General features: G+C 44.5%; 5 protein-coding genes and 3 pseudogenes across 5 annotated transcripts; 4 read left to right on the forward strand and 4 right to left on the reverse strand.

Annotated features, from left to right (window-relative positions):
• Positions 1-4,401: 4,401 nt before the first annotated feature.
• Positions 4,402-5,400, forward strand: LOC101944808 (olfactory receptor 52K2-like; annotated as a pseudogene).
• Positions 5,401-29,673: 24,273 nt separating this feature from the next.
• On the forward strand, positions 29,674-30,621 carry LOC101945090 (olfactory receptor 52K2-like). The gene has a single exon (XM_005314223.4). The coding sequence runs from the start codon at positions 29,674-29,676 to the stop codon at positions 30,619-30,621; it is 948 nt and encodes a 315-aa protein (XP_005314280.4).
• A 9,823-nt stretch (positions 30,622-40,444) lies between these two features.
• On the reverse strand, positions 40,445-41,469 carry LOC122172895 (olfactory receptor 52E4-like; annotated as a pseudogene).
• Positions 41,470-55,600: 14,131 nt separating this feature from the next.
• On the forward strand, positions 55,601-56,545 carry LOC135972516 (olfactory receptor 52E4-like). Its single transcript, XM_065550625.1, has one exon. It carries the CDS (start codon positions 55,601-55,603, stop codon positions 56,543-56,545), a length of 945 nt encoding a protein of 314 aa, XP_065406697.1.
• Positions 56,546-65,801: 9,256 nt separating this feature from the next.
• Positions 65,802-66,749, reverse strand: LOC135972519 (olfactory receptor 52R1-like). The gene has a single exon (XM_065550629.1). It carries the CDS (start codon positions 66,747-66,749, stop codon positions 65,802-65,804), a length of 948 nt encoding a protein of 315 aa, XP_065406701.1.
• Positions 66,750-94,670: 27,921 nt separating this feature from the next.
• On the reverse strand, positions 94,671-95,657 carry LOC103306969 (olfactory receptor 52J3-like). The gene has a single exon (XM_008176691.2). The coding sequence runs from the start codon at positions 95,655-95,657 to the stop codon at positions 94,671-94,673; it is 987 nt and encodes a 328-aa protein (XP_008174913.2).
• Positions 95,658-120,890: 25,233 nt separating this feature from the next.
• On the forward strand, positions 120,891-121,865 carry LOC103306968 (olfactory receptor 52R1-like). The gene has a single exon (XM_008176690.3). The coding sequence runs from the start codon at positions 120,891-120,893 to the stop codon at positions 121,863-121,865; it is 975 nt and encodes a 324-aa protein (XP_008174912.3).
• A 10,846-nt stretch (positions 121,866-132,711) lies between these two features.
• LOC135982243 (olfactory receptor 52R1-like) lies at positions 132,712-133,609 on the reverse strand (annotated as a pseudogene).
• Between the last annotated feature and the right edge of the window lie 10,570 nt (positions 133,610-144,179).

Below are 144,179 nucleotides of genomic sequence, written 5' to 3' on the forward strand. Positions count from 1 at the left end.
GTCTGTGGATGAGGGGAAAGCAATGGATGTGTTATCCTTGACTTGTATTCTTGCCAGCAAGTTAAAGAAGTATGGGCTGGATGAATGGACTATAAGGTGGATAGAAAGCTGGCTAGATCGTCGGGCTCAATGGGTAGTGATCAACGGATCCATGTCTAGTTTCCAATAATTTCCATCCCACCATCAACCTCAGCCTAGATCAATCCACACAAGCGGTCCATTTCCTGGACACTACTGTGCTAATAAGTGATGGTCACATAAATACCACCCTATACCGGAAACCTACTGACCACTACACTTACCTACATGCCTCCAGCTTCCATCCAGGACACACCACATGATCCATTGTCTACAGCCAAGCTCTAAGATATAACCGCATTTGCTCCAATCCCTCAGATAGAGACAAGCACCTACAAGATCTCTATCAAGCATTCTTAAAACTACAATACCCAACTGCTGAAGTGAAAAAACAGATTGACAGAGCCAGACGAGTACCCAGAAGTCACCTCCTACAAGACAGGCCCAACAAAGAAAATAACAGAACACCACTAGCTGTCACCTTCAGCCCCCAACTAAAACCTCTCCAGCGCATCATCAGAGATCTATAACCTATCCTGAAAGATGATCCTTTACTCTCACAGATCATGGGAGACAGACCTGTCCTCACTTACAGACAACCCCCCAACCTAAAGCAAATACTCACCAGCAACCACACATCACTGAACAAAATCACTGACCTAGGAATCTATCCTTGTAACAAAGCCCGATGCCAACTCTGTCCACATATCTATTCAAGTGACATCATCATAGGACCTAATCACATCAGCCATACCATCAGGGGCTCGTTCACCTGCACATCTACCAATGTGATATATGCCATCATGTGCCAGCAATGCCCCTCTGCCATGTACATTGGCCAAACCGGACAGTCTCTCCGCAAAAGAATTAATGGACACAAATCTGACATCAGGAATCATAATACTCAAAAACCAGTGGGAGAACACTTTAACCTGTCTGGCCATTCAATGTCAGACCTGTGGTTGGCTATCTTACAACAGAAAAAACTTCAAAAACAGACTCCAAGGAGAGACTGTTGAGCTGGAATTGATATGCAAACTAGACACAATCAAATCAGGATTGAATAAGGCCTGGTAATGGCTGAGCCATTACAAACATTGAATCTATCTCCCCTTGTAAGTATTCTCACACTTCTTATCAAACTGTCTGTACTGGGCTATCTCGATTATCACTTCAAAAGTTTTTTTTCTCTTACTTAATTGGTCTCTCAGAGTTGGTAAGACAACTCCCACCTGTTCATGCTCTCTGTATGTGTGTATATATATCTCCTCAATTTTTACTGCACTCTATATGCATCCGAAGAAGTGGGCTGTAGTCCACGAAAGCTTATGCTCTAATAAATTTGTTAGTCTCTAAGGTGCCACAAGTACTCCTGTTCTTTTTCCATGTCTAGTTGGCAGCCGGTTTCAAGTGGAGTGCCCCAGGGGTCGGTCCTGGGGCCGGTTTTGTTCAATATCTTCATTAATGATCTGGAGGATGGAGTGGACTGCACTCTCAGCAAGTTTGCAGATGACACTAATATGGGAGGCGTGGTAGATACACTGGAGGGTAGGGACAGGATACAAAGGGACCTAGACAAATTAGAGGATTGGGCCAAAAGAAACCTGATGAAGTTCAACAAGGACAAGTGCAGAGTCCTGCACTTAGGATGGAAGAATCCCATGCACTGTTACAGACTAGGGACCGAATGACTAGGCAGCAGTTCTGCAGAAAAGGACCTAGGGGTTACAGAGGATGAGAAGCTGGATACGAGTCAACAGTGTGCCCTTGTTGCCAAGAAGGCTAACGGTATTCTGAACTGTATAAGTAGGGGCATTGCCAGCAGATCGAAGGACGTGATCATTCGCCTCTATTCGACATTGGTGAGGCCTCATCTGGAGTACTGTTGTCCAGTTTTGGGCCCCACACTACAAGAAGGATGTGGAAAAATTGGAAAGAGTCCAGCAGAGGGCAACAAAAATGATTATGGGGCTGGAGCATGACTTATGAGGAGAGGCTGAGGGAACTGGGATTATTTAGTCTGCAGAAGGGAAGAATGAGGGGGGATTTGATAGCTGCTTTCAACTACCTGAAAGGGGGTTCCAAAGAGGATTGATCTAGACTGTTCTCAGAGGTACAGAGGTACTCCTGATGACAGAACAAGGAGTAATGGTCTCAAGTTGCAGTGGGGGAGGTTTAGGTTGGATATTAGGGAAAACTTTTTCACTAGGAGGGTGGTGAAGCACTGGAATAGGTTACCTAGGGAGGTGGTGGAATCTCCTTCCTTAGAGGTTTTTAAAGTCAGGCTTGACAAAGCCCTGGCTGGCATGACTTAGTTGGGAATTGGTCCCGCTTTGAGCAAGGGATTGGACTAGATGACTTCCTGAGGGCCCTTCCAACCCTGATATTCTATGATTCTATGATTCACTACATTCTGGAGCACTTCCTTAATAGTGCAATTCATGTGCTCTACTTGGCCTGAGGTTTGAGGCCAGTATGGTATATGGAGCTTTTGTTTAATTCCCAAGGCTTGTATTATTGTTGTAAAGATTTTTCCTACAAAGGCTCCCCCATTGTCAGAATTTATTATTTCAGGGGTGCCATATTTACCTACTACCTTATTTAAAAACTTTTTGGCCATTACCCTGATGCTATTAGCTTTAGTAGGAAATTACTCCACCAACCCTGAAAAGGAATTAATTATTACCAATAAATATGGGAATCCTTCCTTATTTCTTGGCAATTTATCAATAAAATTAATGTGAACCCTGTGCAACGGCCCAAGCCTTCCTTGGTGCATCCTGGGTTGCCAGTGTGGAGGACGAGCCTTGTCCTGAGCGCACCGTACACAATTTCGCACCCATGGTTTAACATCATTTTTCATACATTCCCATTCTGCTACTTGCGTTAGCCTTCTTAAAGTCCTTTTATTTTTTTATGCATAAACTGATGGGCTACATTAAGTAACTTCTGGTTTTTTTATTTTTTTGGAACCTCCTGGCTTCCCTGACTAGTTCTAGTATAGGGACCCCGTTTCACTGTTCTCCATGTTAGCAGCCCCTAGTGTATCCCCCCCAGGGTCCTGTGATTCCCTTTGTGCCACTCTCATTGGTGTATGTAACTGCTGGTTCTAATGCAACTACATAGGCCGCTTTTTTTTTTGTATAGTGGTCTGTGGTCCAGAATGGGTAGTTATTTGTTGGACCAAACCTCTTAGTTCCCTAGGGTAGCTGGGCAACCCTTTTGCCAAATTTTAAGACTCCTGGAGTAGTAGGGGGTTAGGGAAGAAGCACAGTCTTTTACGGGTTTTACGCTGAATGCCCCCTGTATCCATTGCTGTGGCGTTGCCCAACAGTGTTAAGCTGGCCAATATCTGCATCAGACCCAATTGGTTTCAATAATTCTCGGTGGCTACGACTTTTTCTGACTAAATTTTTCCTCCCAATCAATTTTGGTGATACTTATCCTAGTTTTGGAGAATTCGATGTTTTGAAACACTAAGTGTTTTTACATATTACTGGTTGAAAACTGTTCTTGGTTTATCCATTTGAAAGTAGTCAGTTGCATTCTTTATTTTGTTCTTCTTTATTATATGACCTTTGTTTGTCTCTTCTATAAAATGAACAGTCCCATACTTTTCAGGCTGTCTGCATAATGCAGCCTCCCCCCCACCCCCACCAATTCTCATAACCTCAGAATTCCCCTTTATGTCTGCTATATCCTTTATAGACACCGGGTGACCAAACCTGAGTGCATATCCTGAGCAGGTTATGCTCCATCCCATTTCTGAGGCATATGAATACTGTCTTTGTTCTGGCCACTGCTGACAACCATGGAGCTTCTATCAATGACACCCAGGTCTTATCCCTCAGGTATATCCTAGTTGGGATATTTCCCCGGCACATGTCTTGGCAAAGACTTTTGTCCACTGTCAGATTTTGAGCAACTAGGTGAATGGGAAGCTCCCTACAGCATGGACACTCTAGCTGGACGTTCATTGCATTAAGAAACAGTTCTGGATAACCAGTATCCACACTGGTGTTTCCTGCTGATGCCTATGAAGGTTTCCCACATGACAATGGGTAGGAATAATTGAAGCACAGAGCACCTTCAAATATGTAATTGGTATTAGTAGGGTCAGTTGTTCATTATTAATTTCTCTGAATAATGAAAATGTCATTTTTGAGCGTGTGAAGACCAACCAGTCTGCTTCACCCAAGATAACATCTTCCAGTAGTGCATGTAGTGTCTCACATTAACATTGTCTCTCCATCCAGGCATTTGAACTGTGGCCATCACCCTAGACACTGGGCATGTACAGGAAGTCAGGGGAACATACGGTATATGCAGGAGATACTGTTCAGCCTTTAAGTTGGATTCCTTCTCCTGTACTCCATGTCAGATTCCAACACAACTGATTTCACCAACCCCTCCACCTTCATCCTGCTGGGCACTCCTGGCCTGGAGGCAGCTCACGTCTGGATCTCCATCCCCTTCTGCACAATGTACACCATAGCCATCTTGGGGAACTTCACCATCCTGATAATCGTGAAGAGGGAGCTGAGCCTCCATGGGCCCATGTACTATTTCCTCTGCATGCTGGCTGTCACTGATCTGGTCCTGCCTACATCCATCCTGCCCAAAACACTGAGCATTTTCTGGTTCAATTCCCGGGAGATCAATTTCAGTTCCTGTCTCACCCAGATGTACTTCATTCACTGCTTCTTCATGATGGAGTCTGGGATCTTCGTGGCTATGGCTTTTGATCGCTACGTGGCCATCTGCAACCCCCTGAGACATTCCAGCATCCTGACAAACCCTGTAGTTGCCATGATTGGCCTGACCGTGGTACTGCGTGGTGGGATGCTCATACTGCCCTACATTCTCCTGGCAAGGCGTTGGCCTTATTGCAGGACCAACATCATCTCCCACACGCACTGTGAGCACATGGCTGTGGTGAAGCTGGCCTGCGCCGACACCCGCATCAGTAATTACTATGGCCTCTTTGTGGTATTCTGTGTGCTTGGTCTTGATGTCTTTTTTATCACAGTGTCATATACACAGATCCTCAGGGCCATCTTCAGGCTCCCCACAAAGGATGCCAGGCTTAAGACTTTTGGGACTTGCATCTCCCACCTATGTGCCATCTCAGCCTTTTACATCCCAGGTCTTTTCTCCTCCCTCATGTACCGGTTTGTCCAGAATGTAGCCCTGCATTTCCATGTTCTCACAGCCAACGTGTACCTCCTGGTGCCCCCCATGCTAAACCCCATCATCTATGGGGTGAGGACCAAACAGATACGGAACAGGCTGCTTGGGCTCTTTTCTCATAAAGGGACATAAATTTTCTCCTTATGCTCTGGCTCTCACACCAAGCTCTGTGCAAAGTTGGCTGGTGAAATTGTGCTGGGCCCTCTTCCCTGAATCACTTGCTGCTGGACAATCAAAAAGAGATTAAATCCTTTCCTACTCTATTCTGTCAGCGTGACAAACTGGGGACTCCATCTGTGTACAACTGATAGGTTTGCCACTTTTCTAATTGCTGGTAACTGGATGCCTGAAGCCCCACCACCCTTCCCCACCTCTTCCTCCAAGGCCCCTCCCCAGCTTTGCCTCTTCCCCTCCAGTCCCCATCCCTGTCACTTGCTCCTCTCCTCCCCTCCCCTTGTTACTCATCAGATCATCTCTGCACCTCAAAGCATCTGTCATTTACCATGGTGATGTAATAATTGTATGTTTTGTGAAGTATCATGCTCAAAGTCTTGATCTCCTAAATATGAATAACTCATTGGATTATATGTGTTTTCATTGTATGTGAAGTTATGGAATCTTGCTATATGTAAGTTACTAAAATATGGTGTGAGGCTGGAAACACCCACAACCAGCCTTTCAGGTACAAGAGTAGAGTAGCCAGATAGTGTTAACTGCTGTTGTCAAAACCATCCAGGGACGAATCCACTAACTCTGTATAAGGGACTCTGTATAAAGGAGCATGGAGACAATGGACAGTGTTTAGCCAGCGAGGGTTGGACCCCTCACATCACATGCATAAACTTTCCAGCAAGCAGGGAAAAGACTATAAAAGGTGCAGAGTGAAACCATCTCTTGTCTTCTCTCCCACACAACTCAACACCCGTAAGAACCTCTGGAAGACAAAGGACTTGGAAGGGGAGAGGGAAATCCAAGCTGCAAAGCAGATGCAGCATGTGCCTCAAGAATCTGTAAGCCTGCTTGTATCATCAGTCAGGGTGTGATATGTTACTGATTCAAATTCTATTTAGGTTATATAAGTCTTTGTAGCGGGGTGGTCACCCGCTCCTGCCCAGAGGGGTTTAAAGACAGACCTGGGAGAGGGCTGGAGCAGGGGAAAAGTTACGAGGCTGATTGGGGAAGCAGCTGCAGCTGGGTCACACCCTAATCAGGCCTCAGATGGCCCTGTGAAGGCAGGGAAGCCAGGAGCAGACAATCTCTCGCTCTGCATTCAGAGAGTGAAGGGCCTGGCTGCAGGGAGGTAAAGACAGGGTACCTGAGTGGAGCAGGGCTGGGGAAAGGCAGAGGAGCCAGGGAGCTCCAGCCTGGAAAGCCCCAGGCTGCGGCCTAGTATAAGACCAACAGTACTGGGACTTGCAGAGGGCAGCCCAGGGGTAGGCTAAGGCAGCAGGTCCAAACCCAACCTTGCCAGTGATGAGTAGGCTGATACTGCAGTCTGCCCCAGGGCATGGGGCTAGACGATGACTGGCACTAGCCTTATACTCAGGCAAGGTGGGGATAGTGGGTGGGGGTTCCCCGGGGAGGGGAGACCCTAAGACTGAGGGGTTATTGCCAGGGGGCAGCGCCCCAGGTAACAGGTCACCAAGTCCGGGAGGGACATGGGGGCCAAGTGGCAGTGGGACACTGGCCTGCAGTGGGCGTGCCGATGGCTGGCGAGCTAATTCCTGTGGATGATCATCAGGAGGCACCGCAGGGGTGAGTCCACACCCTTACATATGGTGGAGAATGTGGGCACAAGCGGTCCGCCCCTGACACAAGGGGCCAGGGCAAGGACTGTTGGACTATTGCCCAGAGATGGTGGAGAGACACAGGGGATGATGGATCCCGGGTACACTGGGGTATACTATGGGGAGACCCCAGGTGTTGTCCCTGGGTGGGCCCCAGTGTCAGCATCCCCGAGGAAGGGAGCTGACATCCTACAGGGAATCCAGGAAACCCAGGAGGGATTACGGGAGGCACAGGAGGCCCTCCATGGACAAATGGCCCAGCTGGTAAGGGAGCAGCGGTAAGGCACAACTCCTTCACCAGGAGTTCCAAAGAAGATGTGGAGGGCATAGGCAGTGGAGCGCCAAGGCCAGGAGGCCGGAGACAGGGTGCAGGGCTTGCTACGCCTGCGGAGTAACCGAACATGTGAGGGTGACTTGTCCCTACTGGGATGGGGGCAGGCAGCCTCACCCAGGACGGGGGAAGGGGCAAGCCCCAATGAGAGGCCACCTGGCGAGGGAAGGCAGGAGGCAAAGGAGGTGTTGGGCCTGTCGATGGTGGGGGCACCTATGGAGGGAGTGCCCTGCCCAGAGGAGCCCGGCCCAGGGCAGCCCAAAGGGGGCAGGCCCTGAGAAGGATCAACCAGAGAAGTCCCAAGGCAGGAAACCTGCTGGGGCTGCCGGGGACTGGGCCATATAAAGAGGCACTGCCCCCTCAGAGGGACTGAGGGCCAACTGGCAGAGGTGCCTGTAGGCCTGGTGAGACCAAACGTGGCAGAGGTGGTGCTTAGGTTGGAGGGGACCCCGAAAGAGGCTGGGATCCAGACCGTCGCCATGCCCATTATGGAGAGAGAGACTACGAAGGAGTGGTCCCAGCAAGTGGTTGGGACCCGGTCTGTAGTGGCGCAGGTCGCTGTAGGCACCCAGACCCTCAGGGAAGAGGGCCTGGGGGAGTCTGGCCTGCATGCACGGCTGGAGGCTGCGGAGTGGGCCCTCCGCAAGCGCTGTGGACTTCGCTAAGGCATATGTGTCCATCGTGGAAGAGGAGACACATCTGCGTCAGCAGTTGGAGGAATCTGAAAAGAAGCGAGTGGCGCTGGAGGCACATGGGCAACTGGTCCAGGCCAAGAAGCCCCTCTATCCCCTGGGGGGATGGGGGGTGTAGCGGGGTGGTCACTCACTCCTCCCCAGAGGGGTTTAAAGACAGACCTGGGAGAGGGCTGGAGCAGGGAAAAAGTTACGAAGCTGATTGGGGAAACAGCCGCAGCTGGGCCACGCCCTACTCAGGCCTCAGCTGGCCCTATAAAGGAGCAGGAAGCCAGGCGCAGACAGTCTCTCTCTCTGCATTCAGAGAGAGAAGGGCCTGGCTGCAGGAGAGCTAGACAGGGTACCTGTAGTGGAGCAGGGCTGGGGAAAGGCAGAGGAGCTGGGGAGCTCCACCCTGGAAAGCCCCAGGCTGCAGCCTAGCATAAGGCCAACAGGTACTGGGGGTTGCAGAGGGCAGCTCAGGAGTAGGCCAAGGCAGCAGGTCCAAACCCAACCTTGGCTGTGATGAGTGGCTGATACTGCAGTCTGCCCCTTGGTGTGGGGCTAGACGATGACTGGCAGTAGCCTTATATCGAGGCAAGGTGGGGACAGAGGGTTGGGGGTTCCCCAGGGAGGGGAGACCCTAAGACTGAGGGGTTACTGTCAAGGGGCAGCGCCCCAGATAACTGGGCACCGGGTCTGGGAGGCAAGTGGCAGTGGGACACTGGCCTGCAGAGGGCGCTCCAATGGCTGGCGAGCTAATTCCCATGGACGACCAGCAGGAGGTGCCGCAGGGGTGAGTCCACACCCTTACAGTCTTAGATTGTGACTTTGTGTGATTTCCTAGGTAACCTGATTTGATCTGTTTCTTATCACTTATAACCTCTTAAAATCCATCCTACCGTAGTTAATAACCCTGTTTTATGTGTTATCTTAACCAGTGTGCTTTTCAGTGAAGCGTTTGGAATCCTAGCTCTGTTAGCAAATGCTGGTTCACATCTTCCCCACATAGAGGGTGGAGCAGATTGTTTAATGAGTTTGCATCTTTCCATATCCCTGTGCAGGGCAAGACGGTATAATTCTGGGTTTATACTCCTGTAGGGTTGAAAGGCTGTGGAGCTGGGAAATTGGCTGGGGCCTCCACTGTTGGTTCATGAGTGGCTTAGGAAAGCACTCAGGTAACCCAGTTGGGTGGTGGCACCTCCTGCTGCCATGCTGGGTGATAACAGGGTCTAGAGGGTCTGGCTGTGTGTCACCAGCAGAGCAGGGGAGAGGCCAATCCAGTTGAATAGTTACGGGGTACAGCATTTTCAACAGCTTCCAGGCTTCACCCCTGGGCACATCACAACACAATCTCCACCTCCCACCCTACACCATCTGGGCTCCCTCTGCTCCAGGGCTTGGAAAGGAGCTGCTGCAGCACGACAAAGAGCCTGCCTGTGGGTAGGAGGCAGCCCTGGTTAATGAGGTAACAACTTCCTAAGACCTGCAGTAACCAGATACTGCCAGATCCCTTAAAGTAACCTAGTCTTGGGCTTCCTCTCAGACAGCCAAGTAAAATATGATGAGGATTACTGACAACCTTGTTCACCATATAACAAGTTCTACCAATTGCAAAGTATCACATACTTTGCCTCCCAGGTGAATAAATATTTCAGATCTTACCAAATACTCACTGTAAGGGTGTGGACTCACCCCTGTGGTGCCTCCTGCTGGTCATACATGGGAATTAGCTCACCAGCCGTTGGAGCGCCCTCTGCAGGCCAGTGTCCCACTGCCACTTGCCATCTCAAATGTACTTAAGATTCATCAGCAGAAACTCGAACCCCTAAGACTGAGGTCTCCAGTTCCATTCTGGATGACCCTGATCAGTCCCTAATGAGATCTCACCCACACAGAAGAAGGGAGTAACTGCATTCTAGATAAAACCAGGTTTATCCAACTTCTCTGCAGAGGGGTTGGCGTGGAAGAAGTGGAACTTCCCCAATAGAGGGAACAGAGCAAAGAGGTGTTGGTCCAGCCCTTTAAACACAGAGTGGACAAGTCAGAAGAAGCTAGGGCAGGACAAAGGAACAAGGGTGGCAGAGGAGACTCTTTGGTTGCAGGGCTCTGGCTGTAGCAGAGAGACAAACTCCTGCAGGAGGAGAATCCATGAGCTGGAGATGTGGATCCTGGACACCCTAGAGTGTTCTGACCTAATCCCAAAGAATGCTCCAGGGTGGTGAGGTCACTGTGGCAGGGAATGGCATGCAAGTCTTGTATTGTGTTTACCGGGATCTCGGCATCTTTTGTACTGTCTAAAGTGGAGGAATTATTTTAGCCACCGCTTTTGCAAGGCCTGGGTCTTGTGGAGGAAAATGGCCTAAGGCCTAAACTTTGGCTAAACTTTGGTCAAGTGAACTGTATGTATGGTCAGGTGAACTGTACGTGTGGCCTGGAGGAAGGAGGGAAGGGGGGAGGTAAAAGACTAAGAAAAATAGGAAAAAGCTTGCTTTGCTTCATCCCTTATATGGATTTAAAATTTTAAGGAAGTATATGTAATTTTCGGCTGCCTTGGCTGACTCCCCCATGCATGCATGTTTGATTAATCAATAAAGGAGCCTCAGGCTGTCTGATCAAAATCAATCGTGTGGTCGGTTTTCTACAACAATTTGGGGGCTCGTCTGGGATCCACAGAAGACTTTCCCAGACTGGAGGACCATGAGCAGTCTTGCACCAGACCCAGGGCCCATCTGAAAGGTAAGAGACCTTTTGAATTCTCTATCGTGGTTTTCTGGTGGAGGCCCAGGGTTGGGTGAGTTGCATACTGGATCTGAACCTTTTACTGCCAGACACACCTGACGCCCTTCTGTCTCTGGTTCTGGTTCCCCGTGAAGAGCCACTGGGTGTGGCTAGGTAGGTCGTGGATAGACCTCTGTTTCTGTGGGCCAGTGTGAAAGTTAAGGTTGGTAGACCGGCGTGAGTGAGGGTCGCAAGAAGACGCCCCGAGTCCTCTGCAAAGTCCTGGGGGCTCATGACCAGAGGTGCCTTGAATGCAAGCCCTGCGACCCCGCCTTAGTGGGTCGGTAAAAGACCCTGACCAGGATAAGGCTTCCTCAGCATGGCATGACTGGCAAGGTGCCTGTCTTGGTCTAGGATTGTGTGACCCTGTCCTTTATTGTCTGTGAACGGTCTGATTTCCTCACCCTCTTTCCCTCAGGTTCCCCGCCTTTGCCAGTAAAAGGCGGTCTGAAGACCCACTGACGAGTCCAAATGCCTCACCGAAAGCTATAGAGTAAGCGGCGCTGCTCTCTCTGAGACTAGCTGACGCTCTTTGCTGGACGGGGGTGTAGGCAGTCATGGATGCACCTAAACAAGTCTTTCTTGTGTGAAAGACCTGTGTGAAAGTGTCGGGTCCTGGGGCGGTGGGCTCAACGGGAGTGCCACTCCATCAGGAAAGTCAGGATACTGGGGGCTGGAGGATCTAAGATAATCCTCGACTCGCCGGGAAAGCTGTAGAAAAGGGGGTCGGTGTGGGATCACCGTCTCGCCAAAAGGGCACACCTGGTTCTGGTCTGTTTTGTGTTTGTCTGTCTGTGTCTGTTTGTGTATAAACTGTCTATATAATATGGGTGCTAGTGAGTCAAAAGGAGTCACCATCCCACCAAAAGGTACACCCACGTTTTATATGGATACCAATTACAGCCCTTCTATTTGTATGTTTCTAAACAAATGAAATTGGTATACCAGGGATGATCCAAAATTGCAGTTTCCCTTGGAGGGAAGCTTTGACCTTGATAGGATTGTGCACCTCAGAGGCGCGCGTCTTGCCAACTAAGTCGGACAAGGTCAGTTTGATGTATATTTTAATTGGTATGAAAAAAACAGAAAATTGGCGCAGTGAATCTCAAATGAGGAGTCTCAAGGACTCCCAGGAGAAACTTACCACACAATTGAAAAAGATAAAAAGGGAATTGGCAAAAGATTTAAATTCAACTAAGCCGGCAAGAAATATTAGGCAACAAAAGACCCTTACGTTCACCCCTCAGACAGTGTCTCCCCGTACTGAGGAAACAATCCCCTTATGCCAATTCCCGGGCATTGGCACTTCGGGTCAGCAGACCTTGGTGTCTGTGCATGCACCTTGGTCTCCCACGGAATTGTATAATTTAATTAATTTTTTTCCAAAAATAAAAGAAGACCCTGTTAAATTCCAAGGAGAATTAAAACCTGTCATGCACTGATACAACCCTACCTGGGCAGACTTAAACCAACTCCTGGAGGGAGTCGTGCCCAGGAAAACATTAAATTGCCTTTATCAGGCAGCCCGGTGGCCCATGGAGGACCCAGGCCATGACCAGGACACAATAAATAGGATTAGAAACAGGCAGTGGAAAGCAGTTCTCACAGTCTGCCCAAAGAAAGCAATTTGGGCCAAAATTAGCACCTATAAACAAATTAAAAATAAGAATTTAAATAAAACCCAACACTATCACCACCACATTGAAACCCTCTAGCTCCAGGACATGCAGGGACCCCACAGTAGCCACCCGTTGTGGGGGAGAGGGGAAAGGCCAAACCAAGGTCCCCAACATTCACCTCCCCAGGGACCCAGTGATGGCGCGTGTCACCATTGTAAAAAGATGGGCCATTGGAAAAGGGAATGTCCCTATCACCCTGGCCATTCCACAAGGGGTAGGAGTGGGCAACGTTCTTGTGCCCCATCCTGTCTCTTCACCTCTGACCTTTTCTGTCGGTCCTCTATCTATCACGTTTTCCTCCTCAGTCCTTGTTCACCAGTTAACCTTTTGGGAAAAGACTTGCTGTGTAAATTAAATTGTATAATTATAATAATATATGGAGATATACCTTTCTCCTAGAACTGGAAGGAACCCTGAAAGGTCATTGAGTCCAGCCCCCTGCCTTCACTAGCAGGACCAAGTACTGATTTTTGCCCCAGATCCCTAAGTGGCCCCCTCAAGGATTGAACTCACAACCGTGGGTTTAGCAGGCCAATGCTTGCTGTAAACCAGATGGTGTGTATCTGGATGTGCCTGGTCCCACTCACAATGAGGTCCTGGCAGTTTATAGGAGAAGACCGACCCCATCCTTCCTCATTGCAACAGGAACTGCTCGTTAAGGTCTCTCCTTCCCTGTGGGCCTTGTGAACCGATCATGCCAACCAGGTTGGGTGCATTGGGTCTGCCCAAGCCATTAAGATTTGCCTAAACCCAGCAAGACCCCTTCCCACACTGTAGCAGTACCCTCTATCAAAACAGGCCAAGGAAAAATCCAACCTGTTATCTCCTGCATTCAGCAAGGAGTCATTATTGCTATGGTCAGTGAGTGTAAGTACTCCATTTTACTGTGCTGTTAATGTGGCTGTTTTTACTATCTTTCCCATTGTAAGTATTCTCACACTTCTTATCACACTGTCTGTACTGGGCTAGCTTGATTATCACTTCAAAAGTTTTTTTTCTCTTAATTAATTGGCCTCTCAGAGTTGGTAAGACAACTCCCACCTGTTTATGCTCTCTGTATGTGTGTATATATATCTCCTCAATATATGTTCCATTCTATATGCATCCGAAGAAGTGGGCTGTAGTCCACGAAAGCTTATGCTCTAATAAATTTGTTAGTCTCTAAGGTGCCACAAGTACTCCTGTTCTTTTTGTTAAAAGAAAGTGTTTATAAAAGAAAAATTCTTGGTTTCCTTGCAGCCATTCATTTCGGAATGTCTGTAAATAATCCAGGCAAGAGGTTATTTAAGTCAAATCATTTGACTATGAAAAAAATTAGTTAAATTTGTTAAAGAACAATCCTGGTGTGTATGATCTTTGTTTTATAAGTTAAAATAAATTGATGTTGTTTTGGGGTTATAAAACCAAGAAATTTGTTTACCAATCAAACAAAACTAGTATTATTTAATTTTGATATTTAGCATTTAATCCTTTAAGTGACTTAATGCTTTATAAGATTTAAATTGATTTTTTTAATAAAAAAACCAAAGTTGTGGCTGCAGCAAGGCAGTCAAAGCCAGGAGAATGGAAAAAGATTTTAAATCTGTTTTGGTAACAAATAGCAAATAAAACCTGTAATCAGCGCCCCGCACTAAGCCTTAAGGTGGCTCTGTGTAATCAACGGTCACTTTGCCAAAGGGGAGCCAAAGTGGATTGTAAAAAAGCAACAGAGGGTCCTGTGGCACCTTTAAGACTAACCTTTAAGTTAGTCTTAAAGGTGCCACAGGACCCTCTGTTGCTTTTTACAGATTCAGACTAACACGGCTACCCCTCTGATACTTGAAAGTGGATTGTGTTTTCCTTTTCGCAAATTGTTCTTGAAGTGTTGCTGGGTACACCTTACACCCTGATCACCTTTGGCGCTCCCCGGACGGCCGCCTGATTGCACCTCAGGTGCTCTGGCCCTATTTGCTCGCGTGCATCACCGGACGGCACGCATGAGCAAAGGCAGGATTGATTGTTACAGTTAAATTAGACTTTTCCTCTGTGGCCCAGCACTACTGCCAGCAACATAATGTTGGTAAAGCTGTCAAAGTTAGGCAGGCAGCACATTCCCCACTCTGGAGACCTTTTGTAAATATTCAGATTGATTTTATTCAAATGTTTAAATGTTGTAATTGTAAGTATGTGTTAGTTTCAATAATGTATTTCCTTGTAAAAAGGCAGATGCCAAAACTGTTACAAAATCCTTAAGCAAAAGTTTTACATCACCATCTGGCATATCTGGACTGATTATAAAAGAGTTATGTGCAGTTTCACAGATCCAGGATGGCCAAATGCCCTTTGAAGGCCACTCCCAATCGAAAACCTGACTCAGCCCTCATAAAATTTCTACGAGGGCGCCCGATGCAACTATGAACAGTGCCCTGCTGGCCCTGGCTCCGATGAACATTTATTTAATAAATAACACACTGCTTAATTATTGCCAGGCACTAATGAAATGTGTTGGTTTTTTTTTATATACGGCAGCCCTGCCATTCGCTGAAACCAGGAGACTGGATCTACATAGAGGTCCATCAGCGAGGAACCACCCTGGCCCCATGCTGAAAGACCCTTTTCAAGTCCTGTTAATTATCAACACTGCTGTGAAATGCTGAGAATCGACTCCCTGCCCATGTTTCTCACTGTAATGGCTCTCTGATTGATGATCGGTCTATCTGTCCTTCTGGCGTTGTTGTTCCTTCTGGACAGCAGGAGTGAAGGACAAGGTGAAAAGCCGGTAACCTCTCCTTTGTCCGCTGACAGACCCACTGTGCCTTTGGATCTTGCTAAGAAAACAACCTCTCCACCTAAGGACATAATAAAGCGTCTAACCAAGTAAGGTGATTGTGCTAGTAACCTCTCCCCTGCTGTCTCACTGCCAGACGGCTAAGTGAACTAAGACTACGAAATCTCAAAGAATAGCTTGTGGAAGCTAGGCAAAACTACTTGAAGATAAAACTTTTAATATTCCTTAGCCTCTCCTTCTTAACGAACTTAGGGTGGGGATGGGAAAGTAATATTTTTCTAAATCTTAGCCATCAGTAGCCTCTGATTTAGCCTGTACCATATTGCAATATACCCCTATTTATATCATTGATATTAATGCCTCTTTGCCCTTTGTAAAGGTGTTTAACCAACGGATGTGGTATAATACTTCACAAAGAAGAGATGTGTTTGGACACCGATGGACCGTAATCAATGCTACACTAGGAACCATAAAGTTCATGCTGTCCTTATCCAGTTTTCAAATTACCTTTACATATCCAAATTGCTCTAAAGGACCTGCCATTCGGCTAGCACAACAAAAGGCTTGGGCTTCTCCCAAAAAGAAAAGAGATTTGACTAGACACCTGTGGGATAGGGCTAATAGCACAGCTGCAATTTGGAATATTCACAAAAGCCAACAGCATGAGGAAAAATTAGGCCAATTGGAAAAAGCCACTGGTCTTATTTCTGGAGCACAGCTAATGCAGGTTCAGGCTGGAGTGGGTGAATTGCATGTTATTTCTGCCCTTAGTTCTATAACCCAGAAGTTGCTGACAGAGATGGTATTAAATATCACAGGTGCTGGGAAGACATTGCAGTGGGACTTGGCATGTTCAGAAATTCAAGATTTCCTGAATGACCAGCTAATGGCCATTACAGCTGTGTATTTGTTAAGGCCCATATCATACTTGATGCCCATTTTAACCTCACTACAACTGCAGGCAGCCATATTATTTATTAGCCTGCGGATAAAAAATTGCAATCCACTGTCATGTATAAAATGCCCTTTAACTGAACAACCCTGGTACCTGACCATTTCCAAAATCTGCTTTAATTGTTACCAGAGGTCCAAAAAAATTCAAAAACCAGTAGGAGAACACTTCAATCTACCTGGTCACTCAGTAACAGACTTAAAAGTGGCAATTCTTCAACAAAAAATCTTCAAAAACAGACTCCAACGAGAAACTGCAGAACTGGAATTAATTTGAAAACTGGTCACTGTCAAATTAGGCCTGAATAAAGACTGGGAGTGGATGGGTCATTACAAAAATGAATTTCCCATACTAATTTCCCCCTACTATTACTCGTAGCTTCTTGTAAACTATTTGCCCACTTTAATTGAATTGTCTCGTTAGCACTGACCCCCCACTTGGTAAGGCAACTCCCATCTTTTCATGTACTGTGTATATATACCTGCTCCTGTATTTTCCACTCCATGCATTTGATGAAGTGGGTTTTAGCCCACGAAAGCTTATGCTCAAATAAATGCGTTAGTCTCTAAGGTGCCACAAGGACTCCTCGTTGTTTTTGCTGCTACAGACTAACACGGCTACGACTCTGAAAAGAGGTCTAAAAAATACCTATAGCTTTTAAATGTTTGATTGTCTTTACAGCCTAAAGTATGGTGGAGATTTCTGAACCCTTCCCATAGCATGGATTGCAAGAAATGACCCATAGAATTTCACCAACTCCTGTGATTATATTTAAACTTCCCAATAGCATCTGCACACTCCTGAGGTTTTATTTCATTTCATATCAGAGCTCACCATCCTCACCCACCTACACTACTGTGGGTGTACAACCATCAAATTTAATTACTGGTCACTAATATGATTACCCCTGATGGCAACAAGAGTGGGTAATCACAGTCACCCTTGCTATTCGGTGGGGAGTGGTTAAAATCATTCAGTTCAACAGGGTGAGTCAGCTCTATTGTTCTCAAACACGTCTGAAACATCCCTGTTTTTTTTTCTTTTAATTGTAAACACATTTTTAGGGTCCCCCCCCAACATTCCACAACACACATTTCAGCTTTTTGCTGTAAATGGGTCTCTTTTACACTGAAAGAGCACTACATGGAATGCCACTCCATTGACAGTTATCACTGCACGAATATATAACCAGACCTCCTTCAGCACCTTCCCAGAGATAGATCCAGATAGTGCTTGGTTTGAAAGGAGGTTACCTTCTTTTGGGATTTGCCATGAAGATGAAGATGGTGACTGATGGGAAGAATGGCTCCCAAGATTCGGTTTCAAAAGGTCCGTTGATCCAGTAATGTGTGTGAAGCTAAGGTCTGACAAGAAGAAAGCTCAGGTGACACTTGCTGAAGAAGGAATATGAGGGACATTTTAAAAAAGTCACTCATTGCACCTGTGAAGGATAGTATTTAAATCATACTTAAATTTTCTATTTGTCTATATTTTGGCTTGCTCTGTGTGGTGTGTGTGTGGTATAGACAGGAATGTAGTCTTTTTCAGGACATGGATTTATGTTTTATGTAAAAATACAAAAATTAGATCTCACAGAGCTTTCGTTTTATAGATATATTGCTGTTATATGCTGTATTTTATTGCGGTTGCAGGAACAAATCATCCCGATGTGTAGAAAGAATAGTAAATATGGCAGGTGACCAGCTTGGCTAAACAGTGAAATCCTTGCTGATCTTAAACGCAAAAAAGAAGCTTACAAGAAGTGGAAGACTGGACAAATGACCAGGGAGGAGTATAAAACTATTGCTCAGGCATTCAGGAGTGAAATCAGGAAGGCCAAATCACACTTGGAGTTGCAGCTAGCAAGAGATGTTAAGAGTAACAAGAAGGGTTTCTTCAGGTATGTTAGCAAGAAGAAGAAAGTCAAGGAAAGTGTGGGCCCCTTACTGAATGAGGGAGGCAACCTAGTGACCGAGGATTGGAAAAAGCTAATGTACTCAATGCTTTTTTTGCCTCTGTCTTCACGCACAAGGTCAGCTCCCAGACTGCTGCACTGGGCAGCACAATATGGGGAGAAGGTGACCAACCCTCTGTGGAGAAAGAAGTGGTTCGGGACTATTTAGAAAAACTGGACGTGCACAGGTCCAGGTTGGATATTAGGAAACATTATTTCACTAGGAGGTGGTGAAGCACTGGAATGCGTTACCTAGGGAGGTGGTGGAGTCTCCTTCCTTGGAGGTTTTTAAGGCCCGGCTTGACAAAGCCCTGGCTGGGATGATTTAGCTGGGAATTGGTCCTGCTTTGAGCAGGGGGTTGGACTAGATGACCTCTTGAGGTCTCTTCCAACCCTGATATTCTATGATTCTATGTACCACAAAGCAACACCCTGGCACCCCCATGTTCACCTGTGTTATACACCGCAACAAATCTTGTCCAAAATATGTCATGTGAAGTGTCAGTGGAAAAGTTATGGTTTGCTGAATAGGATAATCCCATCAGTATGCTTGTACCATTTGTGTATCTGAAGTTATATATATTGACTTTGGATCTGTATTTCAAATGTTTTGCTCCTTTGGTAATTCCCACAAGGTACTTTACATCCAATATAGGCAGCACATTGTGGATGAAACATTCAAAGTATTGTCCCAGAAAGAAACACAATAAGCATTTGAAGAAGCTTGTGCCCACCTGATGGACTTTCCTGTGAATGTTCTAGTCAGGATCTGGGTAATGGCCCCTGCTATGACTCATTGAAGCATGCAAGGGCATGTGACCAGCTCATGGGACTCTGGACTCCCTCTTGTGCCTGACCTTATCCACTAACTGTGCTGGGGGCTTTGTTTTGGCCAATGAAATTCCCTCCACATGACAGAAATTATAACAGGGAAAATGGACATCATCACTTGGCCTCACTCCCCCACAACTCAACACCTGGAAAGACCGTTGGAACAAAGGACTGAACTGGGGCTTTGGTCCCAGGCTGAAGGGGTTTCTAGCCTGTGTATGGAAGATTTTGTGACTGTTTGTACCATCAGGCTGAGACAATCCTTGATTCAAATCCTGTCTAGTGTATTAAATTTAGATTGCAATTTTGTTTATTTCTTAGGAAGCCAACTTTGATGTGTCCTCTATTATTTATAATCACTTAATCCATCTTTCCATAGTTAATTATTTATTATTATTATTATTATTATTTTACCTATAACAGTGTGTTGTTTGAAATGCACAAGGGAAATCTGCTCAGGAACAGCGGCTGGTGCATTGTCATCTCCACATTGCAGAAGACGGAGACTGGGCAATAAACTTACACCGGTCAGGCTTCTGACCAGGGCAAGACTATACAGCTCTGGGGTCCTCAGCTGGGAGCTTGGGGGAACTGGCTTCAGACTCTCTATTGTTGTTGCATGAGAGCCTAGCGAAAGCATTCATGTAACTGCAGCTGGGTGTGTCCCTGTCTTTGTATGGCTGTGTAAGTGCAAGACCTGCAGATGTTTACAGCTTGTCACAGCCTCATGTGTGATAGGGGGCCCAGATTTGTATGCCACAGGGCTTAGTGGTACCCCAGTTCCAGGTTCCACCCCAGGGAAGTCCATCACACACACCCAATGAACAGGCCCTGCTAGATCATGAGTGCATTTCTTTGTTGTCATGCACTCAGTTACTGATCAAAAGTCAGTGGTTATGGCAGGGATGGCAGGATTCTGTGACCGGCCACGTCATGTATCCATTTGCTTCAGTTTACCTATCTGTATAATAGGGATGTGTTCATAATGACTTTTCTTTGCTAGGTGTTTTAAAGATCTTTCACTGAAAGGTGCTGCAAAGTATAATGATAATTACTGTGACAAAGTGGGAACGTTCTTAATCTTTTCTCTGAATACTGTGGGGTGCCTCAGTTTCCCCTATGCATTTCTTAAGTATCTAAGTGGTGGGATAAGGGGGTGTGATTGTTGCAGAGCCCTAGAGGGCCTGTGTGATGTTGTCTGCACAGAGAATGGCCGACACCCTGTCTCCTGGCAATTGGTGGCCTGGGCCCCTCCCCTGCAAGGTGCCAACTGAACGTGTTGGAGAACAAAGAGATCAGGTGCCCTCCTGGCCTGGGAAAGAGATAAAGGCCAGAGGAGGGGCTGGAGGGAGTTTCAAGGTTGGAGCTGGCTGGGGAGATGAGGGAAGGCCTAGAACCTGGGTCTGGGCTCCCCACCCCCCAAGATGGACCTGACTGAGGGGTCCTGTTTTATGTACCTACAAGCTCTGTTTTATACTGTGTTCCTGTTGTCTAATAAACCTTCTGTTTTACTGGCTGGCTGAGTGATATGGTGAATTGCAGGAAGTGGGGGGTGCAGGGCCCTGACTCCCCCATACTCTGTGACAGTTACTGATGAGAATTACTCATCTCTGATATCATAATGATTGCCCCATGTGTCTGCAGAAAGTGTTCATGTCTCCCCTCATCTTTCTCCAGATATCTCTGTCTACTATCTACAAATCCATGCTGGGCATTTACAGGGTGTCAGACCCTATAAAGAGCTAGACATTATGCCTAGTTTTCTTAATAATCAACTATAAATTTTAAATACACACAAATGCGCAGAGCAGCCAATTCCTCTCTGACTCAGCACAGAGCCCAAGAGTTCTCATCTCCCTTTGGGAAAGTCCCTCAATTACTGTTTACTCCTAAAGCAGGATAAATAGCACAGAAATGCAGTCAGGTCTGTCTCCAGCTTATCTCAGATGCTTGCTTATCCACTAGAGGCTGAGTGAATCCCACTGGGATTACACAGAGCTATATTATGAACGGTGCACACACCTGTGTTGACTCACGGCTTGGGATACTGCTGCAGATGCTGTGGTGAGAGAGGTGCGGGACACGGCTACCTGAGGGGGATTCCCAGGGAACACGCTTCCATCTCAGAATTTGTAGGTACACATCTCTTGATGGGGAGCTCACCTGCTCAACAAACACCATGCAACACGGGCATCATCGGATAGAGTGTAAGTCTGTGGTCCTTTCTGCTCTGCACAGCCATTAAACATCCCAGGGATCTTGTCAGAAGGTTTGAGTTTCCTCCAAAATGTCATTCCTTTCCATACAGCATGACCCAGCTGATGGCCTCCAGCCCCGAGGTGGCTGCATTTCAGTAGCACAGGGGATCATAGATTCATAGATTCTAGGACTGGAAGGGAACTCGAGAGGTCATCGAGTCCAGTCCCCTGCCTGCATGGCAGGACCAAATACTGTCTAGACCATCCCTGATAGACATTTATCTAACCTACTCTTAAATATCTCCAGAGATGGAGATTCCACAACCTCCCTAGGCAATTTGTTCCAGTGTTTAACCACCCTGACAGTTAGGAACTTTTTCCTAATGTCCAACCTAGACCTCCCTTGCTGCAGTTTAAACCCATTGCTTCTGGTTCTATCCTTAGAGGCTAAGGTGAACAAGTTTTCTCCCTCCTCCTTATGACACCCTTTTAAATACCTGAAAACTGCTATCATGTCCCCTCTCAGTCTTCTCTTTTCCAAACTAAACAAACCCAATTCTTTCAGCCTTCCTTCATAGGTCATGTTCTCAAGACCTTTAATCATTCTTGTTGCTCTTCTCTGGTCCCTTTCCAATTTCTCCACATCTTTTTTAAAATGTGGTGCCCAGAACTGGACACAATACTCCAGCTGAGGCCTAACCAGAGCAGAGTAGAGCGGAAGAATCACTTCTCGTGTCTTGCTCACAACACACCTGTTAATACATCCCAGAATCATGTTTGCTTTTTTTGCAACAGCATCACACTGTTGACTCATATTTAGCTTGTGGTCCACTATAACCCCTAGATCCCTTTCTGCCATACTCCTTCCTAGACAGTCTTTTCCCATTCTGTATGTGTGAAACTGATTTTTCCTTCCTAGGTGGAGCACTTTGCATTTGTCTTTGTTAAACTTCATCCTGTTTAACTCAGACCATTTCTCCAATTTGTCCAGATCATTTTGAATTATGACCCTGTCCTCCAAAGCAGTTGCAATCCCTTCCAGTTTGGTATCATCTGCAAACTTAATAAGTGTACTTTCTATGCCAATATCTAAGTCGTTGATGAAGATATTGAACAGCGCTGGTCCCAAAACAGACCCCTGCGGTACCCCACTCTTTATGCCTTTCCAGCAGGATTGGGAATCATTAATAACAACTATCTGAGTACGGTTATCCAGCCAGTTATGCACCCACCTTATAGTAGCCCCATCTAAATTGTATTTGCCTAGTTTATCAATAAGAATATCATGCGAGACCGTATCAAATGCCTTACTAAAGCCTAGGTATACCACATCCACAGCTTCTCACTTGTCCACCAGACTCGTTATCCTATCAAAGAAAGCTATCAGATTGGTTTGACATGATTTGTTCTTCACAAATCCATGCTGGCTGTTCCCTATCACCTTACCACCTTCCAAGTGTTTGCAGATGATTTCCTTAATTACTTGCTCCATTATCTTCCCTGGCACAGAAGTTAAACTAACTGGTCTGTAGTTTCCTGGGTTGTTTTTATTTCCTTTTTATAGATGGGCACTATATTTGCCTTTTTCCAGTCTTCTGGAATCTCTCCAGTCTCCCATGACTTTCCAAAGATAATAGCTAGAGGTTCAGATACCTCCTCTATTAGCTCCTTAGATCGTTTGTACATCTACTAACACCTTTAAACCTGAACGATCTATTAGATCGTTCAGGTTTAAAGGTGTTAGTAGATGTACAAAGACTGTCACCTCTCTTCTTGCATCTAAGGGGTCTGGCTGTTAATGGAGGTGGAGAGGCAGTAGAAGAGGGGGGCGTTACCTGAGTTTTACCTGCTGGAAAGCATGGAGGTACTAGGAATCCTAACTGAACCAATTATAAGAACTATTCAACGTGAGTAAGACATTTTCTCTCCTAGGTTTATTCGAGAAGTCGGCTGAACTGTTATGCCTGAAACTTAAAAATTATTCATCTGGAATATGTGTGGCAAATTTTAGACCAAACCATTAAAGTCTCAGGAGGTCATCTAGTCCAAACCCTGCTCAAATCAGGACCAACGCCAACTAAATCAGCCCAGACAGGGCTTTGTCAAGGTGGGCCTTAAAAACATATACGGATGGAGATTCCACCACCTCCCTAGGTAACCCATTCCAGTGCTTCACCACCCTCCTAGTGAAATAGTGTTTCCTAATATCCAATTTAGACCTCCCACACTGTAACTTGAGACCATTGTTTCTTGTTCTGCCACCACTGAGAATAGCCGAGCTCCATCCTCTTTAGAACCTCCCTTCAGGTAGTTGGAGGCTACTATCAAATCCCCCCTCACTCTTCTCTTCTGAAGACTAAGTAAGCCCAGTTCCCTCTGTGTCTCCTCATGAGTCATTATTTCACTAGGAGGGTGGTAAAGCACTGGAATGGGTTACCTAGGGACATGGTGGAATCTCCATCCTTAGAGTTTGTAAGGCCCTGCTTGACAAAACTCTGGCTGGATGATTTAGTTGGTGTTGGTCCTGCCTGGAGCAGCGGGTTGGACTAGATGACCTCCTGAGGTCTCTTCCAACCCTAATCTCCTATGATTCTATGTACCCCAGCCACCAGTCATTTTTGTTGCCCTCTGTTTGGCTCTCTCCAGTTTGTCCACATACTTCCTATAGTGCGGGGCTCAAAAATGGATGCAATACTCCAGATGTGGCCTCACCAGGACCAGTTAGAGGGGAATGATAACTTCCCTCGATCTGCTTGCAATGCTCCTACTAATGCAGCCCAATATGCCGTTAGCCTTCTTGGCAACAAGAGCACACTGCTGACTCATATCCATCTTCTCTTCCACTGTAATCCCCAGATCCTCTTCTACAGAGCTGCCGCTTATCCAGTCGGTCCCCAGCCTGTAGCAGTGCATGGGATTCTTTCATCCTAAGTGCATGCCTCTGCACTTGTCCTTGTTATATCTCATCAGATTTCTTTTTGCCCCAATCCTCCAGTTTGCATAGGTCACTCTTGACCCTATCCCAATCGTCCAGTGCATCTACCTCTCCTCCCAGCTTAGTGTCATACGTGAACTTGCTGAGGGTGCAATTCATCCCATCATCAAGATCATTAATGAAGATGTTGAACAATACCAGCCATAGGAACAACTATTCGGGCACTCTGCTTGATACTGGCTGTCAATTAGACATCAAACCGTTGATGGCTACCCGTTGAGAATGATGATAAAGCCAGCTTTCTACCCACCTTATTATTAGGGTGACCAGACGTCCCGATAAAATTGGGACCATCCCGATATTTAGGTGTTTGTCCCGCGTCCCGATTGATCTTCGGTCGGGTTTTTTTCCCCCCTCTCCTGAAAACCAGAGGCTGAAAGTATGCATAGCTAAGGGAGGGTGCATAATCTCCTCCGACTGCCCACAGCACTCGGCTATTCTCGGCTTCCCCCCCTCCCCCCGCCCGCAGCAGCACTGAGACACAATAGGGAATTGGGAGAGGGAGCTGTTTGTGTCGTTACACCAGCAGCACTCGGGTTTTGGTTATTTTTGCTCCGCCGGTGACCCCCCCGATATTTTCTTCCTGTCAGCTGGTCACCCTACTTATTATCCATTCATCCAGTGCATACTTTTTTAACTTGTTGGCAAGAATACTGTGGGAGAATGTATGAAAACCTTTGCTAAAGTCAATATATAGCACATCCATCGCTTTCCCCATATCCACGGGGCCAGTTAGCTCATCATAGAAGGCAATTAGGTTAGTCAGGCATGATTTGCCCTTGGTGAATCCAAGTTGACTGTTCCTGATCACCTTCCTCTCCTCCAGGTGCTTCAAAAGCAACCAGTTTTGTCAGGCATTCAAATATCTCATCAGCCCTTTTCGCCACAGCATCGCACTGGGATCTCATGATGTCAACAGTGACCCCAAAATCCTTCTAAGGGGCCCTGTGTTCCATAATGCAGTGCCCTTGTCTTTGGGTTGGACCTGCATTCCCTTTTTCTAGAGGATAACTTTTCATTTGACTGTATTAAAACATATTGTATGTATGGGCCCAGCTCACCAAACACTCCAGATCAATCGTTACACCTATAGTGGTGTCCTCATTGTAACCACTCTGCCGATCTTTGGATAATCGCAAATTTTAGCTGCAGTGATTTTCTTTTTGCTCCCAGGTCATTGATTAAAATATTGAATAGCATCTGGCCTAAAATTGATCCACGTAGAACCCCAGTGGATACATCTCCTTTCGCTGACAATGCCCCATTGACAACTGCTTTCTGAGATGTATCAGTTAACCAGTTTTTAGTCCATTTTATGTGTGCTCTATTGATATTGTATAGTGTTTATTTTTTATCAGAATGTTTTCCCCTACTAAACAAATATCATCAAGAAATTAAAGTCTATTGCATCTCCTTGGCTCCCTTGATCAACCATATATGTACTCACAGTAAAGGATGAAATGGGCTTCATTTGACAAGACCGGTTTTCCATTAACCCCTTTTTTGGTTAGTATTAATTATATTACTAGGCTTTTTTTTAAAATAATCCAACTTTTCCATTATTCCCTAACCTTATCAATTTTTTTAACTTTCCCTTTATTATTTTCATTCTTTACATTTAACTCCGTACTCTCCTATATTTTTTTAGTCACTCTGCTGCAGCCTGATTGTGAACTTCTGATTCGAAATGAGATGTGTGTGTTGTCAGACGCTACCAGTGTGGTGCTCTGCTCTGTTCTATGTTGATATCAATCGGCTGCATGTGTGTTCCCTCTGTGTGCTGCCCCAGCTCTGCGCAGATAGCTGACACAGCAGACTCCGAAAGAATCCCCAATGACCACAGACTCTAGTAAGGTACGAAGGCACCTCGGCCAGGTTTATTGTTGAAGAGAAACACAGTCTCCAGCTCCCCGGCATAGAAGTCCAAGGTGCTGATGAGGTGCGGCTAGCTAGTACTTATGTACTCCCTGACAATGGACTGGCTCAGCCAGTGGCAGGACTTTCCACTGCCCCGTAGGCCGGACCAAGACACCACCCCAGGGATGCATTCTTATACACAGGTACAAACAAGTTGCACATCACTCCTGACGTATTGAGGTGCAACCCCTCTACGTAGCAAGGTACAACCCCTCTACGCAGTAAGGTGCCGCCTCTCACCTTGTACATGTTGGTTCGATCAAAACAACTCTATCCATCATTTTACCCTTTTGCCCCTGTCATTGGGATGGGTCGGCCTGTTCCATGTTATCTGTGGAATGTTCCGGTATAGTGTATGTTCTGATATCTGGTGTCCAGTACCTTTTAGGTATGTCTCTTTTTGCAGCATCAGCCCTTTCCTTGCCAGCTTCTGTGACCAGGGCCTGCCTCTGGCTCACAGCTTCACTTTGCTTTATGTTTGCGAAGTCTTGACCATTACTTTAATTCAGGCCTCAGGCCTCATACTGGGCCTCTGATAAGGGTTTATGTTTCAGGGCCTCATCTTACTACAGTGTGGTTGATCAGTCAGTATGTATCTCTGATGTTCTTAACTATAAGGTTCTACTATAGATAATGTTTAACACCCTCTGTCAAGGCTGTATCCCCACTTTGAACTTTAGGGTTCAAATGTAGGGGCCTGCATGAAAACTTCTAAGCTTAACTACCAGCTTAGCCCTGATCCGCTGCCACCATTTCCAATGGATTCCCCCCCCCCGGGAAGCCTTGAAAAACGTTCACCAATTCCCTGGTGAATCAAGATCCAAACCCCTTGGATCTTAAAACAAGGAAAAATCAATCAGGTTCTTAAAAAGAAGGCTTTTAATTAAAGAAAAAGGTAAAAATCATCTCTGTAAAATCAGTATGGAAATTAACCTTACAGGGTAATCAAACTTAAAGAGCTCAGAGGACTCCCCTCTAGTCTCAGGTTCAAAGTACAGCAAACAAAGATAAACACTCTAGTAAAAGGTACATTTACAAGTTGAGAAAACAAAGGAAAACTAACACGCCTTGCCTGGCTATTTACTTACAAGTTTGAAATAGGAGAGACTTGTTTAGAAAGATGTGGAGAACCTGGATTGATGTCTGGTCCCTCTCAGTCCGGAGAGTGAACACACAACAAACAAAGAACACAAACAAAAACCTTCCCCCCCCCCCCCAAGATTTGAAAGTATCTTGTCCCCTTATTGGTCCTTTGGGTCAGATGCCAGCCGGGTTACCTGAGCTTCTTAACCCTTTACAGGGAAAAAGATTTTGGAGTCTCTGGCCAGGAGGGATTTTATAGTACTGTACACAGGACAGCTGTTACCCTTCCCTTTATAGTTATGACACCCTCCTTGACTGCTAATGGACTGGAACATATTTCATCACTTTAGGTGAAGTGAATACCTCATACAACTTCTTTCCAAAAGAGAACAAAACTGTTGGGGGTCGAATTGAGAAAAAGGGAAGGATCCTGTCAGAGGCTGGACTTTTCAGTCTAAGTACCACCTTTTATTGAATCAGAGTTGCTACAAGCTTGCAAGCTGTACTGCCCGTTCCCCTCCTCCCTAACCCTGATGAGTCAGCCCAGATGTTTACTCATGTTACCCTTTTATTGCTCTCCCCTTACCCAGGTGGGCAGAACCGATCTCGGTCTTGCCCCAATAAATATTCTTTAATTACCCTGCCAATTCTCCGCACCTGTTTATTGTTTATTCCTGTCCTGACCTGTTTGCCTTATGGGGATAGTTTTTGAGCACTTGGATTTGATCTTTTGCAGGTGTGCGTACATCACAGGACTTTCCCTGCCTGTGTCTGCCGGCTCTTACCAGGCAGACTTGAGCATTTAGCCTTTTATCAAGTTGTGATTACAGGGCTTCCTGTTATGTGCCTTCTGCTAGCAGCCTGCCAGCCAGCATTTAATCTTTGCACTTTATCAGATAGGGCTCGTGTCTAACCAAAGCAGCCCCCCGCAAAACATTTCTTGAATTTTTTCCCCTTTTCTGCAATGTTAGTAAGTTGACTTTTCCCTTTAGAAATTGGTCTGAACATTTTCTAGAATTTCTTTAGTTCTTTATCTTCTTAATAACCTCATTTTTGTGACCCTTAGCCCTAACAAGCATGGATTTTTCCCTGATGTGTTTAATGTCCCTGATCAATTTTCATAACTTCCAATTTGGATTGCTGGCTATTTACCGTTTCCCTAGTGTATTATATATTGCTTTTCTCTCCACCATGAATTGCAGCCATCCCTTTGCCACTGAACCTGGTTTTTAGCCAAAGCTGTCCACTTTCTTGACTGTGGAATCACGGCCATTTGGATGTATATTAAACTCTTCTTAAGGAACTCCCAAGTTTCACTCCCTTTTTTCTTTCTAAATTTTTTCTCCCAGTTTTCCTCACAATTTGCTTCAGCTTTCAGGAATTTGCACTTTTGCAGCATTCAGTCTCTATAGATTTTACTGGCGGGAACTGTTTTCTGTTTGTCCATTTCAACGTTATCTGTTCCATTCTTTTATTTTGTTCTCCTTTATCATATGCCTCCTTCTTTGTCTCTTCTCTAAACTAAGTAGTCCCAGACTTTTCGGTCTATCCGTTTATGGCGACCTCTCCCATTCTCACAGCCTGTCTCAGAAATCCCCTTTCTATGTGCTACATCGGGGGGAGGGATAGCTCAGTGGTTTGAGCATTGGCCTGCTAAACCCAGGGTTGTGAGTTCAATCCTTGAGGGGGCTACTTAGGGATCTGGGGCAAAATCAGTACTTGGTCCTGCTAGTGAAGGCAGGGGGCTGGACTTGATGACCTTTCAAGGTCCCTTCCAGTTCTAGGAGATGGGATATCTCCATTATAAAAAATCATTTATAGAGATTGGGTGTCTAAAACTGAGCACATGTCCAGAGCAGGTTATTCTCCATCACATTCCTTAGGCATCTGAGCATTGTCTTTGTTTTGGGCACTGCTGCGAATGAACAGGTGTTTCTGTAGAGCTGCTATCAATGACACCCAGCTTTTTTCCCTGATGAGTGTTCTAGTTGGGATGTTTCCCCTGGCATATGTCTTGGCAAAAGTTTTTTCCCCCCCCACTCTCAGATTTTGAGCAACCGAGTAAATGGAGAACTCCCTACAGCACGGACTCTTTAGCCTGGCTTTCATTGCATTAAGGAACAATAATGAATAAACAGTATCTACACTTGTGTTTTCTGCTCGTGCCTATTAAGGTTTCCCAGACCATGATATGTAGGAATTATTGATGCAGGGAGCAGCATCAGATATGGAATTGGCATTAGTAGGTTCAGTTGTTCATAATTCATTTTTTGAATAATGAATGTTATGTTTCAGTGCATAAAAAGTGACTAATCTGCTTCACCCATCCAGGCATTTGTACTCTGACTATCACCCTAGATCCTGGGCACATAGAAGAAGTCAGAGGAGGAGATACCATTCTACTGCTAATGTAGGAGACATCATTCTCCCTCAGAGTTGAACACCTTCTCATCTCCTCCATGTCAGATTCCAACACAACCGACTTCACCAATCCCTCCACCTTCATCCTGCAGGGTATTCCTGGCATGGAAAAGGTCCATGTCTGGATCTCCATCCCCTTCTGCACTATGTATGCCATAGCCGTTTTGGGGAACTTCACCATCCTGCTCATTGTGAAGAGGGAGCCGAACCTCCATGAGCCCATGTACCAGTTCCTCTGCATGCTGGCCGTCACTGACTTGGTCCTGTCCACATCCACCCTACCCAAAACGCTGAGCATCTACTGGTTCAATTCTAGGGAAATTGATTTCAGCGCCTGCCTCACCCAGATGTACTTCATTCATTGTTTCTCAGTGATGGAGTCTGGGATCCTCTTGGCCATGGCTCTGGATCGTTATGTGGCCATCTGTGATCCTCTGAGACATTCCAGCATCCTGACAAACCCAGTGGTAACCAAGATTGGCCTGGCCGTGGTGTTGCGTGGTGGCTTGCTCATACTGCCCTATCCCTTCCTGGCGAGGAGGTGGCCATATTGCAGAACCAACATCATTCTCCATACACACTGTGAGCACATGGCTGTGGTGAAGCTGGCCTGCACTGACATCCGCATCAGTAGTTACTACAGCCTCTCTGTGGCATTGTCTGTGACCTTTTTGGATATATTTTTTATTGTTGTGTCATATACTCAAATCCTAAGGGTCATATTCAGTCTCCCCACAAAGGATGCCCGGCTCAAAGCTTTTGGGACATGCAGCTCACACCTCTGTGTCATCTTAGCCTTTCACATCCCACGTCTCTTCTCCTTTCTCACACACCGATTTGGTCAGGATGTGCCCCTGCATTTCCAAATTCTCACTGCCAACGTGTACCTCCTGGTTCCCCCCATGCTAAACCCCATCATCTATGGGGTGAGGACCAAACAGATCCGGGAGAGGCTGCTTTGGCTTTTTACTCATAAAAGGATTTAAATATTTTATCATTGTGCTCTGGCTTTCAGACCGAGCTCCCCGCAGAGCTGGCTGGTAACATGGTGCTGGGCTCTCTTTCCTGAGTCACCTTCTAGACAGTTTTACTGTGCTGTGTCAGCGTGACAAACCAGGGAATCAGTCTGTGTACAACTCCTTAACTCAGAGGGGTACTACCTTTCTAATTCATAGAATCTCAGGGTTGGAAGGGACCTCAGGAGGTCATCTCGTCCAACCCCCTGCTCAAAGCAGGACCAGTCACCAACTAAATCATCCCAGCCAGGGCTTTGTCAAGCCTGATCTTAAAAACATCTGGTAACGCCTGGTAACTGGACCGCTGAGGCCCTGCCTTCTCCCCTAAATCTTCCCCAAGGCCCCATCCCCGTTGCTCCCTGCTCTCACCACCCTGTCACTCTCTGGATCATCTCCACCTCTCTCCCCCACCACCCCAGTGGAGCTCCCTCCCTCTGCTCCAGGTTTGGACAGGAGCTGCTGTAGCCTGAGAAGGAGTCTGCAGTGAGTGCAGCAAGGACATGGTGACTGGGCAATCAGGAGCAGAGAGGAAAGCCAGGAAGCCATTCAAAAGCAGATGATGTTTGGGAATAGAGTTATGAATCAGGTGGGTGAGGCTCTGCATCATACAGTTTGTGGGCCCTAAAGCTCAGCTACAAAGTCCTGAGGGAAGGTGGAAGCCTGTTTGACTTATTTCTTTAGCTTTCAGTTCACTATAGTTCCTCCCAGCTGGGGGCCTGTAGCTGGCAGTTTCCCTACAATGGGGATGGACTGGGAGCCTTTTGCAATGAGCCAGGCCTCAAGGGCAAGGCAAGGGATCAACTTTGAAGGGAGCAGGACAACAACTGAGAAATGCAGAAAGATAAGCCCCTGCATTAGCTGGGAAGGAGGGATGCTGTGGAGAGGCCAGGGTGGTTTCGGTAGCTCACAGGGAGGGAGATAAACAGCACACCTGCCATTAGCCGGCTATTTACACACCTACTCGGAACCTTATCTAGAACTATAGGGCACCCATTGCCCTGGGGCTGAAGCTGAACAGTGAACCTGAGTCAAACATATGCTCCTCATGTTGAATAAGATTAGACTTTTCAGCTTGGAAAAGAGGTGACTAAGGAGAGATATGTTTGCAGTCTATAAAATTGTGACTGGTGTAGAGAAAGTAGATAAGGAAGTGTTGTTTACTACTTCTCATAACACAAGAACTAGGGGTCACCAAATGAAATTAATTGGCAGCAGGTTTAAAACCAATAAAAGGAAGTATTTCTTCACACAACACACAGTCAACCTGTGGAACTCCTTGCCAGAGGATGTTGTGAAGGCCAAGACTATAACAGGGTTAAAAAAGGAACTAGATACATTCATGGAGGATAGATCCATCAATGGCTATTATCCAGGATGGGCAGGGATGGTGACCCTAGCCTGTGTTTGCCCGAAGCTTGGAATGGGTGACAGGGAATGGATCACTTGATGATTACCCTGGGTGTGTTTATGTAAATACAGTTTGCTCCTGCTTTGCTTAGATTTGCTAGATATTCAGTAGATGGAGCTCATGTTTTGCTCATTGTAATCAACTTAGCTGATGTTGGGTCACACATTATGTTAGTACTGAATGCAAGGATAGTGAAATATGGTTACCAATGGGTAATTATTGTGGGAATAGAGAAAAGCAGGTCTGTGCTTAATGCGTTCCAAAGGAAGGAGGGGTCATGGTTATCAGAAAATACCTTTTTAAGCAGGGGCTTGACTGTTAGAGCTCTGTGAGATTAAGAAGGGTGGGGGCAGGAGTTCTGGTCAGAAGACTGCCGGGTCTCCCCAAGGGCATTCCCTAGGCTGGTTTGACCCGTGCTCCCCACTTTTCAAAGAACAGAGCTAAATAGGCTTCATTAGGAGCCTCTTTGTTATTTTCATTGTGGCAGAACTGTGTTTCTGCCCTGCCTGCTAAGAGCTAAAATCACTGGGAGCTGAAATCACTTGAGTTGGGACAGTCTTTCTGTCCAGCCCGCAAAAGAGCTAAACATTACTAAGAGACTTATGTGCAGAAGTCACAGCTGAGAGATGGATGGCAGTGGATGGTGACTGAGAGCCAGCAGGGCGGTGGCAGAAAGGTGCGATCAGCGACCAGCAGGGCAGCAACAGTGAAGTATGGCCAGCAGGATGACGATGGGGGGGGGGGGGGGCACAGCCACCAGGGTCACAGTGGAGTGGGTAAGATGCCTCTGGGAGATGAACTCAGCAGATGCACCTCTGATCTCCAGGTCTGCCCTGACCAAGGGAAGCAACTGTGAGAAGGGTGCAGAGAAGGGTTGGGCATGTGAAGGGGACTCTTGGGTTGCTGGACTTAAGAAACAGAGGGGATAAGGACACTGCCCAACCTACTGGGGGGGTCTTTTACTCATGGTTTATGTTTATGAAGCTCATTTGTGTTTTCCCAAATTAATGCCAAGTTACTTCCCTCCTTTTATTAAAGGTTTCTGTTCTACACTCAGAATCTCTGCTTGCGAGTAGGAAAGTATTGCCTCTCAGAGGCACCCAGGGGTGGTGTGTAAATTTCCCAGGTTACTGGGTTGGGATTCGAGTCGGTTCTGTGCTGGTTTGAGGGAACCCCTAGATATTGAACCTGGCCCTGGCTGATGCTGGCTCCACCTGGCAGAATGGTTATATATACAGGTGGTAGAAGTCTAAATAATAAGATGGGTGAACTAGAGTGCCTTACATTAAATGAGGATATTAATATAATAGGCATCATGGAAACTTGGTGGAATGAGCATAATCAATGGGACATGGTAATACAAGGGTACAAAATATATTGTAAGGACAGAACAGGTCATGCTAGTGGAGATGTGGCACTATATGTGAAAGAAAGCATAGAATCAATTGAAGTAAAAATCTGAACTGAACAATACTATACCACAGAATCTCTATGGATAGTAATTCTATGCTCGAATAATAAGAACATGGCGGTAGGGATATATCACTGACCACTTGACCAGGATGGTGATTGTGACTGTGAAATGCTCAGGGAGATTAGAGAGGCTATTAAAATAAAATAAAAAACCCTTAATAATAATGTGGGATTTCAACTATCCCCATATTGACTGGGTACATGTCACCTCAGGATGGGATGCAGAGATAAAGTTTCTTGACACCTCAAATGACTGCTTCTTAGAGCAGCTAATCTGGGAACCCACAATGGGAGAGGCAATTCTTGAATTAGTCCTAAGTGGAGCACAGGAGCTGGTCCAAGAGATGAATATAGCTGAAGCACTTGGTAAAAGGGACCATAATCTAATTCACTTTGACATCCCTGTGGTGAGGAAAACACCACAGCACCCAAACACTGTAACATTTAATTTCACCAAGGGGAATTACACTAAAATGAGGAAGTTAGATAAAGTAGAAATTAAAAGGTAAAGCACCAAAAGTGAAATCCTGCAAGCTGCATGGAAACTATTTGAAGACACCATAATAGAGTGTAGGCTCCTTTTAATAGACTCGCGTCTGAACTTTATTGGGAGTGTACCAGTTGGGAAGATCCTGTCTGATGTCTCAGGAAAACTAATATTCTATGATTCTATGATTGAGGAGGGAGCCTCAGAGGCTGTTGGTGGCTTCACTGGAACCGGGGCAGAGACTGTTGCTGTGCCAAGAGCTTTGTGAGGTGGGCCAGTGGTGAAGTAACTGTGAGTAACCCCACTCTTGTTGGGAAAGTGCAGGCAAGGAAGGGGCACAGCAGAGAGACTGAGTCTGAAGAGAGGCAGAGTGATCAGTTACACATCACTCCTGACATATCAGGGTGCCACTCTTTGACGTATCCAGGGGCCTCCCGTTACCTTGTATATGTTGGTTCGATCAAAACAGTCCTATCCATCATATTATCATTTTGACCCTGTCTGTAAGTTGGGTCAGCATGTTTCTGTTATCTGTGGGGAATGTGCGCAAATTGGGGTGTTCTGGTACCACCCTGGGGAATGTGTTTACATAACATATGCCTAGTACATCTTAGGTATGTGTATTTCTGTGGCATTAGCCCTGTTCTTACTTGATTCTGTGTGCAGGGCCTGCCTCTTGCTCACAGCTTAACTTTGCTTTATATTAGCAAAGCCCTGGCTACTTTGGTTCAGGCTTCATACCAGGCCTGTGATACAAGGGTTTATGTGTCAGGCCTTCTTCTTACTACAGACCCATGCCACAAAATACTATTAATATTATTAGAATAGATTTATTCCTGGAGGTTCCCAAGGCATGCCATTGAGTGTGTACAGGACCAGCTGGGTGGAGGCACTGCCAAATTCAAGTACCTTAAGAGTAAAGGGACTTCAGCACTTGGATGCTTAGGATCTCCTTTAATGTCAACAACATCAGGCACCCAGGGACACAGGTGAGTGTTGCCCACTCCCGAGTGACCGAGAGAGGAAGGGGGGAATTACAAGAGGCTCATCTTAAATGTATACCCCAACCTAAAAAAAACATTGTAAGAGAACCAAAAAGTGCCACCATAGCTGAACAGCAAAGCAAAAGAAGCAATGAGAGGCAAAAAGGATTAATTTAAACAGTGGAAGTTAAATCCTATCAAGGAAAATAGAAAGGAGCGTAAACTCTGGCAAATGAAGTTTAAAAATATAATTAGGAAAGCTAAAAAAGAATTTGAAGAACAACTAGCCAAAGAATCAGAAAGTAATAGCAAAAAAAAAAATGCCAGGAGAAGGAACTACGAGGATGAACCATCATGGGACTCTAAGAAGAATTCTGTGCTGAGTAAAGTACTTGCTCAAAAGGAGAAACAGAGTCGTTCTCTGGGCCAGGCAGGACAGATTGGAAATGATTACATAGGCTGAAGACAGAAGACAGTTATTCCTCCTTGGAGAGGGAAGATCCTTGATGAACGCTGCTGGGTACCAGGGAACATCAATGGATCTCAAGCCCTTATAGACCATACACCTGGAGCAAGCCAAACTAATAGGCTCTAGCCAGCCAACTTACTGACTAATGCCATCAAAGGAAGAGTACCGGTGAGTCTTCTAACCTCAAGTGTGAAGTCTGTGGGGTTGCATTCTCAGAACAGAACGGCAGAGGTACACTGGGATGAGGAAGTGGTTTCTCGGGTGAGGGTAACATTTGAAGAGAATGGATATGAGGTGCGGGTGACAAGGATGGAGCAGGGAGCACAAGTTACCTTTCCTCGAAAGATGTGGTGGGAGACTGCCATTCCAGTTCAAGCGCCACTCCAAGGGCTGGTTCCTGCACAGGTGGCTAACTTAGGGGGCTGCCTGAAAAGCATCAAGAAGTCTTTTCTAAGGATGAGGTGATCAGTTTCAATGACCTTGTCACAGGTGTCCATGACAGGCAAAAGAGAGCCCGTTAAATTGCTCTCAGTAAAACTAAAGATGCAGCCCAAAGTAGGAAAAGGACTTATGATTGCAAGTCCAGTGGGGCTCTCATAAGATGTGGTAACCATGTACGAGTTTGTAACCATAAATGCCGGGTCATAATAAAATACAGGGGAAGTGGGAGTCAAATCCCCACATTGTAGTTACTCACAATAATCCTGAACTGCCAATTTACACTATCCAGCCTGATCCTGAGAGAGTGGTACATGGGGACCAGCTAAAACATTGACCTTTTAGTCCAAACAGGGCTCATAGGGTCATAGAGCATCATATCTGGAGGAGACTGAAACCAATGGGGCAAACGCAAACCCTGATGAAAATAGACAGATCCCTCAAATTGATCTGGTGTTACCTGGGGACAAGAGAATAGAAAATATGGGTAATGAGCCACAAGTCTTAAGAAAGTCCCAGAGATCTACTAAGGGCGTACTGACTATTAATCTTAGAGATGATTATGTTATTGGTTCTATGTAGTCTTTAATGAATATTATCATGTATAGTATAAAGAATTGGACATGGCATGTTAAATATGTTAAATGTTCTTTTATTAATTGTAAATGGTTTTTTTATATAATATAATGCTGGTAAATGTTGATCATATGGGGCCCGGAGATGCTGGTATGAACATTTTGGCTAAGGCAGACTTATAGTAAGGAGGAATGTTAGGAGTTGGCCCCTCACTAAACTTCAGTGAGGATTTTTGATTGGCCCTTTCCTAGTACCAAAAGGAAGGGGAAGGATCGAAACCAGGCCCCAGAGTCAATGAGGAGAGGCCAACATTCCCGGTCAGCCTGATTGACAGGGTGGGCAGGCCAATGAGGAAATCTGGAGGTCAGGAGATTCCCATCCTCTGTGTGAGCTGGGACTGCCTGGGCCAGAGCGGGATTGAGCTAAGGAGACAGCAGGGGCCTGGGCAGAGCTGAGAGCAGAGCCACGCCGGCCAGAACCAGAGAAGTAGCCCAGAGAGTTCAGATGGGAGCAGAGCTGCAGCAACCCTAACCAGAGAGGCCAGAGAAGTAGTCCAGGGAGCTGGAGGCCGAGCAGCAGCACCATTGGGGTCGGGGCTGGGGCTGGAGAAGTTTGGAGCTGGGTTCAGTGTACAGTTGGGGAGAGCAAGGGAGACCCTGGGCAGAGGGACCAACGCAGGGAAATAACCCCCCAGTCAAGAGGCCTTGCAGGCCAGAATTGGAGAGGAATCATAATTCTGTTGGGTGAGGTCGACACTGTAGAGAAGGGCCCTAACACCTAAAGCCTGAGACATATGCCCACTGCCAGAGCAAGTGTCCAACCCGCGTTATCCCTGCAGCACAGCCACGGCCTGGGCAAGAGGCCTGGGGCATGTGAGGGACAGACTGTGAACTTCCCTTACACTCCAGAGAAGGCTGGTTTTGGAGTCTCTGTAGAAGAAGATGGGGTTACGTGTTTTTCTTTATCCTTTCCATAGTTCCTTTTTTTTTTTTTGGTTGGTGTTCAATGTTGAAAAGGTATGATAAGGTGGATAAGGAAAAGTTATTTACTTATTCCCATAATACAAGAACTAGGGGTCACCAAATGAAATTAATGGGCAGCAGGTTTAAAACAAATAAAAGGAAGTTCTTCTTCACGCAGCGCACAGTCAACTTGTGGAACTCCTTACCTGGGGAGGTTGTGAAGGCTAGCACTCTAACAGCGTTTAAAAGAGAACTGGATAAATTCATGGTGGTTAAGTCCATTAATGGCTATTAGCCAGGATGGGTAAGGAATGGTGTCCCTAGCCTCTGTTTGTCAGAGGATGGAGATGGATGGCAGGAGAGAGATCACTTGATCATTGCCTGTTAGGTCCACTACCTCTGGGGCATCTGGCATTGGCCACTGTCGGTAGACAGGATACTGGGCTAGATGGACCTTTGGTCTGACCCGGTACGGCCGTTCTTATGTACAGAGTACCCTAGATCACAAAGGAAGGAGAGCACCTGGCATCTGTGGAGACCATCCCTAGAGCCTCTGGTGTTCAATGTTCAAAAGATGGTTGGCTTCATTGTGAGGGCTGAGAATGATCCTCACGGGCAGGAGGATCCCCAGCCGGCCTTGCAACAATCCCTGAAAGGCAGGAGGGAGTCACAGAAGTTGCAGGCCCACCAGTAGACCAGGATGTCCTGCCTTCCGGTTACCCTCCACTCCTCCAAAACAGCCCTCATGGCCCAGACGACGAGATGGAAGTCTCCCCAATGCTGGAGAGAGAGCTTCACCTTATGCTTGAAACCACAGGTGTCCACCAGAAAATGGTGAAGCTCATCCTGCAGCGCAGTGTGGGACAGGATTGCGGACCCATGATCATCATCTGGCTGGGCCCCCATTACGACCCCATGGCCCACGGAGATAGGCAAAGCGGGGGCAGACCACTAGCATGGCTACTGTACCTGTGGCTCTATGCAACTCTTCTTTGTCTCCAGAAAGGGATAGGGAGGTGGAGGGAAGAGAGTAGCCCCTAAAGGGTCAGGGAGGGGAGACCAAAAAAATGCCCTCTGAGGTTTGTTCAAGGACAGGGGAAATGACACGACCCCTAAGTGTCAGCAATACAGAAGATGGAGGGGAAAGAAATGAGCAACGTGGCAGGGGTAGGAGTGGGGCTGGGGCCAGGAACGGGATTAGGAGCAGGGGCAGAAGTCTGATCGGGAACCCCAGGAGTGAAACTGCTGAAGGAATGAGAGAGAGTCTCCTTGTTTCCTCTGCACCAAAAGTACAGGCACAACAACGGAGACCAGTGTTACATGAGCTGATCACATGCCTTTGCATGTTTCAGTGAGTCATAGCAGAGGCCATAAACTGTATTCTAGCCAGAATGTCCCCATGTAAGTCCATCAGGTGGGGATAAGTTTCTTCCATGGCACATGGTATTCATTGTTGGGCCATCCACTTGACTATTTCATTCAAATTGTGCTGGATACACTGAATGTAAACTACCTTGTGGGAGTTACCACAGGAGCAAACACATAGTCAATATTCACAACTGCAAAATCATATTCAGCAAACCATAACTTTTACATTGGCACCTCACATGACATATTTTTTACTACATTTGTTACAAATATATAACAGTGGTGAATATGGGGGTGCCAATGTGTTGCATTGGGGTACAGCTGGGAAAAAAGATGACTAAGGGGGGATGTGAGAGAGGTCTATAGAATCATGACTGCTGTTGAAAAATTTAATCAGGAAATGTTATTTACTCCCTGACATAACACAAGAACTAGGGGTCACCCAATCAAAGTATCAGAGGGGTAGCCGTGTTAGTCTGAATCTGTAAAAAGCAACAGAGGGTCTTGTAGCACCTTTAAGACTAACAGAAGTATTGGAGTATAAGCTTTCATGGGTGAATGCCCACTTCATCAGACGCAAGACTGATGAAGTGGGCATTCACCCATGAAAGCTTATGCTCCAATACTTCTGTTAGTCTTAAAGGTGCTACAGGACCCTCTGTTCCAATCAAAGTAATAGGCAGCAGGTTTAAAAAGAAACAAAAGGAAGTATTTCTTCACAGTCAAACTGTGGAACTCTCTGCCAGAGGACGTTGTGAAGAACAAAACTATGACCTGGTTCCAGTGAGAACTAGATAAGTTCATGTAGGATAGATCCATCAAGGGCTATTGGCTAGGATGGACAGGGATGTTGTCTCTAGCCTCTGTTTGCCAGAAGCTGGGAGTGAGCAACAGAGCATGAATTACATGATGATTGCCATGTTCTGTTCATTCCCTCTGAAGCACCTGGCACTGGGCACTGTCAGAAGACAGGATACTGGGATACATGGACAATTGGTTTTACCCAGTATGGCCTTCTGATCTTCTCATTTAGACCCCAGATGTATAGGACCCCTACTGTAACCCACTATACCCCACTCCCCTCCCAGAGCTGAGATAGATCCCAGGAGTCCTGATGGGGTCTCTCTCTCCAAAGAGTTAGTAACAAAGTAAGAATAAACATTAAAATATTGAAACTAACCAGTATCCCTTAAGAGACTTGCCACAAGATGTGGGAACATATTAGTATTAGTGATGATTGGGTCCAATATTTATTTAATATTCTTTCATATATATATGGGAAGTGGAAATGATCCAGCAACTGACAAGAGGAGGGGAAGAGAGGATCAAGTGACAGGGCAGGGCCTTGGGGAGAAGACACACAGCAGAGGCAGAGCCCTGACAGAACAGGTGGGGCAAGATCGCAGTTTCAGGAGTCCAGAGACCAGCAATTAGAAAAGTTTCAACCCAGTGTAGTGTACATAGACTGATTCCCCTATTTATCATGCTGACACAACACAGTAAGGACAGGGAAGGGTTTAATGTCCCTCTGACTGTCCTGTAAGTGACTAAGGAAGAGGGCCCATCACCTTGCACCAGCCATCTCTGCATGGACCTCGGTCTGAGAGCCAGAGCACAAGAAGAAAATATTTAGGTGTCTTTATGAGTAAAGAGCCGTAGCAGCCTTCCCCGGATTTGTTTGGTCCTCACCCCTTAGATGATGGGGTGTAGCAAGGGTGGCACCAGAAGGTACACATTGGCAATGAGAACGAGGAAATGGAGTGGCACATTATGGCCAAACCAGTGTGTGAGAGAGGAGAAGAAATCTGGGATGTACAAAGCTAAGATGGCACAAACATGAGAGATGCAGGTCCCAAAAGTTTTGAGCCGGGCATCCTTCATGGGGAGGCGGAAGATGGCCCTGAGGATCTGAGTATAGGACACAGCGATGAAAAGCACATCCATTCCGATCACAGAGAAAAGATCAAACAGGCCGTAGTAACTACTGATATGGATATCAGCACAGGCCAGGTTCACCACAGCTATGTGCTCACAGTAGGAGTGGGGGATGATGTTGGTTCTGCAATATGGCCAGCGCCTCGCCAGGAAGGGATAGGGTAATCTGAGTATGCCACTTTGCAGCACCACGGCCAGGTCTATCTTGGCCACAACAGAGTTTCTCAGGATGGTGGAATGTCTCAGAGGATCGCAGATGGCCATGTAGGAATCAAAAGCAATGGCAACGAGGATTCCAGACTCCATCGCTGAGAAGCAGTGAATGAAGTACATCTGGGTGAGGCAGGCACTGAAACTGATCTCCCTGGAATTGAACCAGAAGATGTTCAGCATTTTGGGTAGGGTGGATGTGGACATGACCAGGTCGGTGACGGCCAGCATGCAGACGAAATAGTACATGGGCCCAAGGAGGTTTGTTCCATCTTTACAATGAACAGGATGGTGAAGTTTCCCAAGACAGCTATGGTGTACACGGTGCAGAAGGGGATGGAGATCCAGACATGGGCTGCCTCCAAGCCAGGAATTCCAAGTAGGATGAAGGTGGAGGGGTTGGTGAAGTTGGTTGTGTTGGAATCTGACATAGAGTAGGGGAGAAGGTGTCCAACTCTGAAGCAGAATGGTGTCTCCTGCATGTACTGTATGTTCTCCTGACTTTCTGTGTGTGCCTAGGATGCATGAAAGGAGAGACAATATTAATATGAGACACTACATGCACTACTGGAGGCTGTTCTCATGAGTGAACCAGATTGATCGCTCTTCACACACTGAAAAATTACATTTTAATTATTCAGTGAAAACAACTATGAACAATTACCCTACTAAATCGAATTCCATATTTTCTGGGGCTCCCTGCGTTAATAATTCCTACAATTTGTGATGGGGAAACCTTAATAGGCACAGCTGAAAACACAAGTGTGGATACTGGTTATCCATCATTGTTCCTTAATGCAATGAGAGCCAGGCTAGTGAGTCCATACAGTAAGGTGTTCCCCATTCATCAAGTTGCTCGATACCTGACAGTGGAAATGGCCAAACTTTGGAAGACATGTGCCAGGAGAAACATCCCTACTAGAACATAGTTTAGAGAAAAGACCTGGGTGCTATTGATAAATAGCTCAAGAGAAATAGTTTCAGAGTAGCAGCCGTGTTAGTCTGTATCCGCAAAAAGAAGAACAGGAGGACTTGTGGCACCTTAGAGACTAACAAATTTATTAGAGCATAAGCTTTCGTGGACTACAGCCCACTTCTTCGGATGCATATAGAATGGAACATATATTGAGGAGATATATATACACACATACAGAGAGCATAAACAGGTGGGAGTTGTCTTACCACCTCTGAGAGGCCAATTAATTAAGAGAAAAAAAACTTTTGAAGTGATAATCAAGCTAGCCTAGTACAGACAGACAGTTAGATAACAAGTGTGAGAATACTAACAAGGGGAGACAGATTCAATGTCTGTAATGGCTCAGCCATTCCCAGTCCTTATTCAAACCGGAGTTGATTGTGTCTAGTTTGCATATCAATTCTAGCTCAGCAGTTTCTCGTTGGAGTCTGTTTTTGAAGTTTTTCTGTTGTAATATAGCCACCCGCAGGCCTGAGGAGAGGCCTAAAGCCAATAGATTGGAGGAGGGTCTGGTTCCCCCCTCGATCGCCTTAGCATGCTAATGACATGAAATTAGCGGATACCACCATGGATTTGGATAGTCTTGAAATGGCTCCTAGAAAGCCAGTAGCAACAAGCTGCACAGCAACAACAGCAATACACACAGCTGTTGCAACAGGTGACTAGCCATCAACAGGAGATGATGTGGGAGTTGGCTATTCAGCAACCAGTGCTCATCTAATAAATGGCAGCATTCCTCCAGCTAGGAGGGCCTTTGGTTATTTCTCTACTGGACCTCAACCCAGGATCTTTACCGCTTGTCCTCCCACAAAGACTCATGAAGATGGGGCCTGGAGATGTTCCCAATGCTTTTCTTCTGACATTTGAATGGGTGGCCACTGCTTCACAGTCTCCAGCAGGATACTGCGCCACCCTTTTAGCCCCCTACTTAATGGGGCCAGCCCAGGTAGCCTATCACCACCCTGATCAGCAGGATGCCCTGGACTATGAAAAGGTGAAGGTGGCCATATTAGACCAGACCTGTATGAGCCATGAGATGTACCACCAGAGATTTCATCAGGAATGTACCCTGCAGGGGTTAGTCAGTGAGCGGTGGCTCAATGTCTCCGGGACTACGCTTGGCAATAACTAGAGCCCAACAAGTGGTCTAATGCTTAGGTGGCAAAAATGGTAATTCTGGAACAGTTCACATGAATCCTCCCAACCAGGGGGACGGAGTGGTTGCGTAGACACCGCCTCACAACACTTACAGAAGCAGTAGGACTGACGAAAGATTACTTGGCAGCTGAGACTAAGGAACCCTGACTCCAAAAGATGGAGGAATTCCACTGGGAGGATTACAATGCCTGTTGGGAGTCCTGACTAAGCACTGACCCAAATCAGAAGCCAACTGCTGCCCGAGGTCTTACATGGTGGGACAAGACCCCTGTGACATTATCTAATTGATTTATGACCATATAGATCATTATTGCAACCACTGTCATATAGTTGCAACAAATCTTGTACAAGGGGGTCAAGTGAGATGTCTATGAAAAGTTTGTAAGTTGCTGGTTATGATTACGCTGGTTATGTTTGTATTCATGTACTATTTTGGTATTTGAAGTTATGATTATTGTCTGTGTACTTGTATTTCAATATGCTCGATTCCGAGTAGCACCAGTAAAGCATTTGCCTACCTTATTGAGAACTTAAGTGGCTCATCAAGAGACACTTTACCGACAGCGGACCTTGGGAGATGCCAATCCACATCTAATGAGCCTTCCTGGAAACGTTCAAAATGGAACCAGCTGGGAAGATCACCTTCAACAACTCTCTAAGGTCCTCCACACATTTCGGGAGGCAGGACTCACAGCAAATCCAACTAGACTATAGAGAAAGAGGCTTTAGTCCATTGAATGGGCCATAGACTCTCTACAATACTTCCTTTTAGGGAATACCTTTTGGCTGGTTACTGACCATGCACCATGGTATAGTGGCACACACACCTGCCACTACCAGGACCCTTGTGGCAGGGAAAACTCCACAGCAGCCCAACACTGTAGCATTTAATTTCAGAAAGGGGAACTTTCACACAAAAATGAGGAGGTTCGTGAAACAGAAATTAAAAGGTACAGTACCAGAAGTAAAACCCCTGCAAGCTGCGTGGAATCTTTTTAAAGACACCATAATAGAAGCTCAACTTAAATGTATACCCCAATTTAAAAAAAACATAATAAAATAACCAAAAAAGAGCCACACTGGTTAAACAACAAAGTTAAAGAAGCAGTGAGAGGCAAAAAGGCATCCTTTAAAAGTGGAAGATAAATCCTAATGAGGAAACTAGAAAAGAGCATAAACTCCAGCAAATGAAGTGTATAAATATAATTAGAAAGACCAAAAAAGAATTTGAAGAACAACTAGCCAAAGACTCCAAAAGTAATAGCAATTCTTTTAAAAATACATCAGAAGCAGAAAGCCTGCTAAACAACCAGTGGGGCCACTGGACAATCGAGATATTAAAGGAGTACTCAAAGACAATAAGGCCATTGCGGAGAAACTAAATGAATTCTTTGCATCGGTCTTTACAATTGAGGATGTGAGATTCCCAAACCTGAGTCATTCTTTTTGGGTGACAGATCTGAGGAACTGTCCCAAATTGAGGTGTCATTAGAGAAGGTTTTGGAACAAATTGATAAACTAAACAGTAATAAGTCTGCAGGACCTGATGGTATTCACCCAAGAGTTCGGAAGGAACTCAAATGTGAAATTGCAGGACTACTAACTGTCATCTGTAAATTATCATTTAAATCAGCTTCTGTACCAGATGACTGGAGGATAGCTAATGTGATGCCAATGTTTTAAAAGGGTTCCAGAGGTGACCCTGGAAATTACAGGCCCGTAAGCCTCACTTCAGTACCGGACAAATTGTTTGAAACTATCATAAAGAACAAAATTGTCAGACACATAGATGAATGTGCAGCGGCAGCCAAAAAGGTGAACAGAATGTTGGGACTCATCAAGAAAGAGATAGATAGTAAGATATATTGGAATTGGATAAGGTTCATAAAAGGGCAACAAAAATGATCAGGGGTATACAATGGCTTCCAAATTGGGAGAGATTAATAAGACTGGGACTTTTCAGCTTGGAAAAAAGGTGTTTGGGGGGAAGTATGATAGAGGTCTATAAAATCATGAGTGGTATAGAGAAAGTAAATAAGGAAGTGTTATTTACTCCTTCTCATAATACAAAAACAAGGGGCCACCAAAGAAAATTAATAGGTAGCAGGTTTAAAACAAACACAAGAAAGTATTTTTTCATGCAATGCACTGTCAACCTCTGGAACTCCTTGACAGAGGGTGTTGTGAACGCCAATACTATAATGGGGTTCAAAAGGGAGCTAGTTAGATTCATGGAGGATAGGTCCATCAATCGCTATTAGCCAGGATGGGCAGGAATGGTATCCCTAGCCTCTGTTTGCCAGAAGCTGGGACTGGGTGACAGGGCACGGATCACTTGATGATAACCTGTCTGCTCATTCCCTTTGGGGCACCTGCCATTGGCCACTGTCATAGAACAGGATACTGGGCTTGATGGACCTTCAGTCTGACTCAGTATGGCCATTCTTATGTTCTTATTTTCATAGAGAGCACATTCAAAAAGTTTGAGGAGGATACCAAGCTGGGAGGGGTTGCAAGTGCTTTGGATGACAGGAGTAAAATTGAAAATGATCAGAACAAAGTGGAGAAATGGTTTGAAGTAAATAGGATGAAGTTTAATAAAGACAAATACAAAGTGCTCCACATAGGAAGGAACAATCAGCTTCACACACACAAAATGGGAAATGACTGCCTAGGAAGGAGTACCGCAGAAAGGGATCTGGGGGGTCATAGTGAACCATAAGCTAAATATGAGTCAACAGTGTAACGCTGTTACAAAAAAAGTGAACATCATTCTGGGATGTGTTAGCATGAGTGTTGTAAGCAAGACATGAGATGTAATTCTTCTGCTCTGCTTTGGGCTGATTAGGCCTCAACTGGAGTATCATGTCCAGTTCTGGGTGCTACAATTCAAGAAAGATGTGGACAAACTGGAGAAAGTCTAGAGAAGAGTAATAAAAATGATTAAAGGTCTAGAAAATATAACCTATGAGGGAAGATTGAAAAAAATGGGTTTGTTTAGTTTGGAAAAAGAAGACTGAGAGGGGACATGATAACAGTTTTCAATACATAAGAGGCTGTCACAAGGAGAAGGGAGAAGAATTGTTCTTCTTAACCTCTGAGGATAGTACAAGAAGCAATGGGCTTAAATTGCAGCAAGGGCGGTTTAGGTTGGACCTTAGGAAAAACTTCTTAACTGTCAGGGTGGTTAAGCCCCGGAATAAATTGCCTAGAGGGTTGTGGAACTCCATAATTGGAGATTTTTAAGAGCAGGTTAGACAAACATCTGTCAGGGATGGTCTAGATAATCCTTATTCCTGCCATGAGTGCAGGGGACTGGACTAGATGACCTCTCGAGGTCCCTTCCAGTCCTATAATTCTGACTCTACGATTTTTGTGAAAAGCTTTTAGACATGTTAGGAGTAGTAAACCAGAAGCCCTTTCGGGATACTGCTTCTCTGCTCACAGCTGTAAAAAGCTCAAAGCTTGTCACAGCAGGGAAATGATAATTAACCTGGTCTGCTCTGTGGAAGGGGAAACTGAGGCACATCAGCTCATGGCATTGATAAATATCTGTATTGAGTTATCACCAGTTGGAAAAGCACAATGGTTACTAATGTGGCACAGACACAATGAGAGATTTCCTAGCAACCCAGAGAAATGACACTCATGGACTTCTGAGATCACTAGGCTGATCTACAAAGCGTTACAATGTACACAGAACTTGTGGGGTATTACAAAGCAATACCATGGCACTGCCATATTTAACATGGTGATATGATTATGATGTGTTTTATACAAAGTATATCATGTAAGGTATCAATGGAAATGTTATGATTTGCTGAATATGGTTACCCTGTTTGCATACATGTATCATTTTTGTACCTAAAGTTATGAACATTGACTCTGTCCCAGTATTTCAAATGTGTTTGCTCCCAAGTAACACTCAGACCGTAGTTTACATCCAGTCTAGCCAGCACATAGTGGATGAACCATTCAAGGTAATGGCCCATTAAGAAACATGATTGGCCTTAGAAGAAGCTAATCGACATCTGATGAACTTTCCTTGGAACATCCTAGCCAGGATATGAGTAATGTGCCTTGATATGAATTATCAAAGAATGCAAGGCCATGTGACCAGTTCAACTTGTGTTTGTACTTTTCTGCTAACTCTGCTGAAGGCTTTTGCTTGGAAAAATGAAGTTCCCTCCACATGGCAAAAGCTATGACAGGAGGAAGGGACATCATCACTTGGTCTCACTCCCTCCACAAGTCAACACCTTTAAACACCTTAGGAACAAGAACTGAACTGGGGATGTGGCCCGAGCCAGAAGGGATTTCAAGCCTGTGTATGGAAGATTGGTGAACTGTTTGTACCATGAGGGTGAGACACGGCTTGATGCAAACCCTGTCTAGTGTATAGAACTTAAAATGCAGTTTCATTTATTTATTAGGTAACCAACTTTGATCTTTCATCACTACGCTATTACTTATAATCACTTAAAAGCTATCATTCTGTATAATAAATCTGTTTTATATCTTTTCACCTAAAACAGTATGTTGTTAGCAATGTTTGTTCAAAATCTGTAAGGGAAGTCTGCTCAGGAACAGGGGCTGGTGCATTGTCCTCTTCACATTGAGGGAGAGGTGGACTAATTAACAAAGTCACATAGGTCAGGCTTTGACCAGGGCAAGATGGTACAGCTCTGGGGAACTATCCTGGGAAACTGGGAGGAACTGGCTGGAATCTCTCTATTATTGGTTAACGAGTGGCTAGTGAAAGTTTTCATGTAACTGTAGCTGGGTGTGTCTCTGTCTGGATTTTTGCAAGACCTGGGGAGGATTGTGGCTTCCCACAGCCTCACAATGTGAAGGGGTCACAGATTGGCATGCAAGAGGGCTCAGTGGTTGCACCCCGGGGAAGTCTGTCACACCCACCAATGAATAAGTCCTTCTAGACCATTTCCCACTTGTCATGCGATCAGTTACTGACAGAGAGACTGTGGTTATGGCAGGGAAGCCAGAACTCTTCAGTTCTGTTTGTCATCCTCTCTGTGACCTTGGCAAGTCACATGTCCCCTTGCCTCTATTTACCTATCTGTATATTGAGGAACTGTTCATGGTGACTTTCGTTTGCTAAGAGTTTAGAAGATCCTTAAATGAAAGTATAATGACAGTTACTAATGAAAATTACTGATCTCTGATCCCTTAGCCGGCAGAAAGTGTTAATGTCTCCCCTCAGTCATCTTTTCCATAACTGTCTATCTACTATATTCCCATCCAACCTGGAAATTTACAGGATATCAGACCATATGGAGACATAGACATTATCCCTGGTTTTCTTACTAATCAACTATAATTGTAAAATGTACAGAAATAAACAGAACAGCCAATAACTATAATTTTTTAAATATACACAAATACACAGAACAGCCAATTTCTCTCTAACTCAGCACAGAGCCCAAGAGTTCTCATCTCCCTTTGGGAAGGTCCCTTATTTACTGTTTACACAGAAGTGCAGACATGGAAAGAGAGAGATTCGCTAGAGTATCTCCAGTCTCTGGCCTGTTTACATTCAGATGCCGCTTCTCCCCTAGAGGCTGAGCGAATCCCCCCTGGGATTGCACAGAGACATATTATAAACAGTGCAGGTGCCTGTGACTTCTCTTCTTGTCTGATGCTGCTGCAGATGCTGGGTTGACAGAGGTGTGGGACACGGCTACCTGAGAGGGATTCCCAGGGAAGACACTTCCATCTCAGGATTCAAAGGTACCCATCTCTTTCTGAGGAGATCTCCAGCTCCACAAACCTAATGTAATGTGTGTATGGTGGGATAGAGTGTAAGTCTGTGGTCCTTTCTGCTCTGCACACCCATTAAACATCTCAAAGACCTTGGTATGTGTGATGAATTTTCTCCAGTATCACAGGCCAAAATATCACCTTTTGCTGCGGCTCCCCATCTGGTTGAAAGCCTCTGGTCCAACATGGCTGCATTTCAGTGGCAGAGGGGATCCTTCAGGATGACAGGTGTTAGTGGATGTATAACATAAGGTCAAATTCTGAGGCCGTGACCCGTAGTTTACTGAGGCAAAACTGCCCTTGGAGTAAGAACTGAGTAAACACCTCAGGATCCAGCTGTGTGTTAATATACAGACACTGTCACCACCTCCCCTTGCATCTCAGGGCTCTGGCTGTTAATGGGGGAGGGGAGCTGTTAGCTCACTTTTATCTGCTGGAAAGGACGGAGTTGCCAGGGCTCCTCACTGGAACAATGATAAGAATTTTTCAACATGGGCAAGACATCTTCTCTGCTAGCTTCATTCGAGAAGTCAGCTGAAATGTTATCTTTGAAACTTAAAAAAAATAATTCAGCCTGAAGCAGACACCCAGCTTGGGAAATTTCAGTCCAAATGCTTAATGTTTGGCAAACTTATGAGCAACTGAAAATGAGGTCTCCTAATTGAAGGTGTCAGAGAACCTTAAGTAAAGTTGGTTCCACCAGCACCACCTACAATGGCAATCCATTTGTGAGTCCTATTCGCCTAAGTTCTTTGTTCCAATAATGTCTGTGGCAAGGAGTTGCACAGGCCAAATATATATTATGTAAACAGTTTTCTTTGAACAATGTTATATGTTCAGACTGTCAATGTAATTGAAAGTTCCCTTATACTCCAATGCTAGAAGTCTAAATAATAAAATGGGTGAACCAGAGTGCTTCATATTAAATGAGGATATTGATATAATTGGCAATCAATGGGATACAGTAATACCAGGGAACAAAATATATTGGAAGGATAGAACAGGGCGTGCTGGTGGGGAAGTGACATTATATGTGAAAGAAATCCTAGAATCAAATGAAGTAAAAATCATAAATGTATCAAACAGTACCATAGAATCTCTATGGATGGAAATTCCATGCTCTAATAATAACAATATAGCGGTAGGGATATATTACCGACCACATGACCTGGATGGTGATAGTGAATGTGAAATGCTCAGGGATATTAGAGGTTATTGAAATAAAAATCTTAATTATAATAGGGGATTTCATTTATCCCCATATTGACTGGGTACATGTCACCTCAGAATGGGATGCAGTTGACACCTTAAATGAATGATTCTTGGAGAAGCTGGTCCTGGAACCCAACAGAGGAGAGGCAATTCCTGATTTAATACTAAATGGAGCACAAGATCTGGTCCAAGAGGTGAATATAGCTAGACCTCTTGGTGATAGTGGCAGGAAAAACACCACAGCAGCCCAACACTGTAGCATTTAATTTCAGAAAGGGGAACTACACAAAAATGAGGAGGTTAGTTAAACAGAAATTAAAGGATACAATGCCAAAAGAGAAAACTCTGCAAGTGTCATGGAAACTTTTTAAAGACACAATAATAGAGAATCTACATGAATGTATACCCCAAATTAAAAAGCATTGTAAGAGAACAAAAAAAAAAAGAACCACCGTGGCTAAACAACAAAGTAAAAGAAGAAGTGAAAGTTAAATCCTATTTAGGAAAATAGAAAGGAGCATAAACACTGGCAGATGAAGTGTAAAAATACAATTAGGAAGGCCAAAAAAGAATTTGAGGATCAGTTAGCCAAAGACTCAAAAAGTATTAGCAAATTTTTTTTTTAAGTACATTGGAAGCAGAAAGCCTGCTAAACAACCAGTGGGGCCACTGGACAATTGCGGTGCTAAAGGAGCACTCAGGGATGAAAAGGCCATTGCAGAGAAACTAAATGAATTCTTTGCATCAGTCTTCACAGCTGAGGATGTGAGGGAGATTCCCAAACCTAAGATATTCCTTTTTGGGTGACAGATCTGAGGAACTGTCCCAGATTGAGATATCATTAGAGGAGGTTTTAGAAGAAATTGATAAATTAAACAGCAATAAGTCACTAGGACCAGATGTTCTGTAAGAACTAAAATGTGAACTTGCAGAAGTATTAACTGTAGTCTGTAACCCATCATTTAAATCAGCTTCTGTACCAGATGACTGTAGGATAGGTAATTTGATGCCAATTTTTGAAAAGGGCTCCAGAGGTGATCCTGGCAATTACAGGCCTGTAAGCCTGATGTCAGTGGTGGGCAAACTGGTTGAAACTATAATAAAGAACAATATTATCAGACACATAGATGAACATAATTTGTTGAGGAAGAATCGACGTGGTTTTAGTAAAGGGAAATCATGCCTCACCAATCTGGTAGAATTCTTTGAGGAATGGAAAAAGGCAAATGGTGGTGTCCCCGAGGGATCTCTTCTGGGACCAGTCCTATTCAACATATTTATAAATTTTCTGGAAAAAGGGGTAAACAGTGAGGTGGCAAATTTTCAGATGATACAAAATTACTAAAGATAGTTAAGACCGAGGCAGACTGCAAAGAGCTACTAAACAATCTCTCAAAATTGGGTGACTGGGAATAAAATGGCAGATTAAATTTAATGTTGATAAATGCTTATAATACACAGTGGAAAGCATAATCCCAACTCTACATATAAAATGATAGGGTCTAAATTAGCTGTTACCACTCAAGGAAGAGAGCTTGGAGTCATTGTGGATAGTTCTCTGAAAACATCCACTCAATGTGCAGCAGCAGTCAAAAAAGCAAACAGAGTGCTGGGAATAAATTAAGAAAGGGGTAGATAATAGGACTGAAAATATCATCTTGCTCTATATAAATCCATGGTACGCCCACATCTTGAATACTGTTTGCAGATGTGTTCGCCCCATCTCAAAAAATATATATTGGAATTTGAAAAAGACAACAAAAATGATGAGGGATATGGAATGGCTTCTGTATGAGGAGAGATTAGTAAAACTGGGACCTTTCAGCTTAGAAAATAGACGGCTAAGGGGGGATATGATTGAGGTCCATAAAATAATGACTGGTGTAGAGAAAGTAGATAAGGAAGTGGTGTTTACTCCTTCTCATAACACAAGAACTAGGGGTCACCAAATGAAATTAATAAGCAGCAGGTTTAAAACAAATAAAATAAATTATTTCTTCACACAACACACAGTCAACCTGTGAAACTCCTTGCCAGAGGATGTTTTGAAGGCCAAGACCATAACAGGGTTGAAAAAAAAACTAGATAAATTCATGGAGGATAGATTCATCAACGGCTATTAGCCTTGATGGGCAAGGATGGTGTCCCTCGTCTCTGTTTGACAGAGGCTGGGAATGGGCGACAGGGGATGGATCACTTGATGATTACTTGTTCTGTTCATTCCTTCTGGGGCACCTGGCACTGGCCACTGTCAGAAGGCAGGATACAGGGCTAGATGGACCTTTGGTCTGACCCAGTGTGGCCATTTTTATGTTCTTATGTTCCCTTATTCATGTGTTGTGAGAAAGAGTAAATATAAATGCCTGATCTACATTCTTTATTAATAGATTCATAGGGTTTAAAGTCAAAAGGGACAATTAGATCATCCAGTCTGACCTTCTTTATAACACAGGCCTTTTAATTTCACCATCTTACCCTTGTATTAAACCCCTTGACTTGTGTTTGACTAAGGCCTGGTCTAAACTAGGATTTTACATCACAGAATCATAGCACCACAGGATGAGAACGGATCTCAAGGGTCAGCTAGTCTAATTCCCTGCCAAGATGCAGGATTTTTGTGTCTAGAGCATCCTAAAGAGATGAAAGAGCTTTCATTATTTTCCAAGGCACCTCTTCCATTGACCTGCTGTGCTTAAAGTTAGGAATTTTGACCTGAGAGTTAATCTAAATTTGCTCTGCTGTAGTTTGAACCCATTGCCACTTGTCATGTCCTCTCTTAATCTCCTTTTTTCCAAACTAAACATGACCAGTTCCTTTGGCCTTTGCTGGTATGACTTGCATTCCATCCTTTTGGTCATCTTTGTCACTCTCCTCTTGATCCTCTCCAGTTTCTCTACACCTTTCTATATAGCAGTGAACAAAATTGGACACAGTATTCCTTCTGAGGCCTAACCAGCACTATCACACTCCCATGACTTGCTCTCTCTGCCTCTGCTAATACAACAAACATTGCATTTGCCTTTTTTTGCAACAGCAGATACATCCACACCCCTGAGAAATGTAGCTATGTCCTCCTAACCCTGGAGTAGACAGCATCAATCTCGCTACCACCTCTAGGGGAGGTAGATTACCTACACTGATGGGAGAACCCCTGTCATCGGTGTAAGTGCTGTCTACACTGAAGTGTTATGGCAAGGCTGCTGTAGCTGTTTAAGTGGTTCTGGAGACATGGGTAGTTGGAGAATTTACCACTTCCCTTTGCAGTTTGTTCCAATTGTTAATCATTCTTAGTGCTAAACATTTGGCCCTCACTTCCAACTGGAATTTCTCTGCATTCAGATTCCAGCCATTAGACCTTGCTCTGCCTTTCTCTGCTAGATTACACAGACCATTTTGCACAATGTTTTTTCACCAATGCCTTGTAGTAATTTTCTATTTGCTTTCATCGTTGATGAAAATATTGATTAGCTTCAGCCCTAGAACTAATCCCTGCAGACCACCAATTGGAACACCTCTATTCGCTGGCAATAGCCTGTTGACACCTTCTTTCTGAGATCAGCCAGTTAGTTAGTTTTTAGTCCATTTAAAGTATGCTTTACTGATATTGTAGAGTGTTCATTTTTATCTGAATATTTTCCCCATGAAATGAAATGCCTCAGATAGCCTTGATCAACTAAACAAATATTCCCATTAAAGAATGAAATCGGGTTTGTTTGACAAGACCTGTTTACCATAACCCATGTTGTTGATTGACATTAATTATATTCCTAGACTTTTTTGTAATGAATCACATACCGGCTTCTCCACTGTTTCCTAACCATGTGAATTTAACTTTTCCTTTTTTAAAATAGTTTATTTTAACACAGAACTGTTAGGAATTTGCTTTGTTGTTTTATTCTGCTGCTGCCTGACTGTGTACCTCTGTGTCCAGATGAGATGTGTGACTGCTCTGTCACTTAGTAACTGCCTGATTGCGTACATCCGATTCTGAATCAGATGTATGGTTGATCAATCAGTTTCTAACTCTTGTGTTTGTAACTCTAAGGTTCTACTGCAAATATTGTTTAACCCCCTGCTTGACAGCTAATGGACTGGAAAGGTTTTCATCAGCTCATATGATATACTGCTTCTTTCCAAATGCAGAACAAAAGTATTTCTTGAAGGCATCCACTTTTTCTGTAATATTAACAAGATTCTTTTCTCAATCCAGGAATGGGCACAAACCTTTTCTAGGAATTCTTTTGGTCTTAATATTCTTAATAACCACCTTTCTGTTATCCTTATCCCTGCCAAGCATGGATTTTTCCCTGATGTCTTTAATGTCCTTTTTCAATTTTCATAACTTCTAAATTGTATTGCTGATTTTATATTTTTCCGTGTTCCCATTTGTTGTACATTTCTGTTTTCCCGCTAATGGCTGCCTTCACTTTTCACTGAACTGGGTTTTTCTCCTACGTTCTCTGCTTTCTTGATGGCGGAATTGTGATTTTTTCTGTATCTAATAATCTTTTCTTAAAGAACCTTTAATATTCATCCCCATTTTACTGTCTAAATATTTCCTTCCAATCAGTTTTGCTGTTACTTTGCCTCAGCTTTGAGAATTAGCCTTTTTGAAGCACTAAATACTTATAGTTATTACTGGTTGGGAACTGTTCTTCGTTTGTCAATTTGAATGTCATCAGTTCATTCTTCATTTTGCTCTCCTCTATCATATGCCCCATTCTTTGTCTTTTATCTAAACTCAACAGTCCCACTCTTTTCATTCTGTCCACATCTGGCAGCCTCCCCCATTCTCATAGCCTGTCTTTGAAACCCCCTTTCTATCTCTTATATCTTTTATAGGGACCGGGTGACCAAAACTGAGCACATGTCCACAGCATGTTATTCTGTATCCCATTCCTTAGGCATCCAATCTTTGTCTTTGTTTGGCCACTATTGAGACTGAGGAGGTGTTTCCATTGAGCTGCTATCAATATTTTCCCTGAGATGTGTTCTAGTTGGGATGTTTCTACCTGGCACATGTCTAAGCAAAAGGTCAGATTTTTTTCCACTTTGAGATTTTGAGCAAGCAGGTGAATGGGGAACTCCCTACAGCATGGATTCACTAGCTTGGCTTTCATTGAATTAAGGAACTATGACGGAAAACCAGTATCCACACACACATTTCCTCCTGGTGCCTATTAAGGTTTCCCACACCATGGGATGTAAGAATTATTTACCCATGGAGCACAATCAAGTATGGAATGGCATTATTAGAGTCAATTATTCAGAATTCATATATCCAAATAAAGAAAATGTCATTTTAGAGTGTGGGAAGAGTGACCAATTTGATTCACCTATGAGAACAGCTTCCAGTTGTGCATGTAGTGTCTCATAATGGCATTGTCTCTCCATCCAGGCATTTGTACTGTGACCATCACTCTAGACTCTTTGCACATACAGGAAGTCAAGGCAATTTACAGTACATGCAGGCGACACCGTTCTACCTCAAAGTTAGACACCATCTTTCCTACTCCATGTCAGATTCCAACACAACTGACTTCACCAACCCCTCCACCTTCATCCTGCTGGGCATCCCAGGCCTGGAGGCAGCCCATGTCTGGATCTCCATCCCCTTTTGTGTCATGTACACCATAGCCGTCTTGGGGAACTTCACCATCCTGTTCATCGTCAAGACAGAGCCGAGGCTGCATGAGCCCATGTACTACTTCCTCTGCATGCTGGCCGTCACTGACCTGGTTCTTTCTACAACCACCATGCCTAAAATGCTGAGCATCTTCTGGTTCAAATCCAGGGAGATAGATTTTAGTTTGTGCCTCACCCAGCTCTACGTCGTTCACTGCTTCATAGCGATGGAGTCTGGAATTGTCGTGGCCATGGCTTTGGATCGCTATGTGGCCATCTGTGATCCCCTGAAATATTCTACTATCCTGACAAACCACATGGTGGCCAAGATTGGTCTGGCTGTGGTGCTGCGTGGCAGCATTCTTGCACTCCCCTATCCCTTTCTGGCGAGGCGGTGGCCATACTGCAGAACCAACATCATCTCCCACACGTACTGCGAGCACATAGCCGTGGTGAAGCTGGCCTGCACAGACATACGCATCAGTAGTTACTACGGCCTGATTGTGGCATTCTTGGGGATTGGTCTGGATGTGTTTTTTATCGCTGTGTCCTATACACTGATTCTAAGGGCCATCTTCAGCCTCCCCACAAAGGACGCCCGGCTCAAGACTTTTGGGACCTGCAGCTCCCACTTCTGTGTCATTTTAGCGTTTTATATCCCAGCTCTCTTCTCCTTCCTCACACACCGGTTTGGCCACAATGTGCCCCCGCATTTTCACATTCTCATTGCCAACATGTACATTCTACTGCCCTCCATGCTAAACCCCATCATCTATGGGGTGAGGACCAAACAGATCCGAGAAAAGCTGCTCTGGCATATTACTCATATTGAATAAAGTTTTCTTCTGGTGGTCTGGCTCTCAGACCAAGCTCCGTGGAGATCTGGCTGGTGACATAGTGCTGTGCTCTCTTCCCTGAATCACTGACCGGAGACATTAAATTCTTTCTTTACCTCATAGTGCTGTATCAACCTGACAATCTGGGGAATCTATCTATGTACAACTCACAGGGTTGCCACATTTCTTATTGCTGGTAACTGGACACCTGAGGCTCCGCACTTTTCCCCACCTGTTCCCCCATGGCCCTGTCCCTGTCACTCAATCCTCTCCTCACTATCCCTATTACTTGCTGGATCATCTCCACACCCCTCCTTACCCCAGCTGCATCCTACATGTTCCGGGGCTGGAACGGGAGTTTCTGAAGCCTGAGGAGGAACCTTCCTGCTGGTAGAAGGCAGGCCCAGTTGAGCAGGGGCTGATGTGGGTTAATGACACAGTGTCTCCCCCCACTTTGCTGTAACTGGACACTGACAGATCCCCTTTTCGACTGGACATTCCAGCTAAAAAATCGGGGGGAGGGGTGGTTAGTGGTGTGGGACCCTAGCATCCTGGGGTGGAAGTGATGGGCTGGAGGGTTTAGAATTGATATTAGTGTAAGCAGAGTCGGGATGAGCTCTACCCTGACATCTGGTGGTGAATTATGGTGAGTGTGGAAAAGAACTCCAGGGGCTGAGCTTGTTTGCATAAAAAGAACAGGAGTACTTGTGGCACCTCAGAGACTAACAAATTTATTAGAGCATAAGCTTTCGTGGACTACAGCCCACTTCTTCAGATGCATATAGAGTGGAATAAATATTGAGGAGATATATATACACACATACAGAGAGCATAAACAGGTGGGAGTTGTCTTACCAACTCTGAGAGGCCAATTAAGTAAGAGAAAAAAACTTTTGAAGTGATAATCAAGTTAGCCCAGTACAGACAGTTCGATAAGAATTGTGAGAATACTTACAAGGGGAGATAGATTCAATGTTTGTAATGGCTCAGCCACTCCCAGTCCTTATTCAATCCGGAGTTGATTGTGTCTAGTTTGCATATCAATTGCAGCTCAGCAGTCTCTCGTTGGAGTCTGTTTTTGAAGTTTTTCTGTTGTAATATAGCCACCCGCAGGTCTGTCATTGAATGACCAGACAGGTTAAAGTGTCTCGCACTGGTTTTTGAGTATTATGATTCCTGATGTCAGATTTGTGTCCATTAATTCTTTTGCGGAGAAACTGTCCGGTTTGGCCAATGTACATGGCAGAGGGGCATTGCTGGCACATGATGGCATATATCACATTGGTAGATGTGCAGGTGAACGAGCCCCTGATGGTATGGCTCATGTGATTAGGTCCTATGATGATGTCACTTGAATAGATATGTGGACAGAGTTGGCATCGGGGTTTGTTACAAGGATAGGTTTCTGGGTCAGTGGTTTTGTTCAGTGATGTGTGGTTGCTGGTGAGTATTTGCTTTAGGTTGGGGGTTTGTCTGTAAGCGAGGACAGGTCTGTCTCCTAAGATCTGTGAGAGTAAAGGATCATCTTTCAGGATAGGTTGTAGATCTCTGATGATGCGCTGGAGAGGTTTTAGTTGGGGGCTGAAGGTGACAGCTAGTGGTGTTCTGTTATTTTCTTTGTTGGGCCTGTCTAGTAGGAGGTGACTTCTGGGTACTCGTCTGGCTCTGTCAATCTGTTTTTTTCACTTCAGCAGGTGGGTATTGTAGTTTTAAGAATGGTTGATAGAGATCTTGTAGGTGCTTGTCTCTATCTGAGGGACTGGAGCAAATGCGGTTATATCTTAGAGCTTGGCTGTAGACAATGGATCGTGTGGTGTGTCCTGGATGGAAGCTGGAGGCATGTAGGTAAGTGTAGCGGTCAGTAGGTTTCCGGTATAGGGTGGTATTGATGTGACCATCGCTTATTAGCACAGTAGTGTCCAGGAAATGGACCGCTTGTATGGATTGATCTAGGCTGAGGTTGATGGTGGGATGGAAATTATTGAAATCATGGTGAAATTCCTCAAGGGCTTCTTTTCCATGGGTCCAGATGATGAAGATGTCATCAATGTAGTGTAAGTAGAGTAAGGGCGTTAGGGGACGAGAGCTAAGGAAGCGTTGTTCTAAGTCAGCCATAAAAATGTTGGCATATTGTGGGGCCATGCGGGTACCCATAGCAGTGCCGCTGACTTGAAGGTATATATTGTTCCCAAATATGAAATAGTTGTGGGTGAATTTGCATAGGCACACCCACTCACCTGGCATGAAACAACAGCAACTGAAAGTGGTTACTTTGGCTGGTGTGGGATCCCCAGTTTTCTCTGTTATTGGGGCAGGAAGAATAAAGTTTTGTCACCCTGATTCTGTGAATCAAGGCCAGTGGAACTGTTGTATGACAGAAGGACTGAGTGAGTCCTTTACCATTACCTAAGTAGCACTTGCTTGACAAGGGGCATGGGTTACAACTCCCAGTGAATTGAGAGAGGATGGGGATAGGTATTTGTACCTGATGGGATGGGATGGGCCCCCTCTGAGGGTTTGAAGCACCAATTGCATGACCTTCTCTCTCCATGGTTGAATGTCAGAGCTAACTTTGATTCCATTAGGAGTCTAGTTACAGGCTGCTGAGCTGAATTCACTTTGGGCCAATGGTGCACTAGCACTGTTTGCGGGGATGGCTGGAGTGACTCACAGGTCAGGGAGTGGAGCAAGCAGTTTGTGGGATGGCAGGAAGTGGACTGGCTCGTGGTGAAGGCTGTGGCAGAACCCCATGGAGAGATAGCCAGCTGGCCTGGGATCATGTAAGGTGCCCCTTAACACCCTGTGTGTGCCCCTCCTTTTACTCTGAGGCTGCACTGACCAGGGACAGAGACTTTGGGTGGTTGCTGGACCCAATAGACTTTGGGGGTGTTGGACTTTGGGGACTCTGGGTGATTTTTGGGTTGCTGGATTCAAGAACCAAAGGGAAAGGACACAGCCCAATTTGCTGGGGTGGGGTTTTTGCTCATGGTTTGTGTTATGAATCCTGTTTGTGGTGTTTTTACAATTTAATACTGATGTCGTTTACCTCATGTTATTAAACATTTTCTGCTACACTCAGACTCCGTGCTTGCGAGAGGGGAAGTATTGCCTCTTAGAGGAACCCAGGGGGGTGGTATGTAATTGTCCCAGGTCACTGGGTGGGGGCTCGAGCCGGTTTTGCATTGCGTTATTGAAACGGAACCCCTAGATACAGAACCCGGCCCTTGTTGCTGCCTACTTAGATGGGCAGAAGGGTTACATTAGCGTGGGGCTGATAGGGGCGGGGGATCGGGGAATAGATCTTAGCATGTATGTGATGGGGGGTGGGACCTGTCTGGGAATGGATATTAGTGTGGGACTGATGGGGGAGGATCCGAGACTGTCTAGTGACATGGAGGACAAACCTCTCTCTCCCCTAGCTCCTGGGGAGTTGGGTGGGGGAAGTCCTTTTATCCCAACTTGAGAACAGTTTATTAATCATTTCACAGCATTTCTTATGATTTTCTATTACCGGTGTCTGTAGTCTGTTCAGTTAAAACTGAAACAGCCCCTTTATGTTGTTTTGCCTTCAATTTATCCTTTTGATTTTTTCCTACATTTGTGCATTCATATCACGTTCCAATTCCTGACAACTTTGAGTTAAAGCAACCATATGCTTGGCATCGGTTATATTCTGCATCAGAGCAGTTTGCAATTTTTTTTTTATTAATGGGGATATCCTATTTCCTAGAACTGGAAGGGACCTTGAAAGGTCATCAAGTCCAGCCCCCTGCCTTCACTAGCAGGACCAAGTACCTATTTTGCCCTAGATCCCTAAGTGGGCCCCTCAAGGATTGAACTCACAAGCCTGGGTTTAGCAAGCCAATGCTCAAACCACTGAGCTATCCCACCCTCCTTAATGTCGTCTCTTCTCTTCCCCTCCCCTCATTTTTCAATCTCATTTTCTCCAGCTCCTGTTGCAAAATTTCCTTCTCATGTTTCCAGATCTCATACTCCTCTGCAAACGTATTCACAGCCTGATACATAATCCAAACAGCAGCATTTGTCATTTATTCCTTTTTAGGAGTGGGAGTGTGTAACAGGGTGGTTACCCCGCTCCTGCAGAGGGGTTTAAAACAGCTCTGGCAGGGGGCTGGGGCAAAGGGAAAAGCTACTGGGCTGATTGGGGAAGTAGCCACAGCTGGGCCATGCCCTAATCAGGCCCCAGCTGCCCTGTATAAGAAGGCTGGGAGCCAGGAGCTCAGCAGTTTCTCTCTGCCTTCAGAGAGAGAAGGGCCTGGTTGCCGGAAGCTAGACACAGAGTACCTGGGTGGAGCAGGGCTGGGGAGCTCTAGCCTGGAAAGCCCCAGGCTGTGAGCTAGGAGAAGGCTAAGGGGTACTGGGGGTTGCAGAGGGCAGCCCAGGGCTAGGCCAAGGCAGCAAGTCCAAACCCCCCTTGCCAGTGATGAGTGGCCGATACTGCAATCTGCCCCAGGGAGCGGGGGCTACTTGGTGACTGGCAGTGGCCTAGTGCTGAGGCAAGGTGGGGATAGTGGGTGGGGTCCCCAGGGAGGGAGACCCAGATCTGTAGGGTATTGCCAGGGGGCAGCACCCAGAGCAAGGGGAGGGACACGGGGGCCAGTGCAGAGGGAAAGGCAGATCACTGGCCTGCAGAGGGTGATCCAGAGGCTGGTAAGCTAATTCCCTAGATGACCAGCAGGAAGTGCTGTAGGGGTGAGTCCAGACCTCTACAGAGTGTCACACGTCTATTATTTTAATAACATTGCATTCAACACCCTTCCCTGAAGAGGACAGGTACAGTGTTTGGCAGGCAGGGATCAGAGCCAAGATCTTCACATGACTGTCTAAGGAAACACCCCTCAACCTTTAGCAGGGGTTTGGGGCATCCCCTTCAGCCCTGGTATGGTGACCCCTCACTGTCTGCATTTGCAAACCCCAAGCTATAAATAATATAAGTCAGAACTGATTCAGAACAATATTTAAATTAGTTGGTCAGCACCAGTGATCCAGGATACCAAGCTCTTACGGGGCAACCAGTCCAGAAACAGTATCAGAGGGGTAGCTGTGTTAGTCTGCTGCATCTGACAAAGTGAGTATTCACCCATGAAAGCTTATGCTCCAATACGTCTGTTAGTCTATAAGGTGCCACAAGACTCTTTGTCGCTTTTTCCAGAAACAGTACGGATTCAGTTTAAAGACCTATTCACGTAGACATGTCAGTAAACCATCCTCTGCTGTGAAATATTAACTCTAGGGGGTGCTACTGCCCCTGAAATGGATCTTTAATGGCTCCCAGTGGAGAAGATTACTGTCCTACCAGTCAAAAAGTCCCCAAGAATTATCTGCAATACACAGCATTTTACTGAGAAGGAATTACGCAACTGGTAATGGGTTATATCAAGCACATAACTCCTAAGTTAGACAAAGCTATGCATTAAGAGCTATACATTTCTCTAAATGAGCCTCCTTTTCACAGAGATTCACAAGTACTTCCTGTGCTGGCCCCACGCAGTGCTGCTTGGCAAACAGAGAAGGTGGTTACCAATTTTATATGCGGCTTATTTTCTCTTCATCTGTTCTTCTCAGCCCTCTGGTCTCTCTTGGATTCCCTTGTGGCAAGACTTTGGCTGTGCTGAGACTCCTTTGGTTCACAGTCCTACTCAAGCCCATGGAGTCATGTTTAGCAGCATTGCAAACTTCTTCAAATGTCAAAATTAAGGAATCCCAACCAACCAGTAATGTAATTTGCTTAATTCTTATATTCTTTTCCCTCAAATGAGTCACATGTCTTAAAAGCATGCCCAGTGGCCATGTGGTTACAAATTTTTTCCTAATGAGTATTTTAGAAGTGGCAAGATGGTGTGGCACCATGTCAAGATCACACCACGTTTACTCACTCATCAATTATTCACTCTGGCTCTCCACATGACATTCTGCTGCAAGGTCATTATAACTAGTTAGTCTGTGCTCCATGCCGGAACTTTATACATGTGATATTTACTTTTGCATGCACCCATATTTACCGACAGTAGATTCAATATTGATCGGACATGCAGGTTTTGCTAGTTCTTCATCAGATTCACTTCTGCTTAAAGGGGACCTGCTCCCAGGATAGTCTGCAGCCATCCAGCCATGTTTAAGTCATGGCAGGTTATACTCACATCATGCATCCAGTATAGCCACACCAAATTGGCACCATTCCAACAGTAGCAAAGATGAACTTGCCAACCTTGTGAAATGATTGGGTGAAACCTCTGCAAAATATGGCACGGAATCAGTGCAGAGAAAACCAAGCTGATGACAAACAAATGTGACAGGATCAGCTCATATATCACTATCAGTGGACAAGAGCAAGAGACAGTGAAACAGTTCAAGTGTTTGGGAGCAATCATCACTGATGAATGATTAAAGGCAGAAATTCTGGCAAGAACTGCACAAACAAAAGCAGCAGTGGCAAAGCTAAAGCCAATTTGGAGGAACAAGAACATCTCCCTGGAGTCCAAATTGAAACAGCTGCATGCACTGGTCATCTCCATTTTTCTGTTCCTGTGCAAGACATGGACCCTTCCGACAGAACTTGAACGAAAAACAGCCCTCGTGGCCCACAGACCGATATGGAAGTCTCCCCAACGCGGGAGAGGGAACTTCACCTTGCACTTGAAAACACAGGTGTCCATCAAAAAATGGTGATGCTCATCCTGCAGCACAGTGGGGGACGGGGTCGTGGACCTATAACGATCCTCTGGCTGGGTCCCTGTTATGACCTCTGTGACCCACGGAGATGGGCAAACAAGGAGAAGACCACCGGTGCAGCGACTCTCCCGGTCACACCACGCAACCTGTCTCTATCTCTAGAAAGGGAAAAGAAGGTGGAGAGACGAGAGCAGCCCCTAAAGGGTCAGTGAAGGTAGACAAAAAAACACACCCTGAGGTTTGTCCAAGCACAGGGAAAATGAGACAACCCCAAGGGTGGCAGTAGTATGGAAGATGGAGGGAACAGAAATGCGTAGGGCCCTACCAATCTCATGGCCAAGAAAAAAGTGTCATGGACTGTCAAGGCTGCTTCCCCACTCTGAACTTTAGGGTACAAATGTGGGGGCCTGCATGAAAACTTCTAAGCTTAAGTACCAGCTTAAATCTGGTCCGCTGCCACCATCCCAAAGCTAATTCCCTTCCCTGGGTAGCCTTGAGAGACTCTTCACCAATGCCCTGGTGAATACAGATCCAACCCCCTTGGATCTAAAAACAAGGAAAAATCAATCAGATTCTTAAAAAGAAGGCTTTTAATTAAAGAAAAAGGTAAAAATCCTCTCTGTAAAATCAGGATGGAAAATAACTTTACAGGATAATCAAACTTAAAGAGCTCAGAGGACCCCCCTCTAGCCTTAGGTTCAAAGTACAGCAAACAGAGATAAACACTCTAGTAAAAGGTACATTTACAAGTTGAGAAAACAAAGATAAACTAAAACGCCTTCCCTGGCTGTTTACTTACAAGTTTGAAATATGAGAGACTTGTTCAGAAAGATTTCGAGAACGTGGATTGATGTCTGGTCCCTCTCAGTCCCCAGAGCGAACAACTTCCCAAACAAAGAGCACAAACAAAAACCTTCCCCACCCCAAGATTTGAAAGTATCTTGTCCCCTTATTGGTCCTTTGGGTCAGGTATCAGCCAGGTTACCTGAGCTTCTTAACCCTTTACAGGGAAAAGGATTTTGGAGTCTCTGGCCAGGAGGGATTTTATAATACTGTACACAGGACAGCTGTTACCCTTCCCTTTATAGTTATGACATGAAATCAGCTGTCCCCCAGGAAATCTGATCTCCTGTGCTGCTGGGAGCCTTAGGTGCCTAGCTGCTATTCTGTTGGTTGTGGGGAGCGACAGGAGTTGTCCTTCCCCTGCATGGCCGCTCTTGGTGGGGAGATCAGACCCACCTTTAGCAGCAGCACAGAAATGAGGATCGTACATGCTCAATTGTCCGGGGCGGCTCTATGTTTTTTGCTGCCCCAAGCACGGCAGTCAGGAGGTTACGCGGATTCGGCGGCGTTTCTGCAGATCATCTGTCGGACCCGCCGCCGAATTCCCGCCAAAGCCGCAGGACTGTCAGACCCCTCCTGCAGACATGCCCTCTCAGCGCCCGACAAGCCGCGCCCCACGGCTTGCCGCCCCAGGCACATGCTTGCTGCACTGGTGCCTGGAGCCGCCCCTGCCCAGGAGCTGAGCTCAAAGTTTCTGTTCCTTCCCCTCGCCACCCCCTGCAACTCCTGCCACAGAACCAGGCACTGAGCTCTGGGCTTCCTCCTTCAGTGGCTCCGTCCAGGTTGGGGGTTTTCATTCCTCTGGGCTTCTCTGCCCATCTCCTTTGCTCCCACCGCAGCTCCTGCCTCTGCTCTGTGGCTGTGGTTATGGCCCAGGCAGCCTGAGCTGACGGCTTCTTCTGCAGGTCCAGCCGGGGCAGCCTGGGCTCTTCCCCTCCCCCGGCCGCTCATACTGGGGCTGGAGGCTTGAACTCCTGCCAGCTGAAGCTGAGGCAGCCTAGGCTCGGGCCTTCTGTCCCCTTCTGCTGAGCTGATCCACATGAATCAGATGAGGACTGCCATGTTCTGTTCATTCCCTCTGAAGCCCCTGGCACTGGGCACTGTCAGAAGACAGGCTACTGGGCTACATGGACCATTGGTTTTACCCAGTATGGTCATTCTGATCTGCTTATTTAGACCCCAGATGTATCTGCCTTTGCTGTAATACACTATACCCCATTCCTCTCCGAGAGCTGAGATAGATCCCAGGAGTCCTGATGTGGTCTCTCTCTCCACAGCGTTCATAATGAAGTAAGAATAAACATTAAAATTTTAACACTAACCAATGCCCCTTAAGTGAATTGTCACAAGATGTGAGCATATATTGGTTTTAGAGATGACTGGGTTGCAGCTGACAAGGGGAGGGGACTACAGGAGCAAGTGACAGGGGCATGGCCTTGGGGAGAAAACACACAGCAGGGTTGAGGCTTGACAGAAGAGGTGAGGCAAGATTGCAATTTCAGGGATCCAGCTACCAGCAATTAGAAAGGTGGCAACCCAGTACAGTGTACACAGACTGACTCCCCAGTTCATCACATTGACACAGCACAGTAAGGACAGGAAAGGGTTTAATGTCTCTCTGTCTGTCCAGTAAGTGATTCAGGGAAGAGGCCTGAGCACCATGGACCAGCCAGCTCTGCACAGAGCTCAATCTGAGAGCCAGAGCACAAGGAGAAAACATTTATGTCTTTTTATGAGTAAAGAGCTGCAGCAGCCTATCCCGGATCTGTTTGGTCCTCAACCCATAAATGATGGGGTGTAGCATGGGGGGCACCACCAGGTACAAACTGTCAAAGAGAACGAGGAAGTGCAGTGGCACATTGTGGCCAAACCGGTATGTGAGAGAGGTGCTGAAATCTGGGACGTACAAAGCTGAGATGGCACAAAGATGAGAGATGCAGGTCCCAAAAGTTTTGAGCCGGGCATCCTTTGTGGGGAGGCGGAAGATGGCCCGGAGGATCAGAGTATAGGACACGGCGATAAAAAACACATCCATTCCAGTCACAGAGAAAAGATCAAACAGGCCATAGTAACTACTGATGCTGATGTCAGCACAGGCCAGGTTCACCACAGCTATATGCCCACAATAGGAGTGGGGGATGATGTTGGTTCTGCAATATGGCCACCGCCTCGCCAGGAAGGGATAGGGTAATGTGAATATGCAATTTCGCAGCATCACGGCCAGGCCTATCTTGGCCACAACAGAGTTTTTCAAGGTCGTGGAATATCTCAGAGGATTGCAGATGGCCATGTAACGATCAAAAGCCATGGCCACGAGGATTCCAGACTCCATCGCTATGAAGGAGTGAAAAAAATACATCTGGGTGAGACAGGCACTGAAACTGATCTCTCTGGAATTGAACCAGAAGATGCTCAGCATTTTGGGTACAGTGGATGTGGACATAACCAGGTCAGTGACGGCCAGCATGCAGAGGAAATAGAACATGGGCTCATGGAGGCTCGGCTCCCTCTTCACGATGAACAGGATAGTGAAGTTCCCCAACAAAGCTATGGCGTACATAGCACAGAAGGGAATGGAGATCCAGATGTGGGCTGCCTCCAGGCCAGGAATGCCAAGTAGGATGAAGGTGGAGGGATTGGTGAAGTCAGTTGTGTTGTAATCTGACATGGTGTAGTGGAGAAGGTGTCCTACATTGAGGCATAAGGGTGTCTCCTGCGTGTACCGTATGTTCCCCTGATTTTCTGTGTGTTTCCAGGGTCTCGGGTGATGGTCGCAGTTGAAATGCCTGAATGGAGAGAGAACGTTAATATGAGACAGTACATTCACTAATGGAGGCTGTTCTCATGGTAGAAGCAGATCGATCACTCTTCGCACACTGAAAAATGACATTTTCATTATTCAGAGACAATAACTATGAACAACGACCCTACTAAATCCAATTCCTTATTTTGTGTTTCTCCCTGCACCAATAAATCCTACACTTTGTGGTGGAGGAACCTTAAGAGGCAACGGCAGGAAACAGCAGGGTGGATACTGGTTATCCATCATTGTTCCTTAATACAATGTGAGCCAGGATAGGGAATCCATATTGTAGGGTGTTCTTGATTCATCCAGTTGCTCGAAATCTGAGAATGGAAAAAAACAGACTTTTGACAAGACATATGCTGGGAGAAAACTCCCAACTAGAACATACCTCAGGGAAAAGACCTGGGAGCCATTGATAGCAGATCAAGAGAAACACCTGCTCATTTGCAGTAATGGACAAAACAAAAGCAATGTTCAGATCCCTAAGATAGGGGATGGAGAATAACATGTTCGTGATATGTGTTCACTTTTGGTCAACCAGTCTCCATTAAGGATATAACATATATAAACGGAGTTTTCAAGATAGGCTTTGAGAATGCGGCAGGCTGCCATATGCAGACAGATAGAAAAGTCTGGGACTCTTTAATTAGTTTGCACAAGAGACAAAGAAGGGAGCAGATGATATAGGAGAGGAAAATAAAAGTGAAACTGATTTACATGCAAATGGACAGTTCCCAACCAATACTATCTATAGATACTTAGTGCTCCAAGAGGACTCATTCCCCAAAGCTGAGGAAAATTCTCAGCAAAACTGATTGGGAGGAAAAAGTTAGACAGAAAAATATGAATGAAAATTGGTAATTTTTTTATAACAGTTTATTAGCAGAAAAATCATGATTCCACCGTCAACAAAGTGAACAACTCGGGTAAAAACCCAGTTCAGTGGCAAAGTGAAGGCAGCAGTTGAAGGGAGGGGGAAGCAATATGTAACAAAGAGGAAAAAGGGAAAATAGATAGCCAAGAATAGAAATCGGAAGTTATGAAAATTGATAAGGGATGTTAAGACGCCAGGGAAAACTCCATGTTTGGCAGGGCTATGGATCACAAAAAGGAGGTTATTAAGTATATTAACAACCAGAGAAATCCTAGAAAAGTTTTATGTCAATTCCTGTGTTAAATGTAGAGTATTAAAAAATAAAAGGAACTTTTTTTTTTATAAAAGAATTGACAAAGTTAAGAAATAATGGAAAAGCTGGTATGGGATTAGTTAAAAAAAAACAGTCTAGAAATGTAATTAATGCCAGTCACCAACAAGGTTTAAGCAAAACAGATCTTGTGAAATAAACCTCATTTCATCCTAATATGAGAGTGCACATTGGTTGATCGAGGGTACACATTTGGTGATCTAGGGAACCACGCAGATATAACAAACCTTGATTTCTCAGAGGCATTTGATTTAATAAGGGAAATATTGAGTTAAAAAAATTAACATCCTACAATATCAGTAGAGAACAATTAAAATAGACTGAAAACTGGCTAACTGATGGATCTCAGAAAGCTTTAGTCAATAGGCCTTCGTGAGTAAATGGGGCTGTTTGTAGTGGAGTTCTGCACAGATCAGATCTAGGCCCGATGCTATTCAGTATTTTCATTAATTATATGGAAGGACATAGAAAATCACTGCAGATAAAATTTGTGGATGACCCAAAGATGGGCAGATTGTTTGCAATGATGAGACCACAGCAGGCATACTGATTGATATGGAACATTTGGAAAGTGGGGCCATGCAAATAATATGTTTTAAAACAGTCAAATGCAAAATAATCCTCTCAGAACAGGGAATGCAGTCCCAAACCAGAGACTACAGCACTGTATTATGGAATGCAAGGACCCTGAAAAGGATTTCATCCAGTTCTGGGGTCCACATTTGATAATAATGGGCTCTGTAATCAACCAGAGAAAGGCTAAGAGAGACCGAAGGGCTGGAAGCTGAAGCCAGGCAAATTCCATCTAGAAATAAGGGCTAAATATTTAGCATGTAGGGTGATTAACCATTGGGACACAATGAGTAGGGAAGTGTTTGATTCTCCAATTCCCTGTTAGGAGATCCAGACTGGATGTTTTTTCTTGAAAATCTGCTTGAAGGGTTGTTTACACTTAAAAAGCTACTAGAAGAGAGGCTGTTCTAGACTTGATTTTGACACATAAGGAGGAATTGGTTGAGAATTTGAAAGTAGAAGGCAACTTGAGGGAAAGTAATCATGAAATGATAGAGTTCATGATTCTAAGGAATGGTTGGAGGGAAAACAGCAAAATAAAGACTATTGATTTCAAGAAGGCAGATTTTATCAAACTCAGAGAGTTGGTAGGTAAGATCTCATGGGAAGCAAGTCTAAGGTGAAAAACAATAGAAGACTGCTGCCTGTTTTTCAAAGAGACATTATTAAGGGGAGAAGAGCAAGCTATCCCACTGCATAGGAAAGATGGTATGTATGGCAAGAGACCACACTGGCTTAACCAGGAGATCTTCAATGATCTAAACAAACAAACAAACAAAAAATAAAGGATCCTACAAGAAGTGGAAAAATGGTCAAATTACAACGGAGGAATATAAACAAATATATTGGGCACAAAATGAGATTAAACTAGCTAGAGATATAAAGGGTAAGAAGAAAACATTCTACAAATACATTAGAAGAAAGGAGAAGACCAGGGACAGGGTACATCCATTACTAAATGAAGGGGGAAAAACAATAAAAAAAAATGTGGAAATGGCAGAGGTGTTTCATGACTTCTTTCTTTTGGTTTTCACCAAGAAGGTTGGTGGTGTTTGAACACCTAACATAGAGAATACCAGAGAAAATGGGGTAGGTTCAGATGCTAAAATGGGGAAAGAACAAGTTAAAAGTTCCTCGGACAAGTTAGATGTCTTCAAGTCCCAAGGGCCTGACAAAATGCATCCTAGAATACTCTGAAGGAACTGATTGAGGACCTATATGAGCCATTAGCTATTTTGAAAAGTCATGGAAGTCAGGGGAGCTTCTGGAAGACTGGAAAAGAGCACATATCGTGCCTATCTATAAAAAGGGAAATAAGGGCAACCCGAGCAATTATAGACAAGTCAGCTTAACTTCTGTACCAGGTAAGATAATGGAGCAAATACCTAAGGAATTAATTTGCAAACATCTAGAAGATAATAAATTGATAAGTGATAGTCAGCATGGATTTGTCAAGAACAAATCCTGTCAAAACAACCTGATAGCTTTCTTTGACAGGGTAACAAGCCTTGTGGATAGGAGGGAAGCATTAGAGGTAGTATATGTAGACTTTAGTGAGGCTTTTGATACAGTCTCGCATGACTTTCTCATTAAGAAACTAGGTAAATATAATCAAGATGGAGCTACTATAAGGTGGGTGCAAAACTGGTTCAAAAACTGATCCCAGAGTGTAGTTATCAATGGTTCACAGTGAAGCTGGAAGAGCTTAACCTGTGGGGTTCCTCAGGGATTTGTTCTGGGTCTGACATTCTTTTCAATGTCTTCATGAATGATTTAGATGATGGCATAGAGAGTACACTTATTAAGTTTGCAGATGATACCAGATTGGGAGGGGTTGCAAGTCCTTTGGAGAATAGGATAAACATTCAAAATGATCTGGAAAAACTGGAGAAAAGGATGACTAGGTGTCTTGAAAATATGACCTATGAGGGAAGCCTGAAAGAACTAGGTTTGTTTAGTCTGAAAAAGAGAAGACTGTGAGGGGACATGATAACAATTTTCAAATAGCTAAAAGGTTGTTACAAGGAGGGAGAAAAATTATTCTCCTTAACCTCTGATGATAGGTCAAGAAGCAATGGACTTAAATTACAGCAAGGGTGGTTTATTTTGGACATTAGGAAAAACTTCCTAACTTTTTCCGTGGTTATGCAATGGAATAAATTGCCTAGGGAGGTTGTGGAATCTCCATCATTGGAGATTTTTAAGAGCAGGTTAGACAAACACCTGTCAGAGATGGTCTAGATAATACTTAGCCCTGCCATGAGTTCAGGGGACTAGACTTGCTGACCATTTGAGGTCCCTTCCAGTTCTGTGATTCTATGATATAGCTACATCTGTATGGGGTGTGGATTTTTTTGCTTTTTCAAAACAGGGAAATGCAATGTTAGGTTATATTAGCAGAAGTATAACATGCAAGTCATGGTACGTGTGAATAGGCATCAATCTTAGAGGATTAAGACAAAACAAATCCTGCATCTTGTCAGGGGGATAGACTAGCTGACCTTTGCGTTCCCTTATAACTCTATGGCTCTACCATTCTATGATTGTAAATTCCTAGTGTAGACAATGCCTTAGTCACACACAAGTCTTTCAGCTCAATACAGATGTAACTGAGTGAAATTTAATGGGCCTGTGTTTTACAGGAGGACAGACTGGATGTTCAAATGGTCCCTTCTGACCTTAAACCCTATGGATCTATTGATAAAGAAAGTAAATCAGGCATTTATATTTCATGTGTCTCATAACATGAACAAGGGAACATTTAGTTAAACTGAAAGTCTGAACATATAGCATTGAGAAAAGAAAATTGCAAACATAATCCCTATTTGGCCTGTAGAACTCCTTACTACTGATATTATTAGAGCGAAAAGTTTAGCTGAATGGGCTTCACAAATAGATTGGCCATTGTAGGTGGTGCTGGTGGCAGCCCCTGTAGTTAAGGCTGTCTGACACCTTCCATTAGAAAACCTCATTTTCAGTTGCTTATGAATTTGACAGATTTCAGGCGTTTGGATTGAAATTTCCCATGCTGGGTGTCTGCTTCAAGCAGAATTGGTTTTTTTTGTTTGTTTGTTTGTTTTTTTTGAAAGTTTCAGGCATAAAAGTTCAGCTGACTTCTCGAATGAAGCTAGGAGAAAGTATGTGTTACCCACGTTGAAAAATTCTTATTATTGTTCTAGTGAGGAGCCCTAACACCTCCAAGCTTCAGCCCCTGTCCTCCTGCCCCATTAACAGACGGAGTCCTGAAACGCAAGAGGAGGGGGTGAAAGTATCTGTCCATTAACACGCAGCTGACTCCTAACCTCTGTAGTCAGTCCTTGCTCTAAGGGGAGTTTTGCCTCACTGGGACCTGAGCAAATTACGGGCCACTGATTCAGAATGTAGCCTTCTATTGTACTTCATCCTGAAGGATCCCCTCTGCCACTGAAATGCAGCCACCTCAGGGTGGTAGTCCATCAGGCAGGAAGAGCAGGGCTGCACAAAAAAAGAGTGACATTCTTTAGCAAACTCATCACCTATGGCAAGGGCCCTGGGATGTGTCATGGTTGTGCAGAGCGGAAAGGACCACAGACTTACTCTATCCCATCACACCCACGTTGCACAGGGTTTGTTGATCAGGGTTTGTAGAGCAGGTGAGCTCCTCAGCAAGAGATGGGTACCTGTGAATTCTGAGATGGAAGTGTCTTCCCTGGGAATCCCCCTCAGGTAGCCGTGTCCCACTCCTCTCTCACCCCAGCATCTTCAGCAACATCCCATGCCGAGAGCCGACCCAGGGGTGTGCACCATTTATAATATAGCTCTGTGTAAACCCAGTGGGGTTCGCTCAACCTCTAGAGGAGAGGAGAGCATCTGAATGTAAACAGGCTACAGAGAAGCATGTCTCTGCTTCTGTGCTAATTATCCAGCTTTAGGAATAAACAGTAATTAAGGAACCTTCCCAAAGGGAGAAGAGAACTCCTGGGCTCTGTGCTGAGTCAGAGGAGAATTGGCTGTTTTGTGTATTTGTGTATATTTATAAATTATAATTGATTAGAAAGAAAATAAAGGATAGTTGCCCAGATGGATAGATAGATAGGAGACAGACAGAGCTGGAAAAAGATGACTGAGGGGAGACATGAGAACTTTCTGCAGTTGTTATGGGATGAGAGATCAGTAAATCTCATGTGCACAGGTAAACTCCTTCCCCTGATCCAACTCACCACTAACCTGTCTATGCATCCAAGGATCACAGCAGCCCTTTTGGCTACAGCATCACACTGGGAGCACACAATGACTTTCTTGTGCACAGTGATCACTTAATCCATTTCAGTGTCCCTGCGTTCCATATTACAGTGCCCTGGTCTGTGAGTAGGGCCTGCATTCCCTGTTCCAAAAGGATAATTTTGCATTTGACTTTCTTAAAACATTTTGTTTGCATGGGCCCTGCTCACCAAATGTTCCAGATCAAACGTTACACCTGCCCTGAATATTGTAGAGTGTTCATTTTATTATCCAAATGTTTTCCCCTACTAAATCAAATGCCTCAGAGAAATCAGTTTTACTGCATTTGTGCAGTTCCCTTGATGAACTGAACGTGTACTCTCATTAAAGGATTAAAGGTTTTTTTGACAAAACCTGTTTTCCATAATCCAAGTTGTTGACTGGCATTAATTATATTCCTAGACTTTTTAAAAACTAATCCCATACCAGCTTTTCCATTGTTTCCTAACCTTGTCAGATCTTTATTTTTAAACTTTCCCTTAAAAAAAAAAACTTTACATTTAACACAGAACTGTCCTGTATCTGCCTTTTCTTTTTGGTTTGCTCTGCTGCTGCCTCATTGCGCACTTCTGGTTCCGAATGAGATGTGTGGTCATTGGTTAGTTCATACCTCTGGTATTCATAACTCTAATCTTCTATAAGAGATGCTCTTTAACACCCTCCTAGATAGCTAATGGCCTGGAAAGTATTTCATTATCTCATGTGATATGAGTATCTCCTACGGCTTCTTTCCAAATGCAGAAAAAAATTTCTTGAACATATTTACCTTTTCTGCAACATTAACAATTTTCCTTTCTCTGTCTAGTAACTGGCCTAAAGCTTTTCAATGATTTATTTTTATCTTAGTATACTTAATAACCTCTTTTTTCTTAAACTTAGTCATGCTAAACATGGATTTTTCCCTGATGTCTTTACAGACGCTTATCAGTTTTAATAAATTCCAATTTGTATTACTTACTGTCTATTTTCCCTCCCCCCCCATGTGTAATATATCCCTTTCCCCCCCACCAATTGCTACCTTCCCATCACCACCTCCTTGACTGTGGAATCGTGGCTTTTTAGCTATCTAATAAACTCCTCTTAAATAACTCCCAGTTTTCATTCACACTTTTCTTTCTGAATTTCTTCCCATCAGTTTTGCTGAGAATTTTCCTCAGCTTCGGGGAATTACCCCTTTTGAAGAACTAAATATCTACAGATATTACTGCTTGGGAACTGTTCTTTGATTGTCCATTTGAATGTAATCAGTTCAATTCTTTATTTTTCTCTCCTCTATCATATGCCCCCTTCTTTGTCTTTTCTCTAAACTAAACACTTTTCAGTCTGTCCGCATGTGGCAGCCTCCCCCATTCCCATAGCTTGTTTCAGAAATCCCCTTTCTATCTGCTATATCCTTCATAGAGACTGAGAGACCAAAACTGAGCACATATCCAGAGCAGGTTATTCTCCAGCCTATTCCTTGGGCATCCAAACATTGTCCCTGTTTGGCTAGTGCTGAACAGCAGGTGTTTCTGTGGAGCTGCTATCAACAATGTTTTTTCCCTAACATGTGTCCTCGTTGGGATATTTCCCCCTGGCACATGACTTGGCAAAGGTTTCATTTTTACCACTCTCATATTTTGAGCAACCAGGTAAACGTGGAACTCCATACAGCATGGACACTCTTGCCTGGGTTTCATTGGGTTAAGGAATAATGATTGATAAACTGTACCAATACATATATTTCCCGTTGGTACCCATGAAGGTTTCCCACACCATGACATGTAGGAATTATTAACCAATGGAGCACCATTAAATATGGAATTGGCATTAGTAGGTTCAGTTGTTCATAATTTACTTCTCTGAATGATGTAAATCTCATTTTTCAGTGTGTGAAGAACGACCAATCTGCTTCACCCCTGAGAATAGCCTCCAGTAGTGCATGTAGTGTGTCATATTAACATTGTCTCTCCATCCAGGCATTTGTACTGTGACCATCACCCTAGACTCTGGGTACATACAGGAAATCAGGGGAATGTACAGTACATGTAAAACACACCATTCTATTCAGAGTTGGACACCTTCTCCCCTACTCCATGTCAGATTCCAACACATCCGACTTCACCAACCCCTCCCCCTTCATTCTGCTAGGCATTCCTGGACTGGAGGTGGCCTGTGTCTGGATCTCCGTCTCCTTCTGCACCTTGTACACCATAGACATCTTGGGGAACTTCACCATCCTGTTCATTATGAAGAGGGAACAAAGCCTCCATGGGCCCATATACTATTTTCTCTGCATGCTGGTCCTATGAGGTTAATGATATTAATTTGGATAGTATGGGTTATAGGCTCACCAATTAATCTGAGCAGAATATAATAAGGTTCTTGCCCGAATCAGGCTACACATAATTTACAATGGACCCTTGGGGTATGACAGGAAGCTCACGCTGAGGCAAATATAACCTTCAAGACTTTTATGTAGATACATGAAGTAATAATTAAATGGTGAGATAATTAGAGTTACAAAGTTACAATTTTATTGCTGCTATTTAAAAGATACATATGGTGTTATATACTACAAATCCTAGGTTAATATACTCACTCCCTTCCTTGATAACCTGGAGGTAAGAGACACAGGACCAGCCTCGCCTCTGATATTCCAAGAGAGTTCTGGTTCCTCAATTCTTGAGTGAGAGGTGCAGAGCTTAGAAGAAGCTAGGGCTAAGAGCTATCTAAGCTAACTTAGAGTTTTACTTAACAAACTGAGGGAAACCAAGCTTAGCCTACTCTCCTTGGAACTTAGAAAGTTTTAAGAAGAACAAGTACAGGCTTTCCCTTTAACAAGGTGAGTTGCCTCTCTTATAGGGCACGGGTGCCTGAGCCCTCCTTCTATGCCCAAACTTCATTTCCTCACCCACAAAATTCCAGGGTCCATAGGCCGGTATGTTTGTACATATTGATGACATATACGTACATATTAATGACACCCTGCTTCAAGCATCCTTTATCTATCTATGTTTAAGGTCACAGACATATATAGACCTTAGGCTTTAGCTCATCACCACCTATTTAGATGAAAGGTCCTGAACATGTGTATGTTGACTTTATTATCTGAGTTAAAGGTCCCAGACATATGTAAGCCAACTTTTCTATCTGGGTGAAAGGTCCCAGACATAGATATGCTAACTTTGCCTTAGCTCAACATACAGGATATGGCCTGTAGGTGCCTTGCGTTACAACCAAACTATTTTAATATAAACCTATAAACCTATTACAATAAAACAAACACTTAAACTATAAGAAAACATATGTAGGCAAGCAAGTAGGCTAGTCCTATAGGCTACACTGTACATATCTACCCTGCCCAAAATTCTGCGCATCTTCTGGTTCAATTCCAGAGAAATAGATTTCAGTGCCTGCCTCACCCACCTGTACTTCATTCACTGCTTCTCAGGGATGGAGTCTGGGATCTGCATGGCCATGGCTTTGATTTGCTGTATGGCCATCTGTGATCCCTTTAGACATTGCACCACCCTGACAAAGCCTGTGGTGGCTAAGATCAGCCTGGCCATGGTGCTGCACGGTGGCATGCTCATGCTGCCCTATTCCTTCCTGGCAAGGCAGTGGCCATATTGCAGAACCAACATCATCCCCCACTCACACTGCAAGCACATAGCACTGAGATCCACATCAGTAGTTACTATGGCCTCTTTGTGGCATTTTTTTCACAAGTCTGGCAATGTGTCCTATACCCAGAACCTCAAGACCATCTTCAGCCTCCCCACAAAAGACTTTTGGTACCTGAGGCTCCCAGCTCTTTGTCATTTTAGCCTCTTACATCTCAGCTCTCTTCTCCTTCCTCATGCACTGTTTTTGCCATAATGTGCCCCCCCATGTCCACATTCTCATTGCCAGCGTATACCTCCTGGTGCCCCCCCCCCCCATGCAAAATACCATCATCTATGGAGTCAAGTATCAGAGGGGTAGCCGTGTTAGTCTGAATCTGTAAAAAGCAACAGAGGGTCCTGTGGCACCTTTAAGACTAACAGAAGTATTGGGAGCATAAGCTTTCGTGGGTAAGAACCTCACTTCTTCAGAGGCAAGTCTCACCCATGAAAGCTTATGCTCCCAATACTTCTGTTAGTCTTAAAGGTGCTACAGGACCCTCTGTTGTTTTTTACATCTATGGAGTGAGGACCAAATAGATCTGGTTCAGGCTGCTCGGGCTCTTTACTCATAAAGGGACCTAAAGTTTTCTCCTGGTGCTCTGGCTGCCAGACTGAGCTCCATGCAGCGTTGGCTAGTGACATGGTGCTGGGCCCTCTTCCCTGAATCACTTGCTGGACAGTCAAGAAGAGATCAAATCATTCCTGACCCTATTGTGCTGGGTCAGCATTTCAGACTGGGGAATTCATCTCTGTGCAACACATAGTTTTGCCACTTTTCTGATAGCTGGTAACTGGACCCTTCATGCCCCACCCCCTTCTCCACCTCTTCCCCCTAGCCCTCACTCCTGCTCTGCCTCTTCCTGTCACAGCCCTGTCCCTTTTGCTCACTCCTCCCCTCCCCTTCCCTGTCACTCTCTGGACCATCTCTGTGACACTCTGCACCAAAGCACCCCACATTTACCATGTTGACATAATTATGGTATGTTTGCTACAAATTATTCCTTGTGAGGTATCATTCGCAAAGACTTGATCTGCTGAACATTAATGCCTCATTGGGATGTCTGTGCTTCATTGTATGAGAAATTATGTACTCTTGCTATGTGAACGTTACTCAAATCTGTTGTGAGGCTGGAAACACCCACAACCAGTCTTTCAGGTACAACAATGAACAGTGTTAATTGCTGACATCAACACCCATCCAGGGAAGAATACACTAACAGAAGAAATCTGTATAAGCAAGCCACCTCAGAGGGAGCACAGAGACAATGGAGAATGTTTGGCCACTGGAGGTGGACCCCCCACATCACATACATACATAGACTTTTCAGCAAGCTGGAAGAAACTATATCATCACTCGTCTTCACTCCCCCACATCTCAACTCCTGAAAGAAACTCTGGAAGACAAAGGACTTTGAATGTGGGAGGGGCATCTATTCTGTAAAGCAGATGCAGCTTGTGTCTCAAGAATCTGTAAACCTACTTGTATCATCAGGATGAGATATTGCTGATTCAAATCCAATCTAGTTTGTGTAAGACTTAGATTCTGAATTTGTTTCATTTCCTAGGTAACCTGCTTTAATCTGTTTGCTATCACTTAACATCTATCCTTCTGTAGTTAATAAACATGTTTTATGTTTTATCTTAACCAGTGGGTTTTTGAGTGAAGTGTTAGGAAATCGTTAACAAAGGCTGGTACATATCTTCCCTACATCGAGGGGGGAACAGATTGTTTAATGAGTGTTCACCGTACAGATCCCTGTGCAAGGCAAGACAGTATAATTCTGGGTTTATACTTCAGTAGGGGTGCAAGCCTGGGGAGCTGAGAAATAGGCTAGGGCCTCCATCGTTGGGCCATAAATGCCGTAGGTAAAGCCCTCAGATAAGTTAGTTGGGTGTGTAGCATCTCCTGCTGTCACATTAGGTAATAACAGGATGTGGAGGGGCTGGCTGTGTGTCACCAGCAGAGCAAGGGGAAAGGCCAGCCCATCTGAATAGTTAGGCAGCACAGTGGTTCCAACAGCTTCCAGGCTTCACACTGGGGGTACATCCCATCACATTATCCACCCCCCTACCAGCTGGGCTACCTCTGCTCCAGGGCTGGGATGGGAGCTGCTGAAGCCTGACAAGGAGCCTCTCTGTGGGTAGAACACTCTTCCGTTTAATGACCCGATGCCTCCCTCTGCCCTGCAGTAACGAGACACAGCCATATCCCATAAAGCAACTGAACTTTGGGCTTCTTTCCAGACAGCCAAATCAAATATGATGAGGATTACGGAAAATCTTGTTCAGCATAAAAAAAGTTCTACCAATCACAAAGGATCAGACACATTACCTCCCTCCCAGGTCAATGAATATTTAAGATCTTACCCAAATACACACTTACAGACAATTCTTATTAAGTAAACTAAGATTTATTTAAAAAGAAAGAGTATTGGTTAAAAGATCATTATACATACAGACATGAATGGAGTTCTTATGTCAGTTTCATGGTAGAGATGGTGAGCTTTAGAGTTGCAAATAGTCCTTTCAAAATTAATTCATGGGTTGAAGTCCAATGTCCAGTATCAGGGTGATCCAGAATGGAACTGGAGACCTCAAACTTGTGGCTTGAGCTTCCTCTGGTGAAGCTTAAGCAGATTTGAGAGAACAGGATCAGGGACCAAGCACTGGTAGGCTAGGAATCTGAAGAATAGTTGCTTTGAAGTAGAATTACCTGTTTCCTATGTATACACAGGAAACTAGTTCCATTCATCAGCATAAGGTAATTATCCATTAAGTGGTTTATAGGCAGTTTACTAGAAACTTGAAAGAGAAGTATAGACAATGAAATTATTACACCCAAGTTTCATTTAAATGTTAATATTTCATTTTGATCTTTGAATCAACCAATATAGCAACAGACATGGTTAACATCTAACAAGATATAAGTAAACATAATTAGTATTACCTCTAATTCTCTAACAATACAGGTTTGCGTTTCAAAGCTCTAGTCCTTTTACCATGGCTATATTAGCTACTTATAAGGAATAGCCCTAATTACCATTTATATACGTTTCTAATATATCTTTTAAGGTTGAATTTGGATCAGTTAGCCTGCTAGTTGCATAACCCATTCTGAACCTGTGTCACATCTATCAACTCACCTTTGATAGTATGAACTATCAATTGCTTTTTGTCTTTAGACTTTTCCTGTACTCTTCGCTCATACAGCTTGTGCTAAGAGACCAGAGGCCAAGGTGTAGGCATCTGTCTATAAATAGGCTGGTCATTAATGACTCTAAGCACATAATGAGATCTTACTCAAACAGAAGAAAGGAGTAATTACATTCAAGATAAAATCAGTTTTCTGCAGCACCTGCAGAGAGGTGGGTGTGGAAGGAATGGCTCCTCTTCAGAAAGGGGTACCAAGAGAGGGGGTGTTGGTCCAGATCTTTAAAAACACAGACTGGACAAGTCAGAAGAAGCTGGGGCACCAGCGTCTCAGAGGAGACTCTTTGGTTTCAGGGCTATGGCTGCAGCACAGAGACAGACTCCAACTGGGGAGAAGCCAGGAGCTGCACGAGGTGGCCCCTGAAAATCCTATGGGGTTGTTACCAAAGAATGCTCCAAATAGGTCAATACACTAAGGCAGGGAATGTTGTGCAGGTATAATACTGTATTCCCTAGATCTGGGTATCTTTTGCATTGTCTAGTGTAGAGGAATTGTTTTAGCAACCACTTTCAAGGCCTCAGCCTGACTGCTTTAATGGTCCCGTGCCCTGAAAGAGAGAAACTGGGAGAAGGGACACCCAAGGGGCAGTTCTGGGAAGGGTGTGCTAAAGCAATTGGAGAGTCTGGAGGGCTGGGTTAGAAACTTGTCTCAGGGGCTTGGCATGCAGGTCTCTGAACCCAGATGGAGACTCTTGAATGCAATCTGCATCCTGAGAGTGGGCCTAGAAACCTAGAGCCAGAAGCAAGGCCTGAACTTGGCTCTGACTCAGGAAAGCTTAAAAGCACACATGGGTCCACCAAGCACAGCTGCCTGGCAGGTATCAATCCTTGGGAGTTTGCGTGGTGCTGTGAGAGCAAACCTGGATCTGGTACACAGATTACGGGGACTGCGAATGGAAGGGGAGTGGGGCTGGTTGATCCCAAGCCTTTGGGGAGGTATCCACTAAATGTTCTCTTCATGCGAATGTGGCCCACTGTCCTCTGCCCTTAGTGTTTACCTGAGTGCTCCAGTTCCTGAATTGATCCAGCCGGGTTCCCTGAAAGAAATGTTTCCTGAATCAGACAGTGCCGGCTTGGGGTCAGGGAGGGATTTTTTCTCTCCATTGGAAAATGCTCCCCAGAATGCAAAAGGCAGGAAATCCCTGTTCTAGAGGATTTCATCTCATTGCTCTCTCCCTCTCTGCATTTTTGTCCATCTCTCCCTTTCCTTTGTAATTCTTCCCACACACACACCTCCCTCTCTCTCTGCCACTTCTAATGTGCATCCCACTTTAGGTGCTGGTTACAAACGCTGAAGGCGCTGTTATTCCATAGAATCATAGAATATCTGGGTTGGAAGGGACCTCAGGAGGTCATCTAGTCCAACCCCCTGCTCAAAGCAGAACCAATTTCTAACTAAATCATCCCAGCCAGGGCTTTGTCAAGCCAGGCCTTAAAAACCTCCAAGGAAGGAGATTCCACCACCTCCCTAGGTAATGCATTCCAGTGCTTCACCACCCTCCTAGTGAAATAGTGTTTCCTCATATCCAATCTAGGACCCTCCCACTGCAACTTGAGACCATTGCTCCTTGTTCTGTCATCTGCCACCACTGAGAACAGCCGAGCTCCATCCTCTTTGGAACCCCCCTTCAGGTAGTTGAAAGCAGCTATCAAATCCCCCCTCATTCTTCTCTTCTGGAGACTAAACAATCCCAGTTCCCTCAGCCTCTCCTCATAAGTCATGTGCTCCAGACTCCTAATCATTTTTGTTGCCCTCTGCTGGACTCTTTCCAATTTTTCCACATCCTTCTTGTAGTGTGGGGCCCAAAACTGGACACAGTACTCCAGATGAGGCCTCACCAATGTCGAATAAAGGGGAACGATCACGTTCCTCGATCTGCTGGCAATGCCCCTACTTATACAGCCCAAAATGCCGTTAGCCTTCTTGGCAACAAGAGCACACTGTTGACTCATATCCAGCTTCTCGTCCACTGTGACCCCTAGGTCCTTTTCTGCAGAACTGCTACCTAGCCATTCGGTCCCTAGTCTGTAGCAGTGAATGGGATTCTTCCGTCCTAAGTGCAGGTCTCTGCACTTGTCCTTGTTGAACCTCATCAGGTTTTTTTTGGCCCAATCCTCTAATTTCTCTACGTCCCACTGTATCCGATCCCTACCCTCTAGTGTATCTACTACGCCTCCCAGTTTAGTGTCATCTGCAAACTTGCTGAGAGTGCAGTCCACACCATCCTCCAGATCATTAATAAAGATATTAAACAAAACCGGCCCCAGGACCGACCCTTGCGGCGCTCCACTTGAAAGCGGCTGCCAACTAGACATGGAGCGATTGATCACTACCCGTTGAGCCCGACGATCTAGCCAGCTTTCTATCCACCTTACAGTCCATTCATCCAGCCCATACTTCTTTAACTTGGCGGCAAGAATACTATGTGAGACTGTATCAAATGCTCCCTAACCTTCAGTGGTAATTGCAGGTGTAGCACTGTGAATTGCTGCATCTGAGAGCTGATTTGGCTGAGCATGAAGCAGTGCACATTAGTCTTTGTATTATTCTAGATAAAACGAATTCCCTGCCTATTACCATCAAGCAACCTGCTGAGTGTAAACTGCCACCAGCTCTGTATTAACCTGTCTGGAGGGGTTGCTGGGCAGGGGCAGCTTCATAGACTGGGCTGGAGGCTGCTCAAAAGATGTGGTCACTCGTAGAGCAGAAGCTGTTGCCCTGTTCCCTTCCGCAGCCTGTGTGGGGATGTCATGGCAGCAGGCTTGCTAAAAAGCAATAAATCTATAGAACAATAGGTACCCCACTCAAGTTTATGGGAGCAAATGGGGTTGGGATGAGGAAGGCTGAGGAACTCCAGGCTGTTATTTTCAATACTCATGGTCTCTAGTAGCTGCTCCATATGACGGGGCAGCACAAGATCAGGATGGAGGATATTTGAAGCTGAAGCCAGCAACTGTCCCCATGAGCAGTGTGTAGGTTTTGTCAGCTTTCTTACTGGGGACACATTATTAGAGTGAAAGACCAGCAAATTCTGAATTGGGCACACCAAGGAAGTCTACTCCATTGCCAGTGATCACATGGGCAACAAAAGTTTTAATAGCATGAGAAGGCTGCCACTGTGCAAATATACAGTGCTCGGTTTGCCAGGAGGCTACATTCCTTTGGGATTTGCCATGAAGACGATGATGATGACTCATAGGATAAATGGCCCCCCAGATACTGTGGCAAAAAGTCCGTTGATCCAGTAATGTGTGTGAGGCTGATGTCTAACAAACAGAAAGCACAGTTGATACTTGATGAAGAAGGAAAGCAAGAGGGACATTTTCAGTGGGTCACATATTTTGTGTGTGATGGTGTGACAGGGCACACTCGCCCCGCACTGGATGGGGAAGGGTTAACCCTACATTGTGGGCTGAGGAAGTTATTGATATGGGCAGAATATTTCTCAGTACAAGTGAGAATTCGGATTCAATTTGTCTGATACTCAGCAGCTTATTTGAGAAAGAATTACACAAGCAGTATAAGGTTATAAAACGTATGGCTTCATAGTGAGCCTCAATTCCCCAAGCATAAACCCTCAGTAGCTATGTTGGCCTTAAACAGTATCCCGATTGGCAGGGCCGGCTCTAGGATTTTTGCCGCCCAAAGCAAAAACAATTTTGGCTGCCCCCCCCCGGTTCTTTAATTACCCCCCCGGCCCCGCCTCAACTCCGCCCCTTCCCCAAATCCCCAGCCCTGCCTCCTCCCCCCAGGCTCTCAAGCCTAGGAGGGAGGGAGGGAGGGAGGGGGAGAAGCGGTGCCTGCTCCGCGGCCACTCGGAGTCTCCCCCCCCCCAGGTTTGAGAGCCTGGGAGGGAGGGGAAGACTCTGAGTGGCCGCGGCGCGGGTGCCGCTTCTCCCCCTCCCTCCCAGGCTCTCAAGCTTGGGACAGAGGGGGAGCAGCGGCACGCGAAACAGCCGCTCGGGATCTCCCCCTCCCTCCCAGGTTTGAGAGCCTGGGAGGGAGGGGGAGACCCTGAGCCGCCGCGGTGCACAAAACAGCTGATTCGCGCGCCGTGGCAACAGCAGTGGAGGTGAGCTAGGGCGGCCGGGGCACATTTTTAGGGGCGGCATTCTGGCGCCGGCCATGCCGCCCCTAAAAATGTGCCGCCCCAAGCACCAGCTTATTTTGCTGCTGCCTAGAGCCGGCCCTGCTGATTGGCAAAGAAAATGGTTATAACTACCAATTATAAATGAAGACTTTCTCTTCTCTTCTCTTCTCTTCTCTTCTCTTCTCTTCTCTTCTCGTCTCAGTCACCAGGTCTATCAAAGATCCCCCAAGGCAAGGCCTTAACTGCATAGAGACCCTCTGGTTTAAAGTCCTACAAAGATCCCATGGAGCAGAATCTTGCCTACTCTGTCTTACAGGACTGCAGGCCTCTTCAGATGTTAATTAAGGAATCCTTCACAACATTAACATATTTTGCTTAACATTTGGAACTTTTTTCTTTCAAAGGAGTCACATATCCCATAAACATGCCCTATGGGTTTTTCATTACTAATTTTCTCCTAATTAATATTTTGGAAGGGGGTTGGAGAGGAGGTATTTGTTACAGGACATTCCATATGCTTTATGAAAATATATTTATGAATATGAACATGAAAAAACTGGAATATGCTTCATGTTAATTGTCCCTTGTATGGTATCATTATAAAGCTTATAATCTGCTGAATGTGTTCATCCTATTTGTATATATGTATTATTTCCTATGTCTGAAGTTAGAAACATAAGGTATAAACTTGTATAACTTATGTAATTATGAAAAGCTAAGAAACTTGATGACTTTTAAGCAAGAAACCAGAAGCTGTAAATGGCTTTGCTTTCATGTAACCTTCCTGTGGATGTGTGGGCCAGCCCATGCAGTATGGAGATGGGGATCTTGCAGAGATATGTGACAAGGTCACCTGGTACTGGAGCAGGGTGGCGTATGGGCGTTCATCAGTGGGATCTTTAATTTGGGCCGGGCAGCATCCGGCCCCTATTCGTTTTTTGACCTAACATAGTCATCCCAATTTTTCCAGCCTAGCTGTTCGGCTATATTTTGCTGCTCTTGGTCTGACATTTTACGCAGGGCTTTTTTGGGGATTCCTTTGTTAAGAAGGAAGCCAAATCGTGCCCATTCAGCTTTAGTTTGCTCAGGATATTTTGGGGGATTAAACTGACTCTTTGGAGGCTCTTTTGGTGGCGAATCAACTGGGAGGACAACAGGCGGGGGGGCAGTGACAACTTAATTTTACTACTTCAAATAACGTTAAGATGGATCTGCGAACAGCCGCATGCAAGTGCAGCATGGCACCGGTGTCAGCTCCAGGGGCAGCTTCTAATGCTAAATCAACTGCCTCTGCTGAGACAGGAATTTGGGTGGGATCAGTAACATGTATAAAGGGTGTGGCCACCAATTGCTGTTGAACAGTTAAATTAAGTGGGTTTTGTAGTGGATCCCACAGGGCTATGGAAGCTCCTGCGATTGCCCATTTAAATCGTGTGGAGTAACTAAGGTTCCCGGGGGGATATACAATCCTTTAAAACTGCCTTGCATTGCTAAAACGGCAGCTGCCGGGGTGGTAAGTGGCCAAATGCGATTATTTAATAAAGCATGACCCGGGAAGCCTCGTGCCCAATTGGCCGTTTTGGCTAAGATGCCAGCCTCCTCACGGTCCACCAATTCTGCTCCGTGTTCTAAGGCTAGCCGCCCGACCCAAACTATTGGTGCCTCATTGGCTTTTCGTTGTGTTTCCTTTAAAAACTCTTCAAGTTCGGCCTTAGTACATGTTCGCAGTTCAGTAATCTGCATGGTGTTGCCTGTTTGTAGCAGAAGCTTTGCCTATTGCGATAACTAAAACTAAAATAGATGCACAGTTTCAGATTCAGTAAATTCTGGGGCTGTTGGCAGAGCTGGATACACAGGAGTTTTAGGAGCTTCATATGGGGGTGGCAAAATTTTCTGAGAGGGACTTGGGGAGGGGGAGGTAGTGATGGGCTCTACCTTTTCTGTCTTCTCCTCATTATCATCTTTAGGAGAGCCTGGGGCTGCCTGTTTAGCTGCAAACATTGTGCCCCCGTGGAGGACAGAGCACAGATCAAGGGCCTTACATATCATGCTAAACAGGACGGTGGAAACATCCTCAGATTTATATTCATCGGGTCGCAATTTTTTGGTTTTCTTAATTAAATCTAATTCTTTTATCATCTGGCATAATAATTTGTGTGCCGGATCAGCAGGTATTACCCGAGGTGGGGGAATCAATTTGGAAACGGTACCTCCGGATTTTCTAACAATGTGGCTACACTCTCTCCAAAGCTGAGAGGGATCTGCAGCACCGAGGTTCTCCACAGTCTCCATGCACTGAGGCTGTAGGGAACAATCGGCTGGCTGACACCTAAAGCTCGGGTGGCACCGAAGGAGGCATCCCGTATCTGCCAGGGTTAATGGTACAGTATGGCCTTTTAGAGTTTTACCCGAGCCAAGGGAACAGATCCATTTTATTTTTGGATCAGTCGAATTTTGGCTAGTAAAAAGGTGAAACTGCAAATGTTGGAACTGTTCAGTTTCATCATCTGCGCGGTCTGCAGCGTGCCACGGGCATGGCCCAACTCCCTTGCATCCTGTTCGTGACGCCATGTGGATTGCCACGGGCACGCAGGGGTGAAAGAAAATGCAGGCCTGTTATTTACCAGGCTGCACATGGCAATAGACTATATTGGTAAGGGATGCAAGGAGAGTATGGGTCACGATGCAAACTGCAGACACACACACAAATTAATCAATTTAAAGTTTTATTGGGGATAATTACAAGGGGTAAGGGAGCAGCGTTTTATTAGCTAATATAGTTAATGAAACTTAAAACACACAATGACTAAAATATCTACTAACAATATTTATAAACAAAGATGCAGCATTTAGTAATAACTGATACTTACAAATACAAACCAACGCATAACGACCGGCAAACGTAGACACTCTGTTTGAAACACGTGAGCTGAGAGAGAGGCTTCGAGGTGATCAGGCTCGGTTACGGGTGTACACAGGATACACAGGATTCGTTTTTCTTTCTCCTCTCTCTGCCTGCACATGGCAGGCAGGCCCATAAAGTACCAACTATGACATCATAGAAGTATCATAGGGGACGGGGCCCAAAACCTGTTTGTGTTCGTTTCTGATTGGCACAAGCAAAGTTTACACCAAGTAGGGGAGCAGGTGCCTCAAAGTCTGGCTTCGCCCCCAAAAGGTGAGGAAATGCACATTGCTTTAGAATGCGTGCAACACTGAATGACAAAAGAAGAGGCCAGGACAATACCAGTATGGGCAAGTTTTACAGGATGCAGACAGAAACTCATCTCAACAACAGCCAGCCAGTGAATTTTCACATCAATTTCCTGATGCTAAGATAACCTGCTCCCAGAATCCTCTAGCAAATTCAGACATGTCAAGCTATACCAATATCTGTCTAACCACATTCATTTGTAACAACTCTGGTAATTCATAATAATTCAGCATCATCCCAACAGAAGCCATGCCCCCTATTCTCTACTTGGCATGCTCCAAATGCACTAGGATAAAAGGGAGCAGCTCAGCTCATTTTGGGGCTGACCACCAGGGTGGAAGGACATATGCCACTGGCTCCTGCCAAGGCTCAACCGAAGCCTGAGACCCAGGGAACCAGAGACACATTAACCAACCAGATGCCAAGGCACCCATAGAGGTCTCACAGAGTCCGGACTTGCCAGGAACAGTGCAAACTGGAGAGCATGGAGACAACCAAGATGCCCAGACCACAGCAGCAGGAACTACAGTAGGAACTAAAGCAGGAAGCAGCCCAGGGGAATTAGATAGTGGCCTCATAAGAGAACCGGACTTTTGAGTCAGTGATTAAGTCAGAACTCCCCCACTGACTTACCGGCATACACTCCAGTCACTACCTGGGCCCTGGGCTGGGGTCCAAAGCAGAAGGAGGGCTGAGACCCCTCTACCGGGGCTGCCAACCCTGTTTTTTCACATGGTGGCCCCCTTCCTGACCTCAGCCGCTGTGCCACAAAGCCTTACCGCCCTGCTAAAGGGGGCAAATTTACTGACTTTGGCCACTAAGCCATACTGCCCCGCTAATAGGGGAAACCTATGGACTTTGGTCGCTAGGCCTTATAGCTGTGCTGACAGGGGAGAATTTACTGACTGTGGCCACTAGGCCTTATTCCCCTGCTGACTGGGTCCAAATTACCGATGGTAGCCACTGGGCCCTACAGCTCTGCTTACAGGGGTGAATTTACAGACTGTAGCCATGGGGCCTTAGTGCCTGTTCACTGTTGCAAATCTATTGCCTGTGGCCATTGGGCCACACTACCCAGGCATTAAGGGCAAGTACAATGACTTTGGCCATTAGGCCTTATTACCCTGCTAATAAGGGTGAGGATATTGACTTGGGCTTGGGAGAAGACTCAGACATGGGTTACGTATGCCCCAACCCCTATATCCTAAGAGAGATGGAAAACTCTTACCCTGCACTGGACGGGGTTTTCCCCAACCGTGTCACACGTGATGGAGAATGTGGGCAGTGGCCCAGGCCTGAGGAGAAGCCTAAAGCCAATAGATTGGAGGAGGGTCTGGTTCCCCCCTCGATCACATTAGCATGCTAATGACATGAAATTAGCGGATACCACCAAGGATTTGGATAGTCTTGAAATGGCTCCTAGAAAGCCAGTAGCAACAAGCTGCACAGCAACAACAGCAATACACACAGCTGTTGCAACAGGTGACTAGCCATCAACAGGAGATGATGCGGGAGTTGGCTACTCAGCAGCCAGTGCTCGTCTAATAAATGGCAGAATTCCTCCAGCTAGGAGGGCCTTTGGTTATTTCTCTACTGGACCTCAACCCGGGATCTTTACCGCTTGTCCTCCCACAAAGATTCGTGAATATGGGGCCTGGAGATGTTCCCGATGCCTTTCTTCTGACATTTGAATGGGTGGCCACTGCTTCACAGTCTCCAGCAGGATACTGTGCCACCCTTTTAGCCCCCTACTTAATGGGGCCAGCCCAGGTAGCCTGTCACCACCCTGATCAGCAGGATGCCCTGGACTATGAAAAGGTGAAGGTGGCCATATTAGACCAGACCTGTATGAGCCATGAGATGTACCACCAGAGATTTCATCAGGAATGTACCCTGCAGGGGTTAGTCAGTGAGCGGTGGCTCAATGTCTCCGGGACTACGCTTGGCAATAACTAGAGCCCAACAAGTGGTCTAATGCTTAGGTGGCAGAAATGGTAATTCTGGAACAGTTCACGTGAATCCTCCCAGCGAGGAGGAAGGAGTGGTTGCGTAGACACCGCCCCACAATGCTCACAGAAGCAGTAGGACTGAGGAAAGATTACTTGGCAGCTGAGACTATGGAACCCTGACTCCAGAAGAAGGAGGAACTCCACTGGGAGGATTATAAGAAGCTTATGCTCTAATAAATTTGTTAGTCTCTAAGGTGCCACAAGTACTCCTGTTCTTAATGCCTGTTGGGAGTCCCGACTAAGAGCACTGACCCAAATCAGTTGCATGTGTCTGATGAAGTGGGTATTCACCCATGAAAGCTTATGCTCCAATATATCTGTTAGTCTTTAAGGTGCCACAGGACTCTTTGTTGCTTTCTAAGGATGAGGTGATCAATTTCAGTGACTGTGTCAAAGGTGTCCATGACAGGCCAAAGAGAGCTGGTGTAGTTGCTCTCAGTAAAATTAAAGATGCAGCCCAAAGTAGGAAAAGGTCTTATGATCACAAGTCCAGTGGGGCTCTCATAAGATGTGGTAACCATGTACCAGTTCGTAACCATACATGTCGGGTCATAATAAAATACAGGAGAAGTGGGAGTCAAATCCCCACATTATAGTCACTCACAATAATCCCGAACTGTCAATTTATACTATCCAGCCTGAATGGGGAGGACCTAAGAGAGTAGTACATGGGGACCAGCTAGTCCAACCAGGTCTTGTAGGAGTCATAGAACAGCATGTCCGGAGGAGACTGAAACCAATGGGGAAAATGCTAACCCGGTGAAAATAGACAGATCCCTCAAATTGTTCTGGTGTTACCTGGGGACAAGGAAGTTTGGAACAAGGACTAATAACCCCCAAACTGTTTGGGTGATTCCAGGGAGACTTTTGCAAGCCAGCAGTTTATTCCATCACTGCTATGATCGTGATCTACAAACACTGAAAAATCAGGTAGATGTATCTGATCTATTAACCATTTATATCTCTTCTTCTTTTCTTTTATTACTACACCTTTAGTTTTTAGTTACTAACAGGTTGGCAGCAGCGTGATCCTTGGGTAAGATCTGAATTGTATATTAACCTGCCTATGTGGCTGAGCTCTTGAGATCAGAAGGAATGAAACTGGTTTTCCCTGACCCTCATCAAGGAGTCCAGTGTCCGGGTGGTGATCCACAGGCAGTAATGCCTCAGGAGACTGCAATCTTTGCTTCCAGTTAACCAGTGTGGTGAGCAGAAGTTCTTCAACAAAAAACTTCAAAACCAGACTCCAACGTGAAGCTGCAGAACTGGAATTAATTTGCAAACTGGACACCATCAAATTAGGCTTGAATAAAGACTGGGAGTGGTTGGATCATTACAAAACTTAAACTTAATTTCCCCAATACTAATTTCCCCCTACTGTTACTCACACCTTCTTGTCAACTGTCGGAAATGGGCCACTCTCATTACCACTTCAAAAGTTATTTCTCCTCCCTTGGTATCCTGCTGTTAATTGAATTGTCTTGTTAGACTGACCTCGCACTTTGTAAGACAACCCCCATCCTTTCATGTATTTATACCTGCTCCTGTATTTTCCACTCCATGCATCTGATGAAGTGGGTTCTAGCCCACAAAAGTTTATGCCCAAATAAATGGGTTAGTCTCTAATGTGCCATGAGGACTCCTCGTTGTTTTTGCTGATAAAGACTAACACGGCAACCACTCTGAAAGTTTACGTTTGCTGAGAAATAGGGCAGAATCATCCCAGGCTGGTGGTTATTCTATCATTAGACTATACCAAGCCAGTAACAGTTTGTCCAGTATTTGGCAATCACAGTGGTGTCCCACTAAAGCACATTGATACATGGATACTACTGACAAGTTCTTCACAAACGATTGTTCACTACTCCCAGGAGGTATAGGAAAACTAATGCAGCTGGAAGGGCTTAGTCACTCTCAGACCTGGCTCGTGTGATCCGTTCAGAAGCACAGAGGCCTTGTGATCTCTCTCCATTGGTTTCGCTGGTGAGAGGATCTCCCCTGACTTCAGTAGGGCTGCAGCCACTTACACCAGCTGAGGATTTGGCCCAAGCCATTTAACTAGCATCAGCAGAGACCAGTGAGCTGTGTGACAAAGTTCCTCCTCTATCTTGGTGGGTCCTGCACTTATTAGCAGATTTTCTTGCCTCAGAGATTCACCATGGGATTGGGGAACAGCCCAGAGATCTTTCCCTCCGGAAGAACCCACAGTCCAGGTCAATTGGGAGGTTTGGGGGGAACCCGGGCCCGTCCTCTACTCTGGGTTCCAGCCCAGGGCCCTGTGGACTGCAGCTCTCTATAGTGCCTCCTATAACAGCTGCATGACAGCTACAACTCCCTGGGCTACTTCCCCATGGCCTCCTCCAAACACCTTCCTTATTCTCACCACAGGACCTTCCTCCTGGTGTCTGATAATGCTTGTGCTCCTCAGTCCTCCAGCAGCACACCCTGTCACTCTCAGCTCCTTGCACCTCTTGCTCCCAGCTCCTCACACTTGCACCACAAACTAAAGTGAGCTCCTTTTAAAACCCAGGTGCCCTGATTAGCCTGCCTTAATTGATTCTAGCAGCTTCTTCTTAATTGGCTCCAGGTGTCCTAATTAGCCTGCCTGCCTTAACTGGTTCTAGCAGGTTCCTGATTACTCTAGTGCAGCCCCTTCCCTGGTCACTCAGGGAACAGAAAACTACTCATCCAGTGACCTGTATATTTGCCCTCTACCAGACTCCTGTACCACACTGGTCTGGGTCTGTCACAGCTGGGAGCAAAGAGTCCCAGCTCTGCCACAGATTTGAAGCAAAAACAATGAGGAGTCCTTGTGGCACCTTAGAAACTAACAAATTTATTTGGGCATAAGCTTTTGTGGGCTAGAACCCACTTCATCAGATGCATGGCATGGAAAATACAGTAGCAGGTATATATACATAGTACATGAAAAGATGGGAGTTGCCTTACCAAGTGGGGGGTCAGTCTGAAAAGACAATTCAATTAACAATAGAATACCAAAGGAGATAAAATCACTTTTGTAGTGGTAATCACGGTGGCCTATTTCAAACAGTTGACAAGAAGGTGTGAGTAACAGTAGAGGGAAATTAGTATGGGGAAATTATTTTTTGTAAAGACCCATCCACTCCCAGTCTTTATTCAGGCCTAATTTGATGGTGTCCAGTTTGCAAATTAATTCCAGTTCTGCAGTTTCACGTTGGGATCTGTTTTTGAAGTTTTGTTGTTGTTGAAGAATTGCCACTTTTAAGTCTGTTATTGAATGACCAGGGAGATTGAAGTGTTCTCCTACTGGTTTCTGAACGTTATAATTCCTGATGTCAGATATGTGTCCATTTATTCTTTTGCATAGAGACTGTCCGGTTTGGCTAATGTACATGGCAAAGGGGCATTGCTGGCACACAATGGCATATATCACATTGGTAGGTGAACGAGCCCCTGATGGTGCGGCTGATGTGGTTAGGTTCTATGATGGTGGCCCTTGAATAGATATGCGGACAGAGTTGGCACAGGGGGTTTGTTGCAAGGTTTGGTTCATGGGTTAGTGTTTTTGTTGTGTGGTGTGTAGTTGCTGGTGAGTATTTGCTTCAGGTTGGGTGGATTTCTGTAAGTGAGGACTGTCCTGTCTCCCAGTGTCTGCAAGAGTGAGGGATCATCCTTCAGGATAGATTGTAGATCCTTGATGATGCACTGGAGAGGTTTTAGTTGGGAGCTGTAGGTCACAGATTTGAAGGGTGATATGGGGCACAGCCTCTCCAGGTATTAAATGGAGATGTTTATTTAATATTTCTAGTGTGCTGCTACAGAAAGCGTAATGCAGAGCTCAAGTTAGACTCAGCTCCACTGTTCAGCTTCAGCCCCTGGGCAATGGGTGCCCTGTAGTTCCAGATAAGGTGCTGTGCACATGTGTAAAAACCCGGCTAATGGCAGATGTGCTGTTTATCTTCCTCCCTGTGAGCTACCGAAGCCACTCCAGCCTCTGCCCGGCATCTCGCCTTACCAGCTAATGCAGAGACTTATCCTTCTGCCTTGGTGGAAGAGGAGGAGCAGGGAGCGGGGCCTCAGGAGTTATTGTGAATAGTCCTTGAAAACATCCATTCAATGTGCAGTGCCAGTCAAAAAAGTGAACAGACTGTTGGGAATCATTAGGAATGGAATAGATAATAAGACAGAAAATCTCATATTGGCACTATATAAATCATGCCCACATATTGAATACTGCATGCAGATGTTGTTACACGATCACAAAAAATATACTTTGGATTTGGAAATGGTATAGTGGAAGGAAACAGAAATGATTATGAGCATGGAATACCATCCATATGAGGAAAGATTTAAAAGACTGGGAGTTTTCAGCTTGGAAAAGAGAAGTCTAATGGGGGATGTGTGAGGTGTCTATAGAATCATGAATGGTGTGGAAAAATTGAATATAGAAGTGTTATTTACTCCTTCACATAACACAAGAACTAGGGGGTCACTCAATTAATCTAATAGGCAGCAGATTTAAAAGGAAGTATTTCTTCACAGTCAACCTGCGGAACTATTTGCCAGGAGATTTTGTGAAGGCCAAAATAACAACAGGGTTCCAATAGGAACTAGGTAAATTCATGATGGATAGGTGCATCAATGGCTATTAGCCAGGATGGGCAGGAATGGTGTCCCTAGCCTCTGTTTGCCAGAAGCTGGGAATGGGTGACAGGGGATGGATCACTTGATGATGACCTGTTCTGTTCATTCCCTCTGGGGCACCTGGCTTTGTCCATGGTCAGAAGATAGGATACTGGGCTAGATGGACCATTGGTCTAACCCAGTATGGTCATTCTGAGGTTCTTATATAGACTCCAGATGTATCTGCTCCCTACTGTAACCTAGTAGACCCCACTTGCCTGCCAGAACTGAGAAAAAAACCCATGAGACCTGATACCATCTCTCTCTCTCCACAGACTTAGTAACAAAGTTTGAATATACATTTACATTTTAACCTAACCAGGATCCCTTAAGTGACTTGCCACAAGATGTCAGAACATATTAGTAGGTCTAATATTTATTTGTTTATTTTCATTTACATATGAATTAGATACAGTGCCCCTTCAGCTAATTGCTAAGCTATCAGCTGAAAAAACTATAATTGTAAAGAGCCTTGATAGCCCCTGGAATCATACTTAATGTTGCAACCCCTATCAACATTTGAAATGGTTCCCTTGCAGCTGGGGGTACAGGAAGGGAGGTGGTAATTATCAAGATAGTGATGGGAGAGGGGAAGAGAGTATCAAGCAACAGGAGCAGGGCATTGGGTGGAAGAGGCAGAGCAGGAGTAGAGCCTTGGCAGAAGAGGTGGGTCAAGAGGTTGGGTTTTGGGGGTCCAATTATAAGCAATTTGAGAGGTGGCAAAACAGTGAGTTTCACACAGACTGATTCCCCAGTTTGTCACACTGGCACTTCAAAGTAAAGGTCAGGAAAGGGTTCAATGTCTCTCAGACTATCCAATAAGTGGCTCAGGAAAGAGGGCTCAACACCAAGTCACCAGCCAGCTCTGCACAGAGCTCGGTCTGAGAGCCAGAGCACCAGTAGAAAACTTTAGGCCCCTTTATGACTAAAGAGCCAGAGAAGCCTGTCCCGGATCTGTTTGGTCCTCACCCCATAGATGATGGGGTTCAGCATGGGAGGCACCAGGAGGTACACATTGGCCATGAGAACATGGAAATGCAGGGCCACATTGTGGCCAAACCGATGTGTGAGGAAGGAGAAGAGAGATGGGATGTAAGAGGCTGAAATGACACACAGGTGGGAGCTGCATGTCTGAAAAGTCTTGCGCCGGGCGTCCTTTGTTGGGAGGCTGAATATGGCCCTAAGGATCTGCATATAGGACACAGCAATAAAAAACAAATCCAGACTAGCCACGAAGAATACCACAAAGAGGCCATAGTAACTACTGATGCGGAAGTCGGTGCAGCCCAGTTTCACCACAGCCATGTGCTCGCAGTATGAGTGGTCGATGATGTTGGTTTTGCAATATGGCCACCGACTTGCCAGGAAGGGATGAGGCAGCATGAGAATGCCACCGCGCAACAACACAGTGAGGCCGATCTTGGCCACTACGGGGTTTGTCAGGATGGTGGAATGTCTCAGGGGATCACAGATGGCCACGTAGCGATCAAAAGCCATGGCCACAAAGATCCCAGACTCCACTGCTGTAAAGCAGTGAATAAAGTACATCTGGGTGAAGCAGGTACTGAAATCGATCTCCCTGGAATTGAACCAGAAGATGCTCAGCATTTTGGGCAGAATGGACGTGCACAGGATGAGGTCAGTGACGGCCAGCATGCAAAGGAAATAGTACATGGGCCCACGGAGGCTCGGCTCCCTCTTCACAATGAAAAGGATGGAAAAGTTCCCCAAGATGGCTATGATGTACATGGTGCAGAAGGGGATGGAGATCCAGACATGGGCCACCTCCAGGCCAGGAATGCCCAGCAGGATGAAGGTGGAGGGGTTGGTGAATTCGGTTGTGTTGGAATCAGACATGGAGTAGGGGAGAAGGTGTCCAACTTTGAGGCAGAACATGTGTCTTGCAGTTACTGTACATTCCTCTGACTTCCTCTGTTTGCATGGAGTTTGGGGTGATAGTCGCATTATAAATGCCTGGATGGAGAGACAATGTTAATATGAGACACTATGTGCACTACTGGAGGCTGTTCTCATGAATGAAGCAGATTTGTCACTCTTCACACACTCTAAATGACATTTTCATTATTCATATATACAAATCACGAACAACTGACACTACTAATGCTAATTCCACATTTTATGGTGTTTCATGCTGTGACAATGCGGTTCTTGCGGAACCCAACTGAGAGTGCCAACTCAGGACAAATTGCTCAAATAGGGCAGTTACAGCCCAAGGCTGGGGTTTTTTCCACCTCTAAGGCAAACCAAACCAGCCAGACTAGGAGGCCTTCGGTCTCACCCCACTGGCTAACCACAAGTCTCACCAGCAATCTCCTTAGACACTCCAGTTTCCCAGTACTCCCACCAGTGCCACTCGTTATGGGGACAAATGGTTATGAAAACCAATACCCCAGTAAAAGAAAAAAGGTTCTCCTGATCCCAAAGGACCAAGCCCCAGACCCAGGTCAATATACAAATCAGGTATTACCCACAAATCACGCTGCTGCCAATCCTTTAGAATCTAAAATCTAAAGGTTTATTCGTAAAAGGAAAAAGATAGGGATGAGAGTTAGGATTGGTTAAATGGAATCAATTACATACAGGAATGGCTAAGTTCTTGGTTCAGGCTTGCAGCAGCGATGGAATAAACTGCAGGTTCAAATCAAGTCTCTGGAATACATCCCCCGCTGGGATGGGTCCTCAGTCCTTTGTTCAAAGCTTCAGCTTGTAGCAAAGTTCCTCCAGAGGTATGAAGCAGGATTGAAGACAAGATGGAGATGAGGCATCAGCCTTATATAGTCTTTCTCAGGTGTACGAACACCTCTTTGTTCTTACTGTGGAAAATTACAGCAAAATGGAGTCTGGAGTCACATGGGCCAGTCCCTGCATACTTTGCTGAGTTACAAGGCTTATCTGCCTTCTCTCAATGGGTCCATTGTATAGCTGATGGTCCTTAATGGGCCATCAAGCAGGCTAGGCAGAGCTAATCTCAGCTTGTCTGGGATGTCACCCAGAGCATACCATAAGTTTGCCATACAGACAGTATAGAGCCAATATTCATAACTTCAACTACAAAACTGATACACACATATAGACAGCATAATCATAACCAGTAAACCATAACCTTGTCCTAGACACCCCATTTGACCCCCTTTATACAAGATTTGGGTGCCACTACAGGACCTTGGTTGCAACAATGATCTATCCGGTCCCAGTTTATGTCAATAACGTCACACATGCATCAGTCATTCCTACACAATAGACACCAGAAGGAAACACGAGTGTGGATACTGGTTATCCCATATTATTCCTTAAGACAATGAAATCCAGACTAGAGGAAACACCTGCTCATTCACAACAGTGGCCAAAACGAAGGCAAGTTTGGTTGTCTAAGGAATTGGACTGCTCTGGATATGCTCTATTTTGGTCACCGAGTCTCTATAAAGGATATAGCAGATGGAAAGGGGACTTCCGAGACAGGCTATTTGAATGCAGAAAGCTGCCATATACAGACAGACTGAAGAATCTCGGCCTATTTAGTTTAGAGAAGAGACAGTGAAGGGGGCATATGACAGAGTAGAGCAAAATAACAGAATGGAACTGATGACATTCAGATGGAGAAACAGAAAACAGTTCCCAACCAGTAATATCTATAGACACTTAATGCTTCAAAAGGGCTAATTCCCCGAAGCTGAGGCAAATTATCAGCAAAATGATTGGGAGGTTAAATTTAGACAGAAAAATGAGAATGAAAATTATTTAACAAGAGTTTATTTGATAGCTAAAAAACCCAATTCCAGAGTCAAGAAAGTGGACCACTTTTGCTAAAAACCCAATTGTGTGGCCAACTGAAGGCAGCCATTAGATGGGAAAAAGTGTATATAAGAAAGAAGGAAAAGGAGAAACATATGACAAGTAATACAAATCAGAAGATATGAAAACTGATAAGGAATTTTGAAGACATCTGGGAAAAATCTATGCTTCACAGGCCTAAGGAGCACAAAAAGAAAGTTAGTAATTATATTAAGAACAAAAGAAATCCTAGAAAAGGTTTGGGCCAATTCCAAGAGGGAGAAAGGAAACACGTTAATGTTGCAGGAAAAGTAGATGTATTCAAGAAATAGGTTTTTCTGCATTAGCAAAGAAGCGGTATGAGGTACTCATATCACATGAGGTGATGAAATACTTTCCAGTCCATCAGAAGTCAAGGAAGATGTTAAGCACCATCTACAGTAGAACTTAGATTTACAAATACCAGAGTTACGAAGTGAGTGATCCACCACACGTCTCATTCGGAACCAGAAATATGTAATTAGGCAAAAAGTAGAGACTCCTCCCACCTTAAAAAGGAGGCAAATACAGGGCAGGTCTCTGTTAAATGTAAAGTATTTAAAAATAAATTGAAAGTTCATAATAAAATATTTGACAAGATTGGGAAACAGTGGAAAAAGCTGGTATGGGATTAGTTTTAAAAAAAGTCTAGGAATATAATTAATGCCAGTAAACAACATGGTTTATGCAAAACAGATCTTATCAAATAAACCCAATTTCATCCTTGAATGAGAGTACAGGTTTGGCTAATCAAGAGAACTGTGGAGATGCAAAAAACACATAAAAAGAGACTGACAACTGCTTTCTGAGATCTGTCTGTGAGCCAGTTTTTAATGGGTCATTGTTAGTGAATGGGGCTGTTTCTAATGGGGTTCCGCTGGGATCAGTTTCTAGGCTGGATGCTATCCAAATTTTTCATAAATTATCTGGAAGCAAATAGAAAATTACTGCAGATAAAATTTGCGACCAACCCAAGGATTGGCAGAGTGGTTACAATAAGGAGACCAGGACAGGAACACCGATTGATCTGGAGCATTTGGTGATCTGGGCCCCGCCAAACAAAATGTTTAAATATACTCAAATGCAAAGTTATCACCTAGGAACAGGTAATACTGGCCCAACCCACAGGCTAGATCACTGCATTATGGAACACAAGGACCCTTAAAAGGACTTACGAATTACTGTGGACAGCCAAGTCATCATGAGCTCCCAGTTTGATGCTGTGGATAAAAGGGCTGATGCGGTCCTTGGATGCATAAACAGGAGAATGGCACTGGTGTAACCAGCTGCATTCAGTTCTGGGCTCCACATTTCAGAAAGGAGACATAAAAATGATTTGAGACTGCCGAAAGTGTCAGGCAGTAAGAGATATAAAAAGCTTCATCTATTTCATTTATCAAAAAAATGAAGGGGAAACTTTCATGGGGAGAAATCTGTGGGTAATAATGGGTTCTGTAATCTAGTGGAGAAAGGACGAGCAAGACCCAATGGCTGGAAGCTGAAGCCAGAGAAATTCCAGCTGGAAATCAGGGCCAAATATTTAGCACTGAGGGAGATTAACCATGTACCAAATTGCGAAGGGAAGTGGTTCTCCATCTCCTCATGTCTGCAGATCGAGACTGGATGCTTTTTTGGAAGATCTGCTTGAGGGCTTGTCTGCACTTAAAACACTACAGCAGAGTTGCTGTAGTGCTTCAGTGTAGACACTACTTTCACCAATGGCAGGGGTTCTCCCGTCAGTGTAGGTAATCCACCTCCCCAAGAAGGGGTAGGTAGGTTGATGGAAGAATTCTCTCAACCTCATGCTGTCTACACCAGGGTTAACTTGGTATCGCTACATCTCTAATGGGTGTGGATTTTTAGGTTGCATTAACAGCATCAGAGCATGCAACTCACGGGAGAACCTGAAAAGGATCCAGAAACTAGAAACAAAATAATCCATGGGATGGAATAAAAGTCATACAAGCAAAGTCTGAAGGAACTAGGTATGTACAATTTGGAAACAAGGACACTGAGTGGGGACATGAGATCAGTCTTCAAATATTTGAAGGGTTGCCATAAAACAGGTGGAGAAAAGTTATTCTCTACTGCCACATAATTCAAAACAAGAGGCAATGGGTTGAAACTTCAGCAGAACAGATTTAGATGAAATCTCAGGATAAATTCCTAACTGTAAGAACAGGAGGACAATGGAACAGATGCTTCGGTCCTTCACTGGAGGTTTTCCAAAGGAGGCTGGATAATAATCCATCTGGATGATTTAGGTGCAATAAATCCTACATCTTACAGGGGTTGAATTGTCCCTTCTCAGCCTCTGACTCAACGGCTCTATAATATGAAAAGGAGGTAGACATTTATATTTAGTGTGTCTCACAACACATGAACAAGGGAACCTTCAATTACATTTAATACTGATAAAAGAAAACTGTTTACATAAACCATATTTGGTCTTTGGAACTTTGCCACTGTCATTAAAGCAAAAAAACATAGCTGAATGGGATTTAAAAAAAGACTGGCCATTATAGGCTGTCTGACATCGTCAACTCATTTTCAGATGTTTATAATAACTTTGCCAAACTTTAAAATTCCCATGCTGGGTGTCTGCTTTGGGCTGAATTGATTTTTGAAAGTTTCAGGCATAACAGTTCAGCCAACTTCTTGAAGGAAGCTAGGAGACAAGATGTCTTGCCCATGATGAAAAAATCTTATATTTTTTACAATTCTTATAATTGCAGTGAGGAGCCCTAGCATATCGCTGCTTTCTAGCAAATAAAAGTTAGGTAATAGCCTCCATCCCCTCTCCCCCCAGAGTTAACAGCCAGAGCCCTGAATTGCAAGAGGAGGAGGTGACAGTTCTTAGCTGGCTGCTAAGGTCTTTACTCAGTTCTTACTCCAAGGGGAGTTTGAACTCAGTGTGGCCTTGTATTGTACATCTCCAAAAACCTTTCATCCTGAAGCAACTGCTGTGTCACTGAAATACAACCACCTTCGGGCTTGAGGCTATCAGCTAGGGTGGGGGGGGGGGACACACAGAAAAGAGGGACACTTTAGATAGTGATACGGGAGCAAACTCATCCCCTGTGGCAAGGGCCCTGGGATGTTTAATGGCTGGACAGAGTGGAACAGACCACAGACATACTGTTTATCCCATCACACCCATGGTGTACTGTGTTTGTTGAGCAGGTGAGCTCCTCTGTAAGAGATGGGTACCTGTGAATTATGAGATGGAAGCGTCTTCCCTGGGAATCCCCCTCAGGTATCTGTGTCTCACACCTCTCTCACCCCAGCATCTTCAGTAACTTCCCACACTGAGAGATAACACAGGGGTGTGAACAGTTTATATTCGAGCTCTGTGTAATCCCAGGGGGGTTTGCTCAGCCTCGAATGGATAAACAAGCATCTGGATGCAAACAGGCTGGAGACAAAAGTGTCTGGGCTTTTGTTCTATTTATGCAGCTTTAGGAGTAAGCAGTAATTAAGGGACCTTCCCAAAGGGAGATGAGAACTCTTGGGCTCTGTGCTGAGTCAGAGAGAAATTGGCTGTTTTGTGTATTTGTGTATATTTAAAAATTGTAGTTAATTAGGAAGAAAACTCGGGATAATGTCTAGGTCTCCATAGGATCTGATACCTTGTAAATGCCCAGGATGGCAGGGTTGATAGAAGTCAGAGAGGTCTGGAGAGAGATGACCAAGGGGAGACATTAACACTTTCTCCAGGTACACAGGGCTTTTGCTAAGGGATCAGAGATCAGTATTTCTCATCAGTAACTATCATCTTACTTTGCAGCACCTTTCATTGAAGGAGTTTCAAAACACCTAGCAAAGGACAGTCACAATGAACATATCCCTGTAATACAGGTAGGTGAACTGAGTATTTAGGCAAGGTCATACAGAGAATGACAGACAGACTCCAGGAGTCCTGACTTCCCTGCTGTAACTTAGACCATGACAAGAAGGAAATGGACTCAAAATCTAGTAGGACCTGTTCCTTGGGTGGGTGTGATGGACTTCCCCAGGGCACAACCTGGAACTGGGATACCACTGAGCCCTCAGGCATACCAATATGGACCCGCTCTCACAATCTGAGTCTGTGGGAAGCTGCAGTCCTCTCCAGGTCATACACTTACACATCCATACACATACAGGGACACACCCAGCTGCAGTTACATGAATGCTTTTACTAGCCAACAATAGAGAGGCACCAGCCAGTTCCCCCACAGCTTCCCAGCCTAGGATCCCGGAGCTGTATAGTCTTGCCCTGGTCAGAAGACTGACCAGTGTAAGTTTATTAATCAGTCCATCTCTCCCTCCGTTTGGAGAGGGGTATGCACCAATGACTGCTCATGAGCATAATCGCCTTTTCCATTTCAAAGAACACACTGTTATAGGTAAAAAAAGAGAATAGATTCATTAAGTGTGGAAAGATAGATATTAGGAGATTATAAGGAATAGTGTACAGATTAAGGTTGTTGATTAATTGCAGTTAACATGTGAATACGTAAAAGAAATTAACTGTGATTAATCATATTTTAATTGCATTGTTAAAAATAGAATTTATTACATATTTCGGAATGTTTTCCTACATTTGCAACACAGAATATAAAGAGTACAGTGCTCACTTTTTATTATTAATTTTTAATTAAAATATTTGCACTGTAAAATGATAAACAAAAGAAACAGTATTTTTCAAATCACCTCATGCAAGTATTGTAATGCAATCTCTCTGTCATGCAAGTACAACTTAAATATGTTTTTGTTACATAACTGCAATCAAAAACAAAACAATGTAAAACTTTAGAGCCTACAAGTCCAATCAGTCCTACTTCTTCTTCAGCCACGCGCTAAGACAAAGAAGTTTATTTACCTTTTTGGAAATAATGCTTCCTGCTTCTTAATTACAATGCCAAGTATGCTAAACATTCATATCCCCCTTCATGCTTCGGCCACCATTCCTGAGGACATCCTTCCATGCTGATGATGTTCGTTAAAAAAAAAAAGTGTTATTTAAATTTGTGACTCAACTCCTTGGGGGAGAATTGTATGGCTCTTGCTCCATGGTTTTGCCTGCATTGTGCCATATATTTCATGTTATGGCAGTCTCTGATGATGACCCAGCACATGTTGATCATTTTAACAACACTTTCACAGCAGATTTGATAAAACGCAACGAAGGTGTCAGGGTTTTGCTTTGGGGCAGAAACTGTAACACCTCCCCCTTTCATTTACTTAGGAGTGTTGGGCACACTGCCCCCACCTTAGTCAGTGACTAAGTCTCTCTCTAGATTTTTAACCATACAACTCTAAAGTATTGGAAGCATTGTAGTGTTATCCACCGGTGTTCTTAAAAAGTTCTGTGTGCCTTTTAACAGCTTAGTGATCTCAAAAGTCATTAAGTGTGCCTGCTCTGGGTGGCTAGAAAAACCTCTCTTTGTACCTGTGCAGCATTGTTAACCATTGTGCTTTCCAGCTGGTGATAGCGCAATACAGATGTGATGGGTTGGAACCCCTGGGGTGCCAACTGAGGTGCTGAGATACTACTGAGTCACCTATTCTGCCAGCCTTGCCCCCCCTTAAACACTGTCTTGCTGAGCCAGGTACTAAGGCCTCCTCTAGCAAAGCCCATACCGGCAGGGCTATCCCCAGCTGCATATACAGACATGGAGATCAGCTCTGGGAAGACTTGGCTTAAGGGACTTGCCTCAGCACCCAGATGTTCACCCCCCTTCTGGGGTACAAACCCATTGATATGAAGTTTGCCTCCTTCCTCCATGTGAAGTAAGGTTGCACAGCCTCTCACTCCACCCCCAGTTAGAAATCAGATAGACTGGGTTATATTATAGACCAGAAGTAAGTTTCTGAACTAGGAAAAGGTGTATTTTAGGTGGTCAAAGAGGTAGCAAACAGAATACAGCAGATTACGAAGAAAATAATTCAAAGCACTCAATCTGCTGGAGACCGGGAGCATTGAAAACATGAGCATGGAGTTCCTTAGTCTTCTTCAGCCCCCTGCCATATCACTCTCCTCCGCTAAAGATGGGCTTCCCGTTGTTCTATAGATCTGCAGCTTTGTAGCAAGTCTGATGCCACGGCATCCCCACAAGCGCTGCAGAAGGGAACAAAGGAGCATCTGCTACTGTACAAGTACCCACATGTTTCGAGCAGCCTCCAGCCCTGTCTATGAAGCTGCCACCTGCCCAGCAATCCCTCCAGACAGGTTAGACCCAATGTGGTTGTAGTTTGCAGCTGCAGGCTGCTTGATGGTAATGGCCAGGGAATTTGTTTTACCTGGATTAATAAGCAGAGTAATGCGCCCTGCTTCTCGCCCAGGCAGATCAGCTCTCAGAGGCAGCAATTCACAGCTCTACTCCTGCAATTGCCACTGAAATTGATGGAATAACAGCCTCTTGAGCATTTGTAACTGGCACCTTAGTTTGGATGCACATTAGAAGTAGCAGAGAGAGGGAGGCATGTATGTGGGGGGGGGGTAAGTTACAAAGGAAATAGAGAGATGGACCCAAATGCATGGAATGAGGAGAGACGGGACAAAAACCACTGGAATAGGGACTCTCTGGGACCAACACCTCCTCTCTCTCTCTTTTCCCTCTTCTGGGGAGGTTCCTGCCCATTACCACGAGGAGCATAAACAAAGGGTAAAGGAAAAACCCAAAGACATAAGGCTATAGAAGGTTCATATAATCAGACATGAGTTAATTAGTGTGACGTAGGGTTAGAAAGGGTTATGCAACTGGCAGGCTAATTGACCCAAATGTAACCTTTAATAGCCAACATAGTCATGGTAAATGGACAAGAGCTTTGAAATGTTTACATGGTTAACATTTTTACAAGATATAATAAACACATACCATTAGTATTACCTCTAATTTTCCAACAACACATCATGTAAACAGATGGTCACTGGCTGTTAGTATGCCCTTTTGATCTTTGAATCAACAGATACAGCAACTTTTTAATTAAATTTGGGTGTTATAATTTCATTCTCTATACTTCTCTTTGAAATTCGTTATAAACAGCCTGTGAACTTCTTAATGCATAATTAATTTATGCTGATGTCGGGAAGATATGCACCCGCCTTGGTTAAAAGAACTAAGATTCCCAAACACTTCACTCAAACACACACTGGTTAAGATAAAATATAAAACAGGTTTATTAACTACAGAAGGATAGACTTCAAGTGATAATAAACAGATGAAAGCAGGTTACCTAGAAGATCAAACAATATCACAATTGTTGGACTTTGGACTTGAATCAGCAATGTCTACCCTGACTGATGATACAAGCAACTTCACAGACCCTTGAGGCAGATGCAGCATCTGCTTTGCAGACTGGGTTCCCCTTCCCTGTTCAAAGTCCTCTGTTTTCCAGAGCTTCTTTCAGGTGTTCAATTGTGGGGGAGCGAAGACATGTGTTGATGTCACTCCCCATCTTTTAGTTTCCTCCAGCTTGCTGGAAAGTCTGTGCATGTGACGTGAGGGGTCCACCCCCATTGGCCAAACATTCTTCATTTTCTCCATGCTCCCTCTGAGGAGGCTTCCTTATACAGAGTTCCTGCTTTAGTGGTTTCTTCCCTGGATGGGTATTGACGACAGCAATTAACACTGTCTCGTTACTCTAATGTCATCCCTGAAAGGCTGCTTTTAGCTATTTCCAGGCTCATATCATACTTCAGTAACTCACACATTGCTATCATTATATGTGACGTTATGAAATCTTGCTATGAGCTATTAATATTTAGCATATCAAGACTGTTAGAATGATACATTACAAGGCATACTATGTACAAAACGTATCATAATGCCATCACCATGGTAATTATGGGGTGCTTTAGGGTGCAGAGTGTCACACCTCCCCACTTAGTTTATTGCAGGAGTGTTAGTCACTGACTAATGTGGATGCAGTAGGCCTGAGGTTCTCTTTCAGTTTTGACCAAACAACTCCCAAGTGTTGCCAAACATTGTAGTGTTATCCACAGGTGCTCTTTAAGGTTGTATGCTCCTTTTCCTGGGTTGCTAGAAAATATTTCTTTGCATTGAATTGCTAACTTAATGCAGATATTAGTGTCTCTTAGAGTGTAGGTATCCTGGCACTTGGCTATTAATGTCATGAGGTGGTGTGCCTCAGTTTCCCCTTGCACACAACAGACCATATTTGTTATGTTTTTTCTGCTGTGAGAAGCTCTAAGCCACTTTACAGGCATTAGCTGACAAGCAGCATCATTATAAAGCTTCCTAGATACTACTCCTAGCACATTCAAAAGCTTTCCCCCCAAATCATACATACTAAATCTCTTTTTAAGATTTACCACCATAATCAAATAGGTTTCCCATTACCAACAAACTTTGTATCATAAGATTTAACAAAATCAAATATTTTATCACAGATAGATGTTTCCAAGTATCTTTATCATACACGCCTAGACAGTCTGGTGTGTTCATACCCATTGTGTCTTTCAACTCCTCCCTGAACCTTCACATGTGTTCAGTTACTGGGTTTTATTACGTTTCAGAGTATTTTCCAGTGTCCCTTTCAGTAAGAGTTTTCAGTTAAAGTACATCTTCGGAGTTCTGCTGAGGTAAGGATATGAGGGGACCTTACATGTCAGCTAGACCTCTGTGGAGCTGTGTTACAAACTCAGGGTTATGCCCATGCAAAAAATCCACCCCGCCCTCTTGAGGTTACTCTGTGTTCCCCACCTCCAGCACTGGGGCATTCCCCACCTCCTTTTCCTTCAGGGGTGTGATCTGTGCTCTCTGGGCTAACTGAGGCATTTTCCCCCTTTTAAACAGCTCCCCCTTCTCTGCTTGTTGTATCTTACCAGACCAGGACCTTCCCTCCATTTCTTTTTTGTCTGATGGTTCATTTGCATTTTCACAAACAACTCTCTCTTTAGTAGGATTTCTATCCTGCCTTAAAGAGACAGCGTTAGGTTTCACAAACCCATCAGGAACAAACTCCTGAATAATCAGGACCTGGATTGAGGTGCCCTCCGTCACCCCATCTCTATCCCTGAGAGGTCAGTTGTGTGGCTGCTTCCCTCCAGAAGGTCAGTTACACAGGTCCCTCTCAAAGCCTGAGCCATGGGCTGGATGCTGTGAAGCACTAGCCATTCCATCCTGGGCATCGTCCCCCACATGTGATCCGTAAGGAGACATTCCTGTACTCCCAATATTTTTTGCCCAATTTCCTTTTCTGAGCCCCTTCTAGGACACACACCTCTGTGCTCTCTAGAGTGGGACCTATCCCCTGTTCAGCCCTGAAGGGCTCACAGCTAACAGCCTGGACAGTTCTTTCACTGGCCGGCACTAAACCCTCTCATTTTCTTAGTTGTTTTTTGTCTGCAGCTACAGTGCAGGAGCTGGTCTCAACCACCCCCACACCTGCAAAGGAAACCTCACCCACCTCAGTTGTTTCTAAGATTTTCTCACCCTTATTTGGGCTCCCCTCTAGGAAACATCTTCCTACACACCCTAGAGTGGGCTCTATCCCTTGCTTATCCTTAATCTGCTAGCAGCAAACAACATGGGCTGCTTTCTCACTGGCAGGCATCATCCCCCCTCCCTTCCTGAGGTGGGGTTGCCTCCAGCTGCAGTGTTAAAAGGAATCCTCACCCAACTTCCTCAGTGGTCTCTATGATTCCATCACCCTTCTCTGGGCTCCCCTCCGGGACACACCTCCCCTTGCTCCCCAGAGTGGGGCTTGTCCTTGTTTAGCAGCAACCTGTAGGCAGCGAGGAACCTGGACAGTTTTCTCACTAACAAGCAACACACTGTCATCCCCCGTCTGGAGGAGACACTACCCTCAGTTAGTGGACAGGAGCTGGTCTCAACCACACCAACCCCTGCAGCATGAAGTTTCTTACTGTTTTAGAAGAGTCAAAAAGACTTACTCCCATTCCGTCAGCAGTTTCTGGGACTTTACCCTTTCCCTCTGCGACCTCAAGTGCAGTACTTTGCATTTGTCCTTATTGAAATTCATCCTATTTACTTCAGATCATTTCTCCAGTTTGTCCAGATCATTTTGAATTTTCATCCTATCCACCGAAGCCCTTGCAACCCCTTCCAGTTTGGTATCATCCACAAACTTTATAAGTGTAGTCCCTATGCCATGATCTAAATAATTGATGAAGATATTGAAAAGAACCGGACCCAGACCGGATCCTTGCAGTACCTCACTCGTTATGTCCTTCCAGCCTGACTGTGAACCTTTGATAACTACTCTCTGGGTACAGTTTTCCAACCAGTTATGCACCCACCTTATAATAGCTCCATCTAGGTTGTATTTTCCTAGTTTCTTAATGAGAAGGTCATGCGAGACTGTATCAAAAGCCTTACTAAAGTCAAGTTATACCACAACTACCGCTTACCCCCTCTCCATAAGGCTACTTACCCCTGTCAAAAAAAGCTATCAGGTTGGTTTGACATGATTTGTTCTTGACAAATCCATGCTGACTAACACTTATCACCTTATTGTCTTCTAGATGTTTGCAAATTGATTCCTTAATTATTTGCTCTATTATCTTACTTAGTTCAGAATTTAATCTCACTGGTCTGTAATGGACTGGGTTTCCCTTATTATAGATAGGTACTATATGTGGTGTTTTCCAGTCTTCTGGAATCTCCATTTTCCACGACTTTTCAAAGATAATAGCTAATGGCTCAGATATCACCTCAGACAGCTCCTTGACTATTCTAGGATGCATTTATCAGGCCCTGGTGATTGAAGACATCTAACTTGTCCAAGTAGTTTTAACTTGTTCTTTCCCTATTTTAGCATCAGAATCTACCCCATTTTCACTTGCATTCTCTATGGCAACCTTCTTGGTGAAAACCGAAACAAAGAAGTCATTAAGCATGTCTGTCATTTCCACATTTTCTGTTATTCATAGAATCATAGAATATCAGGATTGCAAGGGACTTCAGGAGGTCATCTAGTCCAACCCCCTGCTCAAAGCAGGACCAATTCCCAACTAAATCATCCCAGCCAGGGCTTTGTCAAGCCAGGCCTTAAAAACCTCCAAGGAAGGAGACTCCACCACCTCCCTAGGTAACGCATTCCAGTGCTTCACCAGCCTCCTAATAAAATAGTGTTTCCTAATATCCAACCTAGACCTCCCCCACTGCAACTTGAGACCATTGCTCCTTGTTCTGTTATCTGCCACCACTGAGAACAGCCGAGCTCCATCCTCTTTGGAACCCCCCTTCAGGTAGTTGAAAGCAGCTATCAAATCCCCCCTCATTCTTCTCTTCTGGAGACTAAACAATCCCAGTTCCCTCAGCCTCTCCTCATAAGTCATGTGCTCCAGACCCCTAATCATTTTTGTTGAGCTCCACTGGACTCTTTCCAATTTTTCCACATCCTTCTTATGGTGTGGGGCCCAAAACTGGACACAGTACTCCAGATGAGGCCTCACCAATGTCGAATAAAGGGGAACGATCATGTTCCTCGATCTGCTTACTATGCCCCTACTTATATAGCCCTAAATGCCGTTAACCTTCTTGGCAACAAGAGCACACTGTTGACTCATATCCAGCTTCTCGTCCACTGTGACCCCTAGGTCCTTTTCTGCAGAACTGCTACCTAGCCATTCGGTCCCTAGTCTGTAGCAGTGCATAGGATTTTTCCGTCCTAAGTGCAGGACTCTGCACTTGTCTTTGTTGAACCTCAGCAGGTTTTTTTTGTCCCAACCCTCTAATTTGTCTAGGTCCCTCTGTATCCGATCCCTACCCTCTAGTGTATCTACCACGCCTCCTAGTTTAGTGTCATCTGCAAACTTGCTGAGAGTGCAGTCCACACCATCCTCCAGATCATTAATAAAGATATTAAACAAAACCGGCCCCAGGACCGACCCTTGGGGCACTCCGCTTGAAACCGGCAGCCAACTAGACATGGAGCCATTGATCACTACCCATTGAGCCCGACGATCTAGCCAGCTTTCTATCCACCTTACAGTCCATTCATCCAGCCCATGCTTCTTTAACTTGGCGGCAAGAATACTGTGGGAGACCATATCAAAAGCTTTGCTAAAGTCAAGGAATAACACATCCACTGCTTTCCCCTCATCCACAGACCCCGTTATCGCCTCATAGAAGGCAATCAGGTGGGTCAGGCATGACTTGCCCTTGGTGAATCCATGCTGACTGTTCCTGATCACTTTCCTCTCCTCTAAGTGCTTCAGAATTGATTCCTTGAGGACCTGCTTCATGATTTTTCCAGGAACTGAGGTGAGGTTGACTGACCTGTAGTTCCCCGGATGCTCCTTCTTCCCTTTTTTAGAGATGGGCACTACATTAGCCTTTTTCCAGTCATCTGGGACCTCCCCCGATCGCCAGGAGTTTTCAAAGATAATGGCCAATGGTCTGCAATCACATCTACTTCTGCCCCCAGCTTAGTGTCATCTGTGAACTTGCTGAGGGTGCAATTCATCCCATCATCCAGATCATTAATGAAGATGTTGAACAAAACCGGCCCCAGGACCGACCCTTGGGGCACTCCACTTGATACCAGCTGCCTACTAGACATGTATTCATTAATCACTACTCGTTGAGCCCGATGATCTAGCCAGCTTTCTATCCACCTTATATTCCATTCATCCAATCCATATTTTTTTAACTTGCCTGAAAGAATACTGTGGGAGACCATATCAAAAGCATTGCTAAAGTCAAGATATATCACATCAACCACTTTCTCCATATCCACAGAGCCAGATAGATCAACAACAGTGAAATCATTGCTGAATTTACCCAGACCAGAGGATTGAGGGTAATGTTATGAGGGTTTAATTATTTAAAGAAACACATTTGGAATTTCACCATATCACTAAACCCTTGTGGCATTTATTGAAAAAGAAAGTAGAATGGGCATTTGGCCTGAACAGGAAAAAACTTTCTGTGATTTAAAACAGGCTTTTGTACAAGCCCCAGCACTGAAATTCCCTGGTATAAACAAGCCGTTTGTGATGTAAGTTATCGGCAGCCCAAGGTTTCCCCTTTCCCCTCTTCCTTGTGTTGTTAAAATGAGCAATACATGCTGGGTCATCATCAGAGACTACCATAACATGAAATACATGACAGAATGCAGGCAAAACTATGGAGCAGGAGACATATAATTCTCCTGCAAGGAGATGAGTCAGAGATTTAAATAACACTATTTTTATAACGAGCATCATCAGCATGGAAGCGTGTCCTCAGGAATGGTGGAGGAAGCGTGAAAGGGAATATGAATGTTTAGCATACCTGGCATGTAAATACCTTGCAATGGCAGCTACAAAAGTGCCATGTGAATGCCTGTTCTCACTTTCAGGTGACATTGTAAATATGAAGCAGGCAACATTTTCCCTCCAAAATGGAAACAAACTTGTTAGTCTTAGTGATTGGTTGAACAAGAAGTAGGACTGAGTGGGCTTGGAGGCTCAAAAGTTTTACATTGTTCTGTTTTTCATTGCAGTTATGTAACAAAAATATATATTTGTAAATTGCATTTGCATGATAGAAAGATTACATTACAATACTTGCATGAGGTGAATTGAAAAATACTGTTTCTTTTGTTTATCATTTTTACAGTGCAAATATTTTAAACTGTACACTGTATTCTCTGTTGCAAATGTAGGAAAACATTCAGAAACATTTAATAAATTTAACAATGCAATTAAAAATCTGATTAATAATAGTTATTTTTTCACTTAATCATGTGAGATAACTGCGATTGATCGAAAACTCTAATCTGTACACTATTCATTATAATCACCTAAAATCTACCTTTCCATACTTAATTAATCTATTTTTTTTTTTACCTATGACAGTCTGTTCTTTGAAATGGAAAAGGGAATTATGCTCATGCTCATTATCCTCTCCACACAGAGGGGGGGATGGACTGAGTAATAATCTTACTCCAGTCAGGCTTCTGACCAGGGCAAAACCATACAGCTCTGGGGTCCTACGCTGGGAAGCTGTGGGGAAAGTGGCTGGAGCCTCTCTATTGTTGGTTCATGAGTGGCTACTGAAAGCATTCATGTAACTGCAGATGGGTGTGTCCCAGTCTGTGTACAGCTGTGTAAATGTATGACCTGGAGAGGACTGCAGCTTCCCACAGACTCAGCTTGTGAGAGCGAGTCAATATTGGTATGCCAGAGGGCTCAGTGGTACCCCAGTTCCAGGTTGTGCCCTGGGGAAGTCCGTCACACCCACCCAAGGAACAGGCCCTACTAGACTGAGTCCATTTCCTTCTTGTCATGCTCCAAGTTATTGACAGACGGTGGTTACAGCGGGGAAGTCAGGACTCCTGGAGTCTCTGTCATTCTCTGTTCGACCTTGCCTAAGTCATGCATCCCTGTGTCTCAATTCACCTATCTGTATTATGGAGATATATTCATAGTTACTTTCCTTTGCTACGTGTTTTGAAACTCCCTTGATGAAAGCTGCTGCAAAGTAAGATGATAGAGAGAGATGACTGAGAGGAGACATTAACACTTTCTGCAGGCACACAGAGCTTTTGCTAATGGATCAGAAATCAATAATTCTCCTCAGTAACTATCTACCCAGCCATCCTGGGCATTTGGAGATTTAGGCATTATCCCTAGTTTTCTTCCTAATCAACTATAACATTTTAAATATACACAAATACACAGAACAGCCAATTTCTCTCTAACTCAGTGGAGAGCCCAAGAGTTCTCATCTCCCTTTGGGAAAGTCCCTTAATTACTGTTTACTCCTAAAGCTGGATAAATAGAACAGAAGCACAGACAGCCTTGTCTCCTGCCTGTTTGCATCCAGATGCTCGCTTACCCAGTAGAGGCTGAACAAACCTCTGCACTGAGCTATATTATAAATGGTACACACCCTCATGTCGGCTCTCAACATGGGAAGATGCTGAAGATGCTGGGGTGAGAGAGGTCTGGGACACGGCTATCTGAGAGGATTCCCAGGGAAGGCACTCCCATCTATCTCTTGCTGAGGAGCTCAGCTGCTCGACAAACACAGTGCACGGTAGGCGTGATGGGATAGACAGTACGTCTGTGGCCCTTTCCACTCTGCCCAGCCTTTAAACATCCTAGGGCCCTTGCCACAAGGGATGAGTTTTCTCTGATATCATTAGCCAAAGTGTCCCTCTTTTCTGTGTATCTCCACCCACCCTAGCTGATGGCCTCCAGCCTCAAGGTGGCTGCATTTCAGTGGAACAGTGATTGCTTCAGGATGAAAAGCTGTATAATACAAGGCCACATTCTGAGGCCATGGCCTGTAGTTTCCTCAGGCCCCACTGAGTTCAAACTCCCCTTGGAGTAAGAACTGAGTAAAGAACTCAGGCGTCAGCTGTGTGTTAATGCACAGACACTGTCCTTTCCTCCTCTTGCAGTTGAGGGCTCTGGCTGTTAACGCCGGGGCGGGAGGGCTGTTACCTTACTTTTATCTGATGGAAAGCAGGGATGTGCTAGGGCTTCTCACTGGAATTATAAACATTATTAAAACTATAAGAATTTTTCATCATGGGCAAGACATCTTACCTCCTAGCTTCATTCAAGAAGTCGACTGAACTGTTATGATGGAAACAGTTCATCCCATAGCAGACACCCATCATGGGAATTTTCAGTCCAAACTCTTAAAGTATAGAAAAGTTATTACAAGCATCTGAAAATGAGGTCTTCTAATTGACATTTTCAGATAGCCTTAACTTAAGGTGGTGCCATCAGCACCACTGATAATGGGCAGACTATTTGTGAATCCCATTCAGCTACGTTTTTTGCTTCAATGGCCATAGCAAGGAGTTCACAGACCAAATATGGTTTATTTAACAATTTTCTTTTATCAGTATTAAATGTAATTGAAGGTTCCCTTGTTCATGTGTTGTGAGACACACTAAATATAAATGGCTGATCTACTTTCTTTATCAATGGATTCATAGTGTTTAAGGCCAAAAGGGACCATTAGATCATCCAATCTGACCTTGTGTATAACACAGGCTATTACACTTCACACACTTACCCCTGTATTGAGTTCCTCAACTTGTGTTTGACAAAGGCTTGGTCTACACTCAGATTTCACATTATAGAACTGTAGAGCCAGAAGTTGAGAAGGGACAACAATGGTCAGGTATTCTAACATCTGTAAAATGCAGGATTTGTTGCACCTACACCATCCAGACAGATTACTTTCCAGCCTTCTTTGGAAAACCTCCATTGAAGGAGTGAGGCATCTGTTCCATTATCCTCCTGTTCTTACAGATAGGCGATTCCTGAAACCCTGAGATTTCATCTAAATCTGTTCTGCTGGAGTTTGAACCCATTGTCTCTTGTCCTGCACTACGTGACAGGAGAGAACAACTTTTCTTCATCTGTTTTATGGCAACCCATCAAATATTTCAAGACTGATCTCATGTCTCCGCTTAATCTCCTTATTTCCAAATTGTACATACCCAGTTCCTTCAGCCTTTGCTTGTATGGCATGTATTCCATCCCATGGATCATTTTGTCTCTAGCTTCTGGATCCTTTCCAGGTTCTCTGCATACTTCCTATACATTGGTGACCCAAACTGGACACAGTACTGCAGCTGAAGCATAACCAGCTCCGAGTAGAGGAACACTATCACCTCCCATGAGTTGCATGCTCTGCTGCTGTTAATGCAACCTAAAATTGCATTTTCTTTTTGTGCCAGAGCGAAAAAACCAACACCCCTGTGAGATATAGCTATATCAATGTAACCCTGGTGTAAACAGAATGAGGTCAAGAGAGGAATTCTTCCATCAACCTACCTACCACTTCTCAGGGAGGTGGATTACCTATGCGGATGGGAGAACCCCTGCTGTTAGTAAAATTAGTGTCTACACTGAAGCACTAGTGCAGACAAGCCCTCAAGCAGATCTTCCAGAAAAGCATCCAGTCTGGATCTATAGCCATGAGGAGATGGAGAACCATTTCCCTTTGGAGTTTGTTCCAATGGATAACCACCCTCGGTGCTAAACATTTGGCCCTGATTTCCAGCTTGAATTTCTCTGGCTCCAGCTTCCAGCCATTCAGTCTTGCTCATCCTTTCCCCACTAGATTACAGAGCCCATTATTACCCACGGTTTTTTGATAAATGATGTTTTTTTAAGTCTCCTTCGTAAGTCACAAATCATTTTTATGGCTCCTTTCGCCACTCTCTCCAATTTTTCAAAATCCTTTCTGAAATGTGAACCGCAGAACTGGATGCAGTTGGTTACACCAATGCTACTCTCCTGTTTATGCATCCAAGGTCACATCAGCCCTTTTGGCAACAGCATCAAACTGGGAGCTCACCATGAGTTGGTTGTCCACACTAACCTGTAAATCCTTTTAAGGGTCCCTAAGTTCCATAATGCAGTGACCTAGTCTGTGGGTCAGGCCTGTATTCCCTGTTCATAGATGATAAATGTTCATGTCTGCCCTGGCCTCCTTATTGTAACCACTCTGCCAATCTTTGGGTTGGTCACAAATTTTATCTGCAGTAATTTTCTATTTGCTTCTAGATCATTTATGAAAATATTGAATAGCATCGGGCCTAGAACTGATCCCTGCAGAACCCCACTAGAAACAGCCCCATTAGCAAACAATGGCCCATTGAGAACTGCTTTCTGAGATCTGTCTGTTAGCCAATTTTTAGTCTATTTTTATGTGTGCTCTACTGATATTGTACAGTGTTTATTTTTTATTTGAATATATTCCCCTACTAAATCTAATGTCTCAGAGAAATCGAAATCTATTGCATCTGCTCAGTTCCCCAGGTCAGCCGAACAGGTACTCTCAATAAAATGATTACATTGGTTTTATTTAACAAGACCTGGTTTCCATAAAGCCTATTTTTGACTGGCATTAATTATATTCATAGACTTTTTTTTAAACTAATCCCATACCAGCTTTTCCATTGTTTCTTTTTTTAAACATTCCCTTGATTTTTTAATATTTTACATTTCACAGAGTAATGTCCTGTATGTGACTTTTCTTGTTTTGTTTTTGTGTTTGCTTTGGTTCTGCTGGCACCTGATTGTGTATTGCTGGCTCCAAATGAGATGTGTGGTTGATCGGTGAGTTCCTAACCCTGGTGTTTGTAATTCTAAGGGTCTACTTAGGGTAACGGTCATAGTCATAGAATCTCAGGGTTGGAAGGGACCTCAGGAGGTCATCTAGTCCAACCCCCTGCTCAAAGCATGCTGTTTAACATCCTCCTTGACACCTAATTTACTGGAAAGTATTTCATCCTAATCTGATATGAGTATATCATACTGCTTCTTTCTAAATGCAGAACAAAACTATCCCTTGAACACTGTCACGTTGCACTCTATATGTTTCTGGAAATATGCTGATGAGGTTAAATATGACATAATTAGAATAGGCTTTATGCTAGATATGCCAGTGGCTACTGGTTTGTTATTTTCTGTTTGTTTATTTTGGGTGAGGGAAATAAGCACAAGAAAGAAGGAAAATGACTACCAGTGAGGCAGCTACAAAACTAGAGCTGGCCAGACTGGAAGTGGAAGAAAAGGCAAAAGACCGCAAGTTTCAAATGTGGCAGGCAGAAATGAGGCTCAAAGAAGCAGCTGCAGCCAGGGAAAAAAATTGCTCATGAAAGAGCCATGGAAACCCAAAGGCGAGCCCTGGAGTTAAAAGACAGAGAAATACAGACCCAAATTGAGACCATGAACTGACTGTAATGGAGTGGAATAGAGAAAACCCTCCAGCAGCTGGCTCCACTTCCCCAAAAATCCATAAATGGGAGCAGTTATGTCCGCAGTATGATGAATCCAGTGATATTGCTGAATATTTCATCATCTTTGAGAGACTGCACCCTCCATGCGATTCCTGAAGATCAAAAAATGACCACTGTAGTGGCAAAATTGACTGGGAGAGTTCTGGACATATTCAATAAGATGCCTATTGGTGATGCTTCAAACTATAGTAGATTTAAGGAACTGGTTTTGAAACAGTTTCAGATTACACCTGAAACCTACAGGGTTAAATTCAGGAGTCTTAAGAGGGGATCTGGATTGAGTAATGGGGCTTATGCAAATGAAATGATAAATTTGTATAGACAAGTGGGTGAGGGGGAAAGGCAATTAGAAGATTGACAGAATGGTGTAATTTGGTTACTCAGGAACGGTTCCCAAATATGTGCAGTGATGATGGCAATTAAAGATAAACCACTGGCAGAGGGGTGCAGGGTTGGTGGAAAGCAGAGTCACTGTTTTACCCCTGGGGGAAAGGAGGCTGGGCGTTCACCTCCTCATTCCCCTGTTACTCATCCCGAATCTCCTGTACAAGCAGAGGAGCCTAGAAGGTGCTCTCTTTGTAAGTCCACTGAGCATCTGACGAATAATTGTCCTGGGCTGAGTGGGAACAGGCAGCAGGTAACATGAAGCTGCTGTTTCTCAGAACACAGGGGTATCCCAGGCTAATGTCTCTTTCCACACATGATTTGTAAAGGTTGCTTCTCCCCAACCAAGCAGTGAGAATATGCATGCTGTTAAACTTAATATCAAAGTACTCCAAGGATGGAGAGACTCTGGTGCAGAAATTTCTGTGGTCAGGAGGGACCTGATCCAGGAGAAGGATTTGTTATCAGGGAAAATGGCAGAATTAGAATTGGTGGGAGGTTACCAAGTCCTTGCATGTTTAGTTAAGGTACACATGGAAACTGGTGATTTGCAGGCTGAACTGACTGTTGTGGTAGTGGCACACAGTTTTGCACCGTTTCTACTGGGGAATGATTTCTTTGATGTGGCAGAATCTGTCCCAGGATTTGTTAGCAGCAAAAAGGGATCTTGGGCTGAAAGTCCCAGAGGGGAGGTTAAAGTCACAAGTGCTGCTGGGGGAATAGGAGAGTCACTCTTTAATTTCTCTGTAGCAGTGAAGATGCAGCTTGGGGGCAGGGATGGTTGTAACTACTTCCTGTAGCCCCAGGGCTCAAGGCAAGTCCCTACGGGAAGGGCAGGATAGAGCCAGCTACTGTCCTGTGATCATCTCCCCGGGGGAGGAGCATGGTCCACCTTGTAACAGGGAGGCCTTCCCTGATGATGACTGCCAGGAAGTTTCAGGTCAGCAAGGGACAGGTCCTGCCTTGGGGTGCACAGAGACATGTATCCCAAAGATGGAAGCTGATGACCACTGCGGTGGGAACAGACCCCAAGGGCTCTGTAACTGGAAGCAAGCCCAACCTGAGTGAAAGGGGCGGGATTTGGATGGCCAGTGAAGGTTCTGTCATAGCTGGTCGCTGTGAGCCCACAGCTGAATCAAGGTCAACCTCCCTTTTGGGGGACACAGGAGTGTCTGCCTCAGAGGGGAACCCAGAGAGGGAAGTCCAGACGGAAGGTGGGAGGGGCAGAGAGTCTGCCCACCATTCATAGGGAGGCTTTTCCCCAGGAGGAGGGTGAAAAATCTGCATCTGAAATGCCAGACCCCACTCCAGTGGATCAGGATTTAAGGGAAAACTGGGGGTCAGATCTCCTGGAGGGAGCGCCCCCCCCCCAGCTGCCCTTTTGGGAACAGAGAGTGGGGTGAACAAGGGGATCCTACCAATCCAAAGCACCCCATTAAATAATGTTGTTCCTGCTACCCTTGTGGGAGATCACACTGTCTCTTCAAGGCTGGAAGAAGGAAAACTTTGCATTTGGGAAGCTTCACCAGGGGCTGGGGCCCAACACAAAGATTCCAGAGGGAGGGGCCAAGGGCAGCCATGGTTGTAGTTCACCCTTTCCTTGCCAAAGCCTCAAACACATGCCTGAATTGAGAGCCTTCAGCAAAGAGGCTGAAGACTCTGTATCTGAGCACCTACCATGGTACACAAAGGGGTTGGGAAATACAGTGAACACTGGGCAAGCCAGGCTGGGTGATCAAAGTCTGTCCGTCACAAGTTGGCTGTTAATCTTGTGCTTCTTGGTACTTTATCTAGGGGTCAAGACAAAGTTGTTAATACTAATGGTTAACCCTTTTAAAGATACACCTCTTCCCCAATATAACACGACCCGATATAACACGAATTCTGATATAACACGGTAAAGCAGTGCTCCGGGGGAAGTGGGGGGGGCGCACTCCGGCGGATCAAAGCAAGTTCGATATAATGCAGTTTCACCTATACCGCAGTAAGATTTTTTGGCTCTATATGTTTATGGAAATATGCTTATGAGTGTAAATCTGACATAACTGGAATAGGCTTTATGCTAGATACGCCATGTAACATAACTTTGCAAAGGTTATGATCTACTGAATATATTCCTCCTATTTGTATGCATGTATCGTTTTTATATCTGAAGTTATAAGTGTGGGCTCTATGCTTGTATTTAAGTGTTTGCGGTAGGAAACACATAAGAAAGGTTTGGCCAACGTGTTATGAAGGTATTATTCAAGTCATTGGGAGTACTTAACTAACAATGGACTTTGGGAGACACCAATCCACATCTCAGCTTTCCTGGGAATGTTCAGACTACCATGTAAACAATGGCATCGGCCTGCAAAAAGCTGAATCAATCATGGACATGTGACTTGCCCAGATGGCTACAAACTCCATTTTGTTGCTGTGACTTTGCACAGAAGAACAAAGGGGTTTCCACCCACAAGAGAGAGAATATAAAAGGCCCTGGAAACCTCTCCATTTTGTCTTCAGATGGCTCGAGAGATGGCCTCTCCACCCCAAAGAGATGCCTGAAAGAAACTGGAACAAAGGACAGTAACTATGGGGGTATGAATGATTGCTGGACCCAGGCCATAAACTACAATGTTGGTCTGAAAAGGATTGGGCCTAGTCTAGGAAGGAGTCCAGTCTGTGCAAGAAGATTATTGGAACATCTCTGAGGGTGAGATTTCATCTGTACTCACTTTCCTAGTGTATTAGGCTTAGACTTGCGTGTAACTTACTTTGTTCTGTCTGTTATTACTTGAAACCACTTAAATCCTCAGAGGTAGTCTCAGTACGTCAGGTGACAGTCCCAAAGGGGCTTCTCTGACCGAACCCATCACAAACGCATCTCCTTTTACTGCAACATTAACAAGTTCTCTTTCTCCCTCTTGGAATTGGCCCAAAACTTTTCTAGAATTTCTTTTGTTCTTAATATACTTACTAGCTTCCTTTTTATGATCCTTAGGCCTGAGAAGCGTCCATTTTTCACAGATGTCTTTAACTTCCCTTTTCAGTTTTCATATTTTCTGATTTGTATTACTTGTCATATGTTTCTCCTTTTCCCTCTTTCTTATATATGCTTTTCCTATCTAATGGCTGCCTTCAGTTGGCCACACAATTGGGTTTTTAGCAAAAATGATCCACTTTCTTGTCTCTGGAATTATTAAACAAACTCTTCTTAAATAACTACTAATTTTTCCTCCCAATCATTTTGCTGATAATTTGCCTCAGCTTTGGGGAATTAGCCCCTTTGAAGCACTATGTGTCTATAGATATTACTGGTTGGGAACTGGTCTCTGTTTCTCAACTTGAATGTAATCAGTTCCATTCTGTTATTTTGTTCTCCTTTATCATACTTCATTGTCTCTTCTCTAAACTAAATAGGCCCAGACTCTACAGTCTATATGCATATGGCTTCTTCCCCTATTCTCATAGACTGTCTCAGAAACCCCCTCTCCGTCTGCTATATCCATTATAGAGACTGGGTGGCCAAACTGAGCGCATGTCCAGAGCAGGTTATTCTCCATCCCATTACTTAGGCAACCAAACATTGCCTTTGCTTTGGCCACGCTGTGAATGAGCAGCTGTTTCCATGGAGCTGCTATCAATTATGCCCAGCCCTTTTCCCTAAGGTGTGTTCTATTTGGGATGTTTCCCCCTAGCCAATGTCCTGGCAGAGTTTTCTTTTTTTTCCTACTGTCAGATTTTGAGCAACTGGGTGAATGGGGAACTCCTTTCAGTATGGACTCTCTAGTCTGGGTTTCATTGTATTAAGGAATAATAAGGGATAACCAGTATCCACACTCCTGTTTCCTGCTGGTGCCTTTCAAGGTTTTCCACACCATGATGTGTAGGAATTATTGATGCACGAAGCATCATAAAATGTGGAATTGGCATTAGTGGTGACAGTTGTTCATGATTTGTTTATCTGAATAATTAAAACTTCACTTTTCAGTGTACGCAGAGTAAGCGATTGGCTTCACCCAAGGGAACAGCTTCCAGTAGTGCATGCAGCGTCTCATATTAACATTTTGTCTCTCCATCCAGGCATGAATAATGCGACCATCATGCCAGACTCTGTGCACATAGAGGAACTCAGGGCAACGTGTGGTGCATTCGTGAGACAACTTTCTGCCTCAGAGTTGGACAATTCTCCCGTATTCCATGTCAGATTCCAACACAACTGACTACACCAACCCCTCCACCTTCATCCTGCTGGGCATACCTGGCTTAGAGGCAGCCCATGTCTGGATCTCCATCCCCTTCTGCACCATGTACACCATAGCCATCTTGGGGAACTTCACCATCCTGTTCATCGTAAAGATAGAGCCAAGCCTCCATGGGCCCATGTACTATTTTCTCTGCATGCTGGCTGTCACCGACCTGGTCCTGTCTACATCTATCCTCCCGAAAATGCTGGCAATCTTCTGGTTCAATTCCAGGGAGATAAATTTCAGTGCCTGTCTCACCCAGATGTACTTCATTCACTGCTTTACAGTGGTGGAATCTGGGATCTTTGTCGCCATGGCTTTTGATCGCTACGTGGCCATCTGTGATCCCCTGAGACATTCCACCATCCTGACAAACCGTGTCATAGCCAAGATCAGCATAGTTGTGGTGCTGCGCGGGGCAATACTCATAGTCCCTAAACCCTTCCTGGCAAGGCAATTGCCATATTGCAGAACCAACATCATCGTGCACTCATACTGCGAACACATGGCTGTGGTGAAACTGGCCTGTGCTGACATCCGCATCAGTAGTTACTATGGCCTCTTTGTGGCATTCAATGTGGCCAGTCTGGATTTGTTTTTTATCACTATGTCCTATATTCAGATCCTCAGGGCCATATTCAGGCTACCAACAAAGGACGCCCGGCTCAAGACTTTTCGGACATGCAGCTCCCACCTTTGTGTCATTTCAGCCTCTTACATCCCATCTCTCTTCTCCTTCCTCACACACCGGTTTGGCCAGAATGTGGCCCTGCATTTCCATGTTCTCATGGCCAACGTGTATCTCCTGGTGCCTCCCATGCTGAACCCCATCATCTATGGGGTGAGGACCAAACAGATCCGGAACAGTCTGCTCCGGCTATTTACTCCTCCTCTTCCACCAAGGCAGAAGGATAAACCCCAGCATTAGCTGGGAAGGTGAGATGCTGGGCAGAGGCCGGGGTGGCTTCGGTATCTCACAGGGAGGGAGACAAACAGTGCAGCTTCTATTAATTCGATATTTACACACGTACACAGCACCTCATTGCCCAGGGGCTGAATTTGAACAGTGAAGCTGAGTCTTACATACGCTCTGCATGATGCTTTTTGTCACTATATCTGGAGTACTGTGTCCAGTTTTGGGCCCCACACTGCAAGAAGGATGTGGAAAAATTGGAAAGAGTCCAGCGGAGGGCAACAAAAATGATTAGGGGGCTGGAGCACATGACTTATGAGGAGAGGCTGAGGGAACTGGGATTGTTTAGTCTGCAGAAGAGAAGAATGAGGGGAGATTTGATAGCTGCTTTCAAATACTTGAAAGGGGGTTCCAAAGAGGATGGATCTAGACTGTTCTCAGTGGTGGCAGATGACAGAACAAGGAGCAATGGTCTCAAGTTGCAGTGGGGGAGGTTTAGGTTGGATATTAGGAAAAACTTTTTCACTAGGAGGGTGGTGAAGCACTGGAATGGGTTACCTAGGGAGGTGGTGGAATCTCCTTCCTTAGAGGTTTTAAAGGTCAGGCTTGACAAACTCCTGGCTGGGATGATTTAGTTGGGGATTGGTCGTGCTTTGAGCAGGGGGTTGGGCTAGATGACCTCCTGAGGTCCCTTCCAACCCTGATATTCTATGATCTAGAAGCTCTTTACCTACGCTGCTAGGTAACATTATCACTGTGTCATGGAGGGACTGAGCCAAGCAGCAGTAAAGTGATTTGCCCAGGGCAACACAATGAGTCAATGGCAGAGGTGAGAATGGGGACTGGAAGTCTTGACCCCTCCAGCACCATTGCTATAGCCATGAACTGACATTTCTCCGCTCAGTTGTATTAGATGCAGTGAGGCTATTTTTGTGTTGTGATCAGTGGAGTTGCCGTCCTCCATAAACAGGAGGAATTTATTAAAGAAACAGTTACAAAGTACAGCCACACAGCTCAGTCTTCAGCTTTGTCTTTCTTGTTTGCCAGGGACCAAACACTGCCTAGAACTGTACACAGTGATAGAGGCCCAAGAATGTGCTTCCAGCAACCAAATCAATGCAAGGTTTGACTTGTAGGCCCTGATTAGGGCCTTTTAGTAGCAGCATATTACACATAATAAAAAATAATCTCCATTTAATGCATGGAGAGGCTGTGCCCAACGTCACCCTATGAATCCATGGCGGAGCTGGCACTCTTCACTCCCAGCTTACTGGTCTCTGCTGATACTTTCTCTCTAGTTAAATGGCTTGGGCCAAATCCTCAGCTGGTGTAAATGGGTGCAGCCCCACTGAGATCAGGGGAAGTCCCCTGAAATAGATAAACCAATGGAGTGACAGCACCAGGTCTCTTTGCTCCTGTGTGGACTGTACAAGCCAGGTCTGAGAGAGACTAAACCCTTCCTGCTGCCTCAGTTTCCGGATCTTTTAAAGGGGGATATCTACTGGGAGTTTATGAAGAACTTGTCACTGGTATCCATGTGTCACCATGCTTCAGTGGAACACAGCTGAGGATGACAAATTTGGGACAAATTGCTGAGAAATAGGGCAGACTCACCCCCGTTAGATTGTACCAAGCCAGTAAAAAACTTAAACTTCGGTGTCATCACACTGCTTAACTGGAAGCAAAAAAAGTGACATCTCATTAGGCACATAGCCCCCGGATCACCATCCGGACACGGGACTCCAGGACGAGTGGACAGTGAAAACAAATTTCACCACATATAGGACCTTTCTCATCTCAAGAGCTCAGCCACATAGCCAGGCCAGTATATAATTCAGATCTTACCCAAGGATCACGCTGCTGCCAATCCATTAGTAACTAAAACCAAAAGTTAATAAAAAAAGAAAAGCAGAAGAGATTTAAATGGCAAATGAATTTTAAAAATAAAACAAGGAAGGACAAAAAAGAATTTGAAGAACAGTTAGTAAAAGACTCAAAAAGTAATTACAAAATTTCTTTCAGTTCATCAGAAGCAGGAAGCCTGCTAAACAATCAGTGGGGCCACTGGACGATCGAGTTCCTGAAGGAGCACTCAAAGACAATAAGGTCATTGCAGAGAAACTAAATTAATTCTTTGCATTGGTCTTCATGGCTGATGATGCGAGGGAGATTCCCAAACCTGAGCCATTCTTTTTAGGTGACAGATCTGAGGAACTGCCCCAGATTGAGGTATCATTAGAGGAGGTTTTGGAACAAATTGATAAATTAAATAGCAATAAGTCACCAGGACGAGATGGTATTCACGCAAGAGTTCTGAAGAAACTCAAATGTGAAATTGCAGAACTACTAACTGTAGTCAGTAACCTATCATTTAAGTCAGCTTCTGTACCAGATGAGTGGAGGATATTTAATGTTGATAAATGCAAAGTAATACACATTGGAAAGCAGAATCCCAACTATACATATAAAATGATGGGGTCTAAATTAGCTGTTACCATTCAAGAAAGAGATCTTGGAGTCATTGTAGTTAATTTTCTAAAAACATCCATTCAGTGTTCAGTGGCAGTTAAAAAAGCGAACAGAATGCTGGGAATAATTAAGAAAGAGATAGATAATAAGACAGAAATTATCATATTGCCTCTATATAAATCTATGGTACAACCACATCTTGAATACCGTGTGCAGATGTGGTCGCCCCATCTCAAAAAAGATATATTGGAATTGGAAGAGGTTCACAAAAAGGGAAACAAAAATAATTAGGAGTATGGAACGGCTTCCATATCAGAAGAGATTAATAAGATTGTGACTTTTCAGCTTGGAAAAGAGATGGCTAAGGGGAGATATGATTGAGGTCTATAAAATCATGACTGATGTAGAGAAAGTAGATAAAGAAGTGTTGTTTACTACTTCTCATAACACAAGAACTAGGGGTCACCGAATGAAATTAATAGGAAGCAGGTTTAAAACAAATAAAAGGAGGTATTACTTCACACAGCACACAGTCAACCTGTGGAACTCCTTGCCAGAGGATGTTGTGAAGGCCAAGACCATAACAGGGTTCAAAAAAGAGCTAGTTAAATTCATGGATGATAGATCCATCAATGGCTGTTAGCCAGGATGGGCAGGGATTGTGTCCCTTGCCTCTGTTTGCCAGAAGCTGGGAATGGGTGAAAGGGGATGGATCACTTGATGATTACCTGTTCTGATCATTCCCTCTGGAGCACTGGGCACTGTTGGAAGACAGGATACTAGGATAGATGGACCTTTGGTCAGACCCAGTATGGCTGTTCTGATGTTCTTATGGTTAATATATCAGATACATCCAAGCGATTTTTTCAGTTAGCCGTGATGGAATAAACTGCTAGCTTCCAAAAGTTTCTCTGGAGTCATCCAAACAGCTTGGGAGTCATCAGTCCTCCTGAGGTCTCTTCTTTGAGAGCTTCCTTGATAGAAATCCAGACCAGAGAAATGAAGTAGGAAATGAAGACAAAGTGGGGATGTCTCAGGGGTCATTTCATATCCTCTGCCCTGTGCATGGAATTTTACTGTCCCAAACAAAGCCCACAGCCCAGGTGCCTGGTAAATTACTGGCCCAAGAGAGAGTCCAGGGTCACATGAGCATATCACATGTCCTTACATGCTTTTTTACAGAGGTGTGTTTCTTCTACGTCCCATCGTAAGAGCTAAGTTTTCTTGATGGGCAACCGACACAACTATCTGGCCTTATCCATTTGAGTAGTGTTACCCAGGAACACAACACATGTGTAAGATGCCACTACATCGCCAATAACCCTAACTGCACACACAAACAACAAAAATGTATTATTAATACTATTATTATACCCCAACCATGAAATTAAAATTGTGTGGTACCACATATATGTATATTTTTCAAAGGGTATAAACTTTAATTTTGTTGGAACAAAATAAAAATAATAAAAAGTAGTCATGTGTCACACAAAATACAACACAGGACAACACACACGACATACAGGACAAACTTATAATTAAAAACAAATTGTGCCAGAATTCTATTTATAACTGTACAAAATAAGGCAAACAAAAATAAAAAAATAAAAAGGTTAAACATGTAAACAAGTTATTACCTTATGTAAAACTTTTAATAAAAACTGATAAAATCATATTAATATTTTCCAAATTTGTTGTATAAATTTAATAACAAGGAATTTTGCATTACTTTATATTCAACTTTATTTTAAAACTCTGCTACCTGGAAATAAGGAAAGTCCATGTTCTAAATATTAGCTAGTGGTTAGGATTAGAAGCAGTGTGTGCATTTCTTTTGCTTGGCAACCATATCTTCAAGAAAGTTAGGAATAATTCCAGCTGTTTCATTCCTGAAGGGTTAAAGTAATTAATTTACTGGATTTTTATAAAGTAAAGTTGTTACTTTGTTTTCTCTTTGTTTCTTGTTTTGTTCTGTTTTTGATTGCTTTATCTTTTGGAGGTGTCTGTAAAAATTGTAACTTTTAACTTTTAACACAGAGAGGGAGTCAAAGTGAGGACAGGTGGGGAAAAGGCGGGGCATGGTAGGTGAAGAGCCACCTAGTGGTAAAGAGAAACATAGCAAACTGAAAAATCGAAATGAAGAACTTGGGAATTCCTTCCTGTGGGGTACCCTCAAACCCTTTCACCCCCCCTCTGGGGAAGAGCTGAGAAAGGAAAAGAAATCCGCTCTTGCTACCAGCTAACTAAGAAACTTGTGCTCAAACATCTTAAGACACAGAAATCCAACCAGGTTCTTTAAAAAAGGTATTTTTTTAAAAAAAGAAGAGGAAAGAAAATACATCTGGAACTCAGGCTGTTGCTAGATTTTAAAGAGCAACAGCAGGAATTAAGCACCAAGAATAGCTTTTTGGGGTCCAGCTTAAAGGTTACCAAGCAAAACAAAACAAAAGTACCTGGGGTTAGCACAGAGACATCCACAAACCAAAACAAACAAAAAAGATCCCCAATTGTGTCTGTCTAACATTACCTATGCTACTTACATATCTGGGGTTCCAAATGAGTAGTTTCTAGGCATGATGCTGATGATTTCCCATACCTGGCTCAAACCTTACAGACTGTTGCTGCCTTGTCTCTCCAGACCAGAGAACAAAGACACACACACCCAGACATTTTTTTCCCAATTTGAAAGGGTACAGCTACCCTATTGGTTCCCCTGGTCAGGTGCCAAATCATTTAAAGCTTACCTCTTAATCCTTTACAGGTAAGGCAATTTGGATACAGCTGCTAAGGAGGATTCTATAGCTAACTGAATGATTGGGCAGTTACACAAGGGTGCTACCCTCCTCACCTATCACAGCCCATTACTAAATGAAGAGGGAAAAACAATAACAGAAAATGTGGAAATGGCAGAGGTGTTTAATGACTTCATTTTTTCATCAAGAAGGTAGATAGTGTTTGGATGGCTAACATAGTGAATGCCAGTGAAAATAGGGTAGGTCCAGATGCTAAAATAGGGAAAGAACCATTTAAAAATTACTTCGACAAATGTCTTCAAGTCACCAGGGCCTGATTAAATGCATTCTAGAATACTCAAGGAACTGACTGAGGAGATATCTGAGCCATTAGCTAGTATCTTTGAAAAGTCATGGGAGATGGGGGAGATTCCAGAAGACTGGAAAAAAGCACATATAGTGCCCATGTATAAAAAGGGAAATAAAGGCAACCCAGGCAATGATGGACCAGTCAGCTTAACTTCTGTACCAGGTAAGATAATGGAGCAAATAATAAAAGAATCAATTGGAAAAGATCTAGAAGATAATATGGTGATAAGTAATAGTCAGCATTGATTTGTCAAGAACAAATAAGGTCAAACCAACCTGATAGTTTTCTTTGACAGCATAACAAGCCTTGTGGTTGGGGGAAGGTTGTAGATGTGGTATATCTAGACTTTAGTAAGGCTTTTGATACAGTCTTGCATGACCTTCACATTAACAAACTAGGGAAATACAACCTAGATGGAGCTAATATATGGTGGGTGAATAACTGGTTGGATAACTGCTCCCAGAGAGTAGTTATTAGTGGTTCACAGTCAGGCTGGAAGGGCATAATGAGTGGGGTCCCGCAGGAATCAGTTCTGGGTCTGGTTCTTTTCTATGTCTTCATCAATGATTTAGATCATGGCATAGGGAGTACACTTACAAAGTTTGCAGACAATACCAAGCTGGGAGGGGTTGCAAGTGCTGTGGAAGATAGGATTAAAATTCAAAATGATCTGGACAAACTGGAGAAATGGTCTGAGGTAAATAGGATGAAATTCAATAAGGACAAATGAAAATACTCCACCTAGGAAGGAACAATCAGATGCACACATACAGAATGGGAATTGACTGCCTAGGAAGGAATACAGGAAAAATGCAGAAAGAGATCTAGGGGTCATAGTGGACCACAAGATAAATATGAGTCAACAGTGTAACACTGTTGCAAAAAAAGCAAACATCATTCTGGAATGTATTAGTAGAAGTGTTGTAAGCAAGAGACAAGAAGTGATTCTTCCACTCTACTATGCCCTGATTAGGCCTCAATTGGAATATCATGTCCAGTTCTGGGTGCCACATTTCAGAAAAAAATTGGAGAGAGTCCAGAGAAGAGCAACAAAAATGATTAAAGATCTAGAAAACATGACCTATGAGGGAAGATTTAAAGAACGAGGTTTGTTTATTCTGGAGAAGGGAAGCCTGAGAGGGGACATGATAACAGTTTTCAAATACCTAAAAGGTTGTTACAAGGAGGAGGGAGAAAAATTATTGTCCTTGACCTCTGATGATAGGACAAGAAACAATGGGTTTAAATTGCAACAAGGAAGGTTAAGGTTGGACATGTCAGGGTGGTTAAGCACTGGAATAAATTGCCTAGGGAGGTTGTAGAATCATTGGATGTTTTTAATAGCAGGTTAGACAAACACCTGTCAGGGATGGTCTAGAAGATGGTGCTGGTCCTGCCATGAGTTCAGGGGACTGGACTTGATGACCTCTTGAGGTCCCTTCCAGTCCTATGATTCTGTGCTCCAAAGCAGCACCCTGCCCCCATATTTACCATGGTGATAGGATTATGATCATGCCAGGTATCATTGCAAAAGTTATGACTTGCTGAATATGACTACCCTATTTGTGTGCATATGTCATTTTGTACCTAAACTTATGAATATTAACTATATACCAATATTTCAAATGTATTTAAGGTAATGGCCCATTAAGAAACACAATAGGCCTTAGAAGCTTAGAGCTAATCTACACTGCCAACAGTAAAGTGCTGCTGGCATAGCTCCCAGCGCTGTTACAATGCCTACCCTCTCTATTCCCTCTTCTGGGTTCCATTCCTTCCATGTCCACCCCTCTGCAGAGAAGATGAACAAACTATTTATTGACAGATGCCTCTATCCCAGCCTCCTTCTGCTAAGTACAAGGAACCTGAACAAAGAGTACAGGAAAAGGCAGCCCAAAGACATAAGGCTACAGATGGTTCATTCAGTCAAATGAGAGATAATGGGGTTTCCACCCATCTGGGTTTTACCTGGACAGTCTGCTTTTTGGCTTCTGTGTCCAGGTGCCAATTAGGGCGGTCAACCAGAAAATCCAGTTCAAAAGGGGGACCTGGCAGTGTCCAGTTACTGCAGGGCAGAGGGAGTAGTCGGGTCATAAACAAATGGCAGCCTCTGATAGCCGGGGCCACCTCCTACCTTCAGGCAGGCTCCTTATCAGGCTGGAGCGGCTCCCGTCTCAGCCTTGGAGCTCAGGGAGGCCAGCTGGGCAGAGTGCCATTTAGAGGGGATGGGGGGGGTTAACCCCTCCTAAGTTTTCTACCTGAGGTTTGTGCACAGAGCACACCCTAGCCCCAGAGAGAACTCTTAACTGCAATACAGTTGTTATGCTTATAAGAAGCACACAGGATCTTTTTCAGGGAAAAAGGCAATACACTGCATTTATTGAAAATACATCAATTATCCTGTGCATTCAATCACACACACACACTGTCCTGCCAGTCTATGTACAGCTACCAGTCAAGAGTCTGGAACAATCTAGTGGCCAGCTAGACCATGGGTAGGTAGGAGCCGGGTTCTGTCATTCGCGACAGGATGCTCAGGGGAAGTGCAGGACTAACCCAAAGTTTCATGGCAAGGCACCCTGTTTATATAGTGATCTTCCTTCATTGGGACCAATGAGTTTTGCATCGTCATGCTGTAATCAATCGCCATTTGACGAGTGTTTGTTTTCTTAAATTGTCCTTCTCATCCTTTATCTTGTTCTTTCATTAAGTTTCTCAGGGAGTTATCCCATGCTGCTTTTGATCAGAGCTATCTTGTCCTCATTGATAGGTGCCTGAATCATCTTTAGACTCGTCAATCTTCCCTCCTCTGACATTTCAATAGGGGCATGTTGCAGCCTCTTGGTGCCCTTGTGTCTGTCTCCAGCTCCTCCCTAGAACATCTGGTTCAGCGATGGCCTTCACACTTATCTCTTAACACACACATTCCTCATTCACACAGAAACCAGAATTAATGTACACAGAACATTTTGAACAGGAACATCACGTTGCAATGCAAAGGAAAACAATCATGGCATTCTTTTACTTATTTTAGAATGCTAAACCTACAACAAAATGATGACCGTCAAAGGTCTGTTACTGCCTTGAAATCAACCCAGACACAGATTCTGACTGATGTATCTTTACCAAATGGCTCATTAAGCCATTGCTTTCTGCTATTCAAAAAGGGTGGCTGGCAGGATACGGTCAAATTATACATCAATACATTTAATACATGCTACATTATTCTTTTATTATTCTTTATCTTTCATTCTTAAATGATACAAAATATAAACATAAAATCCTACTACTCCACAGTTTGAGTGTGATATGTGATAAATTATCTGCTGCTCCCAACTTCTGCCTTTGGGGCAGTGTGTTTGTTTGTAAATAAGGGCAGGTAAACAATGACACTTTTCATTAATTAAATTAAGAGTCATTAGATAATCATGAAAACATTGCCAGGCACTCCCATTAAAAGATAGGAATAAATGCTGAGAATGGATGTAAGTAAATGGTCATGCCCCGCAGGGATCTGTCCTGGGACCAGTCCTATTCAACATATTCATAGATGATCTGGAAAAAGAGGTAAACAGGTAAGTGGCAAATTTCACAGATGATAAAAAAAATACTCAAAATAATTAAATCCAAAGCAGACTGTGAAGAGTTGTAAAGGGATTTCAAAAAATGGGTGACCAGGCAACACAAAGGCAGATGAAATTCATTGCTGATAAATGCAAAGTAATGCACATGATGAAATATAATTACAACTATACATACAAAATGATGGGGTCTAAACTAGATGTCACGATTCAAGAAAGAGATGTTTGAGTCATGTGGATAGTTCTCTGCAAACAGCCACTCAATGTGCAGTGACAGTCAAAAAAGGTAACAGAAAAGGATAGATAATAAGATAGCAAATATCATTTTCCCTGTATATAAAACCATGGTACACTCACATCTTGAATACTGCATGGAGATCTGGTCGCCCCATCTCTCTAAAAAAAACCCCAACATATTGGAACTGGAAAAGGTACAGAGAAGGGCAACAGAAATGTTTAGGGGTATGGAATAGCTTCCATATGAGGAGAGATTAATAAGACTGGGACTTTTCAGCTTGGAAAAGAGATCACTAAGGGGGGTATGAGAGAGGTCTATAAAATCATGAATGGTGTGGAAAAGCTGAATAAAGAAATGTTATTTACTCTTTCACATAGCACAAGAACTAGGGTTTGGCCAATGACATTAATAGGCAGCAGATTTAAAACAAACAAAAGAAAGTATTTATTCACAGTCAACCTGCGAAACTCTTTGCCAGGAGATGTTGTGAAGGCCAAAACTATAATAGAGTTCCAATAAGAACTAAATAATTCCACGCAGGATAGATCCGCATATTAGCCAAGTTGGGCTGGGATGGTGTCCCTAGCCTTCATTTGCCAGAAGCTGGAAATGGGAGACCGGGCAGGAATCACTTGATGATTGCCTGTTCTGTTCATTGCCTTGGAAGTACCTGCCACTGGCTACTATCTGAAGACACGATACTGGGCTAGATGGACCATTGGTCTGACCCATTATGGCTTTTCTGATGTTCCTAAACAGTCCCCAGTTGTGTCTGCCTCTTGCTGTAACCTACATGCCTCCTAGCGCTAAGATAGAACCCAGGGGTCCTGATGCTGTCTCTCTCTCCACAGAGTTAGTAAAGAAGTTTGAATATAGATTTAAATATTAAACTAACAAGAATCCCTTAACTGACTTGCCACAAGATGTCAGAGCATGCTAGCATTAGAGCTGAGTGGGTCTAATATTTATTTAATTAGCTGAACAGGCAATATAACTAATTCCTGTATAAAAGAAAGCAAATTTCTGCTAGAAAACTAGAGTTTTCAAGCACCTAAATAACCCCTAGAATCACTGTTAAGGTTGCCACACCTAAAAAAAATCTGAAACCCTTCCAGCTGGAGATGGGGGGGAGGGAGATAGAAATGATCCAGTGTCTGACAGGGGGAGGGGAATAGAGGAGCAAGCAATAGGGACAGGACCTTGGGGCAAGAGGTGGGACAGGGGCCTTGCCTTGGCACAAGAGGTGGTAAAGGGGTAGGGTTTGGGGGTTCAGTTAAAAGCAATTAGAACCCAGTGATTTCCACATTGACCAGTTCCCCAGTTTGTCACACTGACAAAGCACGCAAGGTCAGGAAAGGGTTTAATGTCTCTCTGACTAGCCAGTCAGTGATTCAGGAAAGGGCCCAGCACCATGTCACCAGCCAGCACTGCACGGAGCTCAGTCTGAGAGCCAGAGCAGCAGGAGAAAAATTTAGGTCCCTTTATGAGTAAAGAGCTGGAGCAGCCTGTCCCGGATCTGTTTGGTTCTCACCCCATAGATGATGGGGTTTAGCATGGGGGGGCACCAGGAGGTACATGTTGGCCATGAGAACATGGAAATGCAGGGCGACATTTTGGCCAAACCGAAGTGTGAGGTAGGAGAAGAGAGCTGGGATGTAAGATGCTAAAATGACACAGTGGTGGGAGCCACAGGTCTGAAAAGTCTTGAGGTGGGCATCCTTTGTCGGGAGGCTGAAAATGGCCTTGAGGATCTGAATATAGGACATGGTGATAAAAAACACATCGAGACCAGTCACAGAAAGTGCCACAGAGAGGCTGTAGTAACTACTGACATGGATGACGGCACAAGCCAAATTCACCACTGCTATATGCTGGCAGTATGAGTGGGGAATGATGTTGGTTCTGCAATATGGCCACTGCCTTGCCAGGAACGGATGAGGCAGCATGAGAATGCCACTGCGCAACAAAACCGCAAGGCCGATCTTGGCTACGACAGCGTTTGTCAGGATGGTGGAATGTCTCAGGGGATCACAGATGGCCATGTAGCGATCTAAGGCCATGGCCACAAAGATCCCAGACTCCACTGCTCAGAAGCAGTGGATGATGTACATCTGGGTGAGACAGGCACTGAAATTGATCACCCTGGAATTGAACCAGAAGATTGCCAGCATTTTGGGCAGGATGGACGTGGACATGACCAGGTCATTGACAGCCAGCATGCAGAGGAAATAGTAAATGGGGCCAGGGAAGCTCAACTCTATCTTCACAATGAAGAGGAAGGTGAAGTTCCCCAAGATAGCTATGATGTACATGGTGTAGAAGGGGATGGAGATCCAGACATGGGCCACCTCCAGGCCAGGAATGCGGAGGGGTTGGTATAGTCAGTTGTGTTGGAATCTGACATGGAGTAGAACGGTATCTCCTGCATGTACCATACGTTCCCCTGTCTTCCTGTATGTGCCCAGGGTCTAGGATGATTGTCACAGTAGAAATACCTGGTTGGAAAGAAAATGTCCATGTGAGAGAATACATGCACTACTGGGGGCTGTTCTCATGAGAGTGAAAAACTGACATTTTCATTACTCAGATAACAGTATTAATGTTGGAGAAAATGTAGATGTGTTCAAGTAATAGTTTTGTTCTCCATTTGGAAAGAAGCAGCATGATTTACTCATATAAATGGGGATGAAATAATTTCCTGTATATTAGCTGTCAAGTAGGATGTTAAACAACATCTACAGTAGAACCTTAGAGTTATGAACTGATCAATCACACATCTCCTTCAGAACCAGATGTACACAATCAGGCAGCAGCAGAAGCAAAACAAACAAACAAAAAAAGCAAATGCAGGACATTAATTTGTTAAATGTAAAGTGTTAACAAAACAAAGAGAAAGTTTAAAAAAAATCTTTGACAAGGTTTGGAAATAGTGGAAAAGATGGTGTGTGATTTGTCCACACAAAACTCTAGGAATAAAATTAATGCCAGTCAACAAAAAATTAATAGCAAACTGGCCTTGTCATCCTTTAATGAGAGTACACATTTGGTTTCTCAAGGGAACTGAGCAGATGCAATAAACTCTGATTTCTCTAAGGCATTTGATTTAGTAGGGGGAAACATTCCGATAAAAATGAACATTCTACAATATCAGGACAAAACATGTAAAATGGACTAATAACTGGCAAACTGTCAGATCTCAGAAAGCTGTTGTCAATGGGCCATTGTCAGCAAATCGGGCTGTTTCTAGAGGGGTGCTGCAGGGATCAGTTCTAGGCCCGATGCAATACGATATTTTCGTGAATGATCTCGAAGTAAATAGAAAATTACTTCAGATAAAATTTGCAGTCAATCCAAAGACAGCCAGAGGGCTTACAATGAGGCAGCAAGGGGAGGCATTCAGATTGTTCTGGAGCATTTGGTGAGCTGGGCCCATGCAAACAAAATATTTCAATACAATCAAATGCAAAGTTATCTTCTCAGAGCAGCGAATGCAGCCTGACTCACAGACTAGGGCACTGCATTGTGGAATGCAGGGACCCTGAAAAGGATTTTGGAGGCCACTGTGGACAACCAACTCATCGTAATCTCCCAGTGCGATGCTGTGGCCAGAAGGGCTGATGTGATCCTTGGATGCATAAACAGGGCAGTGGTGAGTTGGAGCAGCGGAAGAATTTTACTTCTGCACATGGCATTGGTGAAACCAACTGTGTCCAGTCCCAGGGTCTACTTTGCAAAAAGGATGTTGAAAAATTGGAATGGGTTCAGAAAGTAGCCCTAAAAATTATTCAAAGCCATAGAAAGTGTCAGACAGAGAGAGACTTAAAGAGCTTAATCTATTTAATTTATCAAAAAGACAATCAAGCAAAAGCTTTCATGGGGAGAAAACAGTGGGTAATAACAGGCTCTGTGATGTAGCAGGGAAATGCAGAGCAAGGGCCAATGGCTGGTAGCTCAAGCTAGACATATTTTAGCTGGAAATAAGGGCCAAATTTTTATCACTGAGGGTGATTAACCATTGGAACAAACTGCAAAGGCAAGTGGTGAATTCTCCAACTCCCCATGTCTGCAGGTGCTCACAAACAGGGAAGAATTAGTAGGGGAAGCAAAAGTGGATGGGAACCTGGGAGGCAGTGACCATGAGATGGTCGAGTTCAGGATCCTGACACAAGGAAGAAAGAAGAACAGCAGAATATGGACCCTGGACTTCAGAAAAGCAGACTTTGACTCCATCAGGGAACAGATGGGAAGGATCCCCTGGGAGAATAACATGAAGGGCAAAGGGGTCCAGGAGAGCTGGCTGTATTTTAAAGAATCCTTATTGCGGTTGCAGGAACAAACCATCCCGACGTGTAGAAAGAACAGTAAATATGGCAGGCGACCAGCTTGGCTTAACAGTGAAATCCTTGCTGACCTTAAATGCAAAAAAGAAGCTTACAAGAAGTGGAAGATTGGACAAATGACCAGGGAGGAGTATAAAAATATCGCTCAGGCATGCAAAGTGAAATCAGGAAGGCCAAATCGCACTTGGAGTTGCAGCAAGCAAGAGATGTTAAGAGTAACAAGAAGGGTTTCTTCAGGTATGTTAGGAACAAGAAGAAAGTCAAGGAAAGTGTGGGCCCCTTACTGAATGAGGGAGGCAACCTAGTGACAGAGGATGTGGAAAAAGCTAATGTACTCAATGTTTTTTTTTGCCTCTGTCTTCACAACCAACGTCAGCTCCCAGACTGCTGGACTGGGCAGCACAGTATGGGGAGGAGGTGACCAGCCCTCCATGGAGAAAGAAGTGGTTTGGGACTATTTAGAAAAACTGGATGAGCACAAATCCATGGGGCTGGATGCGCTGCATCTGAGGGTGCTAAAGGATGTGATTGCGGAGCCATTGGCCATTATCTTTGAAAACTCATGGCGATTGGGGGAGGTCCCGGATGACTGGAAAAAGGCTAATGTAGTGCCCATCTTTAAAAAAGGGAAGAAGGAGGATCTGGGGAACTACAGGCCAGTCAACCTCACCTCAGTCCCTGGAAAAATCATGGAGCAGGTCCTCAAGGAATCAATTATGAAACACTTAGAGGAGAGGAAAGTGATCAGGAACAGTCAGCATGGATTCACAAAGGGGAAGTCGTGCCTGACTAACCTAATTTCCCCTCATCCACAGAGCCAGTTATCTCATCATAGAAGGCAATCAGTGGATGTGTTATTCCTTGACTTTAGCAAAGCTTTTGATATGGTCTCCCACAGTATTCTTGCCGCCAAGTTAAAGAAGTATGGGCTGGATGAATGGATTGTAAGGTGGATAGAAAGCTGGCTAGATCGTCGGGCTCAACGTGTAGTGATCAATGGCTCCATGTCTAGTTGGCAGCCGGTTTCAAGTGGAGTGCCCCAAGGATTGGTCCTGGGGCCAGTTTTGTTTAATATATTTATTAATGATCTGGAGGATGGTGTGGACTGCACTCTCAGCAAGTTTGCAGATGACACTAAACTGGGAGGCGTGGTAGATATGCTGGAGGGTAGGGATCAGATACAGAGGGACCTAGACAAATTAGAGGATTGGACCAAAGAAAACCTGATGAGGTTCAACAAGGACAAGTGCAGAGTCCTGCACTTAGGATGGAAGAATCCCATGCACTGCTACAGACTAGGGACCGAATGGCTAGGTAGCAGTTCTGCAGAAAAGGACCTAGGGGTCACAGTGGACGAGAAGCTGGATATGAGTCAACAGTGTGCTCTTGTTGCCAAGAAGGTTAACGGCATTTTGGGCTATATAAGTAGGGGCATAACCAGCAGATCGAGGAACGTGATCGTTCCCTTTTCTTCGACATTGATGAGGCCTCATCTGGAATACTGTGTCCAGTTTTGGGCTCCACACTACAAGAAGGATGTGGAAATATTGGAAAGAGTCCAGCGGAGGGCCACAAAAATGATTAGGGGTCTGGAGCACATGACTTATGAGGAGAGGCTGAGGGAACTGGGATTGTTTAGTCTGCAGAAGAGAAGAGTGAGGGGGGATTTGATAGCTGCTTTCAACTACCTGAAGGGGGGTTCCAAAGAGGATGGAGCTCGGCTGTTCTCGGTGGTGGCAGATGACAGAACAAGGAGCAATGGTCTCAAGTTGCAGTGCGGGAGGTCTTGGTTGTATATTAGGAAACACTATTTCACTAGGAGAGTGGTGAAACACATTTGAATGCTTTACCTAGGGAGGTGGTGGAATCTCCTTCCTTGGAGGTTTTTAAGGCCCGGCTTGACAAAGCCCTGGCTGGGATGATTTAGTTGGGAATTGGTCCTGCTTTGAGCAGGGGGTTGGACTAGGTGACCTCCTGAGGTCCCTTCCAACCCTGATATTCTATGATTCTAGATCCAGACTGGATGCTTTTCTGGAAGATCTGCTTGAGGGTTTGTCTACACTTGAAAGCTACAGCGGCACTGCTGTAGCGCTTCTGTGTAAATAGTACTCACATCAACAGCAGGCACTCAACCTCCCCAAGAGCTGTGTCATGACTATAAAGGGAAGGGTAACAGCTCTCCTGTGTACAGTACTATAAAATCCCTCCTGGCCAGAGACTCCAAAATCCTTTTCCCTGTAAAGGGTTAAGAAGCTCAGGTAACCTGACTGGCATCTGACCTAAAGGACCAATAAGGGGACAAGATACTTTCAAATCTTTGGGGGGGGGGGGGGGGAAGGCTTTTGTTTGTGTTATTTGTTTTGGGTGTGCGTTCGCTCTCGGGACTGAGAGGGGCCAGACATCAATCCAGATTCTCCACATCTTTCTAAACAAGTCTCTCCTATTTCAAACTTGTAAGTAAATAGCCAGGCAAGGCGTGTTAGTTTTCCTTTTGTTTTCTCAACTTGTAAATGTACCTTTTACTAGAGTGTTTAACTTTGTTTGCTGTACTTTGAACCTAAGACTAGAGGGGAGTCCTCTGAGCTCTTTAAGTTTGATTACCCTGTAAGGTTAATTTCCATACTGATTTTACAGAGATGATTTTTACCTTTTTCTTTAATTAAAAGCCTTCTTTTTAAGAATCTGATAGATTTCTCCTTGTTTTAAGATCCAAGGGGGTTGGATCTGTATTCACCAGGGAATTGGTGAAGGTTTCTCAAGGCTTCCCAGGCATGGGAATTCTTGGGATGGTGGCAGCGGACCAGAGCTAAGCTGGTAGTTAAGCTTAGAAGTTTTCATGCAGGCCCCTACATTTGTACCCTAAAGTTCAAAGTGGGGATACAGACCTGACAAGCTGACAGCTAGGTCAAGGGAAGCATTCTTCCATTGACCTCATGCTGTCGACGCCGGGGTTAGGTTGATATATATACACATCTCTCAGAGGTGTGGATTTATGTCCTTTTGTAAAAAAAAGGAAAATACAGTTTTGGGTTGCATTAATAGAGGCATAGCATTCAAGTCACGGGAGGTGATAGTATTCCTCTACTCAGCACTGGTTAGGCTTCAGTTGTACTACTTTGTCCATTTTTGGTCACCAATGTATAGGAAGCATGTACAGAAACTGGAAAAGACCCAGATGTGAGAGACAAAATGATCCACGTGATGGAATACAAGCCATATGACCAAAGGCTGAAGGAATTGGGCATGCTGAATTTGAAAAAGAGGAGACCGAGGAGGGGACATAACGGTCTTCAGATACTTGAAAGGCTGCCATAAAAAAGGTGGAGAAAGATTGTTCCATCTTACTACAGTGGACAGAACAAGAGTCCATTGATTCAAACCAGAGCATAGCAGATTTAGATGAAATCTCAGGATAAACTTTGTAACTGTAACAACACTAGGACAATGGAAGCAGTGCCTCAGGAGGTTGTGAAAGCTCCTTTCCTGGAATTTTTCCAAAGGAGGATGGATAGTCATCTATCTTGAATGGTTTAGACATGACAAATCTGCATCTTGGCAGGGGTTAGACTACCAGACCCGCACGGTCCCTTCTCACCCTGTTGCTCTATGGTCCTATAATGTGAAATCCTAATGTAGACCAGGCAATAGTCAAACACAAGTTATGGAGCTCAATAAAGGGGTAACTGGGTGAAATCTAATGGCTTGTGTCCTACAGGAGGTCAGACAGGATGATCTAGTGATCCCTTCTGGCCTTAACTTCTATGAATCTATTGATAAAGTAAGTAGATCAGGCATTTATATTTACTGTGTCTCACACAAACAAGGGAACTTTAGATTAGCCATGTAGGTAGTGCTGGTGGCTCCAACTTCAATTAGGAGACTTTATTCTCACTTGCTTATAAGTTTGAAAAACTGTAAGCATTTGTACTGAAATTTCCCACACTGGGTTTCTGCTTCAGGCTGGATTGTTTCTTGAAAGTTTCAGGCATAACAATCCAGCCAACTTCTCAAATGAAGCTAGGAGAAAAGATGTCTTGCAGATGTGGAAAAATTCTGATAATTGTTCCAGTGAGAAGTCCTAGCACCTACATGCTTTCCAGCAGATAAAAGTCAGGCGATAGCTCTCTCCCCCCACCCCATTATCAGCCAGAACCCTGAAATGCAAGAGGAGGAGGCGAGAGTCTCTGTGAAGTAACACAGCTGCTAGCTCCTTTATTCAGTTCTTACTCCACGGGGGGTTTTGCCTAAGTGGAGCCTGAGCAAAGTACAGGCTATGGCCTCAGATTTTTGATTTGTATAGTACATCTACCAACACCTTTCATCCTGAAGGATCCCCTGTGCCAATGAAAAGCAGCCACATTGGGGCTAGAGACCATGAGCTGGGATGGGCATAGATGCACAGAAAAGAGGGACATTTTGAGTAGTGATACTGGAGCAAACTCATCCCCTGTGGCAAGGTCCCTGTGGTGTTTAATGGCTGTGCAGAGCAGAAAGGACCACAGACTTACTCTCTATCCCATCACACACATGTTGCACTGGAAAAAACAATGAGGAGTCTTTGTGGCACCTTGGAGACTAACACATTTATTTGGACATAAGCTTTCATGGGCTAAAACCCACTTCATCAGATGCATGGAGTGAAAAATACAGTAAGCAGAATATATATTCTAGCACATGAAAAGATGGGAGTTGCCTTACCAAGTTGGGGGTCAGTGCTAATGAGCCAATTCAATTAAGCTGGAAGTGGAACTATTCTCTATAGTTGACAAGAAGGGGTGAACACCAAGGGAGAGAAAATTACTTTAGTGGTGCTAGTGAGGCCAATGCAATCAAAGTGGCCCATTTCAAACAGTTGACAAGAAGGAAAATTCCACCAGGATTTCAACAATTTCCACCCCACCATCAACATCAGCCTGGACCAGTCCACACAACAGATCCACTTCCTAGACACTACAGTGCAGATAAGCGATGGTCACATAAACACCACGCTATACCAAAAACCTACTGTCCGCTTTACTTACCTACATGCCTTTAGCTTTCATCCAGACCACATCACACGATCCGTTGTCTACAGCCAAGCCCTAAGATACAAACACATTTTCTCCAGTCCCTCAGACAGAGACAAACACCTACAGGATCTCTATCAAGTGTTTTTAAAACTTCAACACTCACCTCATGAAGTGAAGTGAAGAAACAGATTAACAGAGCCAGATGGGTACCCAGAAGTAGGGTCCCAATTTTGAGCTGTTTGTACCGGGATCACTAGGCTCTTTTTTTCGCTTGGCCGGCAACACTCCGTTTTTTGCCCGCCCCCCGTGTCCCGATATTTTCTTCATCTCATCTGGTCACCCTACCCAGAAGTCACCTACTACAGGACAAGCCCAACAAAGAAAGTAACAGAACACCACTAGCCATCACCTACAGCCCCCAATTAAAACCTCTCCGGCGCATCATCAAGGATCTACAACCTATCCTGAAGGACGATCCATCACTCTCACAGATCTTGGGAGACAGGCCATTCTTTGCTTACAGACAGCCCCCCATCTGAAGTAAATACTCACCAGCTATTAAGGCCTGTCTGCAAAGGCCTATACTTTAAGAATTTAGGTGCATTCTTATTACTTAGCTAGTAATAGAGGTACAAAACAACAATCAAAATCACAGTCTGCCTGTGTAAGGGCTTTCTCTCACTATGATAGTCTGAGGCCCTGTTCTTAGGCTAAGGCCTTTGGCTAAACAGCAGGGGCAGCCATAAGCTGGGAAGCGAACAGTCACACTCCTCACTAGTCACACTGAAATCAGGCAATCTGGGGCTGTTAGGAAGGGGATCCGATCTATCACCTCCAGAGAAAGGGAAGAGCCTAGAAGATTGAAAGAAAACTTTGTTTGATAGCACCCTGTCTGGCAAGAACTCACTTATCAATAGATGTGGTTGTGAAACCCTCATTTCTTTATTATTGTTTTGTAATTATTGTCCCTCTAACATCTTGGTGCCATGATTTGGATGCATCGCTTCGGACAGGTGAATGGCAGCCTGTAAATCCCCCTCCCCAGCAGTCTGCATAGCTGCTTGGAGGGGGTCTGGCGGACTCTCATGATGGTAGTTGTGGGTTCTGGCAAGGTGGGGTAAAGGATTTTTTGGATATAAGGGTAAGGAAGAACCAGGGCCCATACCAGGTGCAGGGTCAACCAGGGAAGAGGTTAAAAAGGACATGAAGGAAGTGTTAGGGGACCCAGAGGGATAGGGGGTGGCTGAGGAGACCACCCTCCTCAGTATATGGGTAGTGGAAGAAGGTCCCTGCTCATGGGAACTGGATGCCTTCCAGGGAAAGGAGGCACTTCAGTCCACTTGTGAGAGGTTTGAAGGAAGGGCAGCATTATGGGAAGCTGCCAGTAATTTTTCGAGTTTGGTGTTGCTTCAGCAATGGTTGCTGAAGGGTTGTAAATTAGTTAGGGGTTGTTAAAGATGATTTGGCACAACAGAGTTTAGAGTCAAAAGCAGAGTTAACAGACCAGCTTTAGAGACAGGAGCTGGGACTTGGTTCTGGGGAAGTGGAGAAAAAAAAAGCTTCAAAGTGAAAAATGGCAGGGTTTGCAGGAGCACGTAACAACCCCCACTCTTCATCCAGAGCCAGGATGAGCACCTGGGGTAAGGGTCCCAACTGTTTCAATCTGGGGAGCCTACTCTTGGTTCAGAGCTAACTATATCCTTTTCTTCTTTTCCTTCTTCTTTCTCTCAGTTTACTTAATTTGCTGCTAGTAGCCTGTACTTTAAACTGACCTCACTGGGTTAATTGGTTTCATTCCACTTCTTCCCCTTCCTCTCCCCCGCCTTTCCACACTTTTATTTTTCTGAAGTTTTAATGGAGGGGACTTCGGATACTTATGTGAAATGTTGGTTTTTTGTTTTGTTTTTTGACAAAGCATGACAAAGTTGTGCTGTATTCCACTGGAATTTTTTGGAGTAAAATATCCATGGGCAACCATGGAGACAAATGTTTTACTGCCTTTTGAACAGTCTCTAGGTAAAGACAGCACAGGTTAAGACAGCTGTGTTGTGATAATTGTACTTGGTGGATAAGTTGTTACAGACAAATTGTACTACCTTAAAGAACGAAATGTAAGAGTAAGTGATTTAAAGAAGTGAGTGAAAAGTTACAAATAGTTTTTGCAGAAATTGATAATACAGGGTTTGGAGGAAAGTAAACATTTGGGAGTTGTGGAAATGGTAAAAGGTAACAGTTATGAAGATGTTAAAGAGTAACAGTTGTGGTGTTACAAGAACAAAGTTTTTGGTTTGATGATAAAACCCAGTTATATAAATGTAACTGTACGTGCAACTCTGTGCAACATTGGATGGAAGCCTTTACAGCTATTCTGAGGGGAAATGGGCCCTTTTCCCACAGAAATGGTCTCTAAGGGACTGCTGCAGGCAGCAGGTGGAGAGATAATCTGATCAAAATTATTTGACTATTGGGTAATGTGATCAAAATCACTAAAGGAATGTCAGGGGGTTCTATTGGAACTTATCTTGGACAGCCAGGGGCAGCCAAGTTGGGAGTGTAATCGGGATACAATTGTGTAAAAAAGAATTATCGCAGTGCAAGGGAGGTTAGGCAAAAGATAATTTTGTGTGTGTGCGTGTGATTATGTAAGGTTTTAAGGACCTAAACTGACAGTCATGGTTTGTAAAACACTTGTTGCCGGACACAGGTAACTAGTATTGTTTAGGTTTGGTATTTAGCATTTAACCCTTAAGGTACCTCACTACTTTATAAAGTTCAAGACCAACACTATGGCTATAGTAAGGGGCAGACAGAACTAGGAGAATGGAGAGGGATTGTGGATTCCTTTTTTTTTTTTGTCACAAAAGAAACAGTTAAAATTGATATGGCTAATATAATGTTATGGAGGTTCAACTATGGAAGGAATGTGTATTTTCCCAGGAAGTGTGCAGTGTATAGTGGAGAATGGGTAAAGGAAATGCAGACAAAACATAGCACTTAATTAAAATACTATTAGGGCTCTGAAAGGAGCCACAATAGGTTATGCTTTCTTTTTCAGATCGGTGTGTGATTTGGAGCAGGAGATGAAAGTGGAAAGTAATCAGAAATCTGGTGGAAGTGGAATGTGTCCCTTTTAAGACAGTCTCTGAGCTGCTGATAGCTTTGGAACCAAAAGCAAGTCAGAAAGCCTCTGTGTGGATGCAAATTACCTAGATGTGTATGGGAATGCAAAATGCTCAACTAGGAGACCAGCACCTGTGTAACAGCTACCATAGTACTTGGAAATGGAACGGCAACTAAGGTGGGCCCCGCAAGCCCTGTGGGAATAATGAGAAGGGGTGGCGCTCACTGGGAATCAATGGAGGGGTGTGTGAAATGGTGTAAATCCAGAGAAGATGTTTGGATGTGCCCCTCCTTAATGGCCCTGGAGGAGCACACCCAATGGCCCATGGCAAGGGGTGTGGACAATTGGGTGTTCTGTGTATGAGGTGTTTTGCTGGGAATGTACATATTACTAGGAAGCACAATTACACCAGCCCATAACCAAACTACACACATCTACATGCTGCCATATGAACTTTGGTGCCCAAATG

Source organism: Chrysemys picta, chromosome 1 (genome assembly GCF_011386835.1).
Source record: "Chrysemys picta bellii isolate R12L10 chromosome 1, ASM1138683v2, whole genome shotgun sequence".
Lineage (NCBI taxonomy): Eukaryota > Metazoa > Chordata > Testudines > Emydidae > Chrysemys > Chrysemys picta.

Bases quoted from the DNA above. Each gene is read 5' to 3' on its own strand.
- LOC101945090 (XM_005314223.4), top strand. From the start codon at position 29,674: ATGTCAGATTCCAACACAACCGACTTCACCAATCCCTCCACCTTCATC.
- LOC135972516 (XM_065550625.1), top strand. From the start codon at position 55,601: ATGTCAGATTCCAACACAACTGACTTCACCAACCCCTCCACCTTCATC.
- LOC135972519 (XM_065550629.1), bottom strand. From the start codon at position 66,749: ATGTCAGATTACAACACAACTGACTTCACCAATCCCTCCACCTTCATC.
- LOC103306969 (XM_008176691.2), bottom strand. From the start codon at position 95,657: ATGTTCTGCCTCAAAGTTGGACACCTTCTCCCCTACTCCATGTCTGAT.
- LOC103306968 (XM_008176690.3), top strand. From the start codon at position 120,891: ATGTCAGATTCCAACACAACTGACTACACCAACCCCTCCACCTTCATC.